This window comes from Eubalaena glacialis, chromosome 10, assembly GCF_028564815.1.
Source record: "Eubalaena glacialis isolate mEubGla1 chromosome 10, mEubGla1.1.hap2.+ XY, whole genome shotgun sequence".
NCBI lineage: Eukaryota > Metazoa > Chordata > Mammalia > Artiodactyla > Balaenidae > Eubalaena > Eubalaena glacialis.
Window position 1 is genome coordinate 42,258,746 of NC_083725.1, and position 125,909 is coordinate 42,384,654.

Sequence of the window (125,909 nt, forward strand, 5' to 3'; positions counted from 1 at the left end):
TGAGAAAAAAATCCAGCAACTCAAGAATAAAATGGGAAAATGACCTGAATGGAAAATTAAAAGAAATACAAATGAGCCTTAAATTTATGAAAGATGCTCAGTTTGACTTATAATAAATGACATGCAAATTAAACCTGCAGAGGTATCATTTCTTACCGGTTGAATTGGCAAAATGCCAAAAGCAGGACATCGCACTCTGTTGGTAACATAGAACTGGCACTCTTATAATTTACTGGCGGGAGTATGAAAATGGAACAACCTCTAAGCTCTAAAATTTGTTTGTATTCATCAAATTACAAATGCTTGTACACTTTCCTTTAATTCAGCATTCTCACTTCTAGGACTCTAGCCTATAGATATACTTGTGTATGTACAAAATGATACATGTATCCGGGGATTTATTGCAGCATTATTTGAAATGGCAAAAGATTGGAAATAATACATGTTACTAATAGGAAGCTCTTATGTTATATCCACACAACCCAATTCTATGCAGCTGTGAAAAAAATTGTGAGTTTTATATATTGATATAGAAGATATGTAGGGTATATTAACTGAAAAAGCAAGGTACAGAACAGTGTGTATAATATGCTACTATTTGTGTAAGAAAGGTGAGGGGGAGTAAGAATATTTGTTGCTGTTGCTTAAGAGGGCTTAAAACCCGTCTTAGCTGACAGAGCAAGGAAATACATGTGTGTATACTAACCCATGTATATACACATATCTATAAATATTTTAATACATAATCACTTGTGTCTAAATTAAGCTAAACATGAGTTCATACCAGTATCTCCAATTCTAACCCATTACCACGTGGATCACTTTAGTCTCCTCCCCTTGCTTCTCTGTAACCCCGGCTCTAACAGTGAGAAACCTGGCTCTCACAGCCTCTCATCAATTTAGTTAATTATTCAGTTTCAGCAGACATTCATGGTGGTATCAGAATTGTTATCACATACCACTGTGGGAAACAACTTTATCAATCAGACTGCAAGGTTTGTGTGCAGTTCCTTTTTCCTTTAGTCTTACAGACTCCATTCATTTCCAAGGTTACATAGGTCAGCAACTTTTTCCCCATTCCTTTCAGTGAGGTTGTTTCATAGACTTGTAACACTTTAAGATTCTTTTGTCACTTTCTGTATTCCATCCCGGGATCCCTTACCTCCTAAACGATCTTCTAAATATTTGCATACTTTAAGGATAACTCTTTGTGTTGTAAAGTTATATGGGTTTTGACAAGTGCAGTGTCATGTATGCACCATTACAGTATCATACAGAATTCGTACCCTAAAAAATCTAGAGGTAACATTTTAAAAACGGCTTTATGAGATATAAATCACATGTAATAACTGTACTTATTTAAAGCAAGTGATGAGCAAAGTTTCAGATTGGAGATGCATCACTTTACAAGGTCTTCAGAAATATAAATCCCCTGAAGGAATATCATCTACTCAAAGACAGACATAGAGATTTATAAGTCACAAGTCTGAAGGTTTTTAATTTTTATTTTATAACTTAACAAAAGTAATACACACTCATTGTAGAAAAATGAGCAAATAGAGATAAATAAAAAGGAGTAAAAATCACATATAATCCTACCACTCAGAGATAATCTCTGTAAACACTTTAATGTCTATAATTCTCTTTTAAAAATGTATTTAGCTATTTTTTTTTAACAAAAATGGAGATAAATGTTTAATATTATTGTTTCGCTACTCAATACTGCTTTGTGTTAGTCATGAGGTTGGTCCTAGGAATATAACTTTGTAACCTGTCTTTTCGTCAAAGAGTATTCAATAATATAAACATCTTTTCATGTCAATCAATATGCTTCTTTAACATCATTCCTGATGGTTGCATAGTATTTTACTTTATGGATATTACATAATTAATTTTGTAATCACAAATTACAAATTTGTAATTACAAATCTCCCATTTTGGAAAACTAAATTATTCCCAGAGTTTTTGCTCTTGTTTTGCTAAATCTTTACACACATCTTCAATTCTTTTCTTGGGATAAGGTGCTAGAAGCAGAAACTACTGGTAATCTTGTTAGACAACTTCAAATCGGATCTCCCATCACTTATCTTTGTTCCCTGGGCCCCTTGGGCTACTGAGTTCCCTGTGGTGATGCAGATAAAGGACCTGCTCACACTCACCACTGCCTCGGAGAAGATCTGCACGTCCCACGTCTCTCACCTCCAGGACTGAAGGTCACTTACAGTAAGGCCAGGAGGTTTCATTTCATCCATTGTCATTTGTGTATAATTTGCTTTCAAAATATTCAAAATGTATCAACAGAAAGAAAGTCTGAAAATTTTAAAGTTTTAGTCAATTTGCAAAATGTTTTCAAGTAAATTTTTAACCAGCCTCCCATTTTGTTCTATGTGTTAAACTATTTGGTGTATGGCACATTGATGTAGTTAGGCCAAGTGTGGATTTTAAAATACAATATTTTGGGAATTCCCTGGCAGTCCAGTGGTTAGGACTCCGTGCTTTCACCGCTGAGGGCCTGGGTTCAAACCCTGGTCGGGGAATGAAGATCCCGCAAGCCTCGCGGTGGGACCAAAAAATAAAATAAAATACAATATTTTACATCTTAAACCCACTTTATCAGTTCTGATTAATACCTCGGAATGTAATGTATACCATACAGACTCAATTTCCATAGCTGGAACATATTCTAAGAATTCTTTGTCCATTGATTGTTTGGAACTAGAATGTTTACCCATCAAAAGCAATGTTATGAATGGTTCTCAGTCCCTAAATTAGCACATAAAATCCATCTCATTTATAGAGCAGCTGCAATATTAATCAGGAGTTCTGTGGTCAAGACCCCAACTCGGGTTACGCCAACAAGGGAAGTTCCTCAAACAAGCCAGCTCCCTTCTCCCTGATGCCCAGTCCTGTTCAGTCCCTCCTGGGCACAGAGGCTCTGCTGCTGAACTGCAAACCCAGGCAGAAAATAGGCACCTCCTGTCGGGTGTGAAAGCCAGTGCCTGGCTTTGTGGGGGGACCTCTTACCCTCACAAGTGCTGGTTTGACCTTCACTGGCTCAGGCTCTTTAAAACTAAAAGGTTCCATCTGGGACAGGGCCAGCTGGGTAGCTGTGAGTCAAAGCAGCATGATGGGAACAGACGCCCCCTTGGACACACCTTGGTAAGATAGGCCTGGAGTGATGCTCTCTCACATTTCACTTCCTCTGGGAATCTCTTCCTGACTCTCGGTATCTGGGTCAGGTGTCCCACCTATGGGTTCTCTTAGCACACAGGGATGACCCAGACTGTGGCACACTCACCTGTCACTGCGGGTTTACACATCTGTGTGCTTTACCTTGGCTCAGTGGTTCTCAATCTTGGCTGCACATTAGAATTTTCTGGAGAGCTTCAAAAAATCCTGGTGCTCAGGCTATCCCCCTATCCGATTAAAGCACAATCTCTGGAGGTAGAGCCCACACGTTAGGGTGTTCTCAAAGCTCCCCAAGGGATTCTAATATTCAACCACTTCCCTAAACAATGAGTTCTTTGAAAGCGGGCACTTGCTTATTCATCGATGGTATTAGAGGAGTTAATAAATCTCTTAGAATAGTGCTGGCATATACTCAGCTCTTAATAGCTTGGTTATTATTATTATTATTATCAGCAGTAACACTGGCAGTAGCAGTAGCAGTAACTCCCCACTGGCCAGTAGGGTTCCTGACGCATAGTGGGCACCTTACCACCCACTGAACTCACACAAACTATATATTCTGAAGACAAAGAGAAGAGAGCATGAAAAAAATAATGTTTTAGAAGCCTGGGTGATTCCATGGACCCTTCCACTCTATAAAAATAGGTGCCAGAGCAATCCTGCAACTGGTGATCTGGGTTGGCTTTTCCTTCCCTCGGTCGTAGTCCTAAGTGCCTGCTTTCCAAATGAGCATCTTGTTGTCCTATATATGGGCAATTTAAGGAGTTTTTGAGCGTAATTTTGACTCTATGTGATTTTTACCAATGTAGTTAACAGGATAAATTCATTGGGAGTCAAAAGTCTAAGGTTCTGTTCCTGGCTCTGCCACTTATTAGCTGAATGGCTTTGAGCAAGTTTCTCCGAACTTCTGGGCCTCGTTCTTCTCTCCCGAGTTCCTCCATTCTCTGATTTTGAAACCTGGATGAACCCTGTCTTATACCATCTTGTTTGCCTCTGTGAGTCTGATGGATCAGTCTCCCCAGTCATGACTGGGCTGACCTCACTCCCGGCTACCCTGCCCCTTTGCCCGGCAAGGCTCTCTCCCCACCAATGCCCCATGAGGCCTCCCCACGCCTGGGGTGGTGCAAGGGAAGTTGTTAGTATCAGTCCTGAATAGTTCAGCAGCCATGTGAGTCGAATAGTCTTGGAAACCAGTTGCCATTTACACCTTTAGCCCAAAGGAAAAACACTCTGCTGTGGCCAAGGGGAAAGGGCAGTACCATAAACAAGTCTCTTCTTTCCTAGATGCTGGTTCTGGGGAATAAAGAGAGCTCTAGGAGTCCAGCTCAGGCTTTAGGGCATTCTTTTAAAAAAGAAAAAGGAAAAAACAGGACCATCTGATGTTTTACTCAGTCAGCTTGGCCTTTGCCCTACTTGTCCCGATCAAGGGAGGTTTCTCAGCCTGGCGGCCTCATTGGGAACAGCTGGACAGATGCCAACAGCAGCCCCCCCCCCCCCACCCCCCAAACGCCGTACACTGTAAACAAGGTGTGAAGTGCTAATCAAACACACATGGCATTCTGGTCAATTTTAAAATACACAAAGCCAATTGGAGAAATGAGGTCAATTCCTGTTAGGGATGAAATAACAGAATTGCCAACATTCTCTTGTTGTACTTATAATTTTAAATGAGAGTCTTTGGGTAGGACCAGGGATTTTTATTTTAACTATATACAGATATGTTCTAATGGGATTTGACCTGAACTTAAAAACTGTGAAGTGACAAATCTTTTAGATCCATGTTGTGCATTTGGAACTGTTGTATGTTAGTTTGGGTTTCTTTCGGTTTTGCTCTTGATTTTAAAGGGGTCGTGGATTGAGCTTATTTGTGGAGTTTCCTGGGTGTCATGTTAGAGTTTAATGAGATCAAACACACTCCAGAGTTGCCCATTAAATTCATCACCTAAATCAGTTGTTCTTCATGACAAAACAGGATTAACAGAGCAGCAGCCTCTATTTTTTATCTCCATTTAGCCAACACATCTCTCATGGCTCCCAAAATCTTTATGGGTTAACAACGATCTCAATCATAGATAACTGTGAAATTCAGGTCGGCCTCTCCCTTGAGATGGTCAGCTCCATGAGCGCAGGGATGTTGCCCTGTTCATCACTCTGACTCCACACCCAACAGAATACCTTCCACCTAGCAGGTGCTCTCTCTATACATTGACTGAATAGTTTCTCCTATGTGGGTGGCTTACTCTCTGGCATTTGTTTTACTCTACAAATTCATTTATCTTTTTCCCGGACACGATTCAGTCTTCTCTTGAATGGAAAGGCTGGAGACAATTCCTTCAGGACTTACCCTCTCTGGAGGAGTGAACTGTGAAGGGTACTAGGAGCTCATCAACACCGAGCCACCGAGGTCTTGTTGTGACTCCTCTTATAGGCAGCCACCTTTGAGAGCTTCTGGAACCACCTATCACCTATCACCTGTTCTCTGGTGGCACAGTTGCACTGGTCTGTTGCCACTGGTCTCCAAGGATCCACACAGACATGAGGTTAAACTGAGGTAGTACTTTAAGATACTTTTCAAGTGTCATCTCTGCTCATACTGGCTTGTGATTGCTGCACACCAGCTGAGATGCTTGTGCTGTCACTGAAGTGCCGACATCACATCTCAACTCGTGGGCAGTGCTGGAGTTTCGACTGGATTTTTGCTTTAGCACATATGGAAGTACTACTGCCTCTTGTTGACAGTAAGTCTGTGACTTCAGTTTTCTTCAGGCCTTTTAGTTGCTCCATTTCTGTTCAAAGACCCACCCCCCTCCCCCCACCACAATGGAGTCATGGCCTTTTAGCCTATGAGTAGCTACTCTTGGTGGACTCATGAGGTTAGATTTTCCATAGTTTTTCTTTGCTTGAGGTAAGTTTCACAAGTTAGGAATCTGCTCAGACACCAGATTTCCTAATTTCTATCTCTGTATGATAAATAGAATTATTACCATCTGCAGTACTTCACTGTCTGAGCAAAGTCTGATTATACCATTGGAGAAACTAATTCAGTTGCCTTTGAAATGACTTCCCCTCCTGTCTTCCATTTGCCATGTAGAAAAAAACTGACCCATAGTATTATGGGAGTGGATCAAAGGTACCCTGAGTTCACTGTTAATCTCTGGGACTGTATATGCAGGTATCTATATTTTTTTCTCTCTTGTGTTCAGCCCATTTTGTTACCCTTTGGGTAAGTTCAATCATAATGTCCTTAAATTATGATTGGATAGCCTGTACTTTAAATAATTTTTGATGGTTCCGTAAGACCTTCAAAGGCCTCCATTGTTCATTGAATATTAAAAATTTTCACCCAGGAACTCAAGCCATACACAGCACATGGTGGTAAGAGGTCAGGTTTTGGAGCCCAAAATCCACTACTCAAAGGTGTGTGAACTCTATGCCAGTTTTCTTATCTGCAGAACTAGGATAGGACCTACCTCACTGGGTTGTTGCCAGGATTAAATGAGTTAATACATGGAAAGTGCTTGGCCTATAGTGAGCACTCAATACATACTATTATCATCTGGTCCTGGCCATGGAGTGTGGTAAACTCCATGACGGCAGGGATTTGTGTCTACCATAAGAGTGTAGTCCCAGGAGGAAGTAATCTTTCCCTAGACAATACTCTCATGGTACATTGTGTGAACTACTCTTCAGCACTTAGCAGTCTTATCTCTTCTATTTTGTGAGCAACTTGAGGAAGTTACCATACCATTTACTGCTCAAGACTAGAATATTACCTGGTAGTGTGTTTGCTGAAATCTATGTACACATGATTTTTAAAAATGGACAGAAGACTTAATAACCTATTAGAGCATTGTCATTGTTGTGGCAGTCTTTCTAGGATTACCTCTGTGTGGAAGGCACAGTCCCGTCTGCAGTGGGGCAAGGGATAGGGAAGAGGCCCCATGAGTATGGTTAGCCTGTACACGCAAGTTTCCCAGTTATGGGCTATGCCCTCAACTTCTACCAGTCACTTCACATAGTGTGGGATTTGGACCTAGGTTTGAGGCATTTAGTTAGGAATAGCAGTAATAATACCTATAACATATCTTACAGGACTTGGCGTTATCAAATAAGGTAACATGTACAAGTGTTTTGATAATTATTATAGAATATTCTTCATTATTGTTGAAAACAAATAGCATACTTACATAAAAATGGGAAGGAGTAGGTTACTTGCTGTGTATATTAACGAGAGCAGGCAGAGGTTCATGTACCTATGCAAGTACCCTGAGTAGACTGACTTAAGTTTGAAGGACCATTTTGAATTATCCAATAACAACGTAAGTCTCTAAATAAGATGATGAGAAAGATCGTATTCATGTTGAAAAACAACATTGCTTTTAAAGAATGTCAATAGTTTACCAGTTATCCCTATAACATTTTGTTTTGGTCCTTATAACCAGTGTCAGAGGCTGTGTAAATTATAGTATTTTCACTTTACCCCTGATAGCAAAAGTTTCAGAGTCTTCAAGCCCCACAGTAAGTGATGGCAGTGGGATGTCAGCTTGATGGGGAAGAACCTGCTTTTGAAATTTGCCATATTTAGCACGGTACAACGATGAAACTGTTGGAAATGTTCAGGCCTTGAGAACTTTGATGATTTTGGAAGACTGATCGGGATTCGGTCAATAGTTAATTTTTAGTTCAAATCAATGTTAAATTTCCTAAACAACATTCCAGATGTAGCCAGGGCTTTCCACTCCATTCCAGATCAAAGATGTACCCTCAAAGGGGAGTTCGGAGCTGTTTAACATACGCATGTCCCATGAGGCATCAGCTGTTTTTCGATTGGACAGTACATGGGCTCATGCTGTGTAAGGTTTGGATTGTAAAAGACAACTAAATCTCAAGTCCATATTCTACTCTGGCCAGTCTTGTTGAGGTTATATTATAGGGCTCAAGAGACTTGTCGGTGTCCAGAGAAAACACTTCAGCAGATGGCCTCCTTCAGAAGATACTGCACATGTAGCTTTGCACAGTGTGACTTCAAGCTACTCAGTGGGCTGGCAGTTCATGAATATGATTCTTTGTATCTTTCATAAAATCTAAGGTCCTGATTCATGGGCACCCCAGTGATTGGAATCTCATACAGCTGTGATATTCTGATCATCATTCAGATCTTCATCACTGAGCCAATGAGATGCCTCTGTTGAACCCTGGCTATAGATATGCTTACCTCTTAATTGGTAGAAAGTGGTGCTTAAATACAAGTTGCTACAAAGCTCACTTAAGGAGAAATGATCTTCAGCCCAGTTTCCTAGTCCATTTATCACTACGTTGGCTTCGGTAGCTCATGGAGATACTACCGAAATGCAGCAGTGCTTTTTCCTCAGATTCTGCCACTTAATCCACAGCTTTGAGAAAATGAATTTCTCTTCTAACTGGCTACATAGAGCATCATTTTAATCCTGTCTAAATCCACTACACACAAGAACTTGATTTGTAACTAATAAAAACATCCTTAAATGGAACTGAGATGTGATTTCTAATAATATCCTACAATGAAAATTATACTCAAAAGGTGATGTTTAACTAATAGACTACTTTATAGGGACTCTGTGAAGGTCATAGGAACTATATAGTCTCAACATAAAATATACTTGAGACATAAGGAAATACGGGTAAAGTTGTGTCCTAACCCTAAGAAATAATTTAACAGCCTTAAAAGTCACGTTAAGTAACAGGACATCTTCCTGATTTAGATGCTATTTTTTTCTTTTGTTGTTTCTTAGAGAGGTTTCCTTTAGTAAGAATTAAGCACTGTCCATTCATTTACTTTGCATATAAACCAGTATCAACTTCACAAAGTTACAGTAACTCTAGTATTTAATAGTTTCACTTAAAAAAAAAAAAATTCCAAGTGCCAGGTTAGCTGTTCAGGAATTTTACAGAAGTAGACTCTGCTCAGATTATCTCCAAATAGCACACACACAGATCCAGTTTTGTTTCATTTTGTTTTGAACTTCTAACAGGGTCCTCACAGCTTAGATGTCAAGTCACCTAGTTCAGGAGTTTTGTTTTTGGTTAAAATATGACATTAAAAAATGCAGAGTATCTTTTCAATATCATCTTGTTTTGCTAGTGTCTTGATTCTGCAACTATTTTCATTCGTGTAGTATAAGTTTGCCAGTTTAAGGCTATGTTTATGGTTAGAAAAATATTAATTTTACTTGTATCAGTGCTTTTTGTATCCAAATATGGCAAAAAATATTCCATGTTTGATTTGAAAAAACTGTAGTACTAAATGTCACAGAATTCTCATCTGATATCTAATTCAGTAAATTTTTAATTGAAGAAGATTGTTTATCAAGTTTTTCAGGATTACTTAAATAAAGCAATTAAATGCCAACAGTTTAAAGCAGGATAGGGACCAACATGGAGACACCCTGCCAAAGACATGGTTGATTCCAGAAGCACCAGTGCACATGCAACCCTGAAGCCCAGGGGAAAGCAGTATGTGAATTTACCCATAAATACCAAATAAAGCCAGATTTTCAATATAATTGACAGTTGCCAGGACCAGAGATGGTCTAGTTGCCATTACAGGAGGTAAGAAAATGTGATGGGGGTCCTTGGGGCTGACCTTCTTTTACAACCTTAGCTGACAAGATGGAAATCAAGGGAGATTAAATGTAACTCACTGGTCTGCTGACTACCCCCTGCAGTTATCACCAATGTTTCCTTTTATTACCAGTCCTTGTTCTCTCTAGAGGCTATTTCTCCTGAGTATTTTACTGACTCAGACTGACTAAATCAGTTACCTAAAAGGTTGTACAATTCTGGTTCACAGGCTCCAGAATGACTTCAAGTCATCCAACATAAAGCACACCACCTCTTAGAGCAACTCCCTAGTAAGAGGTGCAATGTCTATAGATACAACATATGGTTTTGAGCTAAAATCTATAACCACTACATTTTGCACAAGGGGAACGATAAATTTCAAGCTCCACAAAATTAGTGTTCTACTACCATAAAGAAATTATACATAATAAAACACTGTTTTCAGATTTGCCTCACCAAAAATGTGTCAATAATTGAAGATATTATATACACAAACACAGAAGTAAACCATTTTCAAAGACAATCAAATCTACCTCTTATTCAAAGTTTAGGACCTACCATTTAAATTTGTGTGTGTTTTTATTTATAAAATAATAACTAATAATTTTCACTAATATAAGTATTATATTTTGGAGATCATTAAGAGAATATTTTGGAGAAATAAAACCAAAGGCTGTTTTGAAGGAAACAGCAGTTTCTTCTGTGCTGTTACATAAAGTAAAATCATTTAAGAATCAAGCTGATACAATTCAGCTTACACACTATTATTGATGAGGATGGTCTACAGGAAGAGTACAGAACATAAAGTTCAAAGAATTATATCCATACTACAAAAGTTCCAAATGCCAAACCAACCTTAAGTTTAATCTGTCTACCAGTTACCACTGTAATCACCTTTTATTACTAGTACTTGTTCTATTGGAAGACCATTAAGAAGCCAAAAAAGTTTTAAATATATTAATCGTTAAAAACAACAAAGAACAGTTTAAAGAAAGAATATATTTGAACCATATAAACAAAAAGGTATTACATAAGAAAAAATAATGTAACAATTTATGTAAGTACCTAACATATGAGCATGCGCTTAACATCTAAAACAAAAAATAAAAAGGTAACATTGGTACTATATATATATATTTGACAAGTGTGCATTAAAGAATTCTCTAATATAAAACATTTAAAATGTGGAGAATACTTTTTCAAGATACAGAAAACAACTGTTAAGATAGGCACACCCACAACTCTTTAAAAACCGTGCTTATGGAAGATAAAATTGATCTGAGCATTCCTTCTCAGATGTGCAGAAGCTCTGAAATTGTAAATCATTTGATATTGCCTCCCACTTTTGCACTGTTTGAATTTCAACACTGATTGGTATGAATTACACAATTAAATAGTTTTTCAGTGTTTCTGCCAAGGTTCCATATAGAATGCATCTATTTAGTATGAATACTTAAAACAGCAACATCGTTTGTATAAAAGTCACTTCCTTATATTCTTTTTATCCTTTTTTAAAAAAGGCACTATATTTAGAAAATAGTAATTATAACAAATAGTGCTCTGGAAAATCTGAAACTCCAAATCAACGTGCTCCATCAACCATAAGTAGATCTAAGAAGCACTAACTAAAAAGAACACGACTGTAAAAAGCTGATAAATTTAAAGATTATAAAATTGGTTTATTGTAAAAGCAATTCAAGAATACCCAGTTAAAATCTTATCCCAATGCCACCCAATACAACCAAGAAGCAGTTAAACACGTTACATTAGGAATAAGGACATAAAACAAGGAAGAGCACATCAAGGCTGTGATTCAAACTCAGAAAGAGAAAGGCTTAGGTCTCCTTCAGGTGAGTACAGAGGGTACGATAAGATCAAAGCACCATGTCTGTTAGGTACCACGGTGCTGCTTCAACACTGAGGTATAACTGGGTAAATTAAAGGTGAGAGGAAATGAAGAACTCCATATTTTTGTTTTGTGGGTGTACTTAAGTGATTAAAATTTTAGGAACAACTGACTTTAATGACAGCAAGATGCAAGACAAGTCTTTATTGAAGAAAAAGAAGCTTATAAAGTTCTCTATCAAGGTCCCACTAAGTCTTCACAACTCCCCTCCCACCTTCCCACCCTCTCCCCTAATCTAAAGCTACTCTGCTGATATATAAAATGCGATCTTAATTTGTGGCTTAATGGCAAATTGTAAGCACTCCTTCCAAGTAGCTTTGATCTTCTGCACATAAAAAAGCCAACATGCTGTATCATCCATCCATAAACTCAATTATGCATTCTAGGCAGAATTTCATTATTCCTCTAAAAAAATCAATACATCTGCACAGTGGCCATTTCCCCCCAGACTTAATTCAAGATTTAATCTTTCTTCTGTTTTCTTAATAATAGCCTTAGAGTCAATTATTACGAATGATCGACCTATGAATCATTATATACAACACAGTGATTGCATTTTGAGCACTGAAATTACTTAATATAAAACTTCTTACTTCCAACTTTTGCACTCCTCTAAATTGAAGGGTCAAAATGCTTAGATTCTGTAATCAGAAAGAAAAAAAAACACTTGTCTTCCTAAGCTGAGGCTTTTCATAGCAGTTTTAGCCAGGAAAAGAGATTTTATGTCTTATAAACCCTTGAAAATAAGGGCTTACTCTAGAAACACTGAAAGACCCTTAATCATAGAGGTGCTAGCTGATACCACTATAATTCACAACCAAGTATTACTTCATAGCTTATACTGAAGGTTTGATTCATGCTCATTTTGTTCCTTTAAAAATACTCTTTGGAAAACATTATTACTCCTGTAGACACATACTCTAGTTATATCTCTTCCAGTAAAAATAAAAGTATAATCATGATTATCTCTATTTCTTTGCTAAATTCAACTACCAATATACATTAATCTGATCACTTTACCGGCTAACTTATGACCTTACAGTATTCTATATACTATCCAGGGTCAATTCTCAGCATACAGAAGCAGAAGCAAGTCTTAGAAGAATGATTTTGTAGGCAATATTTCAATGTAGTCCTTAATGTGTTCATTACAAAAGAGAACTAAAGTACTAGAGTTTACTTCCAAAACTAAGGCAAAGGTAAACTTTCAAAGCTAAAGGAAGGTAAACCACTATATAAAGCTTACTTCTGTCATGTACACTATGAACCTAACTCAGTGATTTCCCATCAAGACTTAAAATTAGTCTGATGGACTAACCAGGGGATAATAAAGCCATTTCTTGTTTGCTTCTTTCAAATTCATCAGATAATATCCATTGTGTGCCCAGAGGGCATACAGGACTCCTCTAGACACTACCCATAATAACAGCCCTTTCTAGAACACTAAACTACCAACATCTGCAGACTGCCCCAACCAGATTTAAACTACCTGTGAAATATAATCTACTAGTCATGTATTCTAAATGCATACATTCAAAGCTACCATTTTAAAATAAATTGGAAAGTAGGGAAAACTTAAAAAAAAAAAAGAGATACATTCTGCTATCACACTATCATAAACATTATAAGTGTGTGTGTGGGTATATATAGAGAGAGCAGATTACCAAGATTTAAATAAGATGGTAAAAAAAAAACCAGGACATGTAGATTTACCAAAGGAACTACAATAACTGTCCCAAGCTACAAGTATAAACAGATTCACTATAATGGTAATTTGCCTAAGTTCTGAGAAACAACAACAACCAAAAAAAAAAAAAAAAAAAAAAGAAAAAAACAAAAAAAACCCCAGAACAATAAAAACCCCAACCAAGACAAAAAACAAACAAAAAAGAAACCAACAACAACAAACCACAATAAAACCCACCAAAACCTATACTAGAGTATGTGGCAATAATTAATATATTTCTATGGAAATTATCTCAAGCCTTATAAGCTCCTAAAATAAAATCAAGGTCACTATGTGACTAATGATAGCACTAGGAGGAAAAAAAACCCACTGAAAGTAAAACAGTCTTCAGCCTTGGTTTCAGCTATCTCTTCAAATCAGCGTAAGTACTTAACATCAGATACAACATTTTTGGCTTGTCAGACCAGTAAGTCATGTTTTTCCACTGGCCAAAGGCAGCTGAAGAAACAATTGCTTGAACAAACTAAATGCTGTGACGTGAAGCATTTGACTTCCAAGTCTGAGTATTTAGTTAAAACGACTGGTGAACGTCTAACTGGGCAAAAGGAATGGCATCCATCATCCAAACAGGCTCACTTCCCCCAGCCCCCAAAACAAACAGTAGTTATAATAGCAAAAGAAACAAAAAAAGTTTTTTTTGATTCTTTAGAGCCAAATATGGAAGAGGTCAGCAATATATTAACAGCAGCAATGGACAAGGAAGAGCAAAATAGTGGATGAAAGAATCTTGCTGGACGTTTGTTCATCTTTTTCTGTATTAGCCAGAAGATCACAACCGGCTTATATGGAAATTTCAGGTATATCTCCTTAGATCCTTCACAGATTTAGAATTCAGTCTACCTGAGGGCTCTATAACCATGTAAGAAAGCTTTCTTTATCTAGCTTGGTGGCGGCCAAAACAGACTCCATGTCATTAAGGATGTCAGAACTCAAAGCTTCTTGTAGGCTTGGCATCAACTCCTCTCCTTCTATGTTCATTCCATCTCCTTCCAGTGTTCCAAGGTCCACATTTGTCCCAGGAATGGCTTCAAGATAGTCTGGGAAACGGTTCTGCTGTGAGGGTAGGGTGCTTTGGTTGATAGTGTCACCTAGATGGAACAGGAAGAGAGAAAGAGAATAGGTCCTTTCTGAAAAGCTAACATCAGAGCCGTATCATGTGAGTATACATAAATGCACAGGGAAAGAAACGCATTCCTGACCAACCTCCTCCACTGGCCCACAGTTTACTTAAGGTCAAACAACCCACAGATAGCAAAGTAACAACGCAAGTTTCCTTTTGCTTCAAAATTGTTCAGATATTGAACAAGCTTGATTGCTTCCTACTATGTGCTGAGCAGTGAAGGGGGTCCTGAAAAAAAATTCCTTGAAAAATTATATACAGCAAGAGAGAAAGAACAAGTATGACATAACAGCATCACTACTTGACTCTCTTCCAGGTATGCACCACCATAATAAGATAAAATATAAAAATGAATGGTATAGACCTGTCTTTCTCTGAAGTACACACTGGGGAACAGAATAAAAGAACTGCACGAAACTCTATTCCACCCTTGGGAGATTCACATTCACAACAGTAAAAACAAGCCTCCCAAAAAGTCCCTGGATAGATAAGTCTTCCTAGCTTTGCTTCTAGGTTTCCCAAACTTACCTTGCCAAGAAACCTTTTTGCCCATGACAATGTTAACATTCCTTAACACTTCAATGGAACATGCTTTCAGAAAAACTAATATAAACCATTAAGTGTTAAAAAGGTTTAGAGAGAAGAGAGAAATGGGGGGACAGAGGAGTCAGGAAAGGTGTTATGAATGAGATGGGTCCGAAGCGACTCCTGTGGATGATTTAAGATTTAGATGAAGAGAGTGCACTGTGGATTCCCAGAAGCATCAAAGCCATGAGCTGGATGAGCACAGGTACAGAAGACTTGCCAAACACTTTTAGAAGCTGCCAGCTAAAGAACTAGCTAGCTGGAGAACTGCTTCATTTCCCCGCCAATTCGTGCCCTCTGATAGCTGCCAAGTCCAGGGTCACCGGGTAAGCTACAGGAAAAAGGGTTCTATAATTACCCCTGTGAGGCAGGTATTTCTTAGCTTCTGCAAGATCCCTGCAACTATTCTAATAATAAAGTAGGTAAGCCCCACCACCTAGCCTTTCCTACCTGGCTTCCTGAGCCCCATACCACCTAAATTGGACCAAAGACCCTCACAAAAAAGAGGGAAGCAGACAACGACTCACATATAGAAACATATGAATCACATATAGAGATCTTCTCCAAAATTAAGAACACAAATCCAGGGGCTTCCCTGGTGGCGCAGTGGTTAAGAATCCGCCTGACAATGCAGGGGACATGGGTTCGAGCCCTGGTTCGGGAAGATCCCACATGCCGTGGAGCAACTAAGCCCGTGCACCACAACTACTGAGCCTGCGCTCTAGAGCCTGCAAGCCACAACTACTGAAGCCCGTGTTCCGCAACGAGAAGCCACCACAATGAGAAGCCTGCGCACTGCAACGAAGAGTAGCCCCCGCTTGCTGCAACTAGAGAAAGCCCGCGAGCAGCAACAAAGATCCAACGTAGCCAAAAAAAAAAAAAAAATTTATTTAAAAAAAACAGAAAAAAGAATACAAATCCATATAACAGAGACTTCTAATAGGGTCCTCCACTGCTTTGTCAATTAACTCAATGTTTTAAATGCTAAAATATAAAATAAGTCATGTCAAATAGAGCTGAGATGTTCATGACATTTAAAAACTGGGAAAAGACTTAAATTACAAGATGCCAAAAAAACAAACAAAAAAACCCCACAAAGCAAACTCAATTTGAATTGAAGTTTACAGGATCTTAATTGGTTTTCTTCTGAATAATCTTTGCTCACAATAGTTTAATTAGACCTGGTAATACAATGACTATTTCTGACTGAAAGCTAGATTACCAAGAGGAATAAAGAATACCAACCTGTATCCATTTCATCAACACTGTTCAAGAAGTCGTCTGGGGTCCGAGGGACACTGTAGCTGCTCATGCTTAGTCCGCTGTCTGTGCTCTCATCTCGAGAGTGATAGGTGCCACTACAAAGAATGAGAGTTAAAGACCAACACAAAAAATTTAAGAAATGATTTCAAGGTAAAAATATAAACACCTGCTGAGTACCAACATGATTCTCAAAGAGGATTAGTGAAAATTCTTGCCCTGCAGCATCTGAGACAAGCACCCTCCTTCAGGGCCCATACAAAGCTCTTTTGCTATGAGGTGAAACAGACAAGTTAATCCTAATTGAAACTGGCAACTTTAGGGGGCCAAAATTTCTCCTAAGGTTCTGGGCTTGGTGGCAATAAGGGAAAAGAAAGATATTTCCAGTTTTCCTAGGTGACAGAAAATTCTCTGTGTAGATATTCTCTAGTATCATTTGAATCTAGGGGCTCCACATGGCTCATTTGTTTCAAGGTCTCAATTCCCCAAGTGGCGGTGGTCACAGGCATAGGTCAAAACACAACCTCCAGGTGGGTGGTGAGACAGGTCTGCACTAGATTCACGCTAAATTCCTAGCTCTCATGCAGAGAGTTTAAGCCAGAAAAATCAAACCAAAATAAAGAACCAGAATTTCTTTTTGGACTGGGCCAAAACAGATGAGTCACTGCCGATAAGAACTGAACTCCCTAGCTTGATCTCCTTGTTTCTGTTTGGGAAAGGCGGGGAGCCACAAACAAACACCTTAGCATGAGATAGGAGTCCTGAGAGTTCCAGTTGAAGGAAAGATTAAAAACAAAAAAACAAAAAAACTACAAGGCACATACCTTGAGAAAAACAGAAAAATATGAGTCAAGACAGATTTTTACTTTAGGCTAAATGAAAAGTATCACAGATTTACATACAAGTATGGTAAATATCCTTAGACTATTACTTTCACAAATATGACACTCTCCTAACCTAGTAGCATGCAGACACCAGGTGGCATCGCCTGTAAAATTGGGGGCTCTACTAATTCTAGAAAATCTTATGGCAAAGTGTGAAATAAAGGCAATTGTTCTTAATGGTCTCTGAGTACTCTAACTTTCCCCACAGCTTGGACACTTAAACAGCTGTTTAGCTTACACAAAAGTTAAACAAAAAATAACTAAGCTTTAAAAACAAGCTTTAACAGTTGCTCGAGGTCGAAAGCTCAGCCCCCTAAATTTCTTTCCTAAATTACTCAATGCACTTGCCTTGTTCTCCCTCCCCTTCACTCTGTATATTGCAACCACTAGTTTAATGCTTCTGTCAGATTTTGGCAAGATTCAAAAGCCTCACACAGATCCAAGAAAACACACATTTGCCTCTGAGACCATTTGTATACAATGCAGCTACTTTGGAGAAGGTCTCAGGATGTGGTTTGTTTTTATTTTGCCTGTCTTGATCTGGGACAAGGGCCTGGTCCTAGTCATCACTCTATTCCCACTGCTAAGCACGGAGCACATATCAAGACACTCAAGACTCTGTTACAGAATAGCTGAATTTACACAGTTGTTCAGAGTTCTTTCCAAGCCTCAGGGGAAGCACATGGGCACTCCTGAGGACCGAGTTCACAAGGCCATTTCCCTGATTAGGAACTGCTCCCTGCAGCCCCCCACCTCCCTTCAATAAACATTCACTGAGCATCTGCTACTACGCGATAGGGATTAGACTAGTCTGAGGTATACAGAGGTTAACGACAACAAAAATCTACAACTGATGCTTTCTGAGAGGCTCACAACTTCAGGGAGGGAGGTGAACAAACCCATTAATGAATCATATACAAGGGCTACGTGAGCAAAGTGTTTTCAGAACAAAGAGGATTAAGCTTGAAAAGTACAGGGGAAAGGTTTCATGGAAGGGGACGTGGGAGCTGGCCTTGAAAGAGCTCAGAGTAAAAGGGAGATGAGGGGATGTTCCACCACTACTAAGAGTCAACTCCATGGCAAGTTAGGGGAACAAGTGTTTAGAGCTTAAGGAATATGTATAAATCGAATAATGGGCAGTGGGGAAACCATCAAGAGTTTCTGAAAAATGTTATAGTCAGATGTGTGTTTTAGAAACTGGGGGTACTACAGAGAGTAGACACGGGATTTTGCCCTGAGACTAACAACACTGGTAATGTTCCACTCTGTGATCTTTACCAGAAAATAGAATCTTAAACTGTAGCTCAGCTCTTATCAAAAGTTTTAAGAAAGAATCTGCACAAATGACTATCAGGAGGATATGCAGTCTATCCATTTTTTTCCCAAATGGTCTAATTTTATCCCTGGATCAATACAGGCCTTCAATAAGATGGGTACTGCAATTATATTGATCTGAAATTTCCTTTGTGGAAAAGAAAGTTCTGTGGCTATGACCTTTCCTAATTAACCTCAGTTTAAGCTTAGAACTACAGTCTTATATAAATACACTCAATTTTTGGCAGAACTTTAAACTGCATATGTCAGAAGAGTAAATACAAACTTAAATACATTTTAGATGGCCTTTGAAACCAAACTTACCAATTAGGGCACCAGCACTAACCTTAAGACAGAGCAAATGACAGAAAATTCTATTGTACTAAATATTTTGGTATGACAAGGTATTTTGCTTTTCTTAGGATCAGGATGTTTTCAGTTCAATTGGTGAGAATGGAAAGGGTAGCATTATAGCCTTCTTAAACAAAAATACCTCTAAATGTTTTAAAAAGTACACTGTTTAAAATTGGTTAAAAAAAACAAAAGCAAACACCAGAAAGCATTTGTTCCTTATTTTAAAAGCTCAAACTCCATAAATATTTGACAATCTAGAAGAAAGAATTGTAGTCAAATCTTAATTATAAACGGCCTTCTAGGCAAAGAATATGTTCTGTCTCCGCTTGCAGTTTTCAACATAGCCCTACATATAATAACATCTTTGCAATATGCCTGAAAGCCAAGATTTGTGGTAACTCACTAAAAATCATCCTTAAACTATGTTACTTTCAATACTCTTTAATATTAATACATTATTTGAAAGAGGCACAACCTTCCTTTTTATCTCCTTGACCTACAGCCCTTAAGAACATGAGGCCTTACGGCGCTCCTGCAGTGAAACCTCTCAGGCTGAACACTTACGTGGAAAATGCCTTCTAATGATCCTTACGATGCAGCCCTAAGTAGCTTTAAGATGCAGTTCATTTGCTTTTATAGAAAGGCATTCACATGTTCCTTCATGATTCTGCAAGTAACTGTTTTTCAACAGTATAGGCACAAGCAAACACATGACTGTGAATAAGTATCCCCTCTACAAGTCTCAACAACTCATTTCCTCTCACATGAGCCAGCTTTCAATCCTCAAGTTTTATTGTACTAGCCATTTATGGAGAGATTCATTTACAGCTATGGTTTTTGGCCCACAAAGATGTTCAAACAGCTTATTACAAGTACTAAGGAGAATCACCTTAAAACTATGATCTTTTTCAGATGTTGGCCAGTAGCAACTCTTACCAACCTGTTAAGAAAGGGATCTGAGCTATTGGTCGTCATTGTTCTCAATTCCTGAGACATCCCAGGAGAAGATACTGGATTTTGAGTCCCACCATCCTGCTCCAGTGTTGGTAACTGGCTACGGAGAGCTAATTCCTAGAAAAAAATCAACACAAATAAACAGAATCAATCTATTGATTAACAAATTTATCGTTAGGTTTAAAGTAATAAACTGGTACATATAAAGCTGAAGTATTAACATCTAAAAGTTAATGAGTTTCCCAATCAGAAGGACCAGGTTCTCCTATCCATTTCAAGTGATTAAACATTAAATTATATAAACTGAAAGTTTAATTAGTCTTATTAACCCCAAAACATATATACTTAACTACTTAGCTTCCTTTTGGTATTTTCCTTTTCTGGCAGACACTCCTAAATCCCTCCTTTGGGGTAGGATGGCAAGTCTGATCTTTAAAAAAAGAATTCTTCTTAAAGCTTATTTTTACTCAACAACCCTCATATGGTTTTCTATGTTTGGCACCAGTAATAAAAATAAAGTCAAAAGAACAAAATTTGGTGATTTACCAAGACACCAACACTCCTCACTGCCCTCCTGCACTGTTTTACACTTTGGTATCAAGTAACTCATTCTGACTTCAGGTTTTTCAATCTTGAGCTATCTTCTGGGGCATCCAACAATTTCTCAGCAAGATTCTACCTGGAAACTGAGCAAAAGCTATGGGCCATTACTACCCTGATCGTTTCAGAAGGCCTGCCTCAACGTGCTTCCAAACATTCCAGGCCTCAGCTTTATATTTGCCTGGGGCTTCAAGGCTAGTTCACCTCACTCTGGCCAACTCTTACACCTTCATTACCACCTGGTTCTTTTCCTCACCTTTTCATCTGTTCGCTGTTCCCTGCCCTGAGGATTTCCACTGTGCCTCTCAAGCTCTCATAAACTCAACTCTGCTGGAGCATCAGCTTTCTCTCCCTCGACATCTTTGGTTTGACCTGAACTATGGCTTTTTATCACAAAGGATACTACCTCACCCCCTGCAGCCTTCCTGAGCCAAGCCTGCTCGCTGAGGCACACACCATCTCCAGCACCCTCACTCTCAGTCACCACTGGGTCCAGAAGCAGTGGAGATATTCTCTGAGCTCTGCACCACCACTTCTAGACTATGCAACAACCACTTCTTTTTACTCAGGTTTCTGCCTTCTAGATACCCCACGCTTTAAATGGGTTTCTTAACCGGAGGATCATGACAGAATGCAGAGGGTCTGTGAACTTGGATGGAGAAAAAAAATTACATCTTTATTTTCATTAACCTATAACTAAAATCTAGCATTTTCTTCAATTATAAATATAGGCAACAAACAGTAGTATTTACTATACCTTTGACTTTTCAGCTTTTCATCAATAGAAAACATTTTCATATCATGCTCTGCTCTAGTTGTTGCAAATATATTAAAATACCATTTATGTTCATTACTATTTCAATATTATATTAATTTTAAGACATGCCACTATATCTTATTACTTATACATTATGTAGATGATTCACTCAACATGAGTTCCTTGAATTTCTGCATTCCAGTGATCTTCATCCCTACCTACCTCAATCACCCACTTGTACAGCCAAGACCTTGCTATTCAAAACCAAACCTACCTCTACAATCTTTACTCATGTCTGGGACAATAATCATTGTTTCACTTCATTGCAACTGCATCTATCACCCGGGAACTGTCAACATCCATGCACAAAATCTATACAGTAATCTAACATTGAAATTCGTGGCTCTCTAAATTGCAATGATATTGACCACTTCACCATTGTATTTCAGTCATTAACTTCCTCAGTCACACCCTGAACTGGTTTAGAAACTTCTTCCCCAGAAATCTTACATGTACTCATCCCGCTTTCTGGAACCATATTTTTTCTTTCCACCCAGTTTCTTCTGCCTCCTACTATTCCAATCTATTGGCTCTCCTTCCCTACAAGTTTAAATGCAGGGCTGATCATTTTAAATACACATGATTACCTTTCAGATTCCTGATACACACATAATTTTATTTCAACACAGCAAATTCCAACCATGAATCAATATTAAAAAGGTGCTTGCTTCATTTCTATACTGAGACTGCTAAGAAATGCTAGAGAAAAATCATACAACTACCCAGACTGTTATAAATTAATTGTCTTTGGCCTTGGCTGGGCCCTTCTTAGTACCACTCATTGTTTTTTGTTTTTTCTTGGGTCCTTGGTTACTTTTTTCTCACATTCTCATGATTACTACTCCAAATCTGGCACACTCTCTCAAGCCCCGTTCACTTAAGTGCTTTTCCTTTTTCAAGCTCTCCCCCATTTAAATAAGAACACTGAGGTCATCAGGCACAATCTGTGGTTTTCTGGATCCTCCTGTCATCTCTTCCTGCTCCCCCAAAGCCATCTTCATTCATCACCTTTATAACTTTTCTTCCAGTCTCAGAAAATGGATTCCCTCCTGCTGTCTCCTGTTCTAGGCCAACCCACATTCCTAGCAGCTTCTGGGGATCCATTTTACTTGTTTTCTCTATCTTCTATCTTTGATGCACCCCTCGCCCCCATTTTCACCTTACAAAGTGAGAAGTGACTTTAAAACAAAGTGCACTCTCTGCAGGTCTGTAATATGAAATGTTTTCTCTTGGTACCATGTCTTTCCATATACTCTTGACTAGAACACTTTTCTTTCTTATTATTTAAGACACAGTTACCTTCTCTAGGTAATTCTCCAGAATGATCCCATCTCCATCTTTGGATTGGATTAGATTAGACAGATAGACAATATGTCTTTCACACCCTGAGCATATGTATGTAACATGAGCTTAGCACTTATCACATGGTATTGTAATTATTTCTTCTCTGTCCCTTAAGGGCACAAAATGAATAAATGAATGACCATTTTGGAGCATAAAACAAGAGCTTCTAAATACTTTGAAGAACTTATGTTGCTATTAAAATATAAGGACGTTAAAAGCAATAAATTTTCTTTTACTTTTAAAATATTTATTTATTTATTTGGTTGGTTGGTTGGTTGGTTGCGCTGGGTCTTAGTTGCGGCATGCGTGTGGGATCTAGATCCCTGACCAGGGATCGAACTCAGGCCCCCTGCATTGGGAGCATGGAGTCCTATCCACTGCGCCATCAAGGAAGTCCCAAAAGCAATCAATTTTAAAGTGAATAAAATTATAGGCTCTGGATGAGGCTGATGCCTAGGGAAGGCATGCTCATATTTCTGTGTACCTAGTTTTGAAGTCCTTGCAGCACAAAGCAAATAAATCATTACTGAAATAACTTAATAAATTGGCTATAATTTTCATATTGTTTTTACAACTTTTATTTTACCCTTTTTGATGGTTTCCACTTTTTCAAGGTTTTATGAAGTTAAAGCTAATTGTTATGTGCAAAATCTCCATGTTCTCGCTACTTTGAATTCTGCCACATTGCTTGTTTGAAGCTATCAGATTTTTACTTTTTGCTGCCTTTAACAACTGAATTTCTACTGTCAGCAGACACTGAAGAACCAACTATCCACATTTACAAAGAAAGGTAATTTAGAGATGTGAATAAGAAGGCCAATCTTTACAAGTTGCCTAAGAAGATATCCAACCCCCTGAAAGGCTATGGAAATACTTCTCATCAAATCTATATTTGAGCCAGGACTAAGAGTAACTAACCTAGGGATTCATGTAAACTGAACTTGAAAGGAACAAGGGGAAAAAAATGCCACTTTATTTACTGGTGGTGGTGGTAGGACGGTGTTAGTAGCATTATCAACCAAATAGTGAAGAATATGGCATGAAAACAAATGTAATGTGATAAGGCCAATGATATAAATAACTTATACATAGATTATAGAACCCATATACCAGGTATGGATATTCAGCTCAGGTTTGAAACTTCTAGTTACAGGAAAAACAAACAAACAAAACCCCAAAACCAACCAACCAGGGTTGATTAGAAGTAATTTTTGAAGTATTATTGAGGTATAATTGATATATAATAACTTGCACATACATCATCCAAAAATGGGTATATTCTTACATAGCTCAGTATTTGCTAGAAACAAAATTACTTTAACTAAACTTGACTACTTAGTAGCCCCCTCCCCAAGGCATTCTTTCTTTCTTTCTTTCTTCTTTCTTCCTTCCTCCCTCCCTTCCTTCCTTCTTTCTTTCCTACCTTCCTTCCTCCCTCCCTCCCTCTCTTTCTTTTCTTTCCTTCTTTCTTTCCTTCCTTCCTTTCTTTTTCTTATTAGTCATCCATTTTATACACATCAGTGTATATATGTCAATCCCAATTAATTCTTTTGTTAATATTTTCATCTGTGAACACAATTTATTTCACTGGGTTCAATAAGGAAGATGAAACATTTTTGTTGATATTTTAAGGAAATTGTCAAAAATCGGGGAGGAAAACCATATGTATTTATGTAGGAAAACAGGCCAACTTCCCCCCCCCCTTAACATATATCAATAAGTTCAGAGTTCAACTGAATATAAAAACAGTAACATCCACTTCCACATAAACACACACACATGCATGCACACACACCCCCATATAGAGATGTGGAAATCTGCGGAAGTATCCTACTCCATGCTTTACCTAGTCAGACTTTGAAGGAGAGTGAATGTGGAGTCAGAACTAACTGAAAGAGCTCCTCCCTAAGCTGTCCTGTTGCCAGTGAGGAACAGTTAAATCATGGGTTTCATTGTGAGTAAGCTTTGTAATTCCTTGTATCCTTAGCCAAGGATTGTAAATGTGAAAGTGAACACACTGCATAAAATTAATAATTTTAGAAGTAAAATATTAAAAATTTGTTTCAGAGTTGTACAGACTTTTTGCCAGTGACTTTAGAGAAAAATAACTAATATGGGTAAGTATGAAATGAAGTTAAATAATCTGAATTTTTTCATCAAAAATATTTCATATAAACTTTCTCCATTATATGCATTTAAAAATAATTCCTGTATATATCTACATGTACCTATGTAGAATAAACCCACTCGATTGCAATAAAGTAATTTTGTCAAAACACATTTTGGATGAATATGAACATCACTTTGAGTAAATCTGGCACAGCTGTTTTAAAAATCAGCCTTGGGACATAATTGGATTGTCTACAAAAACTGATTTCAGTTGAAACACTTCATGTTGAAAGTTATGTCTATCTCTAAGGAGTTTTTTATCCTGAACAAATGTCTAATATTAGAATACTGAGCTAAAAATACAAGTTCGTTAAGCTTCTCTTTTTCCCAAAGGTAGTCAGAATAAACAGTTTGACAGACTTTCAAAAATGGAGAAGTAAGCAAGTTATAGGAAATTCAGCCAAAATTTATCATGCTTCTGTATTTCAAAGGTCAAACAGTTCTTTTAGAGTATTTGACTTTTTCTAAAGGAAGCAAATATTTTTAGCTCATTTTCTTCTGTAATAATACAAAAATGTGGTGGCTTTTCCCATTGAGCTTGTAAATCTTAGCTAATCTGGGACGCATGTGGAGTCAGAGCTATCTGCAACTATAAGTAAAACTGATGGTCCCAGCTTGGTCTGGAGGGAACTTTCCAGGATGGTTTATAAAGGAAAACATGATTTGTCTGGTTCATATAGTGGACTTTTATGGACTCAGGATGCAGCCATGAGCCATTGGTCCTTTTTGTATTTCCCTCCTCTCATTTAAATAGGAGTATCATTTCCCATAGGGTAAAAAAGATACTTTAAGGTAATATATATCTGGTAGTAAAGTATTTTGGCTCCATACAAAACTGATGCTTTGGTTCACATCATTTAGAAAAATAAGGAGAAAGGCAGTAGAAGAAGTCAGTAGTCTGGAAACATTTAGAACATCTCTAGGTTATTAAATTCTTTAGAGTATCCAAGAGACATGGAAGCATATGTCTACACAAGTCAAAATTTAGAAACAAGTCAAATATCTATCAGTAGGTGTACAGATAAACAATTGTAGTATATCCCTACAGTGGAATACTACTTAGCAATAAAAAGGAACGAACTATAAATACAACATGAATGAATCTCAAAATAATCATGCTAAGATGAAAAAGTTATGATTCCATTTATAGAAAATTCTATAAAATTAATGTCAACTTTACTTTCTTAAAGCAATTTTATCTTCAGCAAATACTATGTAAGAGTGTTTCATTTCTGGATAACACATGGCACACAAGTGAAGGTCCCCCCTCTCCAACCTAATCAATTTATTTAAGGTAGGTAAGTTTAGTGAACTAGAAATCCAAATTTAGAAATGAAGAATAACTCTAAAAATACACATCTTTTAAACAGTTTGTCTTAGTAATTGCAGTTTATGTCAACAATTTTAAAAACAAACAAACAAACAAAAAGCCATTTCTTCCAACTGTTCAAGATAGGTCTTGCCATACCCCATTTTCCAACACAGCTTTAAACAGTCACAGAATATTTAATTATGTTGGAAGTTATTAAAACATTTAGCCAAGGTTTAGAATGCTTTTTGTTTTTTAATATTTGTGCCATTTACCAAAGTACCTTCAACTTCAGAACAACCTTTTTGACTAAAAAGATGTGTATCTATGATTCAAAGTCATAGAATGATTCACAGAATCATTTGAATCTATGATTTATTCAATATTAGGACTTCAAAAAGAAGAGAGATAAACTTGGAAAAGGTATTAATTGGATTCTGAAATAGCTTTTCTAGTATCTGCTAACATAAAAGAGAGTTTGGAGGGAAAAAAAAGCCAAAACTTTGCTATTATTAAATTCAGAAAAAAAAAACCTGTGGTGATTATTTTCACATGGCTCTGAACAGGGGTACTGTACTATTTTGCTCTATTTGACTAAAACTATGGACATCTGAATCTCTTCACCATTTCGGGCTAACAGTGTAGTACAATATCCTCAACATTAATACTGTGGGTTTTATCCATCATTAACCCAGTAACTGACCCTGGTGTGTATTTATTACTATCCATAAGGAATGGCAACTACACAATATTCATTAGTTGCAAAAAATTTATAGCTATAATTTCTATGAAGAGTAAAGCAATTATTTGCTCAGAGATAAACTATTTATACACAGCAGTCTTGTTTCTATTTTCTGGGTCGTTTCAAGCATTCTGATGAGGGCACTTGGGGATGCATTTTGACCTAGGCCTTATGAAGGAAATGGAGAATCTTAATCAGTAAAAGGGAAGGGGAAAAGTCAGGTACTCCTTATGGGGAAAAGCTCATGAGTGGAATCATGGCAACAAGACAGAGGAGTGCACTTGGCTGAAGGAAGGTAATTGGCTTAACCAGAATTGAGAGACAGAAAGAGGGCTACTGACCACAGACCACAAATGAGCTAGGTTGCAGAGTTTAGGCTTGATCTCATAGGTATTAGGGAACCGCAGGTTCTAAGAGCCACATTCTTAAGCATAACAGAAGGTAAAAACATTCACACTCAGGGGGAACTATCTTTCCTCAAAGTGTTAGTTTCAAAAGACTTTGAAACAGAAGCTGGGATGCATTCCTAACCCACTGTCTCAAAGGTCTCCCTCCAGTCACAGGGGAGAAACTGATGTATTAGAAAGAGTTATACAGAGAAAATTGAGCATTCCATACATGCTGAATCTCATGGAGCAAAGACGATGTTTATACTTTTAAAAAGTTTCTTTTTCTGAGACCAGAAATTGCTTTAGAAACAAAAATAGTGAATAATCAAAATGCAATTTAAAAATTTAAAGCTCTATGAGGACAAGTTTTTCCAAAATTCTGCCAACAAACCCTAACAAATTAAGGCAATAATTTCCATTTTTAACTAAGAAAATATACTAACCCCTTTAAAGTTGTCTCAATTTTTCAGAATTTTGTATTAACCTCACCCATACTGACACTAGTTTACAAGACCAGAAAATCCTACTATACAGACAGGTTTTGTTAATTCTATGCAGAAGTACTTAAGGATAGCTTTTGAAACAAGTAACTTGTGAACATTCTGAAGTCTGGTACCTTCCCACAGCAAATGCGGTATATAATTACAAAACAATGCCACTGATTTCATGTTGCTTGTTAACTCATCTGCACTGATTTCTATTAGAAAAGTAAAAACAAACAACAAACAGAACCCAAACCCCCCACAACACTGAACAGGAGTGCCTTGCGCTCAAGTATTGAATGGATCCATCCTTTTTTCTTCATTATTCCTTTTTACAGTCTGTTTTTTGAGACTGGAAAGCTCTTTCTGGCTTTCTTGATTATCCTGGTAACCTTATTTAAAGGCATCTTCACTTAAGATATGACCCTTCTTTGTGGAATCTTTCCTGGCATCTACCTTAAGATAATCTAGAAAATATGTAGGATGAGAAAAACACAGATACTTGCTTGATACAAATACAACCAGATTCTGGGTATTTGAGCAACTCCAAATTTAGCCCTATACTGGAATTTCATACATTTTCACAATTGTGCCAGGTAAATACATTGACAACTGAATCTTATATAACAAGGCAGTATTTTATTCTCCACATATGCAAAGTTGAATTTAAAAAACCTTTTACAAAACCTATCTCTTTCAGGTTTCCTGCTCTGGCTTAGACAAATCTAAGGAATCAACTCTGTAATTTTAATACCATACAAATTTAATAGAAATTTAATTTACAAACCTTAACTTTTCTAAAGCTTTACTAATAAAAGAAGTATCTAAAAACTCCTGATAATTTTAATGAGCAACTGTTTACACTTGTACTGATGTATGAAATAAAGACCTGAAGGTATTTAATTTATTTATCAGATTTAAAGTTTAAGATCTTAGTAGGAAAAAATAAAAAGGAAACAATTTCAAAACACTTTAACATGGAGAACTTTTTGCTTGATCCCGAATCTCATTTGAATTAATTTCTGCTCCTATGTTTCTACTTCATTTATTACAAATAAAAGAAACACTTCAGAGAAAAAGCAAGGAAAAATGTCTTCACTTTACATAAAGATCCAATGCCACAGTGCTCTTCCCAGTCAAATGTGGTATTAGTGGTCCTCATTGTAAGAATGTTTGCTCTGCTTTAGCAAAGATGACGTTCATTAGTTATTCCCTGGATTTCTTGATTAAAGGAGGCATTTATGAGATAGACAATGAATAGAGATTTTCCTCTCACAAAGTTAACTGGTCTCTATGAAGATTCTATCTGGTGCTCCAATGGACAAGTTAACAGTATCTAAAATGAGTGGAGTTCTGCCAATTCCCACTTCCACAGCTCATTCTAACACAACGCACTTGTTAGCCTAGTGCAGAAGAGCTCCACAGAATATGAGGTGTTTCATGGTTGCTTCTGGCAATCTGAGAAAAGTGCAATAATCCCCCAGCTCCTAATTCCTTCAAATCTGTGAACCCTGAACAAAGAGAATCTCTTTGGTTTCAAGAATGAGATTCTTTCCATGAGTCAGATAAGTGCCTATGTTATAGAAGGAAAAAATGGCCACAATCTTTCCATCTAAATAAGGTACCTTCACAACCAGTGTTCCTTTGGGTTCACCAGGGAGGAATGCTGATAAAAGCCAACAAAGAAACCCAAAACAGTACTCAGGTAGATCCTTTTCTCTTCTGATAATTTTAGTATTCTTTCTTTGGAGTGTTCACTAAAAAAAACTTTTCCTTTCCTAGTAGTATGATTATAATTCTCAATAAGATTTCCTAAAGTAGCCTACCCAAGTAAATAACCTGTACTACCTTTGTTACTGTTCAAATTATTAATTTCTATAAATCATTGTAAGTACTATTTTAGGCTATGCAAATAAAAAATCAGGCACACTTCAAGGCTGACAGGGTGTATATACTACATATCAAATGTGGGGAAAAAAAAAGACCTCAATGGAGTTTTGAATACTACTCTGGGAGGAGTGGGGAGGGAGCAGATAGTGTAAACTTTCTGGGAACAGCAATGTTAACTTAAGTATCATGGTAGAAAGATGCCTCAAAGTTACGCTGGGCTCATCTTCAGTGAGGACAGGCCCCTGGAGCACAAGTTTTTCTCTTTCCTAATTTAATATCTGTTTTCAATGCTAAAACATCAGATAAGAGCCTACCTGACATTTTGGAGAATTTGCTGTGCTGGGATTGATATTCCGCATTGCCTAAGAGTGAAAAATAAGATGGATAAAAATTACTTTAAGCCACATGGTTTGGCTGTGTAGGCTGACTTACAAATTGTATCCAGACATATCACCATAGCACAGAATTCCCAAGCTAGCCCAAGAAGAAGCAGACTAAGGAAGACAGGAGCCAACGGAGTCGCCACATAACACACGGAAACCTCAGAAGTGTTCAACAGCATTGAGGACAGGACAGTAAGACTTTAGGTGTCAGGGTTCAAATGAAACTGGATATTGGTCAGGTAAGTTCTTTACTTCTGAATATTAGATGAAGCAGGAAAAATATAATGTGATGCTTCAGTGATAAGAGAAACTATCAATGGAAGAAGTTCACAGGAAGCCAAAAGACTTAAGATATACTGAATTTATACTGATTGCTAAAAAACAAAACCAAAAAAATCTTAAAAAAATACACCATTAGTATAAGAATAGAGCAGGTCTGTCACTTCAACAAAAGAAAAGACAACACAGTAGGTAGGTAAAGAAGAAATAAAGAAGTTACCTTTAAAGGAAACTATTCTGTCTAGGACCCATCACCCAGAGTAAGAGTGAGAATAAGATTTAGAAAAATTCTTTAGAATGAAGAATTTTATAAGTAGCAGCATTTTGCCCATTGGGCGGGAAGGGGGTGGGGGAGAGCTGACCTACGGCAACAACAAAATGATGGATGGCCCATTCCCAGACTTTAACCTTTTTTATTAATAAGGTTTCTTGGTTTTGGTAGTCTTTAATTCATATGTGAAATTATATTTGCATACGCCATCTAGTACTCAGTAACAACAAAATGAAAACAGGCTGCGTAAAACATACCCTTAAATTGCTTTATTTCTTCTAAGAGCTATATAACTATAATTTTGATGGTGCTACCTTGTTCCGATGATAAAGTTTTATTTAAATGAAAAATATCTTTCCTTTATAGTAATATGTTAAAAAGTCCATCAGAGATACAGTAATCTTGTTAATGTGCTTCCTTTCTCTACCTTCTTAAAGGCGGATGAGGGAATATTTCTTTCAAGACCACTTCTTGACACCATATGCTGGCATCATCTTTCTTACTCACTTTGGTGCCAACCACACTAGAATTACACTGGCAGGTTACTGATAGCACAAACAGTCTAAAGGTGTGCCTGTCTGGGATTCCATGGCTTAGTTTAATTCTTAGGTATCAGTTCTTCTAATCCCAAATCTGAGTTCAATGACTGTTTCAAGTTCATGTATTTCCATTAACACGTGACACTATTAAAATAGAACACTCATGAAAAAAAAGTACCTTGTTCAAATGTCTACATCCTGGCTACAAAAATGTAGAGTATAATGATATTTTTAATGCCTATACTTAGCATGCTATGATTTAGGTGAGGAAAAATAGTACAGATACGTATATTTCACGTTCGCAAACAGAGAGAATGTCTCTGGGGGAAAAAAAAAATACAAGAAACTGATAGCTACTTACAACCAGAAAAGAGAACTAGAGAAATGGAAAAGGAGATTTCATTTTCACTGTACGTTTACCTTTTGTACACTTTCAAAATCACATCATGTTTATTATCCAAAATATTTACATAAAAATTTTAAAATATACTGCTTTGAGAAGATCACACTCCCAATATCTGAACTTAGATTTTATCACTCTGAAATAAGATAAAGTAAAAATTCATTTTGAGATGAGGGATTATATATTCTTATGGCACATAAAGACCAACAGTATTTCTGAAAGAAAACTGATAAAAATGGTCATAAAGTTTTCCAGCTCTCTAATGTTAGAACGTACCCATCCCAACATGAAAAAACATCCATAAGTAGATAATTTTAAAGCACTGTGGGATCTTCTAAACTTGGAATAGCCTGTATTGTTTTAAATAAAACATCTTAGATTCAGCAATACTGAAACATTTATCATTTGAGAAATATCATATTGTGTATTCCCCTAGACAAATAATTCATTTAAAGTAAAAGATGTTTCTCCCCAAGTGATGTCCCAGAGTTTCCCCCTTAGTGAAATCCTGATATATAGTAGTCTGCAATTCCATGTACAGACATACCTCATCTTATTGCACTTTGCAGACACTGCAATTTTTTTTAAACATACTGAAGGTTTGTGGCAACCCTGCATCTAGCAAGTCTATCAGAGCCATTTTTCCCACAACATTTGCTCACTTCATGCCTCGGTGTCACATTTTGGTAATTCTCACAATATTTCAGTCTTTTTCATTGTTACTATATTTGTTATGGTGATCTGTGATCAGTGATCTTTGATGTTACTATCGCAAAAAGATGACTCACTGAAGGCTCACATAATGGTTAATATTTTTAAACAATCAAGTATTTTAAAATTAAGGTATTTAATTTTACATTAAATTTTACATTAAATTTATTTAAATTTACGTTAAATTTTACAATAAACAATTTACATTGTTTATTTTAAGACATAATGCTATTGCACACTTAATAGACTACAGTACGGTGTAAACATTAATTTTCATATGCAACAGGAAATCAAAAAATTCATGTGATTCACTTTATTGTAATACTTGCTTTATTGTGGTGGTCTGGAACTGACCGGCAATATCTCCGAGGTATGCCTGTATATTTGAGGAAAAGCACCCTAGCTTCCTTCGATTTTTGCTTGACTGCAATGAATACGACCAAAACATCTCTTTGTGATACAGGTTTACAAGTTATAGCCTATGTGATCAAAGGCCAGTTAAGAAACTAAGACTACGAGAGCTGGACAGAATGTTTCTGTGTCACTCTAGTTTCAGAGAAACAACATTCTTCTGTAACTAATAAATGCCAAAATGAAACACACCCAACTTTATGTAGGCAAACAAAACCCCAAGAGTGGAAGGCTGGTCTCTAACCTGTGGCCTCACCTGCCGAAGCAGTTCTTGCTGCTTCAGTCGCAGCCTCTCTTTCTCCATCTGCAACTGCTGCAGCCGCATCTGTTGCTGCTGGTTGGAATTGCCACCACCCATGACTCCTCCCTGAGGGCTCTGGGGGGCCAGCGGTGGTGGCTGTTTCACTGGAGCACTCTGACTGATTCTCTGGTTCATGGCTGAAATGAAACAGAAGATCTATCCTAAAAAACTAGCAAAGAAAAAGGATATTTAGTTATTCAAAAGCAACTGGGGATATTCAACATAGCCTTTTCTACAGTAAGACTAGAAATAACCTAAAAATCCACCAATAGTACAATGGTTACATTAATTTATTATTATTGTAGTCATCTTTGTCATTATCCTAGGATGTAAGGCAGCCATAAGAGAAAAGAAACAAGCAACTCTAATAGGCAGTGACATGGAACAGTCTAAGACATACTAAGTTAAAAGCATAGTACAGAATAGATAGTATTAAAAAAAAGGAGGCAGGTGGAATATATATTACATGCATATCCAGAGAATCTGAATTGAAGGACAGCCAAGAAGCAATTAACATCTGTTGGTTCTGGACCTGGGGAACTGGATGACTAAAGGACCGAGTTCAAGAGAGACATTTTTTATAACTTTTCAAGTTTGAATAATGTGAATATATTGCTTATTATAAAATATAATATATATTTAATTAAAAATAAATCTAACTGAGGCAAAGCATTCTAAGCAGTAAAGCTCAGCAAGATTATTAATCTTTAAATATAACTCTAATAAATCAAGTAGATTAAATGATCTGATGCATGCTCATAATAAATTAAGCCTACAAGAATCTGGATGGGACTTCCCTGATGGTGCAGTAGTTAAGAATCCTCCTGCCGGACTTCCCTGGTGGCGCAGTGGTTAAGAATCCGCCTGCCAATGCAGGGAACACAGGTTCGAGCCCTGGTCCGGGAAGATCCCACATGCCACAGAGCAACTAAGCCCGTGTGCCACAACTACTGAGCCTGCGCTCTAGAGCCCACAAGCCACAACTACTGAGCCCGTGAGCCACAACTACTGAAGCCACGTGCCTAGAGCCCGTGCTCTGCAACAAGAGAAGCCACTGCAAGGAGATGTCCGTGCACCACAACGAAGAGTAGCCCCTGCTCGCCGCAACTAGAGAAAGCCTGAGCGCAGCAACGAGGACCCAATGCAGCATCAATCAATCAATTAATCAATCAATAAATTAAAAAAAAAAAAAAAGAATCGGCCTGCCAATTCAGGGGACATGGATTTGATCACTGGTCCAGGAAGATCCCACATGCAGCAGAGTAACTAAGCCCGTGCGCCACAACTACTGAGCCTGCGCTCTAGAGCCCATGAGCCACAACTACTGAGTCCGCGAGACACAACTACTGAAGCCCGTGTGCCTAGAGCCCGTACTCTGGAACAAGAGAAGCCACTGCAAGGAGATGTCCGTGCACCGCAACGAAGAGTAGCCCCCGCTCGTCGCAACTAGAGAAAGCCTGAGCACAGCAATGAGGACCCAACGCAGCCCAAAATAAATAAATAAACAAATAAATAAATAAGTTAATTAACTAATTAAAAAAAAAATAGAATCCGCCTGCCAATGCAGGGGACACAGGTTTGATCCCTGGTCCGGGAAGATCCCACATGCCGTGGAGTAACTAAGCCCGTGCGCCACAACTACTAGCCTGCGCTCTAGAGCCCGCGAGCCACAACTACTGAAGCTCCCGTGCCTCGAGCCTGTGTTCTGCAACAAGAGAAGCCACCGCAATGAGAAGCCTGCACACTGCAATGAAGAGTAGCCCCCGCTCACTGCAACTAGAGAAAGCCTGCACACAGCAAGGAAGACCCAATGCAGCCAAAAATAAATAAATAAATAAACAAACAAATAAATAAATTTATTTAAAAAAAAAGAATCTGGATGGCATAGATTGGTCTCATTCAACAGCTCAGGTAGTCACTGTTATTTTTTTAGTTGAACATATAATATACCATTTGACAATTAGAAACAGACTGGATTCCTACACTAGTGAATTTCTGTCACTGATACAACATTGACCAAACTGTGGATTGTGGTAACCTTGGTGAACAGATGGAAGTTTTATTATGTGAAAATGGCAATAAGAATGATGTATCACCTTTTCAGACACATATTCAACTTTTTAAGGTGAAATTTCAGGTCATTGTTTCTACTAAATGTTTAATACATACTGACCAAAGAAAACCTCTGGCCCAAATGACTTCACAAACACTCGAGGAAGAAATAATACTAATCTTATACAACCTTTTCCAGAGAACAGCAAAGAAGGAAACTCCACAACACCTTTGAGACCAGCATAACCCTAATACCTTACAAGGACATTAAAACAAAGAAAAATTACAGATCACATTCTCTCATGAACCTTGCTACCAAAATCTGAAATGACATTCACTGACAGCTCTCATGACATACTGGCTCCCAGCCAAATGGCAAACTCCTTCTGGTGATTTTTCACGTGTCCTCTGTTGAAGCCACAGAGGCTGCTTGGTAAAAATGCCAACTCTTCTTGGAGGCTACTTGACCAAACGTCCCCAGCCTTCCCCAGAGTCTGCCATCTGCATTAAGAATCATCTTCTTTCAGGGCACACTGCTCTGGGACATTTGTTTACTGACATTTCTCACCTGATTGTAATTTTTTATTTACAAATTTGTATCTTCTCTTAGACTGGAGTGCCACAGGAGTGGGGAGAGTATCCTAATTGTGTATATATTCTCAGTGCCTAGTCCAGCATCTTTGCACAAAACTTGTGCTGAAAAAAAACACTGTAATGTTTCTAAGTCAGTTAAGTATTCACTGAGGCAGAAATTTCACTATTTAATATATGATAATATAGAAATCCTACCAATTTCCCCTTAGACTGACCAACTCTTCCATGAGGCAGCATAACATTGATACAGAACCAAGGATATTAGAAGAAAGGAAAATTACAGACCAACTCTCTCCTAGAACGCCTTGGTTCAATTCAACCTACTGAGATATTTATATAAGGTGATGGTATTTTTGTTCTTACTCTTCCCCTCAATTTTTTCTGTATTTCTTTTTCTAACTTCTTGAGTTGAACTTACTTAGTTTAAGTCTTTTCTTAGAGCATTTAAGTCAATAAATTTACCTTTAAGTACAGTTTTTCCTGCATGTCATACAGTTGAAATAGTATGTAAAATTCATGATTGTTCTACCCCAAATATCTGTAATTTCTATTGTGATTTCCATTTAACTCATGAGTTACTTAGGAGCATACTTTTATGCTCTCAAGCATACATTTAAATTTTTTAAAATTTCCATAAACAAATAGAGAAACAGAAAAAATAATATAGATTATGAATCCTCATGTAGTCATCATCCAGGTTCCCAATGATCAATAGATAACCAATTTTGTTTTACATCTATTCTCATCGACTTTTCCCTCAATTATTTTCAAGCAAATAATACAGCATTTCATCCATAAATAATCACAATATGTATCATTCGGGTTTTTGCTTAGATTCTTAGATCTTATAACTATATTTTCTGTCTGATGCTGAAAAATTTGCTTCCAATAACATTAATATGTATTATCCTTCTATACATATGCAAGTATTTCAAAATAACATACGACCGATTATTAAAGTTATGATCAACAAAATGATTATTAAAAGTTTGGTCCTTAAGATATTTCATTAGGTGTATCCAGCCAAATCACTGTGGTTAAGTGTCATCTGAAATAATTCTTCTCTGTGTGACTCGGCCAACTCAAATATACAGGCTCACTTCTGGCGATGTGCTTCTGAATTTCAGACACTGGCTTTACTTGCCACTCCCCACTGCCCCTAGCAGTTTGTTTATTCCGTTTTTAAAAATCAAAGCAAACACACAAGATATGGTACCATACTTCTTAGATATATGGTGGCATACTCTTAGTACTTAACTTCATTTTGCCTTTTTGCTAATAACATATCCTTGAGACTACTCCAAAACAGTATATAGAGGTTCCCCCCCCCATTTTCTTTTAAAAATAGCATAGTATTTCATTCAACTAATTTCCTGTTAGGTACCACAGCTTTAATTATAACCTATATGTTGAATAGCTGGTAGAGCAAGCCATATTTTTTTTGAAGCTAACTTTTTATTATTGGGATCTAATTTTATTGCTTTGTGGTTAAAAGAATCTGGTCTGTATACTGATTCTTGAAATTTGTGACTTGACATGTGGTCAATCCTTGCTTTTGTACCAGGTCAGGGCCAGCCGGCTGCATGCCTGGCTTTCACCATTGAGAGTGTTTCATGTATCTCTTTCTTTGTTCTTAACACTTTGAGTTCCTGATATCCTGACTGGCTGACTGGTCCCTCACCCTGCCCTTGCTCACTGCTTTGTGTGGTTTTGTTTTCTGACCAACAAAGATTTTTTTTAAAATTTATGATCCCAGTTAAGTCTTTCTGGTTATCTCTTTTAAATGTTTTGTCTGGCATAGCAGAGAAGGGATGTCAAAAAAAACATGACTCGCTGCTTCATATTGTTCAAAGCCTTATCAATCTCTTTTATGGCCCCCCCAAAAAAAAATCATATTTATAAAATGTCTTTACAAAGAATAAATGGCTAAAACCCCAATAATTATGGTTTATAGTTAGTATTTTACAGGGGAATGGATAGAAAAAAAGCCAAAAAATTTTAATGGCTAAGATTTGCCAATCAATAACCTCATTTAATACAATTGCTTATACCTTCCTGTCACCAACATTATTAGATGCACAACTGACAGGCCTCATAGTATGATATAAAAAATATGGCCTTTAGAGTCAAACAAACCATGATTAGAGTTGGGCACACCAGTTCGTAGTTCATCTAATCCTCAGTTTCCTCAGCTATACCTGTGGACATTAACATCACCCTTTTGGACCACTGTGGGGCTTATAAGTAATATGTAAAGCATCTATTATAGTCCTGGAATACAACAGATGCTTCAAAAATGTTAGCCTCCTCCCTTTTCCGAATAGTTCTTTCTAAACTTTAAGATTACCAGTCCTGCAGATAATCATCTTGGCTTGAATTCCCATACCTTCCCTCCCCCATCCTTCCACTTCACCATGCCACTCACTGTTTCTAAGTATTCTGTGATTCATAAAGATATGCATATTTATCTTTCCTGTAAGATCTAAACAGAAAAAAATAGGTGGGGGAGTTTGAGCCTTAGCTTAACCTCCCTAGGGATCCTTCTCTTTTGGTGAACATGTTCTTGGCATTCCCAGAGGGCACTCAACATATTTATTTTCCCAAAGAGATGTTTTCATACATTGTGTTATGTCAGGTTCAATCATACGAGTTAAATATGAATTGGGGGACTGATCTGAGTATCTATCACATATGGTGAACATCTCACAAACTGAGGCCTAGTGCGAACAACTACTGGGGAAAAAATGTTTTCCATTCCAAGCAGTTAAATAAACTAAAAAAAATTTTAAACTGCTAGGAAATAACCCATTAGTAAGTGTTGAAATGATAAAATATGATTGACTTCAAAACAGACTCTAGAGCTATACAATGTTAAATATTTCATCTATTAAGAAACATTTTTTAAAAAGCTCTTGAGCTTTCCATACTGGATTTTTATTAAGTAATATAGCATTTAACAAGTTAATATAAATATTTATTCCTTGTGAAAACTAATTGGACAATAACAGTATTGCATGAAAATAAACAGGTAAATATCCTCTGCTTCCCACCAGTTTCTCAGAATTAGATACCATTAGCAGCAATCATTAATGACAGTGACCACTGCTGATGGCACACTCAATTGGTTGGGAAGGTCTTTTTCAAATCTAAGCTTATCTGACTATTAAAAACCACAGAAAGGGAAAAATAGGGTATCAAAAGATGGAGTAAGAACTCCACAGAATTAAACAGAAATTTGCACAAAATACGCAATAGAAATAGTCTCTCTGGCTAATAATGCTGAGCACTTTTGGCTGTGTTTACCTAAATGCTGTTACCTATGGATACAAGCAGTGCTACAAGTTTCCATATAAAGAGCTCACTTAAATGACCAATTCAAACAACCGTGTTTATCTACTGAAGCTGGGATTTCTTCTCTTCAGAAGCATCCTGTTCTTTACCTTCTATCTCAAGCATTTCAACAAAGCACAGAGCAGTGCACCCACATGGGGTGCAGCAGAGACCTCACAAGCAGGCAAGAAACAAAACAGGCTTTGTTTCCTGGGGGAAGGGGGCAGGGCAGCTAAAAGAGAAAAGAACTGCATTACCACCTTCTTCCCCTCCATGACCAACTACCAAAATCCCAATGTTTCCAGTTTTAACAAAATTTCTAAAAGGTAAAGGAGAAAACAAATCCCTAAAATATGACAAATTTTTTAAAAAAATGCTATATTTTAAATTCAGCGTCTGCTGCCTGGACTATGAAATAGTAACTGTTTCAAGTTTTTCTTAACCAATCAGTCCTGACAGCTTTATGGTAGCAAATCATACACTCAGCAATTACTGAAAAATAAGAGACCACCTTCTCAAAAACAAAGGAGGTCATCACCAGGGGTTCTTTCCAGATTTTATTCTAAACATCTGAATTTTCAAACTTCAGACAAAGTTTAGATTTGCATAATTTGTATCTTCAACCTTGGAATATTACAAAGTACTACAGATGTGGTAATCAATCGCAGACTTCGAGATAATAAATTCAATCCTAGTAACCTCATTAAGTGTAAATTTAAAATTAGAAAATTTTTTGGAACTTTTAAAACATTAACTCACATCAAATCTCCCACAACACAAGAAAGCACCGTTTTACTTTGTCTAATATTTTATCAAGTTTCAGATATTACATGGTTACATGTTAGAATGGCTATATTAGTTTGTTTATAACATTTAGAAACAAATTTTAGGTTTTTCCCATACCTACAAGGGTACTTAAGACTGTAAAATTGTAGGCTTATTAAAATAAATGAATGCTTTTCTAAAAACACTAACAGGCCAACTCTGTCAGTCTTAAAACAGTAAAAACAAAACACAAAACACCCACTGCTAGCTAAGTATTTCAATATGACCTAGGGGATTGAATTGTTTACAAGAAGTTGCTACTAACTGGCACAATAATTTATGTATTTAAATATAAAATGATGGTTTTTTTCAGTGAAAATTACTTACTATTTGATTCACACTGAAAATCTGTCTCTTGCAAAAGGAGCAAAAGGCCAGGGTCCTAATCTCATGACTGAATATACCTTTTTATTATCAATATGCAAAAGACATCTCCCAACACTCAATTAAGCTATACCTAGGTGATAACACCATGCCCAGGAATGACTTTTTAAAAAAAGTTATACTGAGATACTTCACCCCTTTGGTAATTTTAATATATTCATAGAATTGTATAACCATCACCACTATCTAATTTCAGAACACTTTCATCATCCCCAAAAGAAACCCTGTATCCTTTAGCAGTACATGTCCTATTGCCCCTCCCCCAGTCCCTGGTAACCATTAATCTACTTTCTGTTTCTTTGGATTTGCCTATTCTGAACATGTCATATATATGGAATCAATTTTGTGACTGGCTTGTTTCACTTAATATGCTTTCCAGATTCATCCACATTACAGTATGTATCAGCATTTTATTCCTTTTTATTGCCAAATAATATTCCATTGTACAGATACACTACATTTTGTTAGTCTGGTAATCCACTGATGGATATCTGTGTTATTTTCACTTTTTGGTTATTATGAATCATGTGGCTACAAACATTCAAATGTGCAGGTTTTTGTGTGGACATATGGTTTCCTTTTTTGGGCAATATATATCTAGGAATGGAATTGCTGGGTCATATGGTAACTATATGTTTAACTTTTTGAGGAACTGCCAAACTGTTTTCTAAAGTGGCTGCATTATTTTTCAATCACATCAGCAATGTATGAGGGTTCCAACTGCTCCATATTCTGGTCAACACTTGTTAATGCCTGTCTTTCATTTTAGCCATCTTACTGAGAATAAAGTGGCATCTCATTGTGGTTTTGCTTTGTATGATGTGGTTACAGTTAACCTCCTCTAAAACTCTACCCCAGGTCTTACCATAGGCAAAGTAATCTCTCCCTCCCACACTCTGTACTTCTCTCCCTTACCAAGCATCAACCTCCAGGCCCCCCAATCTGGGTTAAAGTATTTTAATCTTTAAACTGTTCAAAAATATCAATAACATCTTTTTTTTTTAGGTCAATTCAACACTGTCCTCCTTCAACCACCTATCAAAATTCTGGCATGAAAATTTATTATAATGGTATTTTTCAAACAATACAATTGAGAATGGAGCTAAAAAACATTCAACAGGACATTTTCTCCTCATCACCTCATTAAGCAGTTTGGGGCAGGACACAGGAGTTGCTAAATGAGGTGAGGAAGAGAAGGGAGAAAGCGGTCTAACTAGCCTTCAGCTCTCTCTGTCCCCTGGATGTAACTGTGTTTTTTCCCTCTACTATGAAAATAAAGTTTAAAGGCTAGTTTGGAGAGAAAGTACAGATAATGAAACTATTAGTCTAAAGAGAAGGGGAATAACATTTTAAAATCTACCTGCCACCTTGAATTCATGTTAGATTAATGAGTAAACAGTTCCATTAATAGCTTTATTCCTAATTACATATAATGTATTACTATTAATCCTCTTGCACTAGGGGAATTTATAATTTAGAAGAGATGAATCCGAGTTCTGACTGATAAGCACAAAAACTGGCCCTTTTATATAGTGTAGAGCTTGACTGGCTTCTTCTTACCTTTTAATGTCCCTCACAGCACCTTATTTATTATCCCTCATTGTACTTAACACATTTTGTAATAATTATTTATTTTGTAGCCGACAACCCCCTGCCCGCCTGCTAGCATAGTATCTGGTACATAACTGGCATTCATCTGTTGAATAAGTAAATAAATACTCAAATAGTTTCTATCCCTAGTTAGTAGGATGCTATTAGTAATACACAGGAGAATCTCCAAGCTGAAGCAAGTCCAGAATGAGTTCTGAAGCGACCTCAGCAACCAGGGTAGCAGAACAACATGAGTATAAAACAAAGCAAAGAATATGAACCACTCCTCTTCTAAATCATTCCAATTTATTTCAGCAGAAATCTATTTGACTTTTCCCTCAAGAAGTCTATAATCTCTTTTTCTGTTTCTTATAACTGAGTCTCTGGGTTGTCACAAAAAGTGACATCACCAAATGGCTCTCTTCTCCAGCACATTTTATAAGATACTTGCTATTAATGCAGAGTTGATACAAATATAACTTGAAACATAGTTTTCTTTTAAAAATGAATTAAGTTTTCTTGTGTTTGATGTGAGGGGCTTGAGTAACACAAATAAACCATTAATTTAAATTATCATTCAGTGACTCTAAGTTTTAAAAATTCTATATGAAAAACTCATTATGTAAACAAAGAAAAACATTTCTTCACTGTATAATTATTTGTATCATTGAACCATCGTCAAGTAGAAACTACGTATTAATTTAACTTCATTAACGTATGTCTATTCACCCTTGGCAAGTAGGAGAGACTGCTTACCATGATTGATAAACTATTTTGACACCATCCTCCTGACTGTAACATTAAAAAAAAAAAAAAAAACACTAAACTGCAAACCTCAAATATTGAACTAATTTTGATATTCTATAACCTTACGTATTAAAATGTTCATTTCAGCTAGCGTTTGTCTTTTAAGTAAAAAAAAAAAAAATGTAGTGAGGGCAACAATGAGTAACAATCTCCAACGGTATGTTTTAAACAGGACTTCACTAAGCACATGGCCTAGAATTATACTTCAAATCAGCTTACATCAGGCTTCCTAACATGGTAACTTTATGAGAGTTCTAAATTTTAGAAACAAAGCATACCAAAAATGCATCATCTTTACGGCAGTAAAACATGCATGTTTGAACTCCTGTATGTGTCAAGCTGATAGCGCGGACAAAACTTACCTATTCCATCTAGCGCTGCCCATCCCCCATCAGATTTGTTTGCCTGGGCATACCCACCATGTGATAAGGCTTATCTTTAAAGGTTGAAAGATTTCCTGGTCTCCTCTTCAGAAGTAATTCCCGGCTGTGACCAGAGGGCCAAAAGCTAAACTTAAGTGGTGCAATAAATAGTTCAAAAATATCTCTGAAACCTCAGTGCACTCAAATCCGTAAAGCTATTGAGAAGTAACCTTAAGCAAGGATCCAAAGCAGTCACTGAAGAATTCATAATCTAGCATATTGTATTAAATTAATTAAGGACTGGAAATATTCTTAAAAGCATCTAGTATATGAGTCCAATTAAGTCAAGAGAAGTCAGGTATCTTTCTGAATGAGTTGGTTACACTGTTGATACCAGAAGAACTTGGGTCTCTTGATTCCCAATTGAGTAGGTAAATTTTTCTACAACACAATTTAATTCATTTGAATTCACATGTAGAAAAGAGGATGCTAGCTAACTTCTTCTAATGGATTTTTGGAGGGCATATAAAATGTCAGGTCAGAGCAATGTCATAACTATTTTTCTCACTGGATAATGTGCATTTAAAAACTACATTGAGTATCACATTTAAAGAGGCATCCAGAGAAGGGAAGTAAACCGGTAAAAAACTCAGAATTCTTAATGCATAAAAAAACTAGAGAAAGCACAGTTAAAAGAGAACACTCTGGGATTAGAAATGTATTCACAAATTTGAAGAGAAGTAAATTTCTGAGTAATAAAGGGACACATATTTTCTGGTCATTAGAACCTTCCTTAAATAGAATGGACAGCCTTCTAAGTGGTAAGCTCCTAGTCAAGGGAAAGGGGAAGGTCAAAGGTGAGGTTGGAAGGTAATCTCTTAAGGATATGGTAGAGGTGAGGCATGATAATTCATCTAGATGGCTTCACCTCTGTAATTGGAAACTCATTACCTTTGGGTAATTTCCTCAAGATGAGTCACAATACAGTATATAAGTAAATGCTTCAACCATTGTCATCTTCCTCCCTCTGAAATTTCTGTGTTAGTATTGGTGACTTAGGTGTGCTTCTGAAAAGATTAACTGCATGTAATCTAAATTTCTTTAAAATTCTGGGTGTCAAAAGATCAAGTCCAGATTCTAGTTCTGTCACTCAACTATATAACCGTGGGTAAGTCACAATTTCCCTAGATCTCAGAGAAACTCAGATTTGGGGCAAAATCCCTACCTCTACCAGTATTTTTTAAAAAATATATGTTGGTGGCTTGGGGAGTCACAAGGACTGGGTGGCACTATGGCATTTAGTGGGCAACAGTCAGGGATGTTGAGTGTTCTTCAGTGCCCAGGATACACCCTCCCTCCTCCTTTGAGAAATGTTGATTAGAAGAATTACAAATTCCTTTTCAGGGCCAAATTGTATGAGGTTTATTTGTTTTAAGAAGTTTTAGTTAGCAACAGCTCTATTTACCTAAAACACACTGAAACATCTTTTCCTCCCTACCCTAAGTAGTTAATAATATAATTCACAACCAAATACTGACATTTTAGGATCACCAGGCAAGATTTAAAAGAGGGTAAGGAAAACAAAACAAAAAAACAAACAAAGAACTTGTTTTTAATGCACGAATATAAAGAGACTTGCTTCAATAAAATTCAAATGATTTGATGTTGGTATTCTAGGTACCCAAGACTCCATTAATGGAGTTACAGATTTAGTTTCTACAGCCTTTAGTGTTTTATCCTACCTCTACTAGAACAGACTTAGGTACATTTAGGTACATTTTCATCAAAAGTACAATAGGACTTATAACAGCTATCAGAAATATTTAGTCTTCAAGGAAAAAGGTTAATGAATGTCTAAACAGTTAAAAAATTTAACAGACCTTTAATTATTGATGCAAAATATTTAACTTTGATAAGAAAGATGTGCTGAACAACTTTTGGCTTTTGACTTAATAGCAAGTTTTGGGAAACTTTGAAACCAAGGACCAAAATCAACACCTAGGTTTTAATTAGCTGTGACATTTCCATGCACAGAATTTCTATGCACAGAATTGTTGATAGTAATTATAAAGGATATTCTGAATTTGCCAACTAGGTTGTTTATTACCTCCTTTAAGTCTCAAAAGATACACCTTTTAATCCAAATCTCTAGTTCCAGTTATTTTATTTACACCAAACGTGTTTTTAATTCCAGTGGTCCCATCAGCACTTATTTCCAGAAACACAGATTCTAACACTACTTATTATGTCCTTTTATATAAACAGGGACAACAACATTACATAAAAGACCATTAGTATTCTGGAATAGATTTTTCATTCTGAAAAACAGGAATTATAATTTTTGTGTATGTTTTCATTAGGGCTTTTACTGGAAAATATTCAAATGGCTATTATTATGTAAAACAGTAAATAATTTTACAACATACAAGAAAATATTTAAACCTGAGACTCTTCATGTTTGCAAGTATAAAATCTCTAAGAAAAAGAGTGTTAATAAGAAATAATTTAATGACCTGCATAATACTCAAGCATCAACTTTCTTTAATACAGTGTAAAAACATTCCTAATATGATTCCTTAAAAACAAATAAAAGCCCTCCTTTTTTCGAAGTCAGTAAATGTCAGCTAATTCTTATTGGCACTGGATGTCACTTCATGATTTGTTACAAATTACTAATCAATGCTGTAAAATAATATAAATGTCAACGATATATAGTTTTTAGGGAGGGGCAAGATAAGGGTATGGGATTAAGAGATACAAACTACTATGTATAAAACAAATAAACAACAAGAATACATTGTACAGCACAGGGAAATAGTCATTATCATATAATAACTTTAAATGGAGTATAAGCTTTAAAAATGTTGGATCACTGCTATACACCTGAAACTAATATTGTAAGTCAACGTAAAACAAAAACTTCAATAAAAATTTTTTTAAAGATACATAGTTTTTAAATGTTAAAGAATAAAAAATCAGATAAAAAAGAAACAATGCATAACTAATTATTTAATTTCCTGAATTTATATTACATGGATAATTTATTAACTTCATGTGGGATGTGAATTATTCTAAATATAATTATTCTAAAGCATCTGATAAAGAACAGAAATATAAAAGAGGCTGGTGTTTGAAGGAGGTGAGTGATAAAGTCAAGCTTATCAGATGTAAGGTGTATCTTCTACTCTAAAATGTCAAAAGACATAGGTCAACTTGACTTAAGGTAAAAAATGGTAAATACTTTCATATAGATTTGGGGAATACAGGAAAACAAATTTCACAACCATGAAAGCAATAACCTATCATTTGATGGTGTCTGCATGGTTCAAAGGGTCAGAAAGGGGATAGTCTATATTTTTTTGGCAGATAAAATGCAATCCACCATAGAACTTCAGATTTCAAGGAAAACTCCTTCAAATTCAGCAGCTAACAGCTTGTCTCTATTTGCTGTCACTCTGGATCAGAGAAACCCACACTTTTTTTTTTCCCTTTCCTGCTCCCCTTCAGTTACACTTGAGCTCTCTGACTGAAAAGGTCTGGAACAGATTAAAAGTCGGGCCTCAAAATAAAAAGCTTTGGCATGTTGTCAAGCCTGTCTGGAATACACATACACAGTGGGCCCAAAAAGGGAAACTAAACGCAGTAAGAGTATTTTATGAAAACTTTTCTTGGCATAGCTAACTGTACGCCGTGTGTACATATGTGTTGAAGGTGGGAGGGAGATAATCATTATTTTTTTTTTGGTACTTTCTCCCATTTAAAACAAAAGACCAAGCTGTGTGTGTAATTAATGAATCTACTTAAGCTCACAGCCAAGTTGTTTTATTTCACTTTTTATTAACTGAAAATGCTTAAAAAAAAAAAAAAAGCTTTGTTCCAATTGCTGATTTCTACAGTTAGCTAAGAGTTAATCATCATTTTTCATAATCTCGTGTAGAGGGAAAAAAACCCCACAGTACCATTTTTTAAAATTTCCAAAACATGGACAAGCAGAATTCATTTCATTAACGATGATTTAAGGAAACATGTCTGTTATCGTTCTAGTCCATACAAATGGCAGCATTTATTAAATTCTCTACCTTACTTGGTTTCCTGTTTCAACCACAAGGGCTTATTCAAGCATTAAATAGAATCTGAAGTTGCAAATTATTAACATGCCACATTACTTTTTTAACACTCAAATAGGTCTTGAAACTCAAAAGGCTAGCATTTAAGCCAAACCGGATATCTGTCAAAATGACAGTCTCTGCCCTGATCCCACCTTTGACTTCACTTGAATAGAGGATTCAATCAGTTCATAAAGCTGACCAATCAGTGAGCTTGGGGCAAACCCAAATGTTGGGGTTTTAAAAAGGTATACATATAGATATAGGAGAACTGCTCAGAACGTTCCTGACAGGGAAGTTATTTTACCCAACCAGCTCTGGGTAGAGTTTTTCTTTCTCTTCTTCCCCCAGGACTGTGTTTTGATGGCATCCACAGAGTTAATTCCTCTTTCCCATAAGGGCCCCACAGTTGTTGTTAGGTCAACCCCTGTAAAGCTTCAAAGGTTCCGAGTTCCCTCAGTCTGACCTACTCAGTGATCTGCACATTGTTTTCATTTAGCTGCATCCAGTCCAAGACGAAAGCTTTAAAACCACAATGATCTGCTCCTTTTTAAATACATTTTTCCATGGCTTTGGAAAAATGTCTCAGAAACCCAACTGAAGAAACTGAAAACAGTGAAAAAAATATGTGTAAAAAGGCCCTAAAGAGCTTGTATACTATTATCAAAATATGCACATTCGGGAGGGGAGTATTTCCTTGTGCAAATGGTGATTTTTGTCATTTGATTTGGAGAGAAATATGGCTTTTTTTGGGTTTGTTTCCCAAATGAAAAACAAAGGAAAAACCCCCTTTACTTAAAAAGGGGGGGGGGCAGAAGCGAAGAGAAGGAAAAAAAGGCTTTCATTGGTCTATCTCTAGGGTGACAGGGGTACCCACCCCCCCCCCTTAGGATAGAAAACATTATAATACCCAGGCACAGGATGGTACTCATTGCTCTCTTAAGTTAAGCATAAGCAGACACCACGTTACTGACAAAAGTTGATATCCCAGGTTTTAGATGAAGCGACAGACTGATTATTTCTGTGGCTAGAAAGATCATTTTAAACACGATCACTGTGTTTCCCAAAAATGTGAAAGGAACAGTGAGTCTGGTTAGCAAACCACCACAACATTCCTCCAACCCCATCCCAACAAGTCCAAGCTAAAAAGCTGATTTAGACCTGAATTTCTCAAGTTCAAAGTGAAAGGTATAAAAACAGTACTTGGATAAGTTGGATGGGCAGTCATTTTTTAAAATTATAAAGCAGTGCAATTTAATTTAAATGTACCTTCCCAAATTCACATACCAAAAAAAAGTAATCAAAAATATCTAAAAAGATTTTGAGATGAACCTTTACCAAAACGAGGGTCAAGCCTGGGGTCTAGCCAAGAGGTGGTCTTGTTCTTATGGTTTATATAGTATATTTCTCCATCCTGAGTCATGGCTTGTTCCCATCCATCAGGAAGAGGACCTATAAATACAGAAAAAAAATCACGGTTGGTTTTTAACTTGGTGCATCTAAAAAAAAAAAAAAAAGTGGGAGGGGTGCTAATTTAAAAAGAAAACACATCCTGACATAAAACAACTCATTAATGCAGAATTAACAATGTGTTCAGAGAAGAAAGGTAAACCTGTATACTTGATTCTTCTCCACTAAAAGGAAATTACCCAATAATAAAATCTACACCCCCAAAGACACAGATGTAAAAAAGGTCAGATTTTTGGAAAATGCTCTGGAAGTCATGACCCAAATAACTATTATTAGTGTTAATATATGACATGGAGTGCTGCAGCTCAGGGACCATCCCCCAATCCAGTCAGTTTTGGGACAGTACCTTCCTAGAGACCCCAAAAGTTTCTTTAATAAGGAATATATGCAAGTGTTCTCAGAGTACCTACAGTATCATAAACATTCTGCTTAATATAAAGCACAGTTTAGCTAAGCCTGCCAAGTACCATTTATTTCCATTATTTATGTGACTGACTCACACCAAGAAAACTATAATAGAGAAAACATGGTTCAAAAAAGCTTATTCTTAAGCAGCCTGGAAGTTGCTAGGAGGTGGGGATTGTGGCTAGAAGTTTAAGTTTGTCAGAGACTCGGGAAGGGGGCAGAGTAAACACCAAAACTGCTGGAAGGCAAATTTCTCAGGAAGAAAAAGAGAAATGGTACAAATTTCAAAGCTACAGAGTGAGGAAGTAATACCTGGGAGATAGGGCTAAAGAATATAGAAAGTATAAGAAGATTATTCTATCTTTATGAGGGTAGGGAGGCTAGACAGTTGCTTTTAAGAGGTAATAGCAATGAAAAGAGAGGCCCAGTATAAACTACTAAATTCAGGCAGATTTCCTCCTTGTCTCTCCCACTCCCCCACTTCCACTTCCCACTCCCAACAGGAATCAGGAAAGGCAAAGGTAAATTGGGAGAGTCTGAGTAAATGCCTAAAATTTTCCATCTGTGGAGCAACACGAATTGACTGCTTACTGTGTGCCAGTCACTGTGCTAAGTATATTAGGTACATTAACTCGTTTAATCCTTACAATGACCAAGGACATAAGCAGTAAGTAGTACTATCTCCATTCTAATGGGGAAACTGAGGCACAGAGTGGTATAGTCGGTATATCACAAAGCTAGTGTCAGAGATGATACTCAAACTTAGCAGCCTAATTCCTGAGCCATTTTCCTCATGACAACACTTCTTTTTATTCACCTCCCACATCCAAGGTCAGAGCCTAAGTATATGCTTCCTGTGCAAAAATGGAACAAGTTCCTTCTTTCTATACTGGCAGTCCAACACAGCCTTAAGAGTGGCGCTGAAAGAGTAACTTTGGTTAAACAGACCGCTCACACAGGCCCATGGGACCCAAGGCCCTAATTCTAGGCCAGTTTCGTTTGTATTGGGAACAGACCAATTTGCTACTATAGTATCATCAAAGATCTACTTTGATGGGGTCAAAATCCTGTTAAGGAATGCAGGCATGTGGAACTGGAGTGTTCCGTACTCCTAGACAGGCCACAGGGGGAAGACCCTTCTCCAGTCCTGAATATGGAATTCTGCACACAATGCTAACCATGTCCAGAGTTGGACTTTGCTGCAGAAATCCTGTGTTTACTAAAAAGTGAATGGGAAGCAGACTTGTTTGACACATATAAATCAAACCAACCACTTTTCTCAGCAGCCTTCAGTGTCACTTTGGGTTCTATTCCCGCACTAGGAAGACAGAACCTCCAGAATTGAATATTAAGGGTTTGTTACTGACTTTAATTGCGAAGATGGCTCAATTGTAAAATGCTTCTGAAAAACAAGTAATTAAAATTCTAACTTCCTAAGTATCATGATGATGAACAAGTCAACAGAAGTCACTGGATGCCTTTGGAAGCATCAACCCAATGGCCCTAACAGACCTCATTATAGCCTCCACACCTGCCTCCTGAGTAAATGGATTCCCTACTTTTTTTTTTTTAAACAATATCACTCTCTACCTTTGTTGTCTGAGTTAGAACCAAGGACAGTATCTGGGATACAAATCAACTTTCCCTTTCTGCTCCACCCCCTCCATGCTGTAGACTCCACTTACACTCTCATTGATCTGTTGCAGTCCGTCTCTAAGAATTCAACCATCAATAATTTTCAGCTCTTTTTCTTAACCACTACAGACCTTTGTTCCTTGGTGTCTGACTTCTTATTTCCTCTCCTCATTCCAGTGTCTCCTATCAAACAGCCACCAGGGTTTTCGTCTTAAAATACTACCCAATCAACATTTATATGTTACTCACTGACTCTAAAAACATTTCCCTTGCTCTCTACCATCAAAAGGAAAATGCCAGCCGGACTCATTTCTTAATAAGTCTTCTTCACACACCCAACCCTCACTCTACTCCCCAAGTTCTCACAAAATCATGCCATCTCCTTGTATGTACTATTCGTGTTATCACAGACAGCCTTCTGCCCCATCTCTTATAAACTCTTATTCACCTTAAAAGAGAAAGCTCAGATGTCACCTCTTTGATTCAGCCTTCCCTGATTACCCCACATAAAATCATTAACTTCCTCTTCTACTCTGTATTAACGTTTTAACAGATAGAGCTGTATTTACTTGCTTACATGTCTGCTTTCCTGACAATGACCAGGCCACTTATCTTTTAACTCGTGTCCAGTATCTGAGTAATTGCTCACTAGATATTTTATGGAAGAATGAATATCCTGCCTTCTAATACTTTGAACTTTCTATAAACAAGCTTAAAATCATATAGTACATATATGGGGTTGGCCAAAAAGTTCATTTGGGTTTTCCCGTAAGATGTATACGGAAGATAAATATCACAAATATATCAAAAACTTCAAATTGTCTATGCATTCACACACTGAGCCACAAACATTCCTTCACAGGGACTGTACCCATTAGCCTACCACAGAACCAGATTTTGTCAAAAACTACAAAACTTTTAATACAAAATCGTATTTATATATTTATAATTCATATACATGCCCTATCTGTGATTTTAAAAAATAAAAGCTACACACTGTATAGACACTCTTAACTCATAGCTGTAGGCAACATTTTTGGATGGAATTTCTCCTCCAGTAAAATCAACGGCATATTTTATGTACATGAAGGCTAAACTGCATAAAGATAGTTTCAGTTTCCCAGATATGCATCTCCTTTTAGGGCAGGTTTATAAATTTAAAAAGGCAAGACAAATGTACACCTCAGAATCACTTTCTTAGCTACAAGAGTTGTCATGTAATTTCTGTGAAGTTTCTGATACATCCATTTATGTAATACTGGTATTGAAGGCAGTAAAGCAATATATACTTTTAATGTCATGGCCTAATAAAGGCTTCATTGTCATTCCAATCTGATTCTTGATATAGTGATTCATAACTTCTCTAAAAATTAAAATTTCAATGGGACACTGTGTTAAAGAGACTCTAAATAGATTTCTTAAAATATTTCCCTGAAATATCCTTTATATACGACAAATTTCACTAACATTAGATTAAGTAAAAAGGGAAAAAAAGAATTAAATATGGCACAAGATGTTACAGAAAAACCCAAAACAACTTTTTTTCAATTAATAAGCTTATAAACAGAATATGTGAATGACATTATTAATCCAGTGTTTTTTGCACCTTAAACCTTTTGTTCATAAGTGTATTCACTTTTACAGTTCATTTGAAATTTTTAAAAAATGTTTAAGTTTTGTAGAAATGCATAATGGAAAAAGTGAAAGTTTCTGTAATCTATTCCCCGGGGGAAAAAACTGAACAACTTTAGTTTTCTGATATGTTCTGGATTTTTTTCTTGTGCACACTTTGTAACACACATGCATAACCACTGATGTCATGCTCTACCTGAACCATACTTGCTGTATTCACTTAATATATATTATAGACATCTTTTCTTAACACAACACATAAGTCTCTCTCATTCTTTTTAATGGCTTCACAGATCTTACTGCACAGATATATTGGAATTCATTTATCCCTTTTCCCAGTGTTACATATCAGAGTTGTTTCTAAATTTTTTTTGCTGTTATAAATAATAGTGCAATGCACAACCTCTGCGGGGCAGCAATGGCAGCAGCACCTCTACCACTAACTAGCTCCATTACTACCATCACACACCATGTTCTTATCCATATCATACAGATGAAACTCAGTTACATTCAGACAGATCACTTGCCCAAGGTAAACAATAAAGTAAACTTCCCTAAGGTAAAGATTTAAACCCAGGCAGTCTGACTTCAGAACTTCTGCTTTTAAACCATACAACACGCTGCTTCCCAAAGATATAAATACATTCCCCAAAACTTATGCAGGTGTTTCCATACATTAAATTTGCAAACAATCAAAAACAAAGCTCTAACTAATTTTAGACATGAGGATATAAAGGAGAGACAAGCCCGGTATACAAATAAAGAGCGTAGTGATTTCTGCCTGTTTTCTCATCATATTTCTAATTAAAGAATTAAATAATGTACATATGAAATAGAATAATTACTATATAATTAATTTTATAAGCACTCAAATTGATACCAAATATACATACTAAACACAAAAGAATGCTTTTATATTCACTTATGTTGTTCATTTAACATTGGATAAAAATTTAATGTTGTGTGTAAAGAGATGGTCTCAAATAGGATGTCCTCATTATAAAAAAAGCTACTACTGATAAAGGCAAAGGAGTAGAGGAGGAAAGACTACCTTTAAACAGCTTTGCACCACAATCGAATTCTCAGTAATAGAAAAAAGAAAACTGAAAAGAAACAAATCTTCTATCTTAAATGTGAACTAAATAAACAACAATCGATCTGGGCTTTATTCACACACAAAGAGAATTTTCAGTTAAATGCTCTCTCTTTAGAAGAAATTTGGTGACCTGATAACGCAGGTTTCTATGTCATTATGTTAAACTAAGCTAACTGCCGAATAACCATAAGAAGCTGAGAAAGCAAGAGTGATATACTTTCTGAATCATCAAGCTGCACAGGATACTGAAAGTCTGAAGCAAGCATCTGTTTGGGCTAGCGTTGGAATGGAGTAAGGTCAGTAAGTCTAAGGGGAAATCTAGGCTTCTCACAAAACTAGATTTATAATAAGAGGAGACTACAGGGACAGATCAAAATAAATGTAGAATGCCTTTGAGTTCAATTTACATCTTGATTTTAGTGTCATAAATATTCTAACTTCTCCAAGAAGGAGTATATAAAATGAAGCAAACAGAAGTAGCAATATTTTATTTACTTAAGATAAATAGAAGCTGAGCCCCATCCCTAGAATTTCTGACTCAGTAGGTTTGGGGTTGGGCCTGAAAATTCCCACATGATGCTGATGCTGCTGGTCTAAGGAACATACTTTTGAGAAACACTGACCTAAAAATAACTACTTAGAATTCTTTCGCTGGTATAGAACTGTTTCTTGAATTTATGTAACTTGTATAAAACTATAATTATTCACTGTTAGGCATCATGGGCAGTTCAGAGGCCAAACTATCAAGCACTACATGTCTGAGAATGGCACATAGCCACATCTGCTAGAATAAGATGAGGCAAATGGCTCAACATCTATCAGGATAAACAAAGTCATAAGAAGGGCGATGCTTCTTTTTTTAAAAAACTGAAATGGCTCAAGCAACTATCATGGAGAAGTAGACCAAAATACATTATCTTGTTTGTCCTCTAATGACCAGATGGAAATGAAGAGTAGGACTCTGGAGGCAAGTAAACTGATGTGATCCATGGGAATTACTACTCGTAACTTAGCTTTAAACCATTTTTAGCTGAGAACTCTTCACTTTCTCAATTCAAATGAAGAGTCTTCTCTCTGTGCTGGCAAAATATTTTCTTTATTACCTAATGCCATAAAACTTATCACACAGTAGTATTTGTTTATATGCATTTTCTTCCAGGCTAGCCTGTGAAATACCTAACACAGGAGTGTATATTTTGCATTTTTCTATTTTACTGTCGAGTAGAATGCCTACTACTCAGAAAGGGCAGGAATTTACATGTTGGCTGACATTAATGTAATCAAAACAAAATTCAATTAAAATTCTTTATTTATGCTTGTAAGAGAAAAATATCCTGTTTCATCCTCTCCACGTAAGTTCAATTTCTCCATTATTTGGTATCACTTAAATTGAAGGCACAGGGATATAGCAAATTCTTTTATTCAGTTAAGAATTTATTGAGCCCCTACTATATTCAGGCACTAATCTAGACCCCTGGACATAGAGAGATAAGCAAAACAGTTCCTGTTTCATGGAATTTATGTTCTAGCCAGGAAGACAGACAGATATGTAGAGTACAATGTTGGCTAACGATAAGTGCAGTGGAAAAAAAACAAAAAACAAAATGAGTGCAAAAACAACAACAACAAACAAACCAGCATGAGTGCAAAAACAAAACAAAAACAAACAACAAAAACAAAAACAAAAACCTGGAAATGGTCTTTTAAAAATGTGGACTAAGAAGGGCCAAACTGAGAAAGTGACCTTAAAGCTGAGACTCTAACACAATGCAAGCTAGCATGTGGTGATCTCGGGCATGAGCATTCCAGTCAGGGGAAACAGCGAGGAGGCCAGTATGAAGGGGGTAGAATAAGCAAGGAATGAGGTATGGTGATTCACTTTGTTTTTATGATCCAGACTTGATCAGAAAACCTCTCAGCATTTTAACCAGTAAATAGTTGAATGGGTTATACCTAAAGGGGACCACCAATACTAAAGGATAATAACAATTTCTCCAAACTCATGGACAACCTCTAAACATGTGAGAGTGGGCAATAAACACTTTCATCCCAGATTATGCTTACATACACTAGAGGTAAGCCCTTTGACATGGGAAAGATATGGGAGTTTTCCAAGGCTGGGCTATCATGCCTAACCACCACATCAAAGTCTTTTGGAAAAAGGAGAAAAAAAATAAGCCCTGGATCAAGAAGGTAAAGAGAAAGAGGTCATCATTTTAATAAGATGTAAAGAGGGTGAGAAATTTGAATTAGGACAAGCAAGAGAGAGCGGTAGGCTATAATTAAAGTAATTCATAAATCAGAATTACTTACCCTTGGAGGAAATAAATTTTTATGTAGGATTTACTACTACTGGTTGAATGATAACTACTATAACAAATACTAACTTCCTGCAATATTTTGAAAACAAATAAAATACTCTATGTCATAATACTGAAGGTGACTCAACATCAACTTCCTGCTCTTGCCTAAGGACCTTGCATTAGTAATGACTAACAAACCATTCGCAATGTCTAATCAAGCCAGAAAGTCTTGATTATGCCACAAGTAAGATGAACAACCTCTCCCTCTCACCTGCCCCACAATTCAGGAATAAAGAAGTCACCCAGGACACTGAAAGTTTACTAAACACACCCCTATGAGTGGTTCAAAGTACAGGGCTATCAAGAAGTAGTTTCCTTAGAATGTAAGAGGAGTAGCTGGAGAAGAAGATGCATATACATCTTTCAAAGGAATCTAATTTTGATGAATTTGTTTTGAAATTCTGGTCTCTTACACTTATGATGAATCACAAACTGTATTATTATACGTAAGGCATTGTTCTAAGTTTTTTGCAAGCAAATTAACTCATTTAACAGTCCCATGGCATAGGTCCTATTATTATTCCCACTTTACAGATGAGGAAACTAAAGCACAGAAAAGTTGCCTCAGATCACTTAGCCCAGACTAGTAACTGGCAGAGCCTGGATTCAAACCCAGATAGTACTAGCTCTCCAGAACTCATGCTCTTAAGTACCACACTGCAAATACGACAAACATTAATGAAAAGTAGTGTTTTTTAAAATTTCTTTTCCTAGAACTTTCATGAAATCCCATTGCTTCAGTCATATTCATATAGATGGCTCCTACATCTTTAATGCTTCTCACAGGGTCAACACTAGTCTTTCTTCTCCACCAACTGGACACCAACACTTCACAAAACATGTCCTCATATTTTGAGTTGACTTGACTTTAAAATACAATTGCCCCTGTTCCTCAAATCAAACTTTAATGTAGACTTTCGTATTTCCAAGACTAAACTTTAGCAGTAGGCTACCAATTGGTTTTGATCAACTGCAACATTAAACATTGTATGTACCTTAAGAGCATCTTGCCTCACACCTTCTCTGGGGAAGTAGCTCTATGACTCAGGGCTCCCTAAAGCCCACAGGAAAAATTCTCAAATCTTAATTGGGTTATTCAAGGTCCTCTGTTGTCAGGCATTACATAGCACACTGCACAGGTTCTGAAAGCATCACCACTACCATTCATACCCCTCCTCACCCAGTCTTCTTTCAGTCCTTCAAACTCTTCTTCCTCTCCTCTCTCCAGGACCACCCTGCAGGCACCTTTCTCCCTGCCCTCCTTGCTTAGCTAACGCCTTACTCGTCCCTCCCCAATGTGAATGCCCCTTCCTCAAGACGGCTTTGCTTACATATACAGTAGTTTCCTCTACTACTGCACCAGGTGCTCTCTCTTTGGTAAGATGATCCTATCACATTAGTAATTTAGTAATCCATTCAAAGTTAGTCCTGCTGCATGGCCTGTCTTTTCAGTACTTAGCAGGGTCATGCACTTTTCACCTCCACATATATCCCCAATGCACACACCCCAGCCTGTCTCCTCCTAGCCTCCACTATTTTTACCCACTGAAATTCTACTCCATTTTCATGCTATATCTTTGTAAAGCTTTTCTCAATTCCTATCCCACTAGTAAAAGTCCTCCCCACCTGTGAACTGAAATTGCACTTGTTTTTGATTTCCTGGATGCTCACTGAAGATTGTCTTGTATTTGTTCTTTTACACTGAGTTTAATTCAGAATTTTTCATTCTGCCCTAGAATACAGAAAAAGAGTTTTCCTTTTTTTTTTTTTTTTTTTGAGTGGGTATGTTCAATTTTGCAAGGTTGCTCAGGACAAGGATGGCATCATTCATCAGAAACTACCACCAGGTTAGACTGTGATTCTTTGATCTTGCAGACGTGTGGTTCTTAAAGTATTTGAGAACTAAAATATATGCACCCCTGACTCTTCTGCAGTTTTGTTTCCAAGGGAGTCTTTCATAAACATTAACATCTGAAATTCATATGCTTGATCTCATAAGTCCTAAACAATCCTTAATAAAATTCTGTCCGCACTACTAACATTTTTAGGTAGACTCAATGGAAAAGGTTGTCATGTATAATAAACACTATAATATCACTGTCACTAACTTTTTTTGTGGCTTCAATAAGCAAAACACGGGACAAGTGTGTATAAATGCATTTGTTGAAGAAAAAGCAGTTTATAAAATCAAGGTTTGGTAACAAAAATGATTTCTCTTCTGGTTTCCAAAGTAACTGTTTTATTCTCAGGGTGAAAACTGATTTAAAGCGTGCAGCTCTAAGTTATGAGCTCAGGCTTTGTCATTTTTGTGTACTGGCCTAGAAGCTGGAAACTAAAAAGATTATAAATATACTGATGAAAATCTGCTTCAGGCAAATAAATGCAAGAGTGGTAGCCAAGCCATTTCTTTTTTTTCCCCCTGAAGTTCAGGTGTTCGCCTATGTCTTATAAGTAGCTAGAAGATTCTTCTGCCCAACTACTAGAACATACTGATGAGCCCAAACCCCCTGTAGATCACAACGCAGTGTAAGATGAAACTCTGGCCCATACATCTGCAGGCTTAGATTGGAATTCTGGCAATGCTACTTATCTGTATTCTACTCACTAGCATATACTGTGTCCCCAAGCACTGTGCTCATGTCCCGTTTCAGCAGATGCCTCACTGAACTCTACTCATTTGCCTACATCCTGACATTTCTCCCCATCAAGCTCTAAGTCTTGAAGGAATCACCTTGATTTTTTTGGTCTTTGTATCCGTAGAGCTTAGCACTACCACCAAATACAACCGAAGTTTGTTGAGCTGAAATGATTAAGAACTTATCTGTGAAAAGAATGATTGATTGATCTTGGTCAAGTCAGTCTCTCCGATCCTTAGTTTGTGCTTTTATAGATGATAGACTTTTTTTTATAAGTTGGTAACATTTTGCAGCATTTTTATATTAAAATGAGCTCTCGTATGAAATGGTGGAGTCATCCATTTGTATTAGGCACTTAGTAAAGGTTTTTTCCCAACTGGAAATAGAAATATTAATAAAATAAAAGAAGGAATAACAAAGTGGACCTTTAATAACATTTCTATGGTTTTAAGTTTACCATTCTAGAGTCTTCTATCTGTGTAGTCCATGAACCAGCATTATAGCACCTCCTGCAACTCTGTTAGAAATGCAGAATTTCACGTCCCACCTCTGACCTATGGAATCAGAACCTGCATTGAAAAAAAATCCCCAGGCGATTCCTTTACACATTACAAATTGAGAACCACTGATTTAGAATACGGAAAGCTAACAATGCTTACTTTAAAACTCTTTTATAGAACTACCTACCAGTAACCCAAATTTTACCAGTATAGCAAAAGTACCATTTGATGTGTTACTTGGTTAAAAAAACAAAAACCAATCATCTTTGATGCATTATAAATGAAATTAAATTAAACTCTAGAGACAGCATACTTTAAAGAAAACTGTGAAAGGTTTAGATTCAGACAGACCTGGTTTCAAATCCTGAATCCAATATTTATAATTATTAGCCTTCTAACCTTGGGCAAGTTACTAATCTGCTTGACGCTCACTTTCTTTATCTAGAAAATGGAGATAAAGATCTTCTCAATTAATTGTTGAAAGGATTGAAGGAGAAAGTGCTTGACAAAGGGAAAGGCTTATAGTAGGTACTTATAAAAAAAAGTCGTTCCCTACTCTTTCCTGGAAGTTTTGCCATTTTGTTCTAACAATATATTTAACTTATGAAAATTTGTATATAATATTGAGATAGGTTTATGAGAAAATAAACCTGGATCTCAAAGAGGAAATGACTGAATAACAAAAACAGGGATTCCCTTAGATAGGGGAAGAACCCTAGAGAGGAGTCATTTTTAATGGGCTCCCAAATTTTTCAGGATAAAGCTCAAACTTCTTAGTTGATCACACAAAGGCCTTCTTTAGATGTCTTTAGTCTCATCTCCCGACCATTCCATCACTACTTATATGGTGCTGGGGGTGTCAGGCTCAGTAATCTCTCACATAATGCTACCTTTATCTTTCCTTTTCTTCCGTAAACTTAACTCCCACTCATCTACTAAAATTCAGGTTCTGAATTCAACCACTTCTCACCACTTCCCTTCCACCACCTTGGTTCACTGTTTCCCCTGAGTTATTGCAATTGCCCCCTAACTAATCTCCCTACTTTTAAAAAACTTACTCAGATCGTATCACTCCTCTGTTCAAAACCTACAAGTCCCTATATAATAGGGCTTCCGTGCTACCTTTCAGTGACTTTGTTCCAGTTGCAATGGCCTTCTTACTGTTCCTCAAATGTGCCTCAGCAACTCTGAATTAGCTGTTGTGTTATGCATGGAACATTCCTCCCCTTTTCCCCAGATATCTTCATGGCTCTCAGTTCATTCAGATCTTTGCTCAAAAATCATCAATTATAGAGGCCTACACTGGAGAAACTATCTAAAATGATCATTTCCCTCCTCCATCCCCCGGTCAGTCACTCTCTGGCCCTTAACTGGTTTACTTTTCTTTTCTCTCTGATACATTGTGTACTTGTTTCTATTCTGTACTCTCATGATTTAGAATCGTGTCCTGCACATATTAAATATTCAATTTTTGTTGAGGGAATGAACGAACCTCTGGCTCCTTAAAGATGTCTGCTCTACCCTCCTGACCACTGATTCACTTGTTCCTCCTCCACTTTCTCAGCACTTGGTGCCTGTCTCCCATAACATTTATTGTTATAATTATATGGGGAAAAAAACTGTTTTACCTTGACTCCATAATCTGAGTGGCCATTACAATGTCTAGTACAAAGTAGAGCATTTGATATTTGTTGAATGAATGATGTGGAAAGAGAACAATTCAATTGTCTCAAGGTGAATAATAAGACTGTTAAAAATCATCTGTCTCTTTGTCTGTTATAGCTAGATGAACTTCCTAGAGGAAAAGGCCAAGTATAAGTTCAGAGAACTTTCTAATATGCAACTCTTCAGATTTTCTTCAGCGTAACTTGAGTGTTTTAGATTTTAACTTAATAGCTTATAGAGTTTTAGTATGTAAATTTATAAAAGATTAGCTTTCTATAAGTTCATTTAGACTTCAGACATGTTCAAATAAAGCAATGACCTTTTGGTAAAATTTTAACCTAAAGTTTTATCACCTCTTTACCTTATTGACATCAAAAGAAAATATTATTTTGGAAAACTCTATTGTTGCAGGATTTTTTTCATTTCACTGATGCTGCCTATATATGGTAGTCTATGGATATCATTTTTAAAGAATTAGCATCTTAATCTTTCACACAAATATTCCTCTTATGAGTCATAAAATTATTGTAGCAAGAGAGTAGCCAGAAGGATTTAGAAATCAGTAGGAAAGACAAAAATAATATTCCAACACTTATCAAGAGAAAAAACAAAACAGGCATTTATTTGGTTCTTAAATGTAAATAATTTAATCTCTTTCTCATCCTTTATACTCCAAAGCTGAGCAAAGTTTCCAAATAATCACTACAAATAATCACTGGAGAAAAGCTGAACATGGACACCTATATTTTTAAACACCACTATCTAATAACTCATTATACTAAGAAAGCTGGTGGCAAGTATACGTATCAAATTTTTTTCCTTATACTCTTTAACAATATTCTCCTACTCTTCTAAGTTAGTCTGTTGGTTAAAATAACAGAAATAAGCTTATATCCTTTTCTTCTTCATTAGGTTCAGTATTTACAATAAAATTTTAGTAACTTTCGGAATTCAAATGAACTTTACTTTCCCAAATGATTACTTAAGAGACTTCTAATAGATTTTTTAAAATATTTGTTATTCATGCTCTAAGATCAGGTCAAGGGACATCAACAATCTTGAGTTTCTATATATCTCCCTTTGCTTTAGAAGAAAACCCCTAAAGTAAAGCAAAGACAGAAAGGAATTACCTTGTCTGAAATAATAGGGCATATAACTAAATGTATGAATACGGTACTGCTTAACACACTTGAGATTTAGATAATTATTTGGGATATCACAATTCTCAAATGGACACAATCTTAGGAAAATGTAACACTATAAAAAATACTGTTCTGAAGGTACTGAAAAACCAAGTAACTATATGTCCACTTTTCAACACGATTATTTTGGGTTTCTTTAATAAAGGAATGAAGAAATGAGTACTACTTTAAAAATAGTTATATATCGTACATGCCAATACCTTAAGTAATATATAAACACATGCCTCGATTCCAGAATAACTGAATTTAAAGTTCTGCTGATATATTTGGGGTGAGGGGTGTCTTGCTCTAGGAGTCACTTTAGAAGTGTAGCTGGGTAGAATCAGAATAAAGAATGATAATTTATCAGCCAACATCTATTGTTCCATTTGCCAAATGTTGCTGCCTTGCCCAGGTATTCTGAGTTTTAATATTATTTAGAAAATACTTTTAAGTTAAAAATCACTACTGGAATCAGTTAATATCAAGAGTGATCCAGGGGGACTTTCCTGGTGGCGCAGTGGTAAAGGGTCCACCTGCCAATGCAGGGGACACGGGTTCGATCCCTGGTCCAGGAAGATCCCACATGCCACGTCACAACTAAGCCTGTGCGCCACAACTACTGAGCCTGCGCTCTAGAGCCCGCGAGCCACAATTACTGAGCCTGCGTGCTGCAACTACTGAAGCCCATGCGTCTAGAGCCCGTGCTCCGCAACAAGAGAAGCTACCGCAATGAGAAGCTGCGCACCGCAACTGAAGAACAGCCCCCGCTCGCCGCAACTAGAAAAAGCCCGTGTGCAGCAACGAAGATCCAACACAGCCAAAAAAAAAAAAAGACTGATCCCCAGTATAGAGGGAGCGAAAAGCTCTCGCCATCAGAGTAAAATAGAGGTCATTAGCTGCTCTGACACGAGTGGCATGTTTCATCAAGCAGCAAAGTCATGAAGCCATCAAGATTTAAAAATGTCATGTGTAGGGCATCACGGGGTTTAACAAAAACTTCAGAAGAACTCCTATATACTGAAGATATGATAATTGCAAGCTATGTCATCTGCAACTTGATTGGACATTCTCATTGAATTATTTTTTCTATTTCACAAATAAATATTTTTATCTTCATAATCCCTATATATTGTTTACTGATAACTTTTAATTGAAATGAAATGGACTGGTCCATATTTTCAAACAGGAAAAATGGTTCTTGTTTCCGTATTACTAACCATTTTTTCAGGAACTTAATCAACAAATAAATCAAGATACAAACTAAACAAAACAAACAGAGTTTCTTAAGGATTAGTTATATTCATTTGGATTATGCTTTTGCTTTTTACTATTTTCCCTTTTCCTGTGGCCATCTTTTCTTAATTTACCAAAATTTGCAGATGAGAAAAAAGCAAGCAGTAATTTTGGTTTAAAAAAGATTATTTGGGATAAGAGATTGAGAGTAATAAAGTACACTGCCTCTGTCTCATACTTCATTCATTGCTTTGACTTTGGGCTTTATTACAGTTTTATTCCTGTTTGGTATACTTAAGTGTTGTTCCATATATTATGATTTCAGATTGACAAACAATTTCCATCTTACAATAATAAAAAACTTTAAGAATCAGAAAAGGTTTGACCCATGAGAAGAAAACCATATTTATATTTAACACTCTTATCAACACTCCCACGCTTGGAGAATCTATGTGAATCTAAAAGCCAGAAGAGAACGCATGACTTGCGTAACAACCAATGATGCATATTTTATGATAAAAAGCTTACAGAGATAAACATAATGCTACAAAATAGTGTGGTAACAGATTTAAAAACTTATTTTAAATGAAGTAACAGTAATTACCAGGTAACGTAAACTGATTACACTGTAAAATATCAGATCACATTTACTTTTATATATTCAATATATTATACCAAGCACCGTATATTGTTAATACTAATTTCTATGTACCCATCACTTTATATAGATTGTGTCATTTAACCTTCACAATAGCCCTATAAATTCAGTGTTACTATTATTATTGTCACCCCATTTTCCAAGTGAAGAAATGAGGCACAGGTAGATATACTCACTTATCCAAGATCTCATAGTCAGTTAAGTGACAGAGCTGGGATTCAAACCCATGTCCACCTGACCCCAGAGCCCTTGATCTTAACCCCTATTCTAAATTCCTTCTCAGTTCACTCCAAAGGTGAAAAGTAGAACTTAGAAGTTTGTGAACTACAGCACATGAAGTAGTAATTATCAACTCCTAAAACCTGTGGTCAGCTTTGCAACTTCCCATACATCCTTACCTCTTCTGTGCTTTTTAAAGTTAAAAACCTCATATCAACTTTCTACCTGTTATTTTCACATTTCACATCTGTCCTATGTCATATTTTCCTTGGTAACAATCTCTCTTTCCCATTTGGTCTTTGGTCCTCTGACACAGATTACACAAAGCAGAAGTAATACGGTAGGCAAGTATCAAGGAAGCTCTGTACTACCCACTCTGCTTGCTTCTGAATATTTTCCCCACTGCAATGGAGGTGCTTAGCAAATTCTTCCAACATGCATCACCTTCCATGATCAAGAGGGCATTTCCTCCACCCATCTTGATATATTTCCTAGGAATTCCATGCAGGTTTTCATAATGGGGAAATCAGAAAGTGCTGCATTGGTAGATTTGGGCATTAGTCAAAAATAAATGCCAGACTTAAAACATGAAAGTAATGAATCCCTTAAAATGTACCTGTAACAAGACATCTGACTTTGGATTGTTATCAAAGGTAAATTTTTAAAAAGCAGACAACTGGGTTCATTGATTTTGTATAATTTAAATCAAGGTTTACACAATTTTTAATGGTCCTAATCAGTCACCAGTCCTTTGGCACCAAGTAATTTTGGATTATCACAGAGTATATTTTCTTGACTTTAATGCTGCTTTAAGATTCAGCAATCTTGTGGGTCACTGTTAACAAGCTACTAATAAAAAACTTAACATCTTCATATAAATAGAGCTGGTTAAAGGAGAATTACCACTTTTCTCTCCCCAAGTCCTTATCTTCTAATGTCTAAAACAAAAACCACTACTGTTTACCCAACTCTTAGTATGCAGAAGAACTATTTTATATAGATTCCAAGCATGCATCAAAAGGCTACTAATGTGCTATAAGCACAATACATTTTTAATATAACTTGTAAAGGGCAATCATCAAGTAATTTAACAGAATAGGGTTTGTGTATACTTTTATATGTGTATATATTATTATATATTTTAATGTAAAGTAAAATAGAACTATTGTCTTACTAAATTATGCAAATTTCCTTTTATTTTGTAATTTTCTTTTCCTCACTTTTCAAATTCCTTTCACAAAGTTCACTGTCTTGCCAATTAAATGGACAGTTAAAGAATATAAATTTCTTCCTAGGATCAAGTAAGGAACCCTTTCCAGGTGCAGCTTTGTTTTAAGTGATTTCTCAATTACATATATTTAGAAATTTGGCCAATTACAAATCACACATCTCCAGTCTAGCAATGAAATTCATCATTTCAACCTCATATTTTGAAAATGGACTTATAAAAAGCAAAGGTAAACTAATCATTTTTGCTAAACCAAATTTGAGTGAAAGAAATTGGATTTCATAAAATCTCAGAACTGGAGGAAATCTTAAAATATTATTCAGTTCCATTAAAAATTAGGCAGAAAACTGGAGAGTCTAGAGAAAATACAGTATTTTAAAGGAAAGTGGCCTGATTAGAAATTAGAACAGAACACAAAGCTGGACTCAAATATTTGAATGAGGAAAGTTTTTTAAAAAGACTAACAGGGGGCTTCCCTGGTGGCGCAGTGGTTGAGAGTCTGCCTGCCAATGCAGGGGACACGGGTTCGAGCCCTGGTCTGGGAAGATCCCACATGCCGCGGAGCAATTGGGCCTGTGAGCCACAACTACTGAGCCTGCGCGTCTGGAGCCTGTGCTCCGCAACAAGAGAGGCCGTGATAGAGGCCCGCGCACCGCAATGAAGAGTAACCCCCGCTCGCCGCAGCTAGAGAAAGCCCTCGCACAGAAACGAAGACCCAACACAACCAAAAATAAATAAATAAATTAATTAATTAATTAATTAAAAAAAAGACTAACACTAGAAAGTTCTTGTTAAAATAATTAATGATAAAAATGTAAATCAAGCTGCATTTAGCTTGATTTAACCCAGTAAAGTGCTTCAAAAGAGCTGTATAGCTTCCTCTTTTATCTAAAGGCTTCAGATTACCAGGTTCAGAAGGCATTCCCTTTAGGGTGAAAATTGTCTGTAGATACCCTGCTTAACTGGAAACAGGCTTGCTGCTTTGTTATAGTAAATACCCTGGAAATTTATTTAAATACCCTCACAATTCTTGCTCACTGGCTCCAGGCTCTAAAAACTCAGAAGATTATTTTCCAAGCACAGAGGAGCATCAATTTTGCTGCTTTTCTCAAGGAGAAATCCCTGACTGAGAGATAAGATCATTTTCTCTTAAAGCTATTTGAGAAATCATGCTGTGTAACCTCAGTGGAGAATGCACAGCCGCCAAACTCCACGGGTTTGTTCCAGATGGATAAAGAGAAGACCCTGGGTTGAACCCTTATTAAAATGACATTATGGCTATAACTTTATGTGAACATGAGGTTATCAAGATTATAGTTCCCATGACATTCATTCCCAAGCATTTCAACACCACGTAGAAGTCTTCTATTTGTTTTTAAATAGTCACTCAATGTTTCTCAGATGTGAAGTGAGACTAATAACAGCACCTAACTTAAATGACCATTATGAGAATTAAATGAGATTGTACAAAATGACCTCATCAGGAAGCCTGACATATAAACAGGGCTTCCTATTATTATTTAATACCTTCTACTATCATTTAAACATGCTCAAGTCTCTTTGGGGGTGGCTTTTCCCATTTCAAGTCCTCCCTCCAACTCTCTCTGTCTCAGCCTCTCTTCATACAATGCCGCCCCCACACCCCCCCGCCACCCACCCACTACAATCGTGCTTCTTGCCACTTTACTCAAACTGTTCCTGCCAGTCACCTCTTTAATTAATATACAGCAGTAAGCATGTCTATTAATTTATATGCAGTATATAAAAACACATTTCATATTTTACAAAACACAGAGCTGAAATAAAAGATACACAAATATTCTAAAATCCATTAAAACCAATTTGATATATACTTTTGGTTTTAAACATAAATCTGAACACAAATTCTCCCCATTTCCTTAGACCATTACTATCAGAAAATTTAATAGGAAAAACATAAACCAATGCTCTAAAAGAACCATTATCAACCTTATAGATGCAAAATGCCTAATCTTTCAAAATAAAATTTAAATTAATGAGTTATTTGTTACTAATTTCCCAGGTATAGTTTTTGATGGATTATGACAAAATGAAAAATGTGCATCATCTTCTTCAGATTATAAATACGAAGCAGCTTTCAGAACTTTTATTTGGAAATTTGATAATTAAAAAAATGGTTGTCAAGTAAAAATATCAGTCAATAAATACTTGCATAATTTTTTGCTTTTGAAAAAATTTTAACTCAAGTGTCACATATAAAACAGGTTCTGAGGATAAGTAAATGTACTGATATTAAAATTAGCTAAAATGGAAGATAAAATGGAAGATTATATAAACTCTTCAAGAGTCAGTCACGAATCTTGCCTTGACTTTCATTTTCTTGAATCCTTTCAAGTGTTCAACCCACCAAAGGCAAGAACATAGAGTTAATGGAACAGCAAAAACATTCTAACACATTGTCATCATCTTTAGGGGCAGAAGGACATTTCAAATTTTGTGACCTTTCCTGGTCAAGGAATCCTTTTGACAATGAATTGTACCACCCTCTCCAACTCTACCAGTCCCTTTCCAAAGGCTGCTGTTTAAGAAAATCTATAGTGCAGCTTCCAATAGTATCATGTTGATCAGTTTGTTGGGTATAGAAGATGGATGGGCTGTGAAGGAGGAAGCCATTAAGGCCACTAGGGTTGCCAATTACAGTTGCCATCTGTGCCCTGACCCAGGACACTCAGCAAAGGGGATAAAGTGTGTTTGTGTGTGTTTGGGGTGGGGGGAGGGGAATGGTCAGAAATCCAGCCCAAATGCTCCAATCCCTGATGCCAGGCATAGGGTTGCATCTTCCCAGAGAAAGGGGTACCTTTTCCTAATATGCATAAAGATGCATAATGGGTAGCTATGGCCTTGGGCCCATGTAAAAGCCAGACAATATCTAACTGACATAGGGAAGAAGGAACTAAACATTTACTTAGTATCTACTCCGTACTAGAACTGTAATATAAAAGCTTTATACGTATTATATGATTTCCTTTAATATCTTCCTCTCTATAATAAGGGGCATGACCACTCCCCATTATATAGATGAGAAAAACAGCAGATTTAAGTAAACTGCCAAATAGGAAACAGAAAAAAAATTTATACTCAGGTTTATCTTCTGTGAAAAAGGTGGAAATGTGTTAAATAACATGTACCAGCCCTAAGAAAGATGCTTTGGGGTTTATAAGTTGCTACCTTCCAGTTATTCTCAAGGTAGAACAAACATCCACTTTAAGAGGTGAGTTAAGAACACCACAGCTTGGCTTCCCATCCAAACCACAAAAGGAAGAGGGAAACTTCAACTCTAAGAGACACAAGAAAGCGGCACAATAAAACACAAGCATGTCAAAGTTAACCCAACTAGGAATTTGAGATATTCACTTCAGAACTGAAACTTTAAAATCTGTTGGCTTTCAGCAGGTTATTTGAAATAAGTTTCCCTTATGAAAGTGGATAGAAAATAACCATCACCCATGCTCCAGTTTCCTTAAAAGAATAACTACTATTTCCCACAGAAAGTTTTACCAGTGCACGAGCATGACTTGGTGTGCTCTAATTACAGCATTTCACTCACCTGAGGCCGAATTCATCATGTTCTGCTGCACTGGTGGAGTGGTAGGGGATGTAACGTTCATCTGGGAGAGCATGGCCTTCCTGGGGTCCTGCCACGTTGTTGTTTGATCTATGTGACTGAGACAAAACATCCACTGCATTAGATAACAAACACGAGGCCCTAAAAACAACCACCTCACTTATCAAAATAGGGTAGCTCTATGAAGTAGTAGGCAAAGGATTCTAAATTAGCTCTGTAAAAGTATACAGTCTTGTCACCTCACTGCTCTCACCCTTCCTCTGCAACCTTTTTTCATCCTTATATCACTGAACTTTCCCCTCTTAGATCTTGCAAGTGCAAAATTTGAAAAAGTTATGTCTGGAGTTTTAAGTGAAGGGAAATCATTTTCACCTAGCAGACAATTATTATCTGCTTCTAATTTAAAGATAAAATGTGATTTATAAATTAATCGTCTATAACAGTAGTCATATGAGCAAAACCCAAGATTCATAAGGGAATCACCCACTTTTTTCCTCCTAGAGCTATAAATGCCAATTAACATATAATTTTAAGACCTAAAACCCTTTACACTGAACAAATAAAACATGAAAAGATGAAGTCTTATTATAGTACATACTCCAAAGCCAAAACAGAATTACAAACTTTAAGTTTTGATTGTTTCCTGTGACTGTTGAAGGCCTTTGTTATTTGCTAAACAAAACATTTAAACATTTTCTACATACTGTTAACGTACTGCAAAATATCTTACACATATGCATATAGATGTCTTCATCTATAAAACTGGGGGTGAAAACAGCTAAAAATTATATGAAATATGAGACTACAAGGCATCTTGCACAGTATTTGGCATATGAGCATTCAAAAAATATAGTTTTCTTCTTCCAGCAAAGAGTAATTGTTTCGCTGAAACAAAAACTAAAAATATTACACCCATGAAACCACCTGAAAATTTATCTTGAAGAAATAGCCAGGGAAGTACTCAAAGATTTATGCAAAGTTCTCTTCTGTATAATTAATAAAAGCAAAAATCTAAAAGCAGATAACAACATCTAACGAGAGGGACTAATTAAATCTTGTTACATATAATGTACTATATTGCAGCTATTGAAAATATTTTAGAATAATATTTAATAGCATAGAAAATATTCATAATACAGCTTTTTAAAGTAGATTGTAAAACAACTGAGGCTAATTGTTTAAACATGTGTGTACTGAAAACATATGGGAAGGATAGACATCAAAATGTTTTAAGTGTTTCGATGGCAAAATTACAGAACTGTATAATAATAGGAAAACCTAGAAAGACAATCATGAACTCATTATCTTTGAAATGGGGGAGGGAGGGCATTAGAAATAAGTTATTAAAAAAAAAAGCCTCAAATCATTTTCTCTATGGCTGTTTAAATTTCAAATCTGATTTCTCTCTTCCTGAATCATCCCATGATAAATACCCATGTAAATAGTAAAGGAAATGACATCCTGTCGTTAATTTTCCTGAAATGGAACCAGAATGCTCTCTCATCAATAATGTTATCATATCAATAACACAGTAAAAAAGGATCTTAGACTCTGGCTAGAATGGACCTTAAATATTATCTACTGGAGATGGGAGAATTCTTTTTCCTAAGCAAGCAGAAAGAAGATGAAAACAGGGGGGTAAAAAATGTGGAAGATTTGTACACTTGTGAATGACAATGGTACTACCTGACAATTGAAGGCTATTACAGACCAACTAAAAATGCTAAGAGAGAATATTTATTTAGTAGAGTATATAGTCTCTCAAATATCACCTTATCAGCACTTCTTTACCAGTCATATATGCTTTTTAGCAGTTGCACTAGCACTGCTCAGGTCTAGACAATACAGGCAAAACCTTGTTCAAGTCTGGCTATCTAAACACCTCATTCTAAAAGATCACATCCTTACCAAGCTCAGTTAAGAGTTTATTCCTTTTCCATCCTCCATGTGAGCCACTGAACAAATTAAACCACAAAATGTTTCCTAGATATTCAGTGCTTCTCATGCTTACAGATATAAAGCAATACACATGATAATTAATACAGTCATACTGAAGGAAAGAAACTTGAAACCTGTAAGACAACCAAAATTTAGGGAAATGTTTCTGTTTCTCACTGCCTGTTATAATGTTAAGAAACCAGGAAAAATGGCCAGTGATTCATTATTACTGGCTCTTAAATATGAATGAAATTGTGTGCCACCTGCCTGCTCCTTGTCTCCAGTACTTCTTAAAGTCTGTTACCTTTGTGAGGGGTAAAAGAGAAGAGAGAAGCAAGTTCTGGATTCTGACTGTTGAAGGTTTTCTAAATATCTAACAGTTAGGCTTCTCTGAAAACTAACCAATTATGTAAATCATATTAATCCATTTATAACTAGATTGCAGTCCACTTGAGGGTTTAGGAAGACCCTATTCTGATGACTAAATGACTATATTCTGATAACAAGCACATGAATCTTCCCAAATAGTGGAGCCAATCCGTAAGTCTGTTCTTAAGGCTTCTTTCTCCTTTAAATAAATTAGGGTTTTGAATATAATGCAGAGAATGTATAGTTTTACTGCTCTCAAAAAAGTGATTATTTTGCTGAAATACTACTAAGTGTACAAATGCTAAAATTCCTCCTCCTGAAAAGGCTTCTGTTGAACCTCAGTTAGTTAGTTTAGAGCCCTATAAAGCTATCCTATGTTACTTCAGCTAATGTTCCACTTACTCAAAAAAGATCTACATTTTTTTAAGGAATAAATATGCCATTATCTAAATTGTCCCAACTATAAAAGCATGCAACCATTTAGATGCTAAAGGGAATGTGAAATAAAATTAACCTCAGAGTTTTTGCCTTCACTTATTCTATAAGATTAAATCATGAATACTGTTTTATCCTAAAAAGTCAATTTGTAGAAGTATACCCAAAAAATCCAGTCTTCCTTTTTATCATAAGAATAAAAATCTTTATAAAAACATTTCCTATGATAAAGAACTATTTTTGCTCAGACCAAATAAATAGTTTGCTAGGCCTACTCTTCCCCCAGACATTTGCACGGGACCTTCCCTCATCTCCTGGTCTTTGCTCAAATGTCCTACTCTTAGTGAGGCCTTCTGTGGCCATGTCATCTAAAACCCACCCTATTTAAACTTCTACTCCCTCTTCTTTGCTTTATTTTTGTTTGTTTGATAATCCTTTATCATTATCTGACACATAATTTACTTATTTTGTTTATCTATTTCCTCAAACTAACAAGCTCCAGGGAAAAAGAGACTTTTATCCATTTTATTAACTACCGTATCTTCAATGATTAATAAAGTGCTTGATAAATATTTGTCAATGAATTAATGAAAAGAAAGCTTTTTTCTTTTTTGCCCTAAGAACATCAAACTTTCTCCCAAAGTCCTTGTTGCCTTACTGACTTTATCAATACCCACCTCCTTTTCCAAAAATGTAATTGCAGGTAAGGATTATAAACCCACTAGAAATAGTAATAAGGAGATTATTGGTGACACTGGCAAGAGCAGCTTCAGTGGCATGATGGGGGTACAGTGCATAGGAGGTAAGAAAACAAATTTAGTTGTGTATAAAACCACAAATGGATGGATATGAATTTTTGTTTTTTTCAGGAGGAAGAAACTCAAGTGTTTAAATGTGAATGAAAACAGACTAGCTGAAGATGTGCTAAAGGATCAATGAAGAGTTATAGTCATCCATTAGAGAGTGAGAAGGAACAGAATGTAGACACTGCTTCCACTGCAAGGAGGTGAGGAAGAAAGGATAGGGTAGAAGCAAATAATTTCACTGGCTGGTCAAAGTTGATCGCATTCTGGTGTGAGGACTTCTACTCTCTTATCGGGCGATATAGCATTAAGAGGATTAAGGAGGCTGGCATTATTGGTACCTCCACTATGCAAAACTGAGGGACTTGCACAAGGTCACATATTCAGTACACAACAAGACTACATCTGGTACCCAGGAATTCTGTAAACAGTTTCTGTACTAGACATACACATGAAAAGGACAATATTCAAAAATGTAAATTCTTTGTAATATACATTGAATAACAAATATATTGCATAAATACTAAAGAGGGAGTATAATAAAAAGGCATGGTATTGAAGATTCAATAGAAGAATTTACAAAATATTACAAAACAGAGTTTCTATTACTACTAGAATATAAGCTTCTTGAAGAAGGTGTACCTGGGAGAGTGCCTGGTACATAGTAGGGCTCAATAAATAGTAAACGAAATGAATATTAAAGCAGTGTGCATTATTTAAGAATGCAGGTGATTAAGAGTTCACATAAATGCTAATCTGAGAACAGGCTGAAAAGAATTTTCACTTAAACTACAGATTCTAAAAAAGGTCAAATTATAAATACCAGAATCAAAATATACAAACCAAGGAGATAAAATTAAGCAAAACTCATTAAACAGTATTTTCAGAGTTAAAATGAGTGGTTACATATAGCATAGAAAATAATTTAAAATTTAGTTTATCTTGTTCTTAAGAATAGTCTAGCTGCTGAACTTACTACAGGAAAATAGTAAGTGTGAAATTCTCCAGCCCCTTCAAGATACGTAAATAAATTATTCTTTCCTGTTAATTTGGAAAAGAAAAGGTAATTGGATTTATGACCGAGATAAACCCTATGATCTTACTCTGGAGCAGCTAAGACTGGGAAACAATGAACCTTTCAAAGTTTAGACTGATGAAACATAAGCAGCTGTACTTTGACCAAGGTCCATGTCCAGCAGCCGTCTCTCCTGCGTATACAGAGCCACCTCTCCTGTTGGCTTTTGTCTTTTACTTTATACTGCAGAATTTGGCCTTACATATTGGATGACTTAGCAGAATCCATGTAGAACCAAAAAAGGGGCAGAAATCCAAAGTGAATCATTAGTAAACTGACTTTTTGCATAATCCCACAAAAGTTAATTGAGGCTACAGTATATAGAAATATTTGAAGCGCTTTATATCCTCCTGTGAGATGTGAACCTTATGAAACTCAAACGTGAACACGGAATATAAGGAATTCTGATCTTATAAAGAATAACAATATTACTGTCACATCTTCAAATTACGGGGAAAACCATAAGATCATGAAATGCTACCTGAAGAAGCTACAATGGGGAGACCCAAAGATCTCATCTTCCCAGGACCAGTGTTCAACAGGAAGATGATACCATGCCATTGTTTCATGAGTCTCTCACAAAGTTTGAACAAAATAATCACTTACTACAATTTATTTTTATTTTTTAAAAACTTATTTATTTATTTTTGGCCACGCTGGGTCTTCATTGCTGCGCGTGGGCTTTCTCTAGTTGCGGCGAACGGGGGTTAGTCTTCATTGTAGTGCGCAGGCTTCTCATTGCGGTGGCTTCTCTTGTTACGGAGCACGGGCTCTAGGCGCGCAGGCTTCAGTAGTCGTGGCACGCGGGCTCAGTAGCTGTGGCTCGCGGGCTCTAGAGAGCAGGCTCAGTAGTTGTGGCGCACGGGGTTAGTTGCTCCGTGGCATGTGGGATCTTCCCCGACCAGGGCACGAACCTGTGTCCCCTTCATGGCAGGCAGACTCTTAACCACTGCGCCACCAGGGAAGTCCCTTCTTACAATTTATTAAGATTAAGTGATATGCTCAAGGGCAGCCGAATAGCATGCAGCAGAAATGGGATTTAAACTCAGGAATGAGAATTGATACAAAAATCTGCACTCTTTGTACTATATCAGACTTCCTTTTATGCTGTGAGAGTATTTTGGATGTTGTTTATAGATTTCTTAAGACTAACCTCTACATCACTACTTACCCGCCTCTAATCCCTACAATAATTAAGTACAAGGAGACAAAAATCTCCTCTGCAACAACACTCAGTAGACCAAACACCCAGTCACACATAGCCAGGATTAAAATAAATGTTTTTTACCTTCTGGCTCAGTGTTCTTTTCACTTTACCTTATTGGTCTCTAAAGAGGAAAAGATTTTCTAAAATGATAATCTGCCATTAGCAGAATAAAATTTTTTCAGGGAATGTAATTCAAAAAGAGAATCGGAATCCTTTTAAATGCTTCCTTGTTTAATTCGCCAACTATTAAGACTATTCCAAGACTAGCAAATGAGCTCTACCATCAGAACAGAAAGTTGTCTTTATTATAAAAATGCACAATCATCAGAGATGTTAATGATCGTTACCTGATGGCACTGGTAAAGAGACAAATTGGTTATGGCGGTATTATGCCTACCATTTCTACTCATTTAAGTTGGTGGACTGCAGCTCTAAAGTTAACACTGGTTTTTCTCCTTCTTACTTCGTTTCTTACTTTAGAAACAAGATTCTTGGCACCAGTATAAATTAATATACAGATATGATAATCTGCAAGTTGCTTCCCTATCTAGGCATTGTCTTCTTGTTATAACGTAGTGTCTAATCTCCTAAGAAAGTAGTTCCTCAGAATCTACTAAAAGTAACTCTCCCTACTATTTACTTCAACAGATATTGTCACAAAGGCACATAAACGTTTTAACAAAGCAGTGAACCCACTTTGGAAGTGGGTCATGGAGAGATGGCTTAGACAACGAATTACTTAAAAAAAAAAATCCTTTATGCAAATCAAGTGTTATCAACACTATAATCAACAGCTATATAAGCTTAATATGAATATCTGATTCTTTTGAAATATCTGCTACATTTCTTGAGACTACTGTTCTTCCTCAGGTAATCTTTTCCCCAACTGGCTCATAAAACACCTAATTTCTACCTAACCTTTTCAAGACCCAGATCCCTCCTTTCAGAAGTCTGTGGAATAGTAAGAAAGCAGACATGGATTCAAATCCCAGTCTCAAATTTGCCAACAATAAACTGGGTTGTACAGGCAGGTCGTTTAAACAAACGGTTTTATCTTCGTTAAAATAAGACTGATTTCTTTACTTACTTCCCAGGGTTTTGAGAATTCAATTCAATAGCATACATAAAAGCAACTAGTACTGTGGCTCCCAGTACACAAAAGGCTCTCAAATATTTCTCCGGACTTCATTCCTGTGCTAGTCCAATAGTATTTAAAATAGGAAAAACTTCATGGTAGACAGGTTAAGTCAAGAAAATGTTTAAGAATGAGATGACTTCAGTTAAGTGAGAATGACAGGTCCGGGGCTTTAAGAGCTCTGAAAAAGAGTTTGGTTTCCCCTGATAGATGATGAAGAGATGCAGTAGACACTATAGGTTTCAGGGTAGGAAACAATGTTTCTGGACCATTAGTTCAACTTGCACAAGGCCATCAGTTTAGAATAAGAAGGAACCATGCAAGTACGACCATACTGGCTCCTAGGAAAAGAGCAGCAAAATAATTTGGGAGTAAAAGAATAATCTCATTCATATAACCAAATGTCTTAGAATATTCATTGTGAAAAATCACTCCATACAAATTTTTTTTTTTACTTAAGCCATAAAATGGTCAACTCTACCCATCTAAACCAAGGCAAAGAAAAAGCTACACTTCTTATGAACCAGGCAACAAAGCACATCCCAACAAATGCTAAGGTGCTCTTCAAATTCTTTGTTGTATGTTTCATCTATCAAATAGTAAATCCATAACCCTTACTTAAGGGACACAGAGCAACATAATGGGAAATGAGTTTTATAGTGAGAGAAAACTACTGATGACTTTATCCTCAAAATTTAGGATAACCTTATGCTACTCATTAGTGAAAGTATTAGAGAATTAAGGTAATGTAGTTTTAGTAAAATAATTTTAGTGATTAACATTGATACTGACAAAGTTTACACACCTCAAGGAATGGATAACTAACAATTCCCTTACATCCCTGCTCCTTAAGAGTGTGGACCTTGAGGACTTCCCTGGCAGTCTGGTGGTTAAGACTCCGTGCTTCCACAGCAGGGGGGCACAGGTTCCATCTCTGGTCAGGGAACTAAGATCCCGAATGCTGCATGGTGCGGCCAAGAAAAAAAAAGAAGAGTGTGGGCCTTGAGCCAGCAGAATTGACAAAACCTGTGAGGAAGTCTGTTAAAAATGCAGACCCTCAGGCTCCACCCAACACACTGATTAAGAATCTGTAGCTGAACAAGATCCATAGGAGATCTGTATGCACATTAAAAGTTTGAGAAACACTGCCTTAGACACTACTTGATCACCTATGCTGTGTTTTAAGTATGACTAATGCCTGGAGGGTAAATATTTTGTGTATATGAAGAACTACATGGTGTAGATATTAAAGCAAAACCAATAACCTGTGGTAAAATTCAAAGTTTAATTTGCATCATTACTGCAGATGGGTACACTGAAATCTACTAGCCACTGATTGTACCACTGTAAGTGTACCCATTTACATCACAAGGAAACAGCATTCTCACTGTGTTACATCATGGGCTACACTGGTGATAGTTCTCTCTACTCTTTCATGCCTACTCTGAATTTAAAACAAAACAAAAAGCACTGCAGCTTTTCAAAAACTGATTTGGTATTGTACTGATAATTTTTATTTAGAGCAACAGTTCTCAATTTAGAAATTGGGGGAAGGGCATTTTTCGTTATCACAGTCTTACAAACATACAATGGGGAGAGGGTACTGGATGCTAGGTTTCCTGCAATGCAGTAGATGGTCTTTCACAACTTTGAACGTCATGCCACACATTCTAAAAAGCCAAATTTTACACAGAACTCCATTTTATACATAGACAAAGTATGTTTTACACAATTTTAGTTATATACCAAATTTTTCTGGAAGGCAATCAATTACACTTAGTTTTGTTTGGAAATCTGTTAACAGTATATCCTTTTTGGATAACCACATTATCACAGCAATGCCCTCTTGGTATTTTAGTTACCAACTCAACACACTTGATCTTTATTCAAAACTGTCATGTTCATGGCAATTTTAGGTACAGATGCAGGCACTTGACTACTTTATTATAGCTTCAAATATAGAATACCCAAGCATTTATAAATTAATATACATGTTATTTTTATCATAAATTACTTTATTTCTCCTCCATATTGCATAATTCTGATATAATGTTGACTTTTAAAAATTATGTATGTAGTTAAATTGTTACATAGGAATTTCATTTTAGAATAATACTTTCCCAAATAGTTATTACTAAAAGAGGCTGATGGGACTGACAGGGGTAAGAGCCACTGCATTGAGAGACCATAAACTATCAATATAAATAGAGAGCATTTTTATATCATAAGTCTAAGATGTCTTTCCCATCAGATCATGAATTTCTGGAGGGTAAACGATCTCACCCTCCCTTTCTACATTTCATACAGGAACACAGTGCTTTGCATAAATGCTCAATAACCCGTCTGATGAATTGAAAGCTTATTCTACTGGGTTATTCTTTAACCACCAAGGAATACTGTGACCTAAATCCTAAATGGAGTCAATATGTATGGTTTATTCCCTTTTCATAATCCACTTTTGAAAATGTTTTTCTTCTAAACTGTAAAACCTACTTTTCACAAAATCCCAACAGTGTAGTCCTAAATTGTTTGTACTTCACAGTTACCTAACAAATTGGTTCTTTCCAACTCTGCCAAGATTCTGTGACATCAGATGGCACAAACTGGTCATAAGAATTTAACAACATAATTTACAAACTAAACCAACAGAAACTTTAAAAAATTACATCTGACAAATGTTTAATCCCTAACACACCTTTCAGACCTTGTGTTGCAACAGGGGGAAACCAAAATAAAAAAAATTTTTTTTTGGCAGTAGTGACTTGCTTAGATAGATCCTTTGACAAAATGCATCTTTGTGAACTTATCTTTTGTTGCTTGGGCCTGTAATTCTGGGAATTGTGAGACGTTCCTAATTCTTCCCAATAAAGGTAAACAAAGATGAAATGATAGAAGTGTGCCCTGCTTTTATGCTTATAGACGACTGGGCAACCAAATCACCACCATTCCTCAAGAAGGTGAGAAAATTTGTACTGAAGTATATGTAAGACCACAAAACCTAAGTATCTAATGAGAAGCCAAGTGACCAAACTAAAGAATTCTTTTTATCAAGCAAAGCTGAGTTTTAGGAAACAATGAAAAGTAAGAATAAAACTGGATAACCAGGAATAACACAAAATAGATGTGAAAAATGTTTTCATTTAAAAACTTCTGTTACTGCTGTCATGCCCTCTAAATACTATGATGGCAGGACTGGTTCTAAAATTTAGAAGCATGGGCAGTCAGCCCAGATTTATTGCTCACTTATCAAGCCCATGTTTGTTGTGCAAGTGTTATTTATAGAGTCACATGCTAGAGGCTGTTCCCAAGCTAGCCAAACCTACACGCTTAATTGACCCTAGGAACAATGATACATTATTCAAGCTAATCCTTCCATGAGCTACAGTTCCTAAGCCACAACCATATGCTTTTTATATTTGTATATGTCTACCATGAACTATTTTTAGAACCCTCAAAAGTTAAGAGATATGCACATACTATAATTTCTTGATAAGGATGAGAAAACTTACACACTTTGCTTCTATGACAACAGTTTCTATAATTACTGGAAATCAATATCTTATATTGAACTTTAAATAACTGGACTATCACTAAAGGCTTAAAGATCGGTTAAAATTATGAACAAGTGTAGGCAGAAACACATAAAAGCAAACGTGACAATTGATTATACTCTACTCTACAAATTGTATAACCACACTGCAATCTGACCCTATAGCCTTAGGTTGAATAAAATTAGTATTTGCTCACAAGTATGAAATCAATTTAAACACAAACTTAACCATGTTGCCATATAAGAGTGACATGCTTATATACATCTCCCCTTGGAAATGATTATTCCCTAAGGAAGGGGTAGGATGGAGCAGTTATGAGAATAAGGCCAAAGCTATAGTGGAGGCTTCTTAAAACACACACAGTTCTTTCAATCCTGATCCCACATGGCTTTTATCTGTAGTTACATTCAGCAACATTCTTTCGATAATGACTGAGAACATTCTCCCCAAAAGTTCAAAAAAAGTGTTCGTCCTTATTTCATGTTATAGAAAATGACAGATGTCAGTACAGTATGAATTCAGGCTCATAATTTTGTTAATAGAACAAAGACCAGAATTCAAGTCTCTTGATTCTCAATTATAAGGTCTACCTAGATTCTTTCATAAGAGTCATCTTAAAAAAAGAAAGGAAAAAAGAAATGGCTGAATGGCAGAACTATGACCAAAAATTAAAAAAAAAAAAAAAAAAAACTCTAAGAAATATTAAGACACAGAACATCTATAAACATTATTCAAAATACAGTCCTGAAACTACCTGGAAGACTTATTAGCTCCTCAGTATTTTTAAGCACAATAAGATTGGAGAATAATTTATCTAACATCTTTACATATTCTTTCATAATCTGAGATCCTTACATACAATAAGACATTTATTTACCATAAGAGCTAGATGAGGAATACAATCTCTTCTAAAGATGGTTGATAATTTTCTCACATTCCACTGTTATCCTTAAAGTGATATTCCTCAGCAAATACTGTTTCAAATGAAACTATATGTCAGATGTCAAAAAGAAGTAACTTTCTTATACATGTTAAAGACCTTGGCAGTATCATCCTTTCATTTTATAATTGTCAGTCTAGGGGTAAAAAAAACAAAACAAAACCCTGTGAAGGTAAGGCAACAAATCTGTTGAGTACCAACTCTGACCTCATCTACCACGACATGACTTAGGCCTGAGGCCCTCAACCAGGGACCAAGGAAGACAGGTTTAGGCAGTCAAACAAAGCTATAATCAGCCTTCTGCATCTCATCAGATGCAGTTGGCCTCCAAATAAGGATCTGTTCAGTCTGTTGGCTCATGTGTCTACCGTGAGGAAATCACATTAAGTTACAAAGCTGGAACCATATTCATTGCATATTTATGGCTACATTCAAGTTTTCAACTGTTATCAACAGAACAGGGCTTCAGCCACCCAAAACATTAACACAGGATGAGTCTAACAGCCTAGGAAACATTTCCCAAGTGGTAAATCACCAGGAAAGCAGTTAACAATATCCACAATAAACACTTTTAAGCAAAGTAGGCAAATGGCACGACTTTTAACATAAACCCCAGGACCTCCTACCACCACCATTTTGATGGAAATGATACAATGAAAGAATCTTATATATATATTTTATTCTTATATATGTATTTTCTTTTAATCACAAATTGCTTTAAACAATAGTTGGATAACACTGTAGAATGTCTTCAATCATCTAAAAAGAGTCTTACTGAAATTAGCAAAATAACTTGGGGAAGGACCCCAAAATCTAAAACAGTTAAATTTATATACTCTACACCCCATTTTCAGAATGAATAGATATAATGCACGTTGAACAATGAGAGATGGTTTCTATACAAATAAATAGTAAGCATAGAGTCTTAGTCTTAACTGCATTTCATTAAATGTTATATAAAACCTTTTAATTTCATGTCTTGTTATTTAATTGCAAGTTGTCATTTTAGGGCATGCTGGTTGCTCAGATAACTGAAATTTTAGTAATGCCTTCAGGGGTTTCACAAGGGGTTTCTCAGAACAGAAAGCAGGAGACTGGTGGAAAAGTGCTACATTTATTATTTAACTTGAGACTTAAGGTACCCAATCTCAGTCAAGTCATTCAACTTTTCTGGACCTCACCTTCAGTAGCTGTGATATATGACAGGCCTCCATTTAATAAGAACCAATACTTCACTTTTTGAACACCTACTGTACAAAAACCAAGCATTTTATCCATATGGCCATTTTGAAAGTAGATAAATATCTGATGGCAACACTTGGAAAAATTATCTTGAATGGAGTGATAGAACCACTTAGCTAAATTAAGGTTATTGGTAAAACTAATAATAAATAAATGAATAAGTTTTACGTGAAGGACTTTTGCAGGTACTAATAAGGTGGTTTGCCAGGCCTGTGTATTTTAAATGTGGCAAAAGGGAAGTAGGACTCTTTCATTCACGGCCAAGTAGACACCCAACCTTTCTTCCATCCAGTAAGTTATCTTTATATGGTCATGCCATGCTGCTAATTTTTTTTTTTTTAATTAAAGAAAATAAATGCTAGACAGTCATCCAACCCAGGTTCACCTTATTAGGTAGAGCTGACTTACATAGAATACTCAGTAGTCTATCTACACTAAATTTATAAATACAGATTAAATGTCTCCTTTCTGTCTCCTCTGGGCTTACTAAAAGAAGAAAAAAAAAAAAACCCCACTTTATAAATTGCCTAGTTCACCAGAATCAGAACATTTTTGCTCAGGCTGAAAACTAGGATTCAACTTGGTTTTTCTAAGTTGCAACTGAAATGTGATCCTGTCAGTGAAAATACAGTTTTCTTCTTTGAACCTTCCAAGTTAAATGACTATGAAATTGAATTATACTATGAAATATATTAACACCTTTTTGAAGCGGATTTTTATGGATATTTGTAGAAAATGTTACAGTCATGGTCATTAAAAGGAAATTAACAAAAAGGTTATACTGTAAACACTAACTAACATGGTCACTTAGGGACTGTCTCAATCTTTGAACCATGCCCGTAGGTTGAATCCTCATATTCGTGAGACACTGCCCAAAGAGTAGTTTCTTAGGTATCTAGTTTTTAGGTATTTTTTGTTTGTTTGTTTTGTTTTTTTCTTTGAGAGTTCCTATGTACTCCCTCTACTCTGATTAAGATGAGAAATGCCCACCAGCTTACTGAGAAAAAATCCAAGGTCTAGGAATCTAAAAAGTTAATGAAGAGACTACTTACTAGTATCGGGAGTTTTACTGAAATTCTCCTTCAATAACTAAAATGATTAATAACTGAAAAAGGGTCCCCAAAGCAAGAACTTAATTTGGTTATCTGTGGAACTCATTTTGTTAAACTTCTAATTCACATATAATGGACATATAGAAAATAACTGATTCTTTAACACAATATCAGAACATCTATTGGATTTTACAGTAAGACTGAAATACGTGAAGTATAAAATAAAGGTTTCTTCATATCTTAAAAACAAAAACAAAAAAATCCCACCTCTATACAAGAGTTTTCTTAAAACATTTTGTCCACTACAACTTTGGGAAGGAGCAGCAGTTGGGTGGTAGAATGGGCTATAATGTCTGCCTATTATGAATCACTTATATCTGCGAAATTGTGGAAAGTTTCTGTCACTATTGCTTAAGACTGACAAAACGGAGCTGTTGGACAAAGACAAACTATTAAAATGGCTTAAGGGATGGAACAGACTAGGCCTATTTGCTATTTGGAATGCTTCAGTCTATAAAGATGAAGTCCAAGTGGAGATATGATTAAAATCACAAATGGAAAGGAAAATTCCAAAGTTCTCAAAATATGAAAAACACTTCACACCTAAAGGAAAATTTCAGCCATCAATCACTATTTCATGCCTCCATGACTTTGTTCATATAGTACCTTGGCCTTCAATTCCTTTTTCTCCCCCACTCCTCTCGTGTCAAAAGCCTTTGAGCTGGCTCAAATGTCAGCTCCTAGGAAGGTTTCCCTGGGCTCTCCCCACCTCCACTCGACCCCTTAACAGGTCTAACTGCCCCCTCCTGCCTTCATGGAAATTTCTTTAGAATTACTACTATACTGATCACAGGGGTCATTATGCGTACATGTTCTCAATCTCCACTGTAATACATTCATAAATGTTTTAAGGAACAAAAGAGGACATACATGGAATCTTGTAGATTTATGAAGCTCTATGAAGTGTGAGGCATTATTTTTTTTGAAAAAGTACTAAACCACCATAACAAATATTATATTAAGGCAGAGAAAACATCTAAGGGTCTAAGAGTTTAGTTTTATTACCATTAGGCCAAACTCTCATTCTATTATATGAACATTTCAGATGCATAAATTAAAGTGGAAACACACCTGTATCAAGAGTTTTTATGTGATCAACCAAGTGGCATCAGCTAGAAGACCCAGTACTTGTCTAGAAGAGTTCCTCAAGATCTCAGAATTACTTAATCCAACAGACTCATATTACAGATGAGGAAAATGGCAAACAAAAGGAAGAAAAGAAGAGAAGAGAAAAGGAGAGAAAAAGGAAAAGAAAAAAACGCTGCTAGCTCAAGCAATCTTCAAAACCATGTAAAAGCCTTGCAAAAACCATCAACATTAGGCAGCATAAAAGATCCCAAATCTGCACAGCAAAAGACACTAGCAACAAAATGAAAAGACACCTATGGAATGGGAAAAAATATTTGCAAACCATATATATCTGATAAGGGGTTACTGTCCAAAATATAAAACTCAATAGCAAAAAACACCTACATAATCTAAATAAAAATGGGCAAAGGACCTTAATAGACATTTGTCCAAAGAAGATATACAAAGGTACATGAAAAGATGCTCAGCATCGCTAAACATTAGGGAAATGCAAATCAAAACCATGATGAGATATCACCTCATGCCTGTGAGAATGGCAAGCATTAAAAAGACAAGAGAATGCTGGAGAGGATATGGAGAGAAGGGAACCCTTGTGCACTGTTGGTAGGATTGTAAATTGATACAGACACTATGGAGGAGAGTATGGAGGTTCCTCAAAAAATTAAAAGTAGAACTACCATACGATCCGGCAATTCCACTTCTGGGTATTTATCCAAAGAAAGCAAAAACGCTAACTCAGAAAGATATATGTACTGCTATATTTATAGCAGCATTATTTATAATAACCAAAATATGGAAACAACCTAAGTGTCCACTGATGGGTGAACAAATAAAGAAGGTGTGGTGTGTGTGTGTAAATATCATTCAGCCAAAAAAAAAAAAAGGAAACCCTGCCATTTGCAACAACATGGATGAACCTGAAGAGCATAATGCTAAGTGAAATAAGTCAGACAGAGAAAAACAAATATTGTTATGATCTCACTTATATGTGGAATCTTAAGGGGAAAAAAAGTCACAGAAAATTACATCAGACTTGTGGTTATCAGAGGTGGAGGGGTGGTGGGGGAATTGGATGAAGTTGGTCAAAAGGTATGAACTTACAGTTATAAGATAAGTACTAGGGATGTAATGTACAACATGGTGACTACAGTTAACACTACTGTATGACACATATGAATGTTGAGAGTAAATCCTGAGAGTTCTCATCATAAGGAAAAAAAGTTTTTCTTTTTCTTTTCTTTTTGTATCTATATAAGATGATGGACGTTAAGTAAACTTCTTATGGTAATTATTTCACAATATATACAAGTCAAATCATTATGCTGACACCTTAAACTTACACAGTGCTGCATGTCAATTATATCTCAATAAAACCGGGGAGGAAAATCCCAAATCTTTTGTTCTTTCAATAACCTGTTTAGATCTGCTCTGTCTCATAAAGCCTTCTTAATTACTTCAGCCCTTAATGATATTTTCTTTTCCAAAATTGTTACAGTAGTTATAGCGTGTTACTTATCATCCAATCATTTAAACATTCAACTTCTTAACACTAAGCACGGTAGTAGGTGCAGGGTAAACATAGATGAATAGAAATGTTTCACAGTTCTGAGGGATTCTATGTCTACTATAGGATGTTTGTTTGGTATGTTTTAACTCACCAACTAGATTATGTTTAAAATGTTTACAATTGTTTGCTTATTGTTCATAAACAAAACATTTATTTTCCTTTCTTGTACACTACATCAAGGCAGAGAATAACAAACTCAAGTTACTGATTGGAAGGAAAGAAACCCAGAATATGCATTTTATACACACACACACACACACACACACACCAAGATTGGCTGTTAAAATTTCCTTTTAATTACCCAAAGACAGCACAACTTACTTCTACTAATTGAAGCAAACCCTGACTTATATTCAGATCATTCAGTTATGTTCTAGGCATAACTAGAATCTTTTGAATCACTAAATTGGTGATTAAGTCAATACAAATAATAGAACTGCTGAAATCAAAGGGCAAACTTACATAGAACAGGACAATGTTAGAACTAAAAGGAAACTTGAGGACCATCTGACCAATTTGTTTAATTTTATAGATGAGGAAATGGACAGATAAGAGAGTCATTTAACTCAATGCATGCAGTGGCACTATTACACAGGTTTTCTATCTCACAGAGTAGTATAGTTTCCTTTGGCAACACCCAGACTGATCTCTTAAATCAAGGAGCTTGGCCTAGAGAGGCCAGAGTGAAAGGTGCATGGGCACTGCCCTACCTGTCCAACAACTGCTAACATCAAGGTCACTGGCAGAAGCATCTACAACTGCTTTGGTGCCTATGACTCAGAGGATGAAAAACAACTCAGGACAAAGCCATTTCATCAGCATCTTATGAGTTCTTCATTAGCCAGGTGCTTACTGAAGACTGAATGTGACCAGATTGAGTACAATACACTTCACTTATCCAGGTCAGTGATAAAGAAGAAAGCATACTCTAAAAGTTACTTCACAGATAAGCGCAAGGCCCTCTTTATTTGGACTCTCAGTTTTTGGTATTAATTTACTATTAACTACTATTTATAATCCCCTACCTTAAATTACAGGGAAAATGTCTGGAAGTTACACTAAGGCCTCTTCTGTTTACTCCTGGACACACAGCTGTCTGGCCTCCAGGTAAGTGGGCTGTGATACACTGCTTACAGGTTGAGCACTGTTCTTGATCTTCTTGTAAGTCCAATTTTCCCTCACTTTGTAAATGACAAAATTGAGACTCCTGATGGTCATTCAACCACCTGTCTGAGATCATGACCCTAAGTGGGTGGTAAAGGCAGAACTAGAATTCAAGTCTCCTGTCAAGCAACTTTTCTCTCCACAACCCCAACTCTCTCTCATACCACAAAAAAAAAACAAAACAAAAACAAAACCTAAACCCAAGCCAAACAATATTGCCTGGACTACAGTTCATTTGAAACACCTACTGAACACTACTAAGTCAAGGTACTGCTGACATCAAAATGAGCAGGACATGGTCCCTGACCTGGAAAAGTTTCCTTTCAGTGGGGAAGATCCATTAAGATAAAATTTTAATAAAAAATGATAGAAAGGGAGGCTCATGGTGTTTGTGGAAAGGTTCTTGGTCCAACCTAGGGATACAGAGGACACACAGAGGAGATAACTCTGACCTGAGTGCTGAAAAATCTATAAAATTAGCTTGTTGATGAGGCTGGAAAAGCATTCCACAAAGAGGGAGGAAACACAGGCTAAATCACGTAAGTGTGGTTTTTGTCCACTTAAATAAAAGAGCTGGAGTAGATTTTAGTTAAACCACTCTGGCTGAAAAAGATTTAAACATGACTCTAGCAATCAAGTATGTCTCCAGACATTACTAAATGCCCCCTGGGAGAGAGGGGACAAAACGTATCCTGGTTGAAAAGTGCTGCTCTAGACTTAAGAATAAAGATCATGTTCTATTCAACTTCGTAGTACCTCTAGTTCCTACGAGTCCCTTATATGTTCAATAATGTTGATTCAGCTAAGCTTTTTTGTACCTGTTATATTAAAATGTTATCATTTAACAAATACTAGGCTAATGGATACAGATATATACATATATATGCATATATATACATATATACACATATATACATATGCACATATATACATATATACACATATATACATAAACATGGAAGAATTTTAAAAATAAAAATAGATCTAGGAATACATGAATCACCAGGATAAGGATGGCTACACACCTCTAGATATACACAGAACATCTGTAATATTAATAAGAACAGATATGCTTCAATTTCCACTGCAGGAGAGATTATTAGAAAACACTAATGATCTTAACACTTATAAGTTCCTATTAACTCTATGTGGCAGAAACATTTACTGATCACCCAAAAAAATCCCCAAATGCTCCCCCACAATTCTATGCCCCTTACAATGAGGAGCAATCTAGTAACTTGTTCTTGCCAGTAGGCTATGCTAAGTTCTGTGTTTCAGGCCAAAGAATAGAGCAACATGTATGAATTTTCCATGTTTCTCTGCCCTTTGTGTGATAACAATGAAGGCAATGTGTCATAATGGCAGTCACAAGAGAGATACATATTGGGATGCCTGAATCACCACTAAGAAGGAAGCACCCTGGAAAGCACCAAATCAAAAAATATCTTGTGAGTGAGAAATAAAGCCCTTAGACACTGAGATTTTTGGGGTCATTTGTTACCCAGCATAACCTAGCCTGTCCCAATACAAAATACAAAAGAGTGCTGTTAGTATCTACAACATTTCCATTCAGATGTTTGAGACATAAGAGTATGTACTTCCTGAAGAATCTTTATGGGCTCTAAACTCACCTATGACACACACACAAAATAAGTGTTCAAAAATTTTCACTATGAACACTATCTTTAATTTAAAAGATAAGGAAGGACATTAATAGACATTTCTCCAAAGAAAATATACAAATGGTCAATAACCACATGAAAAGATGTTCAACGTCATCACTATCATAGCCATTAGGAAAATACAAACCCAAACCACAATGAAATACTACCTTACACCCATTATGATGCCTATTATCAAGAAAACAGAAAACAAGTATTGGCAGGGATGTGGAACAATTAGGAACCCTTGTGCATTGCTGATGTGAATGTAAAACTGGTGCAACCATTGTGAAAACATTTGGCAGTTCCTCAAAAAAAACTTAAACATAAAATTACCATATGATCCAGCAGTTCCACTTCTGGATATACACCCAAAAGAACTGAAAGCAGGGACTCAAGCAGACATGTGTATATCAATGTTCATAAGCAGCATTATTCACAACAGCCAAAAGGTAGAAACAACCCAAGTGTCCATCAACACATGAATGGATAAACAAAATGTGATGTACGCATACAGTGGAATATTATTCAGCCATAACATACAAAAAAAAAAAGGACAAATACTGTATTATTCTACTTATAAGAAGGACCTACGGGGCTTCCCTGGTGGCGCAGTGGTTGAGAGTCTGCCTGCCGGTGCGGGGGACGCGGGTTCGAGCCCTGGTCTGGGAGGATCCCGCATGCCGCGGAGCGGCTCGGCCCGTGGGCCACGGTTGCTGGGCCTGCGCGTCTGGAGCCTGTGCTCCACAAGAGAAGGGGCCGCGATGGTGAGAGGCCCGCGCACCGCGATGAGGAGTGGCCCCCGAGTGCCACAACTGGAGAGAGCCCTCGCACAGAAACGAAGACCCAACACAGCCATACATACATACATACATACATAAAAAGAATGTAAGCAGACAAGAATAGCATTAAAAATAATAATAATGATAAAAAAAAAAATTAAAAAAAAAAAAAAAAAAAAAAAGAAGGACCTAGAATAGGCAAATTCATAGAGACAGAATGCAGAGTAAAGGTTCCCCCACTCCCACCTCCCATGGGGAGAATGGAGAGCTACTGTTTAACATAATAGGTACAGAGTCTCCATTTGGGATGATGAACAAATTCTGGAAATGGATATTGATGATGGCTGCATAACATTGTGAGTGCACTTAAACACCACTGAACTGTGTACTTAAAAATGGTAAATTTTATGGTATGTATGTTACATACCACAATTATAAAAAAAATTTTAAGGTAAAAAATTAATCATGCAGACTATTTGCCGTTTCTTTCTCCTTCACAACCTAAGGCCTGGTGAAATTCTTCTAAATGTAGTAATGAACCATAGTTCCAATCCTGTCTACCAAGAACTGCCTCAAAGGAAGTTCAGTGAACTTGCAAACAGGGAAAAATTCATGAAAATCAAGATCTCTATGCAATCTCTATTGACTTCATAAATCCACTTGATACCATTGGCATTGGTAGTAGCCTTTGACAGCTACAAACAAGTATGACAAGCAAGTAAGGCATCAGAAATTCTTGATGAACTAAAGTAGAGCTATAAATAATGAGCTCTAGCCACAAAACTAGAAAAGTAGACACAAAACCAGAAAGACCAGCCTTGTGGACAATCAACAATGAGATATACTCCCTTCAGGTAAAGGTTTCAGGCTCGTTTCATACCCAAGAGGCATAATTTTAATTGACTCTGAAAACAGTGGATTTGGGCACAAGACAAAGTAGAATATTAAGCTGTGTAGGGTGAAAAATTGGGTACATAATTCTGTGACACTCCTACAAAATCATCAAAATCAAGTAATAAGCATCTCTTAATGGAATCCTAAAGCCATTAAAAGTGATAAACATACTCTATGTAGATTGAAAAATGGTCTGATAATTTCATCAAAATAAAGAAAACAAAATTTCACACTATGATTACAACTACTGTTTAGACATGTTTTTATAAGGAAGCGTGGACAAAAAATACCCATGTGTAAGAATTTCTCAAGGATTAAAGCATACATCAGACCAGTATACAGGTATTTTCAATTACTGCAGGCCATGCACAACTACAGACACTGTGGGAACTACAAAATAAATACCGCAAGATAGAACCTCTGCTCTCTTGAGGATGCCATCTAAAGGGAGAAAGAGTTATCTAAAGGAAGAAAGAGAGTTGGATGAAACTATTAAATAACCAAATACATTGTTTAACTCAGGCTTAACTTGATAACTAAAGCTATCTGTCATGAGATTTTATATCTCAACAATTTGCCACACAGATAATTGAGCACTAAGCCATCATTTTTAAAGTTCCCAAAATACTGGTTGGCAATACTTCAGTTGGCCAAAGATCAAAACATCCTGAGACTTCTTGTATGACAGACAAAAGACACTAAAATGACACTCCTAATTTCTCTGGAAAGAAGTGAGCACACTGCTTGCAATCTCTTTCTTAGCAAATAATAGCAGGAGTTAAAAAACTGAAATGTAAAGAAAGCTAGTTTGTGTTCTCGTCCAGTCTCACTGTATCAAGATTCATGAGTTCTCCCTGGCACTGATCAGCTGGCCCCGTGGCCATCTTCTTACATCATTTCTGACAGCTTTTCCTATTTATTTAGCCTTGAGAAGTTGTATGCATGATAGCCTCATGTCCCTCCACAGGATTGTCTTGGTGTTGTAATATCGCCCAGTAAAATACATTCTTTCATTTGTGCAATTAGACAATGAAGGTTCCTGAGCACCAATTACGGGCAAAGCCGTCATGTGGGAGTGACATAGGGTACAGAATAAGGGAGATTCAGTCCCCAACCAGAGTCCTAATACTCAACAGAATAAGGGCTAGGAAGGAAATAAATTTAATGTTTTATATAACTGCAAACAAAAGCAATCATTTTAACTTTCCCGAACAAATTCTTCCCACTTTTCCATGATCACAAAAGCAATATTAAATATTTACATGCCCCCGCCCCCCTTTTTAACCTCCTATACTCAGCAATAACAAGTTTGGCCAATCATTTCACATCCACCTTAATTAAAAGACTTAGACTTGACTCCCTGCCTCACAGGCCACCTTCCATACAAGCTGCTAGGCCAGCTTCCCTTAAACACAATTCATATCTGTTCTCTCCCCTTCCTTTACAACAATAAACCTGGCTTCCCCTTTCATTATCCCTTGGCTTAACCCTTAATCTGACAACCCACCGCGGCAATATCTCATCAGCTTCTTTTCTCTCTTGAAGATAAAATGTCAATTTCTTATCCAGCACACACACAGGTCATGCTCATCTTATTCCATCTCTCTGTACAAACCACGCCTCTTCTTTCTATCATCCTATAGCACCTTCAAATTCTGACTCCAAAACAGCTCCATTACCTGTGCAACAAAAAATGTAATTTGTTTTTGTTTTTAAAAGTGGATTTATACAATGATCAGGAACTGGCAGAAGATGAGTAAAGACATTTAGTAAGATAGTATTTTAAAAGGCATATCAAATACTAAATACTCTAAAATGGTTCTAGTGTCACACAGCTATCCCAACATTGACACCAACAATGAGTAGGTACCATTAACTCTTATGGGATCCTTAAACCTGGCACATTAATGCCATCCCAAAATCACCAGTGTGCGGTACACAGGGAGCACACGGGACTTACTGAACTGAATAAACCACTGCTAAACCATGTCTTAGTTGCAAGTCTTGTTTTTTCAGTTCTTTTCTATTATACAAGATCTTTCAGAGAGAGAAATTAAATCCAAACCTATTTTCCTTTTGCAGAAACACAGGCTGTCATAAATGTACACTTATGTCAGCTTTGAAACCAATGGTCTTCTTAGGCTCCCAGAAAGCCCTGAAACCAGGTATTTACAGATAAGTCAGACATTACTTGCAGTTTAGAGATCAAAGCTGCACTCTCTTATGAGTCAACTAAGAAATACTAAGTTTCCCAAGTTTAAGCATGCTCTATTATTTTCAGATGTTATGAAATGGGCCAGAGTTTAAAACACACTAAAGACATTCAAAATTCTTTTTTTCCCAATACAGACTGAACAGTATTTTAATTATTCCAAATAATCAAGGGTAGCCAAAGTTAGTACAGACTTATAAATTCACAAGAATGCTTTAAAAGCTTTTAAAAGACTTTTCTAAAGCTTTATTTTGCTGAAATTCCACAATATTCTCACGTAATTTCTAAAACATAAATAGTAAATGTTTTCCTTCTCCTTTTCATGACTATCATTCTAAGTTTTGTTTTTTTTTTTAAATAATCAGTTTTTAAAGTCCATGGTATGGCTGGCAGAGATACTATGTGGCTAATATTAAATATAAATACATGTTATAAAATTTTTGGTAATAGCTGTTGAGCGAGTTTTAGGATAATTCTTTGGTGGAATAAAAGGATGGTGGAGAAAAAAAAGAGCCTCCTAAAAACCTGAAAAATAAAAAATAAAACACCACCACAGACGTTCTGCCTGTTTAGAAGTCATTCTCAGAGGCAGAGATCCAATGCTAAAATTGAATTCTGCCTGTATTTCTTATTCAATCAGTTGGTCAAGTTATTTAATCTCTTTGAACCTTAGTTTCTTCATTTGTAAAATAGGAATGATGCCCACCTTCTTTAAGTGTAGCAGGTGTTCAATGTTAGTTCATTTCCTTTCAGGTCTGGATTTATTTCAGCAATTTAATAATTTCAAAAGGTGGAAGAGACCTAGAGAGATCATTAACACCAGTACTCTAGTATGTACACTCCTTAACAGTAAGAAATCACTTAATCTTGTTTATCTCTCTACAGTGCCAAAACAGGGACTAGAATTTACATCTAGAGATGACTAGACGGAGTGTTCTACTATATTACATTATAAATCCTCACGGGTCTGTGTTGAGGATTATATGAGAAATGCAGCTAAAGCACGTAGCATATAGTGCCTGGCTAAATACTCGATTATATTTTAGTATAGGGTAATGGTTAAGAGTATGGCCTTTGGTGTCAGACTGACAGAGCTAGAATGCTGACACAGCCATTAGCTATATAATCTTGCTTGAAGTGTGCCTTAGTTTCCTCATTAATAAAATGGGGATAATAAGAGTTGTTGCGAGAATTCATTGAATTACTCCATATAAAGGATTTCAACCAATGCCTGGCACATAATAAACACTCAACAAATTCTAGTCATTACTGTTACTATTGTTGATATAATTTAGAACAAATCATGGCCTTGAAATTCACCTAAATACATTAAAAACCAAATGAATGAATAAAAGCCAATTTCGTTCAACAATATTTGAACATAAACTATTGGGTGTTGTATTGGAAGAGAAATGAAAGATACAGCCCCAACAAAGGGTACAAGTTTCAGAACGGAGGCAACCACAGAACCTCAATTCTCTGTAATATGTAACAGAACAGAAGTACCTTACTTAATCAAACCTAGGATCCCATGAATTGTAAGAAGTACCCTAATTTCAGAGGTTAAAATGTGAAAAATATACATACTAGAATTGAAGAAATGCTACAGGAATAAAAATGAGTGAAGTTAATGCTACAAAAGTAGAGATGGGAAAGTTCAAATATTGTCAATGCAAGCTACACCAAAAAATTTGCACCAGTATCTGAGCTGGAGCCGAGTCTTAAATGATAAAATAATAATTAGGAGAAGTTGGGGAGACCAGTAGTTAGTAAGCAGCCCAAATAGTGGCAACACGCCATGCAAAGTTACAAATGCATGAACAAGCATGGTCTCTGCAGTGCAACTGATTGGTGGTGCGTGATGGGTGGGGGGAGAGGGCGAGGAGAAGAGGTGGTAGATAGAGATGAGGCTAGAAAGCAGATCTGGGGCCAGGCTAGGAACCTTAACCTCTAGGCTGGTGGTTCCACTGACTTGTACAAGGGCATTACTTATATGTGACTTAACTAATTTAACTAACCAAACTAATTCCTTGACATACCTGACTCAACTAACTCAACCTAACTGACTTTTGATTAAGTGACTTATCTTAACTACCTGGGTCAGGGAAAAGGGCTTCTCTTCTCTCTCTCTCTGGTGGACCATGGCTTTGCACAACCACTTTTGTCCTGAAAGACTCCCAAATATTCAGGCATCAAAACACCACAAATTTTGAAAAGCATAAAGAACAAGAGGAGTAAGCAGGAGAATAGGAAAAGTAGAAACACATATAAGGCAGCCTGGACGTGAGAGTAAGAACCCTGAATTTATGAAGTATTATTAATCTTGTCCACAAACTGAAGACCTGGAAGGCTTGCTGTGTTTTGATTTTGAACAGTTCAAACAAATATGGTCAACATTTTACAAATATTTCATGACTCACAGATGAACCTATTTCTTCATGCTTCCTAATAATCTTTCTTTACCTTCAATTTTTTTTCTCAGTTCAATATTTAAGGTTTCTAGGGCTTAACTTTCCAAGGTGAAAGACTTAGATTATACATTTATTACATGTTTCTTTTCAAGTTGGTTATATTTAACATAAAAATGGACACTTTGTTCCACAGATTATACATTTATTACATGTTTCTTTTCAAGTTGGTTATATTTAACATAAAAATGGACACTTCGTTCCACATTTGAAGACAACTTCTACGGGGTCCCGGCTGAGACAGGTCTTAGGTATCAGTGGTGTTTCTGGTACACTAGAACTCCTTCCCAAACTCTTTGAAGAAATTATTCACATTTTCCCTCTCCTCCTCCCTACAAAGAAATACTTGCTTGTCCACTCAAAAGGCATATAAAACCAACATGTGTATCTGGGATTCTGACCAATTATAGGAAAACACCGTAAGCGCCGAGTCGTACTCCAATCATTAAGCAGAGTACTTCTATTCTTAGGAAACAGCAGGGTTTGGTTCAGTTGGCAACACTCCTGGCCTCTGAATCAAGAGGTCACAGGCTCACGTTTCAAATAAGAACTCCAGTTTACAACTCTTGCTAACAGTCCTGCAGAATAATTCAAGAGGGATTAAATGACAGTTCCATCAAAAACCAAGTATCCAGTAAAACTTCAAATCTAGAAATATAATATGGAAATAAAATGAACACACTAATCTTTCTTTTAAGCAAAAGACTGTAACTTAGAAATAGTAGAAAGGGAAAGGAGGAGAGAGAGAGAGAGAGAGAGGGAGGGAGGAAGGGAGGGAGGGAGTGTGTATGTGTGTTTTGGCCAAAGGTAGGATAAATGAATTATATTTCATAACTATATTGACATTTGCTTTTAACACTGCCCTGTTCCAAAAAGGGTAGGGTAACATCTTCAATAAAGATTTTATTAAAAGTAAGCTTCTGGTCTTTAAATATTTCTATTAAATAATTTAGATTTATACTAGGGTTGTGGGCTAAAAATATAGGAAAAATTTTTGCAGAAATGAGAGGCCGTATCAAGTGATTTCATGTAGACAATCCACAAGCACACAAGTGAGACAGGGTGGCACCAAGTGATTAACAGCCCTTTACAAAAATAGATAAATAATGTTGCAATACATGAGCTCTCATTTGAAACACTAGGCTGTATTCCTGAAAGCAGAAACTTATTCTGTACTTTAAAAATAGGCATCCCAGTAAAATCAATAAGCCTTACTTAAAATTCATACATCAGGTGTCTTAATTTAAAGATTAGAGGTCCTAATATGGCACAAGGTAAATTTCCTAAATAAAACTATTTTTTCCCTACTTAAAATTATGTAATCAAATATTTTACTCCCAGGTAAATAATTCAGCCCTAGGATAAAACTATATAACTTGAACTAATTTTGTACATAGTTGGGAAAAAATTATCTATGTGTGTGAGTGTAAATAATCTTTTATAATGCCATGAATTTTCAGTTTTCATTTTAAATAGGTTTGTCTGGTATCAGTATTTTCAGCATTCAAACAGCTTTAGTTATGAACTCTTGATCACAGGTCTGGAGCCAGAAGGCATCCATAAGGTCATCCTGCCTCTTCTCACACTGGACTGCCAATGCTGGAATGCCCTCTATCACACACTTGCTTATTCTTTAAACGTCTTTATAATAAAGGCCACTTTATCTTAATCAGGTACTCTAAAAGAAATGAATCCTATCGCTTAACATCCCTAGATGTGGGAAATTCCAACTAGGACAATTCCATTAAGAAAGTTATAATAAATGAGTGTCAATATGAATTTGCTACTCTTTTCACAGTTATTACATGAAGGCAGAGGAACATGAGCCTAACTCAAATCCTTATCAAATTCTAATCCAATGTGTAAGTACTAACACGTAATTTGTTCAACTAAAACACTGGTTTTCAGATAAAGCAAGGTGTCTAGGTAACCTCTTCTCCCTTAGTATCTATAGCATGTGACCTGCTCTTAGCAATAAACAAAGCTGGGTAATAAAAGACAACATTTATAAGGTCCTTTACAGTTTATGTAGTACTCTTGCATGCATTATCACAAACACATAAACTAATAAAGGGACCTTAAATCAGCAGCAGCTGGGGAGTGGGGAGGAAGTGCGGCTAAACTTCAACATCTGTAAAATGAGGATCCACTCATGTCACAGTTTGATGTATGTATTTAATGATATGAAAGAGTACAGTGTCCCTCAGTATCCTCAGGAGACTGTTTCCAGAACCCCCTCAGATACCAAAACCTGAGGCTCAAGTCTCTCATTTAAAATGGCATCATATTTGCATATAACCTACACACATCCTCCCGTATACTTTAAATCATCTCTAGATTGCTTATTAATACCTAGCACAATGTAAATGCTAGGTAAATAGTTGCTGATGCATGGCAAATTCAAGATTTGGTTTTTGCAACTTTCTGGAAAATTTTTTTCTGAAAATTTTCATTCTTCGGATGCTGGAACCCGTGGATATGAAGGGTCAACTGTACGTGTATAAGCATATGTTCAATCTGAAAAGTCTTTTCAGTTAATTCAACAACTATTTAATAAGTAGAATCATATATCAGAATCGCTCTGGAAGCTTATGAAAGAGTAGATAATTCATCCTTTCTGGTGTCATTTCTTTTAAGGAACATGGTAAAGAAATTAAAACATCCTAGTTTAATTCAACAAGTGTTTATTGATCACCAAATGAGTATAAAATATTGAATGAAACTCTGTGATAAATACAGTGTAGATTTAGCTCAGTCTACAAAAAAAACCTTGTAGGCCAAAAACAAAAAATGTTTATGATCATAAAGAGATTTAATAGAAACAGCTCACGCGATGGAATGACACAGGCCTGGATAGGTGAATCTGTAAGTTACTTCACCTCTTCAAGGCAGAGGCCCAATCTATAAAATAGGAAACACCTACAGGATTATGGAGAGGACTAAATGAGAAAAAGTATGGTAAGTATTCATTGTTAAGTATTCACACAGCAAGTATTGAAGGCATGTAACTTTAAAGCACTAATAACAAATGTAGTATATAAAAAATTTCTGCATGCTCAAAAGGAAGTTTCTGTAACTGTTTTTCTTTGAAATTTAATATAAATATAAATCACTATCCTACTCACAAAATATTAACATCCTTCCATACAGTGGAACAAAGCAACTAAACAATCATCAGCAATTTACATTACTGCTGACAATGGGCTTAAAAAAAAAAAAATTTAAGTTGTATTTGACAATCAGAACAGTCCAAAATTAAAACTGACTGTAAAGAAAAGATTCTGAAAATATGGCAAGTGTCTGGGACTACTATGCTGTGACTCTGACAAATAAATTGGCTCTTCTCTGAGAGGCTAAAGCCTCTTTTATTTGGCTCTCAGGGACAGTGACTGCCTCTCAGTTTCTGTGCTACAGAGGAGTTACAAATGAGAAAGAGTGGATTTAAATCTCGAATTTCTTTTTTCTAATATTTATCTTAAGTTTAATAGATAATAAACAATTAGTGATATGTTAGTATTTTCTCATACAAAATATTTCTTAGAATCAGTTTGTATTCTTAACAAAACCATACCCCCAAACTAATCACTGATTCTTTATCTAGAAAGGTCAGCCCTCTTTTACTTTTCATTTTCCCTTACAGTTAAGTCACAGTAAGAAAAATCCCTCCTTTAAATATACCCCTCCTATTGCCGACATTACTAAGTGTTTTTGCTTAATAGTGGTATTTATATATTAAACTTAGTATACTTTATGCTAAATGTAAAGCACTGTAAATACAACATCACACCAGGAAGTTAATTTAACATTTATATATAGACTGGGAATTCATGTGAATTTTTTCATTGATTTTCACAGCATCTTAGAAGTGGAAAAGTTCTTAGAAATCATATATTCCAATCCAGTAATTTTACAGATGAGGAAACCAAGGCTCCTGAGTAAGTAATTAGCCACCCAGCCATATTACTAAACATTTATTATATGCCAGACACTAAGCTAAGTGCTTGAGACACATAATGGTGAACCGACTGAGCCTTGTAATATCTAGTGGGGGAGACAAGTAACGAGGTAACTGAAATTCAAGAGGGAAATTTTTTTTACCACACATAGGATTGTACTAAAATCACATGTTGTCAAGTTACAAAACCATTCACAAATAAAGCAAAGTCAAAAAAGGACTCAATATTCAGTATAGAATAAAATCCTCTTCTATCTAATCCTATCCATCCCATCCTTCAAATACAACCAAAGACCAAACTCTTCTACAAACCTCTAACAACTCAGCACAACAATCTCTTCTTTTTCTGGGTTGCTAACCTAGACTACCCAGGGTTTACCACATTGCTTAGCAGTCAACTACACATTTCCTGGTACCATTTTTATTTCACACACCCTGCCTCCTAAATGAGACAGGGACCACTTGGTTCTCAATCCGTATGTTCCGTAGCTCCAAGCATGGTGCTGAAGCTTTCTGAAGGCATCAAAACAGATGAACATAACTCAGTGCTTCCAAAATGACTGGGAATGACACTGAAAAGCAATTCTCCACATTTTCTGGTGAGCAGTTAGTATGTGCTGGCACTATGCTAGGTGCAGGGGGATACAATATCAACAGGTTGTAAGTGAAAACATACTCCTGATGCAGAAAGGTTCATGGGAGGCCAGAAGAGGGGACTCCAAGGCAGACTTGGGGCTAGGAAAAATCTAGGAAGACACTCTAGGGGAATTAATTAACATCTTGAGCTGAACCTTGAAGGAATTTGTATTTCATTTAAATAGTTCCTGGGGGACTTCCCTGGTGGCCCATTGGTTAAGAATCCATCTTGCAATGCAGGGGATGCCAGCTCGATCCCTGGTCAGGGAACTAAGATCCCTCATGTCGCGGGGCAACTACACCCGCATGCAACAACTACTGAGCCCGCGCACCACAGCTAGAGAGAAGCCCGCGCACCGCAACAAAAGATCCCGCGTGCAGCAACTAAGACCTGATGCAGCCAATCAATCAATCAACCAAAAGGAATGTGTGGCAATATTTAAATAAATAAATAATAAATAAATAGTTCCTTGAAAAGGGCTAGGGGGTCGGAGGGCAAAGAAATACAAAAAGCAGTTTCCCAAAAGCTACCATTTAGTAAAATATAGAAATGTCCTAAAACTCAACTTAGGTCACAGAACTAGGAAATTTCTCTCAATTTTAACTACCACAATTAAGAAACTCATTATTTTACTCAATCTAATTGTGAAATTCAAGAGGATTATTCAGCGATTAGGGTGCCATTTTTAAAAGGCCTAGTAATTTGGAGGTCACCCTATAATGATACTGTTCTTTTTTTCCTTTTGGTCTATGTTGTTGACTATCATAGGTTGTTTTGCGGGGGGGGGGGGGCGTTTGAGGGGAGTTGTAGAGACATAGTAAGTTAGGAAATAACTCACCTTTTATAGATAATGTCTGTGACTAGAAAACCATTTCAAATATCCTAGATCAGGGGTCCCCAATCCCCAGGTACTGGTACTGGTCTGCGGCCTGTTAGGAACCGGGCCGCACAGCAGGAGGTGAGCGACGGGTGAGCAAGTGAAGCTTCATCTGCCGCTCCCCATCACTCTCATTACTGCCTGAACCATCCCCCCAACCCCAGTCCGTGGAAAAACTGTCTTCCATGAAACTGGTCCCTGGTGCCAAAAAGGCTGGGGTCCACTGTCCTAGATTATCATAGTTCCAAATGTCAGTACTTTCAAAGAATTTGAATTAAAAGCAGATTTCAATTCTTAGAACATGATTTTATCAACTGATGCTTTCTTAAAATTAAAATTATAGGTATTGCTAAAAATGATTTTTCTCATTTAAAATTTTCCTGAAATTGAATCCAGAACAGTGGAAAATGCAGATTTTTTTTGTTAAAAAGATGGAGACAATTGCAGAACAACGCCTAAATTTTTTAAGACATCAGACTATAATACAGACAAGCTACTGAGTTTTAAAAGTTTGACACCAAAGAGTGGAAAGTTTGTAAAATTGACATATTAGAAATGTCCTGTTTATTAAGATAAAACGGCTACTAATTTTACCGAGTGGATTGAAGCTTAGTGGTTTTCAATTAATCATTTGCTGTTAACTAATCAAACATAATTTCCAACCACATTTAGACAATCCAATTTCATCCCTTGATGACAAAAAACCACAATGAGACCATTTTGTTTTATTTTCTATCACTATTAAAAAAAAAAACCTCTATAGAGAAATGTTGTTAGGTAGGCAACAAAGTTACCTAAACTTTGAAAATCAAACTCCTCTCAAACATAGACTCCAGATCTAAAGGCTATATACATTATCGTGGAATTCCTGTAATAGTTATCTGTTTTTGTGAGCTTAAGCAAAACTGCTGGACAAGTTCTGCATTTGATAAGGTGACCTGATTTTAATGAACTAAAAGGGAGTGGGGGATGGAGGAGACACTCTATTCTTGGATGTTGAACTATTTCCTGAAAACTTAAAAACTACCTTCTGTTCTATAGTCCCTTAATAATGTTAAGAAAGTAGGTTGAGAATGCTTGAAACGCTCCCGCGCTTCAAAAAGTAAACAATTGACAATAATTGAAGAGGGCAAACTCCGCACAGCAGCAGTCCTGAACTCTTACTCTGTCCAGGCTGCAGGGTGGGGGCCTCAGTGACTGCTGGCATGTCATCACCGACTTGCTCAGCAACTTTGCTGTAATGGCTTCAAATTGCAGGCCTGAGGAAATGCTCCATAAATAGCTGCTCTTTTTTCTTGTAAAGCCTCTTCAAAGACCCAATAGAACTCCACTACCAAAAATGGAGGAGTAAGCATGGACCTTTAAAAAAAAAAAAAACCCTCAAGAGAAGAAGTAGGAATATCCTGCTAACCAGGTTACTCATTTTGGGAGAATGAATCAGAGTGCTGAAATCTGATCCACTGTTTAAATTCAACTTTTAGGTAACAAAAATTACAAGGGATTAAGTCAGTTTTTATAATCATGCAATTTCATGAAAAGGAAAAAGAACTGTTGTTTTTATAGGCCTTTAGAAAAAGGGATAAATACTAAGTTTGAAATTAAATGTTTGAGAATGTCTTTATTAACTCCCAGTGGAGCAGTGCTCCTTCAGTGTCCATTCATAAGCAACCTGGAAACCTAGACACTTGTGGTGTGGTCACAGAAAACACTTTGGGGAAGCAGCAACCACATAAACATAAACTTCTAAGGTAACTGTGAGCACTCATACCTCCTGCACTACTTATGTTTATAGATATTTACATATATGTAACTTGATAATTCAGATAACTTACTAGTCTGTAAATCAACAAAAATTCAATGATCAGTCAATTAACAAACTCAAATCTATTTGCAATAACAACGAAGACTGTTCTTACTTGAATTCAGGTAGGGAAAGAAAGCAGCAATGTAGTGTTTAAATCAAACACAAGCAGGTACCAGGAAAGCCAGGTTCCATTTCTGCTACAATTTTCCATGTGAGTTCATGCCTAAGTTAATTTATATAAGGCAGTTTTTTAAAATAAAACACCAGAGTCAAGTTTTAGAGGAGAGTTACAATTAGATGTTAATTAGAATTCATGGTCTTAAATATAAATGCTGACTTGTAATCAAAAAGCCCACATTCTGTCTAACTTACTGAACGGTTTATAAATAACTTGACTGATTTGATGGCATCTCAAGAGGAAACACTTACCAACTTATATTATTCACCAAAAATGAGATTTTACATGTTAACGGTATGAACTGTTTTCCGGTGACATTATGCTTTACCCTGAGATTTTCAGGCCTCAGGTGATAACTCACCGATCTTGAACATTATTTTTAAAAAACTTCCAATCCAAGTGTGGTAGGCTGAAAAACATGGCCACCATATTTTGCAGTTCCTCCCATCAAGAGGCAGTCTACTTCCCAAGCCCTTGAATCTGAGCTGACCTTGTCACTTACTTCAACCAACAGAATGTAGGAGAAGTGACATTATGTAATGGCCTCAGAGGCTTTGCAGCTTCTGCCTTCATCCCCCTAGAAGGCTCCCACCAACACGTAAGGAAACCTCCGTGCCCAACTGGGCAGCCACCTACAAGCCAAGAGAACAAGCCTCAGAATGAAACCTACCTTGACCTTAGACTCCACAGCCTCCACAACTGTGAGATGTACTAGGTGGTAGTTTAAGCAACCCAGTCCATGGTTTTTTGTATGGCAGCCCAGTTTAGTAAGTCAACCAGTAAGAGCAAATGACCGCCATATGGCTTAATATAAAACAGCTGAAATCTTGATGGCCTAATATGTTGCTGTCAACTATACTCAATTCTTAATTACTAGCATTCCTGAAACTCCTAACATCCTTCCAAAACCATGTTAAACTGAGTTTTAGGTAAAGAATTCTGGCTGCTCTGTGTCCCATAGAAGTTTTATTAATAAATTTAAAATCTGAGTGTTTTAAAAGACACAGTTTAGCTTATAATAGTGATAGGCAGAATATTATATTTGTTTTACAATTTATTTTAATAAAATTGATTAATATGCACTCAAATGTTTATTTGGGTTTGGTAATGTACAATGGACTAAATTATCTGATTCTGCTTGTCTAAAACAAATTCTAAAGCTTAATTTAAAAAATTCTTTAAATATCTGAAAGAAAATGTTTCAGTCAGCAGCTTTCCTACCAACTTTAAAAAGTAAAAATTGTACCTTTTTACAGCATATTTTACTATTAATTCAATTTGTCCAGCAATAATATCAAGGAATGAAAAGGGTTTATATTCATTTTGCATAACTCTAATAAAGTTTACTTGGTAAACAAATAAACATTAAGCTAAACTTAAATGTACCAGAAAAATGAAAACAATCCCTTTTAAGTAGCATTTCCTGACAAATAATATTGTCAAAAAGTAGCAAAAAAAAAAATCTTAAATAGGCTGTAACATGAAAATAAACTTAAAAAATGCATACGGGATACAACTATATTTGACAATGTTCATGTAATGATGGTCTGTAATAGATGGTCTTCACTTTTAAAACTTTGTTTTTTCCCAAGCAGTGAATAAAACCATGCCATTTAGTGGTTTTTCAAGTGTTTTGATATTAGAATTGTTTTTTTTAAATGCCCAAGGTCAGAGTGCAGATTTAACCACAATTAATAACTTCATTTTGATGAAGGTAAATGCAAATATATAGATTGTATAATATATTATATTAGAATACATTAACATTACATAATATATTAGATGCAAACATAATTCAAGGTGGGAAGGGCAAGCTCTTTGGCTGTTACCAGAAAATCTTTTTGCAGCTGTCTGTTTCCCCACCTCCTATGCCCCCACATTCATTGAGCTGAAAATGCTAATTCTATAAGCATAACTTGAGTACTGTCTCTTCGAGGTCCCACTGCCACCACCTCATTACTTCTCCCCTGAATTCCCATAGTAATCTACTCACTGGTATCATTTTTACACCTACATAATTTTATTTCTTATTCATTTAATTCTAAAGCCATTAAATATTCCCTGTCCATGGAACAAATCTGTAACCCTAAAGTAGAACTATTATTCATTTATACCCTGAAAATAAGCAATTATCTTTCTTTTTTTAAAAAATAATTTATTTATTTATTTATTTTTGGCTGTGTTGGGTCTTTGTTGCTGCACGCGGGCTTTCTCTAGTTGTGGCAAATGCGGGCTACTCTTCGTTGCGGTGCGAGGGCTTCTCATTGCGGTGGCTTCTCTTGTTGCGGAGCACAGGCTCTAGGCACGCGGGCTTCAGTAGTTGCCGCACGCGGGCTCAGTAGTTGTGGCTCGCAGGCTCCAGAGTGCAGGCTCAGTAGTTGTGGCGCACGGGCTTAGTCGCTCCGCGGCATGTGGGATCTTCTCAGACCAGGGATCGAACCCGTGTCCCCGTCACTGGCAGGCAGATTCTTAACCACTGCGCCACCAGGGAAGTCCCACAATTATCCTAATAGTTGTAGTTATTTGAGTTTAAGAATAATCTCAAACTTACAAAATTAACTTTAAAAATACACAAGTAAATACTCTAGCATCTTTTTAGCATGGAGTTACACAGCAATAATAATTAAGCAGGGACTACAGACATTAATCAGGGTGACTATCACCCAATAAATAGACTGAAATAAATGAGCAGACTAAGGGACATCATCTACCAAAAAATACATCAAGAGCTACATACACAAGGCTGAACAGAGAAGGCAAAATCTATCTTTATTGAGCTTATAGTTAGCCTCCACAGCTTCTCCATTGAGAGATAGTTAGCAATGAAAAGGTAAACAAGATGACTTGCAATGAATGGTGTCTTGAGACCCACCTGGTCCACCAAGACTGATATATTACTAATTTTGTCCCAACTCTACAGAGGGGAACCCAGTGAACCCTTGAACAATTCCTGCTACATAAAACCGAGAGGTTAAGTGTTTATGAAGAGACCACTAAGCACATATACTGAATTCAAAGAAGATAACTAAGAATAGCAGGGTGAAAGAAACCACAGCCATGTCAATGTAAGTGACCCAACACACACCACCCAGAACCAAGTGGGTCTTTTTTGAGCAAAATCACCCTGTGTTTGAGGGAGTAGAGGGAGCTGGGCAAATTCTTATCTGTAGTGTGATGGGCATTAACTGAAAACTGAAGAATAGACAGGTACACAAAGGGCATGCTTTGTCTTCTGTGTTTGAAGGACAATATTGTGTTTGAGGACGATAATGTTAAATTCACATATCATTGTCTAGAAGCAGTGATTATTGTATCACCCACAAGAAGAGATCTGTACCAGTCTTAACAGGAAAGTCTGCACACCCTCCGGCTGGGAGGGGTTAACAGTGATCCTATTACATCATCTGGAGCTCATCCAGACTACACGATTTCAGAAACATAACCTGTATCAGTCTGAACATGTGTAGAGGAAAAACAGAAACATCTGTATTTTGGCCAACTTTTCCCCAGATTTTTTTTTTTTCCATCTTAGAAAAAAAAAAAAGTTATCCAGGAGAGCTTGATAAATTTTAACTGTGACCCTATCACTGGTAAGGATTAGTTTCAGGCAAGGTCTCAGAAATCTCATTTAGCTCATTTCTAACATTAGTACTTTGCTATTTTAACACACTTCTTTACTTATTTAACTAAGTTGTGTTAATTCTGTTCCATTCCTCTACCCCATTCAACTTAATACCTTTTACAACCCCCAGGTATCTGCCTTTTCAGTATCATTTAGCACTCTTCTCTGATGTTAGAGTGTTCTGGTCTGATTTTGCATTAGTCAATTAAGATTTTATGCAGATTTTAAAAGGTTTGCTTCCTCTTTTTCTATAAAAAAATTTCCATATGTAACTGCTTTTTAACTACTCAAGGAAGAGATTGCTGGAAAAGTGGATCTGAAGAAATTTCACTTGAGATCAACAACAAAGGGTCCTAACACATCTCCGTTACTACCTATGGTGAATCCATTTTAACCTAAACCCAGTTTTCATAAAATTCTAACTACTTACATCTCCATGGTTAGTTTATACGTAAAAAATACTCTATTACTATTACTCTATGACATCTACAAATGGCCTACTGAAGACAGCACAGGCTACTTTTCTGAGCTATCAAAAGAGCACTTGCTAGGGAAAGTAACAACCTAAACTAAGATTAAAACCAAGTTATACACCTCTGGGGGTTAACCTACATAAGTATACCAATAACTATTTAATGAACTTAGATATGCATAAATATTTTCTTTATCCTACCATCTATATTGATGAAAACCAGCTGAAAGGAAGGAATGAAAGAAAACAGATGCACTGATTTCATAAGGCTATTTTACTTTAAAGCCCAACTTTTTAAAGTTGTGTATACTAGACAAAAAACTTGAAAATGACATAAAAACAGATAGGATCAGCTCCATTATTCTATGTACAAATAGGAATTAAGTCTCCAGTCTCTCTGCCCCTTCACGCTATTTCAGAATCCAAACCCTCTGAACAAATTCATACACTGCCAACCACCCCGGTGTCAAAGTATACAGTTCCCCCCTTTAAGAAAATCTAACACATAAAGATTTAAAGTAGCAAAACTGATGCTGAAGACCAATGTCACTGAAGTAATCATTTGCCTGGTAAAAGCATTTATTTAAGTACTGATTTAAAAGTGATCCTGTAGGGACTTCCCTGGTGATACCCTGGCTAAGACTCCGTGCTCCCAATGCAGGGGGCCCAGGGTTTGATCCCTGGTCAGGAAAGTAGATCCCACATGCCACTACTAAGAGTTGGCACGCTGCAACTAAGAGTTCACACGCCACAACTAAGACCCAGCACAGCCAAATAAATAAACAAACAATAAATAAATATGTTTAAAAAAAAAACACTAGTTAAAAAAAAGTGATCCTGTAATATTTAAGTCAAATAATATGAAATTTTCAGTAGTTACTGTTTGGGGCTTAGAAAACTGGCAACTTTATACAGTCAACCTAATAACTGCAAAATTGGATTCACAAAAATCAAGCCTACATAGAACTTTTTAAAACCTATTGCACACCCCCTCCCTGACCTAAGCAGGAAATGGGAAATTTATGTTCCAGAGAAGTAGACTAAGAGGATCTGGATTCACATACCTGGCACAGCCAAGAGCAAGGATGAAACCCCACACTCTCAACCCTAAAACACTGGCTCTCCATCTTAACATCCATTACCACCAGCAATGCTCTCTAGAGAGGGGACCGACAGATTTTTTTTTTTTAAAGTATTTGTTTATTTATTTATTTATGGCTGTGTTGGGTCTTCGTTTCTGTGGGAGGGCTTTCTCTAGTTGTGGCAAGCGGGGGCCACTCTTCACCGTGGTGCGCGGGCCTCTCACCATCGCGGTCTCTCTTGTTGCGGAGCACAGGCTCCAGACGCGCAGGCTCAGTAATTGTGGCTCACGGGCCCAGCTGCTCCGCGGCACATGGGATCACCAGGGCTCGAACCCGTGTCCCCTGCATTGGCAGGCAGATTCTCAACCACTGCGCCACCAGGGAAGCCCCAGACTGACAGATTTTTATCTGGAGAAACTGACCACTACACGAGAACCTAACAAAGATAATGACATTTAGGGCCTCCCACAACTTCAAGGCCTGGTTGGTTCCTGTTATATTACTCTCCAGTGAAGCCTACTTAAGACATTGAAAGCAGAAAAAATTTAAAAAGAAACACCCACTATAATATCCTTAGAGAGATATTATATTACTACATCCATGAAATAAGAACAGCATGTTATTAAAAATAACAAAGGAACAATGACTCAGAAAAGACTCCCTGGAAATTAAGAATGATAAATACCTTTTTGGAGGGGAAAAAAAAACTGAAAAATTAAAAGCTAAAGTTGAAGGAATCTCCCAGAAAGCATAACAAAAGGCAGGAAAGATAAGAAAATTCAAGAGTTATTCTGACAAGCAGGAATTCCAGAAACAGCGAAGAGATTAAAAAGACTGGAAGAAATTATCCGGGAACTAATAAAAGAAATCTTTCCTAGGACCAAAGGACAGTTAGGGCAACTATACTGCAAAACTTTAAAGGGCACCGCTCACACTGAAGACTGAGTTTCCAAACAATGTAATCTTTACAATGAATTTTAAAAAGGTACATATGAAAGCATATCATGAAATTTAAGACCCCCCCCCACACACACACACAACCAAAGAGAAAGAAAAAAACCCAAAAAACTAAAATCCCCAAAGGAAGCAAATTGGGTTTAGCTGTTCAATAAGAAGCTAGAATAAAATGGAGCATTGCCTTCAAAACTCCACGGGAAAATAACTTAACCTTGAATTCTACAACCAAACTGCCATCAAATGCCAACAGATAAAGGTATTTTTAGACATAAAAGATCTCAACATAGTTACCTACCATGCACCCTTTTTCTCAGCAAATTCCTGAGGAATAAGCCAACTCTAAGAGTGAGCAAATCAAAAAAGAAAAATGGTAAACAGGATATCCAACCAAGAAGAGTGATGCAGGGACTCACCAGGATGAGAGTGAAGGGAAGTCTCACAGTAAGACAACTCTGAAGCAAGTTAAGAGCAACCAATCTAGCCCAGAGCAGGAAGACAAAGGACTAAGGGATGTCTGCAAGGGGCCAAAAAAGTAACAGAAATACAAATGAAAAAATGAGGCAATTAATAATTCCAAGAAAATATCAAAGTTGTTCAGAAAATCATATTATCAATACATTATACAACTCAGCTGCAGGCGAGTCATAACAATGTAAGAATACTTAGCAAAAAGTTATAGTAATTATACTGGAAAGATTAAGGAAAGGAGGATTTTAGAGGGTGCAGAAAAAATTTTAAATGGTAGTGTAGCATGTTCTATAAATATGGAATTTTTAAAAGGGGGGCAAATCTCAAAGGAGTTGGAAATGTTTGCCTCTGGAGAATGCAAGCCAGAGATAAAGAAAAGTGAGTCAAAACTGCTCTTTTTCTTTATAACCCTAATAGCACTAAGGGATTTTCTGAATCTATGTATATGTTACTCCCCTATAATTAAATTTCAAAATATATGTTTATAGATAAGACTATATAAACAAGTATGTTCAACCACCTCTCCTTGGCAGAAGAATCTAGGTGCTTCCTCCCAAACTTTCTCCTTTCCTGAATTTTCCAATTCTAATGAACATGTGTTACTTTTGTAATTAAAAAAATACACCTTATTAAAAATCCACAAAATCAGATACATGGAGAAAGAAGCAAAGGAAGGAAGAAATTTTATAAATATAAAACAAAAGAACCCCACATTCATGCTTGTTCAGAAAAAAAAATCCACCTCTTACCCCCATCTCCTAGATTATAGGGTTTAGCTCCTTCCCAAAACCCTGCTTCATACTACAGTCACTTCAGGATATGTGAGAAGTTAAATTTCAAAGAACTTCCTAAATCCACATTCAACTGTGTGAAAGCACAAAGTAGCACTCTGAAGAAAGCCATTTTTACTCTGAAGCCCAGATCAACTAGTCTATAGTAAGTTTTCATGCATGTATCAAAAAGGTCATTCTCTAAAACGTATATTTACTGGTTAAAGAAAGACCTTACTTTAAAAATAATCAAAAATCTCCTCACCTTGGGGTAAGTAAGAAATTGCAAGAGGAAGAAAGGAGCTTTTAACAAAATGTACCCTCACCACCCCCAAAGCAAGACCCAGCTGAAAAATCTGAAAAGTCTATTGACTAACACTATCCTGTGAAGAAAAAAAGAAGCACACTAAAGTGAAAATACGTAAGTAACAGCACTAACCACAAATAAAGCATTGAAAATATCTGGTGGAAGAAAACAGCAATATTTTAAATAGATACGCCTATTTGCATTATTTTGTTAATTTGCAACATTATTCAGAGAAACAACATCTTATTATTTGATGTGTTAAAGATTATGATTCTTCTCATGCTAAAAGCCAAATACGGATTAAACTACTGACCACTTTTGTGTAAAATATTAAAGAGAAGGGAAAAAAAAAAAGACCATTGTGATTTATACCAAACTTCTTTTGTTTGCTTTTAGAAGGGGTCAAGCCCTACGCAAATAGAAGTGCTTCCACGGTAGCAGTACTTGTTCCCAGGAAACTTGGTGCTACAGTACTTGAGCAGAACCACGAAGCAATTCTTCTTCATAAAAACAGCAATGTCCCTTTCGTGGCTTGAAGTTCCGATCAATCCTCGAATCAGAAGCCTTTCTTGTAAAAAGTGCATCACTTAGTAACCATAGTTATTGAACCACACAGCTCTTTAAGACCTTCCTTTATACAATGCTACTCAATTATTATTAAACTTTCAAGTCATAATTAATGGCTAAATTATGCTATTACTGAAGGTAGCAAATTAAGTTTGAATAATCTTAAATCTTAACTGATTTTTAAAACAACTTCACTTTGATTTGCCCTAAGCCTAAACTTCACTACATATCTTGACAACTAAAAGGTTAGGTTTAGAGTTTACCTCTTCCCAAAAGTCTTAAGGTAAAATACATTTCAGAGTCATACTAGCATTACTATTTGGGGATGCTAATTTACATTATTTTTCCAATTATAACGTAAAATATATTTTTCTACATTACTAATGAAGACTGATCTCAGGGTTTCAAAAACTTTTTAAAGTTTCAACTATTTGAATATTACCTAGGCTTTTTCTTAATAGTTAACATGAAGCTTTGGGGGAGAAATATGTTTTCAATGTTACTTTTTAAAGAAAATTTGCCTACCATCTTGCAGCTAATTGAGTTTGCTGAAATTAAACATCTAGTTTGATAAAGGTTAAGAACTTTTTTAGTTCACTCTAAAAATACTCATTATTTCCCCCAGGAAATAAACTAATCTCTATGTTCTATTTACTGTCACATCCGCTATCTTCCAACTGTTTTGTTTTTTTTTTCTACCACCGTATCCAACAGTTTCGCCAGCGTTTTTCTACCTAAATCACTGTGGCACCATGGGCCATTCTTTCCCGGGGTGCCCACCCACCGAGCAGAAGCAAGCATTTTTTCTGAGAGCTGAGGGCATACTTTCATCTTCTTTCTCCACTCAGGCTCAATCAGCAAGATAAATGGGCAGGGACAGTCCTTCCCTCAAATCGGGAAATACTCTGCTTTCGGATTTTTAAAACTGAAGTATAACTGACTTATAATATTATATTAGGGAAATGTTTTGTGATTGCAATTTTAACTGTTTATGGTTTTTTTTTTCTTTTGGCAGCTTAATCAACAGTTAAGGGCAATATTACAAGCGTTTCATTTTTAAAGGGAAATCATTTGGGTTACATTTGATATAGCAAGAAACCAAAAAAAAGAACAGCCTTACTCTCAATGAAACTGTTCCTTTTTAAAACATCTAATCTTTATTACAGTAACAATGTACACTGTATGTGTTCATAGTCTTCTGCTGGGCAAATGTTTGGGAGAAGAAGCAAGACCAAATTACTATAACAAGAAACAGTTTAATTCATCTCCTTTAATTGATACATGTCTGAAGTAGCTTTAATTAGGGCAGTGGAGCATTCATTTCTGAAACAAGATACACGGTCAAAAAAAAAAGAATCAAACCATTTGTAGCAATTAATAACACCTGCAACGTAAGTTCATTTAATGTTGGAATATTGGCTAAGTTATATGCTGCGGAATGCAAAATATCTCTGAAAAAAATACCTTTTTAAACTGTGAATCAAGATACTCAATATAACTTTTAATAAAATCCCAGCCACAAGAAACCTTGAATCTTCAAGGATTAAAAACACTGAGGCCAGTTATTCAGAAAATGATAGATAATAGAAATGAAACAAAAATGACTTCTTAAAAATTAGAAGATTATTAAAACAATGCAAATCTCCACACTTTTAAAATCACTGGATGAGATTTCTTAAATCAAATTATAAGGTCCTATTATGGTACATTTTACACAAGAAGTTCTTTGTATGTGATAATAGTTACAAGGCATCAGAGTCAATAAAATAAATCTGAGAAGTAAGACCACTCCTTGTAACCAGAAATATTATAGAATACTAATTCAGGAAGTTATTCAGCAGCTTATAAAGAAATAGGAAGTTGTTGACCAACTACTTGAAGAACTATTTCCTGTAGGAAAACTATAAGACAGATGAAGAAAGCAATAATTCTCAGAGCAATAAAAGAATTCTTTTAAAATAAAGCTCAATACACAATGTTGAAGAAATTAGTTTTAAACAGTAAATTCAGTAGAACCAATATACCCAATATACAGACTAAGCTTTTTAAAAATACTTCACAATCATACCAGAACTTGAATATGTGTCATTGATAAATGTAGCCAGTACCATACTTCCTCCTTATCACTTGCCAACCTAAGATACAAGTCTTCCTCAGAAAATCTCACTGACCTAGGCAGGGCTTTAAAAATCCCAATAGTTGCCTACCTATAATCCTTCAGTAATTATGCTGCCTTGAAACAATAGGATGGGCCAACTGACTTCAAAGTCATTCATCTAAGGTCACAAGACAACAACTAGTTGTTTCTCTACATTTCCTGACATGTACCAAATAATCCATGATTTTGCCTGCTTTTACTGACCAAGATCCATCTAACAGGGAAAACATTTCTATTCCTGAAGGTTTGATATGAGAAAATTACTCCATGGAGTCAAAAAACTTCATGTTTCTCATATAATAAATCTAATTTTACTTCCATGTGAGAGTCCCTCAAAAATCTTAAAGAATAATCATGTTTATCTCTCTTCTTCCCAGTTTTTCATTTCCATGTAACCATTACGCATATGGCGTAATTTTTGTATCATTTTGCCCTGGTTTCCCTTTGCTACAGGCTCACTTGAGCGGGGTGCTTGGGGTGGTGTGGGGTGTGTGTGTGTGTGTATACCCTTCATTAATCCATCTTTGAGAGAAACACTTCTCAAAGGAAGAACCACTGGAAACTAAAAAATAAAGCATAGAACATTTCAGGTCGAAACAAAAAGATCATTCAAAATAATAAAAATGTAGGCCCATGTCACCTAGAAGCAATTATTACAAGATACAAAAGACTAAGAGAGGAGCGTAAGCGTTGTTCTTTAATCACAGACTTTTAGCTATAACATCAACCAAAGAAGAGAGGCAAGCCAGCTATTAAGCTGTTTAAAAATCTCCCCAGGTCAGCATGTGACCCAGCAGGCAGAGGTTCAAAAAAGTACAGCCTTTCTTTTTCCTAACAACCTGGTTTGTTTCCACTCCTTTCCCTTCAAGACACATCCCTCACAGCTAGTAGCTCTTTCAATCATTTACTCTGATGTCTGCTTGAGAACAAATAATCTTGCTCATGCAGATGAGTCTGCCAGACTTGTGTGTACTTTCCAGTCTCAGGCCCTTTATTGTTCTGGTTGAAACCTGACCCTTTGAAATGGATACCAGGACACCAGAAAACGAATTTAAAATAGAAGAAAAAAGTTGTAGGAAAAGGGGCAAAAAACTGCAGAAACTTTTTAAGATCAAACTTTTTCCTCTGCTCTTCTAAATAAGCTTGTTACAAAACTGTATCTTACACTGCAAAGTAACAATCCGCCCGGAAAGACAATCAATATAAAACACTAAGACACACAACAAAACAGTATCATTATTGTGTTATCTGATCTAATGAATAAATGTTACATTTCCCTTAGGAGTAGACTGTCAGGACAGATCTCAATCAAAACTTGGACTGTTTTTTACTTTATTATCTCAACATGATTAAACAGTACTAAGTAAGCAACTTTTTGAAAACATCAATTTCAGTCTATAATAATTACTTTTAGGAAACATTTTGTATATACTTATTCCAAACATACCAAATAAAAATATTAAGGTCCTCCCTATAATTTCAAAGCAAGAAGGGACAAAATTCTATTTTGATCTTTTCAGCTTCAATGAAATTTTGCCATTTTTTTAAAACACACAAAAAATAAGGCTGATAAAAACAAATAACCCAATGGCTTTGTTTTTGTTTTCCCAGAGAAGAGAGATTCTGTTTTGAAGACCTGCTCGAAGAAGTTTGCCACTGAGCTGTTTGCCACTGAGCTTGTATATCAAGCGGGAAAATTCATATTTCTCTTTACCCTTTGAGGGAAAAACAAACTGATAAATCACATCAAACTGCAGCTAAAGGGTCTGCCATCTCACAACCTAAAGTACTATAATATTAGACTCCCAGGGAATTCCTACTTATTTTTATAGTTCTTTTCTACCAGTAAAATGTCTATTTAAAAAGGTAAGTAGTACTGCACATATTTCATAAACCTATGCCAGCCCCAAAACTCTCACAATTTGAAATTCTTCATGGTATCCTTTCAGTTTTGAGCTAGGCTAGTTAATAGGTTTGGCACAAACTCAAAATGAGAACATCCAAATTGCCACAAAATAAAAGATTATTAAAAGGTTATGAACCAGAAATCCATAAAGCTTTCAAAACATTACCCAAAGAAGGTATTTAGGTCATACTGAACTGAAAAAAAAAAAATTATGGAAGATATAACTGAGCTTGACATAAATATTAAGTAAAATATAAAAATAAATGATGTTTTATATCTTGGTACCAGAAAATTATCTCCTACCATTATTTTCACTTACTTTAAGAAGTATCTCTGACCAGAAGATGTCTTTGCCATCTCCCAGCCCGCTGGCAGAGGTACGTCATCAGGTATCTCAAAAGAAGACTGTCTAAGGTGTTGAGCAGTGGGTGTAGCTGCTGGGCCAGAGACTACTCCCGTGGGTGTCAGTGTCCCAGGAGATACGGCTCCCAGCTGCAGGGAAGCTGGAGAGGAATGAGCTCGAACATGCTGTGGAGTCAGGGCCCCTGCAGTGCCTGCATCAGTACTGGCCTATTAGGAATATTAAAACAAAGATTTCTTAAAATTTGTTTTCAAAGAGAGTCCCTTTAGATTTCTTAGATATTTGGTTGCAATGAAATTCTAAATCCAAAGGCACATTTCAACATTTAATATTTGACACAGAGGAATATAGGTTTGCAGATGGATACTTTTAAGTGCTTACGTGAAGGCCAAGGCAGTGTGGGTGCTTTTCCAAGTTCTAAAATGTTCTAGGTATAAACAAAACCCAAGGAATATAACTATGGATTCTTTTTCTTTCTTTTTTTAAAACTAGGTTTTACATAGTTAATGTTTTTTCCAAGCCAAGCCCTGAACACACAACAGTTGTCATTTTTTTCTCACCATGGACAAATGTCATCAATAAAGCAACCATCAAAATTTATACAACTTTTAAGGAATACAAAAGATCCAGAAACATCCGAATATTCTTAAAAGCCTCCTAATGAATGAAATAAAAACCCAGTCATATATTTGTACCTAGATGATAAAGATGCCAACAATTCCATTACAATATAACTTAAGAATTTACACACATATTTACAACTGTGTAGTAGCAGAAAAAATCCTGAACTCAGACCCTAAAGTTTTGGGTTCCAGTCCAAGCTGGCTAGTATGACACTGAACAATATCATAATCTCTGAACCTCAAGTTCTTCTCATTTGTTAAATAGCTTTTTTTATGATGGAAAAATGAGTATATGAATTTATATCCAATAATTTGTGAACAATAGTATTTACAACCCATATTTGTAGTATTCATAATCTAGTACAGTTATTTAAATTCCTTAACTGAAGAGTTAGGGTTTGATTATCAAAAAGTTAGAATTTCCTAGATTCAGACAGGCAAGGAAGACTGAAAGCAATCAGCAGACGCATCTATGCCTTGATGTTAAATCATGTACATTCTGAGTTTCCAATCAGAATAAATTTGAATTAGGACTCAGCAGAAATAAAAGTCAAACTTATAGATGCACGACACTTGGTTAAAAAAGGCATTAAAACAAACAAAACTACAGTAGATTATGAACAGTATGAATCCATAAACTGCTGATATAAATTACTGTGCAGTTATTTACTAGAAAAATAAATATACTTTTTAGTTGCAATTCTTTACGGCTTATAGATGCCACAAAATGGGGAATTCAATCTCCTATGGGTATTATACTTTCAAAACATATTAACTATAAGCATAGTCGTGTAGACTGTGGGGTGCAATGCCAACACATTTTTACCCATGAGTCCAGAAACTCATTTCCAGGGCTAAGAGAAAAAAGCATACCTAAGTCTACTTCTTACAAATTGAAGTATTTGGGGCAAGCTGCTAAATTGTTTTTCCTTCCTCTTCCTTAACCCAGGTTTTTGTCAGCAGGTTAAGTGAGTTTTTCTGAGTTTCAAAACCCCTTGGTCTGAGGCAGGAGAACACACCACAGGCCTGCTGCAAATAGGAGGGGCGATGGGAGTGGGGCGATAACTGTTCTTTCCACTCAAGTTACAGCCGAGCGGACTAACTACATCGCAGTATTTGGAAAACCAATTAACTTCTGGACAAAGTTCCTATGCTGAAGTTTAGCCTGAAGCAAGTTCTTTTTAAAAAAGGAAGGAAAGAAAGAAAAACCTACACTAACCAAATCTTCTGGGACCGGTCAGAATGTTAACACTTTCATAATAGTTTCACTTTAATGTTGGATCACGTTGACAAAATAATCGAACGTTGTGTATGTGGAACTGCCATGTTCATATCCTCAATAAGAATTAAAGAGCAATGGCGAGCCTCGAATTAGTCATCACTTCCCAAACATTAACTTCTAATCACAGTTGAACTAGGCAGGACTCGGCCTATGAGTCAACCTGCAGTGCGTTATCAAAGGTTTCTGTTAAAACCAAAGCACGGTAAAGCTCAACTGAGGTCCTGCGCAACGTGTAGATGTGGCTAATTTAAAAGCATTTCGGCAAACTGTAAATAATAGTCTCCAACTGGGAAGCCAACACGTGAACCAACTAAGTTTGATAAGAGTAAGCCTGCCCGACTTCCAAGGCGCTAGGTAAGGGCAGGGGTGAAAGCACTAACTCCATAAACAACTTCCAGGAAAGTCTGGATCCTGTATTCAGAAAGCGCCGGGGCCGCGAAGAAAATAAATGCTTTTGGGAGGGGGAGGGGGAGAAAGAGCGAGAAACTAAATGGACTGGTTCAACCCCCACCCCTAATCAACACTGGAAAACAAGAGAACAATTATTTGACTCCCCAGGAGACTGAAGTGGACCGAGAGGCCCCGAAGGAAAGGGGGCCCAGGGCTCAACTTCACAAACTCGGCCGCCGCTGGCAGCTCACCCACACACAGATGCCAGAGGCCCCCCTCCCCCTCCCCGGCCCCGCGGCGGCGGCGGAGGGAGCGAAGGTGCGGAGCGCGGCGGCGCGCGCATTGTGCAAGCCCACCGCGGCCCGGGCCCGACTCTCCCCACCCCCTTCCTTCCTCCCCACCTCCCCTGCCACTCCCGCCAACCTCCCGGGAACCCCAGGAAGAAAGAAAGGGAAGGGAAAAGCACGCCCCCCGGGGCTGCAACCGCAGAGAGAAACTACAAGGGGAAAAACAAATCTCGGCCCCGGACTCCGGGAGGAGTGGGGAGCCCGTAGCCGCGGCCGGCGGGCGCCTCCAGTCCCCCCGCCTCTCCGCGAGCCCCCATTCCCACCCCGCTAGCGCCCCCCGGAACCCCCCCTCCGCGGCCAGGGCTCGCGGCCGCCGCTCCCGAGCGCCCCCGGGCCTGGGGTCCGCCCGACGGGAAAGTGGGGAGAGGGGCGGCCAGGTTACCTGTCGGGAGTGGGACTTGGGCTCTGGAGGCTTGAAGAAGGAGTCAGGCAGCTTCCGGAGCCTCATGGGCACAGTCTGGGGCACGTTGGCCGTCTTGGGGTTCATGACGGCGTTGAAAAGCGCCTCCAGGTCGGTCTCCGAGTCCCCCCGGACGTGCACGATCTGGTGCCCGGCGGGGGGGGCCTGCGGTGCCGCCTGGGACCCCGGGGGTGCCGGCTGCCCGGGCCCGGACGGCGGGCCCTGCCCCTGGGGGGGCTGCGCGGGCGGCTGCCCTTGGCCCTGGGGGGCTGGCTGAGGCGGCGGCTGCTGCTGCCCGGGATCCATGGTATCTCCCTCCCCCGACGCGCACCCCGATCAGGCGGGCGAGGGCTCCGCCCGGGCGCCCCGGCTCGACGGGCCGAGATGGGAGAACCGGCGAGGGCGGCGGGCCGGCGGCGCTGGGCGGCGGGAGCGGCGCTCGCCTTGCTCTCAGCGCCGGGGGGCTGCGCCGCGGCCCCGCATCCCCCGCCCCGGCGCCTCCGCCCCCGCCCTGCGCCCCGGCTCCACTGGTCTGGCGGCTGCGCTTCGGGAGGGGCTGCGAGAGACCCGGACCTGCGCGCCCGAGAACTTTTTTCCTTCACGCCCTTGACGGATGCCGGACAGCTAGTTGCCTTTCCCCTCCCCCTTTCTCTCTTATTTCCTTTTCTTGTTCCTTCCTTCCTCCCTTTCTTTTCCCCGGCGGCGGCTGCGCCCGACTGAGACAGAAACTCGCCTCAGACGCCAAAACTAAAGTTGAGAGAACTGCCCGCCCGAGCCGCTCGCGGCTCCGCCTCCTCCCGGCTCTTCCTTCCTCTGCGCGCCCGCCCGCACAGGATCCGCGGCCGGCCGCGGAGGGAAACTTTCCCCTGCAAGTTAACTACATTCCTGCAGACTCCCGGCCTCCAACGCCCCTCCCGGCCGCACGTGACCAGCCCGCCAGCGGGCCGGGCCTCCACAGTGCTTCACGGGGCTGGGGCCAGGGGGCGGCCGCGGCGGGGAGTGTGCCTGGCGATCCGCACCGGGAGGGCTGCCGGCCCGACGACAAACGTTGGGTCTGGTCTGGGTCGGAGCTCTGATCTCTGCGGCGAACGCGGCCGCCCTTGGCCGCAGGAAGTCCTCCCTCCCAGCCCGGCCCCTTCCCCGCCAGTTCTCGGGAAAGGCTGAAAGGCTTCCAGCTCGCCCCGAGATGCGAAACAGCCAAGGCCGAAAGAAGTCGGGAGGGGACGTGTAAATCCACTTAAACCCTCCCCGCGTTAGCCCGACTTGACCAACTGGAGTGTCAGTGTGGGCTCAAAGCCTCATACTAGGTTGGATTTAAAATGGTACCCGTAACAGACATTGATTTTAATAAGGGTCCATTTTTTCTTAACATTAACTTGATTTTTTTCCACTCAATATTCAAAACCCACTTGAAAGGGATAAACGATTTCTGTAATTTGAAGCTTTAAGACTAGATCTGTGACTCAGTGTGATTTACTAAATAACCAAAAATTGCCTTTTTTAAAAGTGAAAACTTTTTTAGTGCTCAGACTTGAAACATAGTCTTGAAAACCTCAACGGAAAAACTCAGTGTTTAACTTCGGTTACCAGCATTCCTCGGTGTACCTGTCTTTCATCCTTGAGGGGATGGGAGTGTACCTCTCTTTGTTATCCCTGTGCCTGGCACAAGGGTGGATTCTGTGAAAGTTGACCGAATAAGAAATGAACGCACCTGGTTCTCTTTGTGGCAGTGTCATATATGCAAGGAGTCCACTTGAAATCACTCAAAAGCAATGAAAATTTGTTGGGGTTTTTTTGTTTGACGGCGCCTCTTGCGACCCCGTGCCCCCTGCAGTGGAAGCACGGAGTCCTAACCACTGGACCGCCAGGGAATTCCCCAAATTTTGTTTTTTAATTCATACATTCTGATTTTTCAACAAGCAGCTTTACTGAGCTATAATTCCATACCATACAATGCGTCCATTCAAGCAATCCAGTATTTTTCGTATATTAAAAGGGTTATGCAACATCACTCTGATTTTAAATCCATTAGTTCATTCTAAAGAAAACTAGCTTCCTGTTTTAATGATTTTGTCTGCAACGCTGGTGAAACAGATGTGTAAACAGGATTAAACAAGAAAAGGTCCCCTGAGCAAAAAAATAAACTCTTCCTCCAGCCAGGACATGCCCTGGATAAATCTGAAGAGGGATCTGTATCACTCGGTGTGGTGGGGCAGGCCAGGAAAAGAGCCTCAAGATTTTACAGCAAGATTCTAATCAACTGCTCTGGATTCCACTTTCATCTGAAGAAAGGGATCTGCCTCCATGATGCCCATGACTGCTTTTTATATTTAGCCCCACCCCCATCCCCAAATGTCAAGTGCGTTTAACCACAAATTTATAGGTTCTGGAGTTCCAGAGATCTGAGTTCAGATCCCAGTTCCACAATTTACTAGCTCTGTGACATCGGACAAGTTACTTATTTCCTATTCTTTAATTTCTTTAATATTGGGGTCAGGTAATGACACCTACTTCATATGTTGAGACAATTAAATGAGTCAATGGACATAAAGCAAGTACTTAGCGCAGTTTTGGGTGTGTGGTGAGATCTGCATAAACGTCAGCTATCGTTGTGCCGTGTTCACAGATTACTTCACATGTAGTGACATGGCCTCTCCTTTGCAGCAGTCCCCCTCAGGGACACTGTTGGCAGTCCCTTCCTGTCACATCCAATAATCAATCCACACAAACAAAGCCTTTGGGCAGAAACTATGCATTAAAATTAACAACTGAAAAAAAAATTTTTTAAGAACCAAAGTGATTGAAAACCTGGGATTGTAATGGAAGCTGTCCCTTCACTAGAGTATTTATTACCATGAACACTATAATTAAAGGGCTTAGGGTACAGCAGAGGTTGCTTTGTTCAATATTGTTTCACCTGCCATTCAACTGAGAACAAAATTACTTTGATAAGTGGATTTAAAGGCTGTCTGGAGTGATGTTATGTTCTGTAAGCACCTCTGTAGCATCAACCAAGATTTTGTAATTGAATATTCCTGATCTACAAAATTTCAGTCACAGGTTAGTAAGGGATAAAGATAACAGAGATTCAATCCTTCGTCCCCTCTCTTCCTCTCCAGCCCCACTTTTAGAGCAATTATCAATCCAAGGCACCTTGAGATAGGGAGTTGCCTTCTTCATACAAAGACCCAGGTTATCCTGGATCATTTTCAAGTCCTTGTAGATCACTATCTGAAAACACTAGTCTTACAATGACTTGCCTTCTCAACTACAATGGACCCTCTTCTCCACTTTAGCTATCTGCACCTATGTCCACACCCCACCATCATCCAGAAATACTCCAGTTGTGAAGTCAAACTATGTTATACTATTCCCTTAATTACTCATACCTCATTTATTATTAACTTCTCTCTCTTCTACCAACCTATCACTCCTGTTTTCACTTCTTTCCCAATTCAGTTTAGAAATCATAACTCATTGCTTCAGCCTCTCATAATCATCTGTGCCCTCAATTCTATTGCCCCATGTATTTGAATGAACTGGATCTATTAAACTGGATTAATCCAGTCATCTGTCTTTTCCATTCTAACACCTAAGGCTTATGGGGGCCTGGACCCCACATTCATTAAAAGCTTCAATCAAAACTTTTGACAGTTTGTCCAAATGAAGTTATACTATCATCCCACAGATATACCTACATGATTACAAGAAAGCATTCACTGTAGAGCTTTAAACTTTGTCCTGTTACCAAATGACACTGTCTGTAATGCATTATAAATTAATATTTTAAGTAAATTCTGTAATTAATGAATAGCACAATTATATTGCACTGTAATGATTGTGTGTTAAAGTTATTAATTTGCTAAGTGTAAGCAATTGAAACATACTCTGATTTTGTAACCCATTCCTGGCATTCCAGCATTCTTGAATATACTGGGGGCTTGAAAAGAGGAAGTGTCCAGCCCTCTCCCACTCCCAGCCTCTGGAAAGCCTAGCTGACACCCTGGTTCCTGGGGACAAATGGAGGTAATCTCACAGGCTAGTAGATTGGTGCCCCTCCATATTTATAGTCTCTAACCATGTTTCCTTGTGTCCAGAGTCAGCTTCTCACTCATATGCTATTCTAAACTTTACCACTCTCTCATCATGTTTATTCATCGTCCCCCTGCCCTTCAGAAAATCACATCACCTCCAGTTGCTCAGAGAAATGGAGGCCACCATACACAAAAGCCCTAGAAGTCTTCCCCTGAACCTTCAGAAACATGTATATGACTTCACAAGCCCTTCCCTCCACAGGTACATCTTTGGAAAGAGCAGTCCACATGCCTATTCTTCACTTCTTCACCTTTTGTTCATGTACCCTTTGACCCAACATATCTAAAACTGAACTCTTTACCCCTACCCTCCTCCACCTTCTACCACACACACCCTCCCAAGCCACATCCTCTTTCTGATTTACCATCTCAGTTAATGGCATCAGGATCCACCCACTTGTTCAAGCCAGAAAATTGAGTGTCCTCTTAATCACCACCCTCTCACCATCACTTACATCCAACCAGTTGATAACATGTGTCAATTTTCTTTCACATCTTTGAAAGTCTGCTGCCCAACTCCAGGTCTATTCCACTTTGACTTCACTTCCCATCACTTTCTGCAGAGCTTCCCAAATCTCCCTGCTTCTAGTTTTACATGGTTCCATCAGACATCTATTCTGATTCAGAGTGACTTTTCCAATGTGCAAGTCTGATCATGGTGTGATATCATTCAAGATTCCCTTACCATGGTATAGACTCACTTATATAAGTTCTGTTTTCCAGGCCTTTGTGGTTCCTTGAATAAGCCGTTTTCCCTCTCACCCTTTGGCCTCTGCAGATGCTATTCTTGCTGTTTGGAACTACTTTACTCTTCTTTTCACCTGGTTTCCCTTGGTACTAAAATTGCAAGACTTCTCTAATGGGAAGTCCTCCTTGGCTCTCCCCTTCTCACTGGTCTCTACCCCACAGTAGGTGAGAGGCTTCTCCTCTGGAATCTCACAGAATCCACCCACCACTTCCATCATGGCGTTTACCATAGTTGTAATTTTTATATGTTTCTGTGTCCCCAACACCACGCTGGATGCTTCTACAACAATATCTTCCATCTCTTTATTCTTATGCCAGCAATGCTTAACAAGAGATGCTCAATAAATATAGAAAAGAAGGAGGGGAGAGAGGTAAGGAGGGATCCCAGAACTCAAAAGTAAAGATATGGGTTTGCTGTCACGATTCCGATTTTGAAAATTCAGTCTCCACAGGACAGATGTTTCTATAGTATATACCTCTAAGACTTACAACATTTAATAAATGCTAATGAATTTGCCTGAATTTTCAAATGTTCTTGATGGAATGAAAGTAACAGTAACATTATGCCAGACACTGTGCTAAGTCATTTAATCTTTATAACAACTCTTTAAAATTAAAAATTAAAATTGGAAGCAACCTCTTATAGATGAGGAAATCGAGGCACAAACAGGTTAAATAACTTGCCCAAAGTTCTACTGCTAGTAGATGGTAGAGCTGAATTTGAATCTACATTTTCTATTCCAGAGCTCAAACTCCTGGGGACAAATGTACATTACATGTAATCAGGTGCATTACATTTAATTTCAGATAATTCAAAAGGGTTATTGACAAATTTATACATATAGAAAGATAAGAGGGAAAAGGAACCCTGTCATCTAAGGAATATTTTATTTATTTCTATTGACTAATAAGTGTTGGTTTAGGATTATGAAGTCTTAGTGTTAAATGTCAAGGACAAAGCTGGCTTGATTTTGGGGAAGTCAAATTCAAAGTGTAAAGAGACAAAGTCTTTTGTCTCAAAGGAGGAGATGTTTGGGAAAATTTTACTGGAAAATATACTTTTTAGGGGTTTTCATACTGCAGGGGACATAGGTTAACTCAGTTAATGAGGGTCTAACTTAAGAATTCTTAAGGGAGAAAGGGATAAAGAAACACCTGGAGCTTGGCGTCATGGAGCATTACACCTTGCTCGGGGTTCATTGTAGCCCTAACCTTACTGGTGGGGATGTCCTAATCCTGCAGAATCCATCACTGTCTATTTGTAAATTCCCTATCATAGTGTCCCAGGACTGGGACTCAGCTTCTCTTTTGTCTAAAACTGGAGAACTCTTTCCTTCCATCTCTTCTTCGTGATTTCTGTTCACTCATGGCTTCAATAGCCTCAAAGCTTCTGCTTATTCCCTTCTGTTTCTGGATCTTCCTACTGTCTGCTAACTATAGGAGTGGATGAAATTAAGATGAAACATTTGTGTAAGTACTTGTAGAGTGCTGATTATGTGCCAGGCATTGGTAGTAATTGGTATAATGATGCCTATTTTATAGAATAACAAAAATTAAATAAGTATGAATAAGTTTTTATTATTGCATCATGAGGATTAAGAAGGCCCAAGATGTAGTTGCCTTGGTATAATTGCATGAAGAGAAATTAAGGAACAGATTGCTGAAGAAAGTTCTGCTTGACCTGATAGTACTTCATTATTCAACTCAGAGACATTATTTCAGAGTTCTCCACTTTAATATTTAGAAGACAGTTTGTGTGTATTTGTGAATTAACATAGTCCTGAAATTATTCTTTTATTCTAATTCATGTTCTAAATACTCAAATAAAAAATGTTCATCACCACAGCCTTTGTTGATTGTTATGCATGTTCCACATTAGACACTAATCAATAATTATGAGATAAGTCTCTGGCTTGAAGGAGATTCTTCTACAATAGCAAGAAACAACTGTGAACAATAAGTGGATATGATAATGACCAGGAGCCTGGTTGGTTTTGAACACTGTTTCAGTCTAGTTGTGGATAGAAGGGATTCCCAAATCTTGTAGCCCTACCTCTACTTTATAGCTGTAAGCTACCCACTTCTTAAAAAAAAATTCAAAAACTAGTACAAATTACTGATCTTATTATTGAACAGATATAAGCAGAATTGGAAAAGGGATTTAGCACACAGGTGTTTAAAGGCAGGTCACTGCAAAGCTATATACTCAGCTAAAGAGTATATGCTGCAACACCTGGGGAACTTCATTAATTCGGAATCCATTATTTTGAGGTATGTGACAATAAGTGGTGTTAGACTGAGGTTTTTTCCCCTAGGGTTCAGCTATGATAAGCCTAAGCAAATAAGAAAGACAAAGTGTCATTTGTTTACCAATTTTAGAGAACAGGCAATCTTAAAGCACTTTAAAAATGGACATCTATATGCAAGTAATTATTTAAAAAACCGAAATCATGTTCACCCCTGTTTAGTTACACAGTATCAGTTGGGGTAGGGAGCTGGGGAGCTGGGGTTAGAAAAGAGATAAGCCACAGCATGTGACAATACGTCTTTGTAAAATTTATAATGCCAACTTTTCACTCATTTCAATGGGCTTTTCTGACACTGGTTGTATAGTGGACACTTTTCTCTGATAGCAGAAAAAATATTTATGAGCAACTATACTCCCGGTTCCTATCTGGGTGAGCCGGTTGCCTAAACTAACAAACAATACACCAAGGTATGACAACCATCCAGAAAGGGTTGGGGGCATGAGTAAATTGCTCAATCCTGTTTTGTGTTAGAGGACATGTCAGGCCTATTACAGAAAGACCACTCCTTTCAAAATATATATTATATATATTTTTTTCATATTTCAGCACTATAGATGTATTTTGGTTAATAGGTTCCTTTTTTTTTAATGTAAAGTCATATATACTGTAGTAAAAAAATCATTTAAAATCAAATTTCATTTTCTTCTAAAATCTAGCTAAAATTATCCATATGGGAGAAATTAAAGTTTGGTCTGAGAGCTGGCTGTGAAGAATTTTGGAGTATGAAGCCCTTCAGACTTCGGGCAGAACTAAGTGGGGCATGTAATGGAGGCCCCAAATCACCTCTCCAGTGCTGTATGCAATACAGGTTATCAAATTCAGGCTTGTACTTTCCACATCTATGCTTGAACGTAAAGGTTACTAGTCTCCTCATTTACTATACTTTTCTAAATTATACTAAAAATGGAAAGGTGTCTTCTAAAAATACTAAACATATTCTCTATCAATTGTTCTCAAGGTGTGGTCCCCAAACCAGCAGCGTCAGCATCTCTGAAAACTTGTTAGAAATGTAAATGCTTAGGCCATAACCCAGACCTACTGAATCAGAAACTCTGGAGGTAAACGGCAATCTGGGTTTTAACAAGCCTGTGTCAGGTGATTAACATTTGAGAACCACTGCTCTATATGATATTCCACATTCTGTTTTTATTTTATAAATATTAAATATGATGTTTTGGAAACATTATGCTTCACCATTATAGATAAGTATCCTTTTAATTTCATAATTTATTCTAGAAATATCTATATCTAGTATATAATATGTATTTGAGGATTGAAAAAATCTATTTATTTGGTAACATATTCATGTTGTAAAGGATCTCAAAAAGTGATGTCTTGAATCTTACCTGAAAGTTAACCACTAATCCTATTTTAAAAGCTCTGTTAAGCAGTGATTCCAACTTGTTTATAGTTTTAACATC

The 125,909-nt window shown here is 37.0% G+C and overlaps 1 protein-coding gene across 12 annotated transcripts; it reads right to left on the reverse strand.

The window, feature by feature from the left end:
- Window positions 1-14,100: 14,100 nt before the first annotated feature.
- On the reverse strand, window positions 14,101-118,218 carry YAP1 (Yes1 associated transcriptional regulator). Of its 12 annotated transcripts, none has more exons than XM_061204016.1 (9): window positions 117,321-118,218; window positions 114,255-114,505; window positions 68,514-68,629; window positions 48,342-48,455; window positions 32,897-33,090; window positions 29,970-30,017; window positions 19,900-20,030; window positions 16,393-16,505; window positions 14,101-14,530 (listed from the first exon to the last, which is right to left on the reverse strand). In XM_061204016.1, exons 1-9 carry the CDS (start codon window positions 117,642-117,644, stop codon window positions 14,292-14,294), a joined length of 1,530 nt encoding a protein of 509 aa, XP_061059999.1. In that variant the 5' UTR covers window positions 117,645-118,218; the 3' UTR covers window positions 14,101-14,291. The 12 variants fall into 12 exon arrangements, with proteins under 12 accessions (XP_061059999.1, XP_061060000.1, XP_061059998.1 ...); XM_061204017.1 differs by having other exon boundaries at window positions 32,909-33,090; window positions 48,336-48,455; XM_061204015.1 differs by having other exon boundaries at window positions 48,336-48,455.
- Between the last annotated feature and the right edge of the window lie 7,691 nt (window positions 118,219-125,909).

Excerpts from the sequence above, each read along its gene's own strand:
- YAP1 (XM_061204015.1), bottom strand. The coding sequence starts at position 117,644 with ATGGATCCCGGGCAGCAGCAGCCGCCGCCTCAGCCAGCCCCCCAGGGC. Across the intron at positions 30,018-32,896 it reads TTCGGCAGGTGAGGCCACAG|GCAATGCGGAATATCAATCC; the intron begins GTTAGAGACCAG and ends TTTCACTCTTAG. Across the intron at positions 16,506-19,899 it reads TCAGATCCCTTTCTTAACAG|TGGCACCTATCACTCTCGAG; the intron begins GTTGGTAAGAGT and ends CATTCTTTGTAG.